This window comes from Hyla sarda, chromosome 10 (assembly GCF_029499605.1).
Source record: "Hyla sarda isolate aHylSar1 chromosome 10, aHylSar1.hap1, whole genome shotgun sequence".
Classification (NCBI taxonomy): domain Eukaryota; kingdom Metazoa; phylum Chordata; class Amphibia; order Anura; family Hylidae; genus Hyla; species Hyla sarda.
In genome coordinates, this window is record NC_079198.1 from 32954197 (window position 1) to 33084731 (window position 130535).

Genomic DNA, 130535 nt, shown 5'->3' on the forward strand with positions numbered 1-130535 from the left:
GACCTACAGAATAAATAAATAATTTTTAGTAGAAAGTGCACTGCGTAGAAACAGAAGCTTCCAAAATTTACAAAGTGCTGTTCGTTTTTTTTTTTCCCTTTCAATTTTGTCCTACAAAAATTGTTTTTTGGTTTAGTCATAGATTTTGTGGTGAAATGACTGAAGTCATTACAAAGCAAAGTTTGTAGCGCAAAAAACAAGCCCTCATATACGTCTGTAGGTGGAAAACTGAAAGCGTTATGATTTTTAGAAGGTGAGGAGGGAAAACAAAAGGGGTTAAGAACGTTCTGTAAGGCAGACAAAACCCCAAATAGTTATTGTTTTTCATAAAAGTTAATGAATGACAAGTATGGCTTTGGTACACAGTGTGCTGTATCCAGGGAACACATATAGTAGAACATCACTAGAAAATAATTCAAGTTGAAAAGGTATCCACCACAAATGCAGCAGAGGTTTGGTTTACTATTATTATGGGTTTTTTCCCCCTTTGTGTTTCTGAGGTTCTTGTGGACTAATTTGGAATACATTTTCCTCTGAATGAAATCCCTGTAAACAAAATATAGAAAGAACTTGAGCCACATTAATATTCTTGCATGAGAAGACATCATATAAAACTATTTATTCATAAATATTTTCCAAAATGAAAATAGGTTACGAAAAATATTTTAAACCAGCTTTCCATACCATTAATTCCATCGGTACAGATACGTGTATCGAGGATGGGAGCGGGAGGGGTAAGTGGCAAAGGAAGGGAGAAAAAAATAAAATAAAAAATAAAACACTTTAAACTTTGATGCACTTGTTATCAAAACAAAAGATCCAGTATCTGCCAAAAAGGACAAATGATAGAAAACAAAAAGTTTTTGTTTTTTTTTTAAAGAGAAAAACAAAAACAAATGGCAGCCAGTAGAAACCCGTCTGGGTAGAGAGACAAGAACTTCCCACCTGCAGCAATATCCAGGAGGGGAAGAATAGCTTTTCCTTCCACTTGCAAAGACTTTGTTCATTTTGTTTGTGTTTTTTTAATTTTCACCAAATACATTAAAAATTTACTCTGCTTCTTGTCCTTTAATTTCAGAAAAGTCACAAGGGTGTTGCGAGATGTTGGTTGTTGATCACGTTCTCATCCTCTCTCCACCACCACGCGTAATCTATTCCATTTTTAATAGATTTTTTTTGTAACTGCATGCATTAAAGTGTTTGTCCAAATTTCCCCTCCTCCCAACTCTTCTTGGGAATGAGACGGAAGAATCATCTTCTGCCCCTCCCCTCTTTTTCCCCATTCACGGTTTGCCCATGTGAAACTGGAAGGCTGAGCGTGTTCAAGAGAGGTCACTGTAAGTCACGATCCTCTAGGTAGCGGTATTCAAACGTGAACCCTTCTTTCTTCCTCTGGCCCCATTTTTCATAGTCAAAGTAAATGTATGTCCCCTGCAGAGATGACAAAAAATAGACATATCTTTTGTAGCTTAACATTTTTTTTTTTTTTAAAGGTATTTTCTGAGACTTTAAAACTGATGGCATTTTCCTCAGTATAGTCCATCAATATTTGACTGGTGGTGGTCCAACAGCCAGCACCCCACTGGTCAGTCGTTTGCCAGAACTGCAGCATCGGCATACAGTGTTAGCAGAGCAAGGAGGAAATCGCTAAGTATATTTTGTAGTGACCATTTTTGGTTACTGCAACTTGGCTCCCATTTACTTCAGTGGGAGCAGAGCTGCAGTAATCCAGCACAGTCAGTAAACAATGGGGGAGATTTATCAAAAACTTAGGGGGAAGACTGGTGCAGTTGCCCATAGCAACCAATCATTGCTTTAAATTTTAAAAGGTCTCTAAAAATAAAGCAGCAATCTGATTGGTTCCTATGGGCAACTAGTCAAATTTTCCTCTGCACAAGTTCTGATAAATCTCACACAATGTTTGGAGCTGTCAGCTTCTGGCACAGTTCACCATGTATGCGGGCTCAGCTAACAATCAGAAGTCATGCCAGGTGCCCCCACCAATCTTATTAATGACCTATCCTGAGGGTAAGTTATCATTGAAAAAGTCCTAGAAGTCTTTCTAAACATATGCTTAATTCCATCACCCATAGGCTAAAAATGCATCAGTTTAACAAAATTATTGAAAAACTCATGGCTGATAACATTAAACAGATGTTGTTTATTTACAATAGATGCCACTAAGCGGCAGGCTCAATTTTCATATAAATAAGCAATGTGCAAATAACAAAAAAAGCTATGTGAACTTAGCCTAAGGGCGCTTTCACACTATAAAAATGCACCCGCTATGAATGCCTGTTATAAAAAGAGGGGAAATCAGCAGTTATCCGGCCTGTACAAAATCACTAATGACAATTAGAAAATCCCATTATAGTCTATGGGATTTTTCTAATAGCTGTTTTAACCCGTTATGCAGGCACTATTTCTCCAGTTCATTCGCCAGTCACAAAATAACGGGCAATAACGGGTTAAAACGGCTATTAGAAAAATCTCATAGACTATAATGGGATTTTCTAATAGTCATTCGTGATTTTGTACCAGCCATTTAACTGCCGATTTCCCCTATTTTTTATAACGGGCATTCATAACGGGTGCATTTTTATAGTGTGAAAGCACCCTAAACAGTACACTGCCATGAGCTAGAACACAAAGGGGGGCATGAGACCTCAAAAAGTCAAATTTGTATCCACACTGCCTTGTGCTTGCCAAGTGGACATAACTGGATTTACTGAAGTGTAAATAGAACCTGAAATCTACGCCAGCTTCTAGGCACACAGAAAGCCCTAGATGCAGCTGATTTATTAAAAGGCCCGCACCACAGACTAGCTAAACACTAGTGTGTAGAACAGTTCTTTATTAGGTCTGCCCCAAAGGTTTTTTTTTTTTGTGAAATGACGACGTTCCCAAGATACTAGTGAGTAGCAAGATCAATAGTTTAAGGAAAATAAATGAAGTACAGAAACCATAAAGACAATAAATAAAATAAAAAAATCACAAACCTGCTCAAACTCATCTGTTATTGTCTTGGGCTCCTCATGTCTCTGGAACCACATCATGTATTTGGTGTGAAACCTCCATGACTGCTTTTTCAAAGCTTTAGCAGCTAAATACTGTGCTTTAGTGCCCTGAGGGGGGAAAAAAAACAAAAACACTAACATTACAATTTGTTATTACACTGGATCTCAGATTTACTATAAATTTAATTTGTCAGCACTAGATCATGGTTGTGCTGAGCCTCTGGATCAGTGTTTCCCAACCAGGGTGCCTCCAGCTGTTGCAAAACTACAACTCCCAGCAAAACTACAACTCCCAGTTACTTTTGCAACTTTACAAGTAGACAAAACGTAAGGTTGTTTTTCTGCAGTGGTCATGCGACTTTTGGTGAATAGTCAGTAGCAAAGCATTTTCTCAAATCCACATCAGTCCAGACCTGGCTTAGGGTGCGTTCACACTACGGAATCTCTGCTCGCTGAATTCGGCGAGCGGAGTTTCCTCCTGGCGGCCGCCGCCGAAGATACTTTGGCGATAGGGCCGCGGGGCATGGAGCCATCACCATTGACTGCAATGGAATCCGTGCAAAGAATTAACGTGTTCTTTCTTTGCACGGAACAATTTCGCACTGACCCAAACTAAGGTTAAGTTCACACCGCGAAATTCTGCTCGCAGAGTTCTGCTCGTGGAATTCCGCGAGAATTCCGTAGTGTGAACGCACCCTTACATAACAGTTAAAAAATAAATAAACAAACACACCACAATTGTCATCATGGGTTCCGGAGAAGGAATCATACAAAGTGGTGCACTGAAGCCCATTTTAACCTTAAGGACAAGCCAATTTTATTTTTGTGTTTTCGTTTTTTTACTCCTCGTCTTCTAAAATCCATAACTCTTTTATATTTCCATCTACAGACCCATATAAGGGCTTGTTTTTTGCTTGATTTTTACTTTGTAATGAAACTTCTCATTTTACCATAAAATGTACGGCGAACCCAAAATAATTTTCTTTTAGGGAGGAAATTTAAATGAAAACCACAATTTTGCACATTTTGGAGGGTTTCGTTTTCACACTATACACTTTACGGTAGAAATGACACGTGTTCTTTATTCTATGGGTCAATACGATTAAAATGATACCCATGGCTAGATACTTTTATATTTTTGTACCGCTTTAAAAAAAAAAAAAATCTAACTTTTTGCACAAAATCAGTAATCTAAAATTGCCATATTTTGACCACCTATAACTTTCATTTTTCAGTATATAGGCCGGTATGAGGGCTCATTTTTTGCGCCGTCATCTGTACTTATCAATACCACATTTGCATATATAAAACTTTTAGATCATTTTTTATTATTTTTTTTTTATTATAAAATGTGACAAAAAAAAAAAAAAAAACAGCATTTTTGGATTAAAATTTTTTACGTTTACGCCGTTCACCGTACGGGATCATTAACATTATATTTTGATAGTTCAGAAATTTACGCACGCGGGGGGGATGGGGAGGGTATTTTTCACTTTTTTATTTTACTTTTTTTATTTTTTACTTTTTTCTCCCCTCTACACTTATGTCCCCATAGGGGGACTATCTATAGCAACCATTTGATTGCTAATACTGTTCAGTGCTATGCATAGGACATAGCAATGATCAGTATTATCGGCTATCTTCTGCTCTGCTCGATCTCCAGAGCAGGAGATGCCGGGGGACGGATGGAGGCAGGTGAGGGGACCTCCGTCCGCCATTGCAGATGATCGGATCACCGCGGCAGCGCTGCGGGCGATCCGATCATTTTAATATGCGCATTGCCGCAGATTCCGTGATTCCATTGCCAAGCCAGGACGTACAAAAAAAAAAAAAAAAAAACACACACACACACACACACACACACACTACGGTAGCACCATATTTATCACATCATGCAACCATTTAATAAGCTTGGTGCAAGTACACATTACCACCACACAAATTAAAAAGTTAGAGGGTTGGGTCACATGTGCCGTAATTTGCTGCTGCATATTTTCTTACCCATTGAAGTCAATGAGTAGCAAAATACGCAACTGATTTTGCTACCCATTGACTTCAATGGGTAGAAAAATATGCAGCAGCAAATACGCTGCAAAATATGGTACGTGTGACCCTACAAAAAAACATAAAAATTAACCTACCCCACCCCCTCATCCCTGAGCATGATCTAGAGCTTACAGATTCCCTCTAAGGGTCTGTTCACACAAAGGAAATATGAAAAATTATAAAAATCTGAAGTCCTCTACTTCCCCACACAAAAACAAGTGCATACAAAGGGGAAGATCTATCAAGACCTGTATAGAGGAAGAGTGGTGCAACCAATCAGCTTGCTTTCATTTTTAAAGAGGCCTGTGATTTATGTTCATAATTCATAAAGGAATGGTGGAGTCCACAAGGAATTCCACACGAATTCCACCTTATATCAGACTCCCACTGACTTCATTGGGATTTCAGCAACTGTCTGTCTACACAGTAATTTTCTTGCGGACAAAAGTCAGAAATCTAGCAGAAGAATAAACAAGTTTAATCTTCCACCTAAATCCGGTATTAAAAGCCCTAAGTCAATAAGACTTATTTTGTGCAGAATAAGTGCAGACTCCTCATAATTTCTGCTCCAATTAACATGGACACAGATCCAAAGAAGAATTTAGTAGGGAAATTCTCACTACATCCTAGTGTGAACGACCCCTAAAGCCATGCTCCTATCTTATTGGTTCATTTTTTATTAATTTTACTTTGTAATGGGAAAAGTAAAAATAAAAATAAAATGTGATTTCACCATCTATGTTGTGTTTTATGCCATATTCTGTGGCTCAGTATGAATTTTATTACCTTGGCACATAAAACAATTTAGTGTCACCACAGGTTTATTGAATAAAGACAACAAAACTAAAAAGACCAGCTAAAACAATATGCGAATGGAGAATGTTTTCAGTTTTTTGGAAGAGTATTATTAACAAAATACAGCAATAATGATGCCAGAAAACAGATGGGATGAATGGTGCAGAGAAACGCCTCACATGATTTGACCACAGCATGTACAGGGGTTAATCTTCCCACCGGTCATGTACCTAAAATCAGACACTTCTAGGGGGATACATCATCATCGTTGGACTACCCCTCTAACTTAAAAGTCCTAGATTTACTAGTAATGAAAGCTTTCCTGCTCAACAAAAAAGTGGAATTACTATGCATGGCATGTTACTACTATTCTGTATTTATCTTAACAATAGAAGCGAATGAGCACACAATTGTATCATACCTCCAGATAGTAAAAGATAAAGAAAAGTGTCTCTGTGGAAAGTCGTTGGTAGAATTCTACTGTGTCCGAGTGAGGCGGGGGCATCTGGTGGTGATACTGGGGTGTCGGACAAGGATTCCTCGGAAGGTATTGCCTTTAAAAAATATTAGCATACAGTTTTCAGACAACTAAATAAGCCATTGAAACGTATAGTAATTAAACAATTCCTTTACCAAAAAATCCCAAACACAATATAGGAAACACTGAGTGATGTGCTTGTATAAAAATAAATATATGTTTTTAGTAAACATGAAGACACACCGTATTCTCTCTGAATCTGAGGGGTGAGGCATATGATGCCATGCTGCATCTTCCATTGCTTGCTGGTAAAGCTGATCTGTTGTAAGGGGAACTGGTCCCAGAGGACACACACCCAATGAAAGAGGGATGTTGACTTCTGAAAGCTGAGTTGATGGCTGAGTGGCCGGAGGTTGCGTTGTGGTTGTAGTGATAAGGATTTCTACAAAAGGAAATACATGCACTCAAAACATAAATTTTAAAGAATCAGATAACACCCATTTCTGTAGGATAGGCCATTCTCTATTAAATCAGCCATTGGAAGGCAACGTGGTGCTCTGGTGAGTGCCTCTGCTCCTTCATTATCAGGCACAGCTGCATACTTTTAGTAGGCTCTGGCTAGTAGTACACTCCAGCTCTGTGCCATTTAAAGGGGTACTCCAGCCCCTTTAAGTGAACAGGTCTGAGCTGTAATACTTCGTACAATCTAATATCAGGTAGTCAAAATAAAATCCGAATTAACAAACCCAGCACTTTTTTTCCACATAGTTTTACCAAAGCTAAATAGTTTAAATAGGCAGTGACATTTAAACTTTGCATAGTAAATCTACCCCCCCCCCCCCCCCCCTTTAACGCCTCCACTCTAAAAATTAGATCAGCTTTGTCCTGCCACACAGACAATACAAGTCTATGGTGGAGGAAGATGAGAGAGCAAAGTGCTTTGAACACACACAGGCTGCAAAGCAATAGACACAGTACTTGCAACTTTATAAGCAAGAAATCTCACTACAGGGCTTTATACACAGTTTATGCTGCTAATGCTGTGGATGATGCTGTTTAGGCTGTGCAGAGACATAAGTGCAGGATCACCTTCTCTGTGTGTGCAGCGTATGGGAGGCACCGTAGACATTAGGCTCTACCACCAGCTCTAGGAGAACTGCAAATTATAGATGAAGCCTTAAGAGCAGAAATCTGCTAAAATGCCATAAACAAGTTAGAAAATGGCCATAAATAATGCTGCTTCTCATGTACACACAAAGGACAGCTTATCCTGAAGTCACCTGAAATTAAAGGTACGCTTTAATATTTAAACCACAGAATTAAAAATGCTGCCTAAGAATATCACCACATGAGGTGTCAGAAATATGACATGACGCATGGGTATGTTCATATGGTGGAATTTTCTGAGTGGAAATTCCGCTGTAGTAGGGTCCCACTAATTTCACTGGCATTCTGCTGCACTGAGCACACAGCGGAATTTACGCGGCATAAAACACAGATTTCGGTTTAAGCAGAAACAATTAACCTGTTTATTATTTCTGCAGATTCCACTCGAAAATGCATCACCATCTATGTAGACCGCTCATTTCTGAGCAGTCCTAGCGCTGACAAAACATGCAGATTTGAGGAATGTCTGTCCGTGTTTTGGGCAGACATTCCGTAAATGTCATGTCCTCTTAACATAACAAAAAAAAACCACCCTATTAGCAAAATATGAACCTTTAAAAGCTTTAATAAACTCTTACCTCGGTCAGCCAAATGGATAGCAGGGACTGGATCTTCTAAGTTCGTTCCAATAGCTGCACGTTCTGCCATGGATTTCAGTGTACTTAAAGGCTCAGGTGCCTAAAGAAAAAAAGGGGGGAAATCTATAAGCAAATAAAACAAATAATGAGCATGTGTGCTTGTTTAAAGGGGAACTCCTGTACTTCATAACTTCTACCCTATCCACAGAAAATCAGGGATTCCTAGCGGTTGGACCTCCCACAATCAGACACTTATAAGGGCATAAGTTGTTTACAGTGTTTCTCCGAAAATAAGACAGGGTCTTATACTAATTTTAGTCCCAAAAAACACACTAGGGCTTATTTTCAGGGTAGGGCTTTATTTATGGGGGGCTGTAGCAGTGTGGAGGATGCAGCACCCCCCCCCTCATCCTCCCCACTGCTACAGCCCCCCCCCCCACTGCTACAGCCCCCCCCCCCTCATCCTCCCCACTGCTACAGCCTCCCCCCCCCCTCATCCTCCCCACTGCTACAGCCCCCCCCCCACTGCTACAGCCCCCCCCCCTCACTGCTACAGCCCCCCCCCCTCATCCTCCCCACTGCTACAGCCCCCCCCTCATCCTCCCCACTGCTACAGCCCCCCCCCCCCATCCTCCCCACTGCTACAGCCCCCCCCCCCTCATCCTCCCCACTGCTACAGCCCCCCCCCCCTCATCCTCCCCACTGCTACAGCCCCCCCCCCCCCCATCCTCCCCACTGCTACAGCCCCCCCCCCTCATCCTCCCCACTGCTACAGCCCCCCCCCCCCCCTCATCCTCCCCACTGCTACAGCCCCCCCCCCCTCATCCTCCCCACTGCTACAGCCCCCCCCCCCTCATCCTCCCCACTGCTACAGCCCCCCCCCCCCTCATCCTCCCCACTGCTACAGCCCCCCCCCCTCATCCTCCACACTGCTACAGCCCCCCCCCCCTCATCCTCCACACTGCTACAGCCCCCCCCCCCTCATCCTCCACACTGCTACAGCCCCCCCCCCCTCATCCTCCACACTGCTACAGCCCCCCCCCCTCATCCTCCACACTGCTACAGCCCCCCCCCCTCATCCTCCACACTGCTACAGCCCCCCCCCCTCATCCTCCACACTGCTACAGCCCCCCCCCCTCATCCTCCACACTGCTACAGCCCCCCCCCCCTCATCCTCCACACTGCTACAGCCCCCCCCCCCTCATCCTCCACACTGCTACAGTCACTTTTTATATCATGAAAAAAATAAAAAGCGATCAATAAGTCCGATCAATACAAAAATGGTACCGATAAAAAAACTTTTCCTCATACACGGAAAAATAAAGTTATAGGGGTCAGAAAATGACAATTTTAAACGTATTAATTTTCCTGCATGTAGTTATGATTTTTTCCAGAAGTACGACAAAATCAAACCTATATAAGTAGGGTATCATTTTAACCGTATGGACCTACAGAATAAATATCAGGTGTCATTTTTACAGAAAAATTTACTGTGTAGTAATGGAATTCAATTTTGTCTATTTTTTTTCCGTTTCGCCGTAGTTTTTTGGGTAAAATGACTAACGTCATTACAAAGTAGAATTGGTGGTGCAAAAAATAAGCAATCATATGGATTTTTAGGTGCAAAATTGAAAGTTATGATTTTTTTAAAGGAAAGGAGCAAAAAACGAAAATGCAAAAAAAATAAAAAAATAAATAAAAATAAAAAAACGGAAAAACCCCGGGTCCTTAAGGGGTTAAGGACATTGGGTCTGAATTTTTCTCATCCACAGACCCATACAAAGGCTTGTTTTTTGCAGGATCAATTGGATTGAAACCTTTACATTTTACCATAAAATGTATGACACACCCAAAAAAATTAAAATAAAATACATATTTTATGTGGTGGAAAATTTTATTGAAAAACGCAATTTTGCAACTTCAGGGTGAGTTTACCTTTTACTGGTTTACGGTAAAACTGACATGGAAGCCTGCCCTCCTAAAATTCTCTTTTTTTCCTGTATACAGAGATGCTTTTATTGGTACCACTTTTGAAAGTATGGGAGACTTTTTAATCACCTTTTAGTCTCTTTTTCTGGGATGTGATGTGACTAGAAATCAGCTATTTTGGACGGCGTTAAATAAAAAAAATACAAATAAAAAACCTAAGGGATCAATAATATTATATTTTAAATAGTTAAAATATTTTTGCACATGTCAATACCAGATAGATTACTTTTAATTTTTTTTTAGAATGGGAAAAGAGGGTGGTTTATTTTTTAAATGAGGAGGGGCTTAGTCACAAAAAAAAAAAAGTCAAGTCCCCACTATTTATGGCAAGCTATTGATTGCTATTACTGCTCATTGCACAGGCATAGCACTGATCCATGATATTGGCAGTCTACAGATCAAAGCACAGAAAATCACCCCCTCATACAGCCGTGTATACAGAAAAATAAGTTATAAGGAGGCAGAATAGGGACATTTTAAACATGACTTTTTAAAAGCAATACAATAACAGAAAAGCATGTAACCATGAGTATTGTTTAAATCATATTGACCCACAGAGAAAAAAAAAAAAGAATGTCAGTTTTGTCATAAACTGCACTGCATAAAAACAAAACGAAAAAAAAAATATATAAATATTGCACAATTGCTTTCTTTTCATTTCCCCCCATGACAAATATTTTTACATTGCCCTATACTCTTTATAGAGGCAGCAGATTTATTTACCTTGATCTCTGGTGTGGAGTTGAACTGAGGTGGCCCGTTTAGTAGCGGCTGGCTGGGTTTAGGGTCGCTGAAGCTGGGTGTTGGCGAACTAGGAGGGTTTACACTTAAAGGTAATAGTAAGCTGGGCCCAGTGCTGGTACTACTGCTGATGGCTGGCTGTGATACACTGTTTGTCTCTTTCCTAAAAAAAATAAAAAGAAACAAATTTCAATCACTAAGAAAATCAAGTATCACCAGTTTCTGCGACCTATCAGCTCTCAAGTTCCACATATATAGTATGAATGGCTCTGGCAGGCAGTAGTATGTAAGTGGGGTTAAATGGATTGTCTGACTTGGAGCATTTGTTTATTCTTTAATAGAGTATTCTGATGCATTTAATTCCCACTGAGGCATATGGCATTGCTCTGTCCATCCTCACTGGATTCTTTTACCTTTCTGCAGAGAGATGACATGCCGTAAATAAGGGTCACCACTGCAGCTAATCATTGGCCTCAACAATTTCAATGAGGCTAGTGACTGGCTGCTGTGGTAATACAGGTACAGCGGGTGAAATAAGTATTGAACACAGCACCCTTTTTCTCACTAAATATATTTCCAAAGATGCTATTGACGTAAACTTTTCACCAGATGTGGCAACAACCCAAGCAAATCTTACATACAAATAAGCTCAGAAATTAAATAATGGGTACTAATGTGAAATAAGGGAAAAAGCATGCAGAAATGGAGATGCAAAAGGCATGGAAAGCCAAAACAGCTAAAATCTATCAGTAGTTAAAAAGCAATCCAGCCCCTTGTCAGTGCCAATTAACCTAAGGACCCAGGGCGTACCTGTACGTCCTGAGTCCGCTCCCAATCTATAACGCGGGGCCACGTCTAACAACGGCCGGTACCCCTGGCTAATAGCGCACGGCATTGATCACGGTGCCACGCGCTATTAACCCTTTAGACGTGGCGTTCAAAGTTGAACGCCGCGTCTAAAATGAAAGTGAAACCATACTGGTTAGCTCCGGGAGCTGTTCAGGATAGTCGCGGCCAAATCACGGCATCCCGAACAGCTTACATGACAGCTGGAGGGTCCCTACCTGCCTCCTGTGTGTCCGATCGCCGAATGACTGCTCAGTGCCTGAGATCCAGGCAGGAGCAGTCAAGCGGCAGAATCATCGATCACTGGTTTCTTATGAGAAACCATTGATCAATGTAAAGATCAGTGTGTGCAGTGTTATAGCACCCTATGGAAGCTATAACATTGCAAAAAAAAAAAGTGAAAAAAAAAAGTGAAGATCATTTAACCCCTTCCCTATTAAAAGTTTGAATCACCCCCCTTTTCCCATAAAAAATAAAAAGTGTAAATAAAAATATACATGTGGTATCGCCGCGTGTGGAAATGTCCGAATTATAAAAATATATTGTTAGTTAAACCGCACGGTCAATGGCGTGCGCGCCAAAAAATTCCAAAGTCCAACTCCAAGTGCATTTTTGTTCACTTTTTATATCATGAAAAATGAATAAGGGTGCGTTCACACGGAGTAATTAGAGAGGAATTTACTCGAGTAATTCCTCTTGAATTCTCAGCTACAAATTAATGCACATCTCCTCTGCCCATTGACTTTAATGTTATTTCTGCTGGCCTGTTCACACTGCTTAAATTGTGCTAGCAGAATTCCGATGCTGAATTCCGTTCCGCTTGAAGAAAGAACAAGCGGAACCTGCTAGCAGAAATCAATTGAAGTCAATGGTGAAAAAAAAAAATTCCACCCGACATAGTTTTCGCGCGGAATTTGCTGAAAATCCCTTCACTTCTTTCTCCTCTATGTCCGCGCGTAAATTTTTCAGCGTGAATTACTCTTCATTTACTCAGTGTGAACGCACCCTAAAAAGCGATCAATAAGTCCTATCAATGCAAAAATGGTACTGCTAAAAACTTCAGATCACGGGGCAAAAAATGAGCCCTCATACCGCCCCATATGCAGAAAAACAAAAGTTATAGGGGTCAGAAGATGACAATTTTAAACGTATAAATTTTCCTGCATGTAGTTTTGATTTTTTTTTTCCTGAAGTCCGACAAAATCAAACCTACATAAGTAGGATATCATTTTAACCGTATGGACCTACAGAATAAAGAGAAGGTGTCATTTTTACCGAAAAATGTACTGTGTAAAAACGGAAGCCCCCAAGTGTTACAAAATGGCGTTTTTTTTTTCTTTTCAATTTTGTCTCACATTGATTTTTTTTCCCGTTTTGCCGCAGTTTTTTGGGTAAAATGACTGACGTCATTACAAAGTAGAATTGGTGGCGCAAAAAATAAGCCATCATATGGATTTTTAGGTGAAAAATTGTAAGAGTTATGATTTTTTAAAGGTAAGGAGGAAAAAAACGAAAATGCAAAAATGGAAAACCCCCGGGTCCTTAAGGGGTTAATATCAGCTGGTTCCAAAAAGGTTTAATTTCCAAGGTGTCACAAGACATGGGGGGAGATTTATCAAAACCTGTGCAAAGGAAAAGTTGCCCAGTTGCCCATAGCAACCAATCAGATGCCTTCTTTCATTTGCACAGGTTTTGATAAATCTCCCCCATGATTGGTAAAAGCAAAGAGCTGTCTATAGACCTTCACAACCTAATTGTTGCAAAACATAACAATTGCGTTTGTTACAGATGCATTTCTAAGCTTGTAAATGTCCCAGTGAGCACTGCTGGGGCCATAATACGGAAGTTTTAGGACAATCATTTCACCATAAATTTGCCTCGACCAGGATCTCCTCGTAAGATTTCTGACAGAGCAGAGAAAGTAATAATCAGAAGAGTCATCCAAGAGCCAAGGACCACTTGTGGAGAGCTTCAAGAAGACCTGGAATTAGCAGGTAATGCACTGAAATGTTTTTTTGGGGGGGCATATCGTATTTGGGAAGCCCACCATGGTGCCAGAACAGGAAAAAAAAAAAAAAAAAAAAAAAAAAAAAAAAAACACACATTGAAACCTTAACTCCCCAACAGTTATTCCAATATATATTTTTTTAAGAGTGGGCTGTGAATATTAAAAAATGTTATTTATTTTTACAGCCTACGGTTTCAAAAGTCTTGGAATCTCCTTTGGGGCCTAAATGCTCACTGTACCCCTTTTGTTCCTTGAGGGGTGTTATTTCCAAAATTCGGTCCCTTGTGGTGGTTTCCACTGTTCCGGCACAATGGGGGCCTTTCAAACACGATATGCCTCCATTCCAGCCAAATCTACTTTCCAAAAAGCCCAATGGTGCTCCTTTCCTTCTGAGACCTGTAGTGCACCAGCAGAGCCCTTTTACTCTTTTTATCCCTTGTGAAAATGAAAAATTTGGGGCTACAGCAACAGGTTGGCGTAAAAAGTTTATTTTATTTCACCGCCCACTGTTCCAAAAATCTGTCAGACACCTGTAGGGTCCAAATGCTCACTGCACCCCCTTGTTACATTCCTTGAGGGGTGTAGTTTCCAAAATGGGGTCACATGTGGCTGTTTTTTTTGTGGGGGGGGGGGGGGGGGGGGGGGGGGGGTTCTCAGAAACGCTACAACTATTAGCCAACCCTGTGCAAATCACCAATTTAGGCCTAAAATGTACATGGTGCGCTCTCACTCATGAGCCCTGTTGTGCACCCGCAGATCGCTTTACATACACACATGGGGTATTTCTGTACTCAGGAGAAAAGGTGTTACAAATTTGGGGGTCTTCTTTTACCTCTTGTGAAAGTTAAAAGTATGGGGCTACACCAGCATGTTAGTGTACAAAATGTAATTCTTTTTTACACTAAGATTCTGGTATAGCCCCCAACTTTTCTTTTTCACAAAGGGTAAAAGTAGAAAAGCAGATATACCCCATATGTGGCCCTAAATTGTTGCCAGGCAAATGAACCTGGGCTTAGGACGTGAGAGAGCTCCATGCGCATTTGAGGCCTAAATTAGTAATTTGCACAGGGGCGGCTGATAGTTACAGATCTTTAATGCAGTGTACCAAAACACTGCAGTTAGTAAATCTCCACCTATTGCAGTGTTTCCCCAACCTGGGTGCCTCCAGCTGTTGCAAAACTGACTCCCAGCATGTGGGGCATTGTAACTTTGTAATAGCTGGAGGCAACCTGGTTGGGAAACACTGCCCTACTGTGTTGATCCAGAGGAAGGCAAAAAAAAAAAAAAAACAACCTTATGAGGCGGATGCCAATTTGCCCCATGCCAGGGGGAAAAATTCCTTCCCGACTCCAAATATGGCAATCAGAATAAATCCCTGGATCAACTTTCTTAGGACTTTTTGGGGATTACTACAACCAGGGACTGGAATGTCCTTGTGTTGCCAATGCAACAGGTCCCGTCTCTCACATTGATAAAGCATGGCAGGACCAGGCTTTATCAATTGAGTGCAGATCACACAGATCAATGTGTTTCTATGGAAGCACATTGATCTGTATGAGGAATCTAATGATTCCTCCTAAAAGTCCCCTAAGGGGACTAAAAGTTTAAAAAAAAAAATAAAAAAAAATTCATAAAAAAACATTAACCCCGTCCTTAACGACGTATATATGTACGTCCTCCGCCGGCTCCCACGATATGCCGCTGGGTCACGCGGTGTCCCCGCGTCCTATCGGGGCGGTCCCGGCGGCTATCAACGGAAGGGACCTGCGGCTAATACAGGACATCACCGATCACAGTGATGCCCTGTATTTGCTTTTATGAAGAGGTGAGTAGAAGCCTTGACAGAGGAATGGCTATGGATATAGTGTTTCTGGATTTTGCTAAAGCGTTTGATACTGTCCCTCATAGACGTCTGACAGGTAAGTTAAGGTCTTTGGGTTTGGAAACTTTAGTTTGTAACTGGATTGAACACTGGCTCATGGATCGTACCCAGAGAGTGGTGGTCAATGATTCGTACTCTGATTGGTCCCCGGTAATTAGTGGTGTACCCCAAGGTTCAGTACTGGGGCCGCTGTTTAATTTATTTATCAATGATATAGAGGATGGTATTAACAGCTCTGTTTCTATCTTTGCAGATGACACCAAGCTTTGAAGCACGGTACATTCTATTAGAGGATGTGTATAGGTTACAAGATGACTTGGATAGACTAAGTGTCTGGGCATCCACTTGGCAAATGAGGTTCAATGTGGATAAATGTAAAGTTATGCATCTGGGTACTAATAACCTGCATGCGTCGTATGTCTTAGGGGGGATTAAACTGGCAGAGTCACTGGTAGAGAAGGATCTGGGTGACTTGTAGATCACAGACTACAGAATAGCATGCAATGTCAGGCTGCTGCTTCCAAAGCCGGCAGGATATTGTCATGTATAAAAAGAGGCATGGACTCAAGGGACAGGGACATAATACTCCCCCTTTATAAAGCATTGGTACGGCCTCACCTGGAATATGCTGTTCAGTTTTGGGCACCTGTCCATAAAAGGGACACTGTGGAGCTGGAAAGGGTGCAGAGATGCGTGACTAAACTAATATGGGGCATGGAACATCTTAGCTATGAGGAGCGATTAAAACAGGAAAATTTAACAGCTTTAAAACAGGGTTAGATACATTCCTGGAACAAAACAACATTAATGCTTATGAAGAATTATAAAATCCCATCCCTTCCCCAATATCGCACCACACCCCTACCCTTCAATTCCCTGGTTGAACTTTATGGACGTATGTCTTTTTTCAACCGTACTATGTAACCCTTCAGACGGGGCGATCAAAGCTGACCGCCGCGTCTGAAATGAAAGTGAAAGTAACCCGGCTGCTCAGTCTGTGGTGAAATCGCGGCGTCCCGAACAGCTTACAGGACACCGGGAGGGCCCTTACCTGCCTCCTCGGTGTCCGATCGAAGAATGACTGCTCCGTGCCTGAGATCCAGGCAGGAGCAGTCAAGCGCCGATAACACTGATCACAGGCATGTTAATACACGCCAGTGATCAGCATGAGAGATCAGTGTGTGCAGTGTTATAGGTCCCTATGGGAGCTATAGCACTGCAAAAAAAAAAAAAAAAAAAAGTGTTGAAAGGTCATTTAAACCCTTCCCTAATAAAAGTTTGAATCACCCCCCTTTTCCCATAAAAAAAAATTAAATAGTGTAAATAAAAATAAACATATGTGGTATCGCCGCATGCGTAAATGTCCAAACTATAAAAATACATTGTTAGTTAAACCGTGCGGTCAATGGCATACACGTAAAAAAAATTCCAAAGTCCAAAAAAGCTTATTTTTTGGTCACTTTTTATACCATTAAAAAATGTATAAAAAGTAATAAAAACAAAAATGGTACCAATAAAAACTTCAGATCACGGCGCAAAAAATGAGCCCTCATACCGCCCTGTACGTGGAAAAATAAAGTTATAGGGGCCAAAAGAGGACATTTTTAAACGTATAAATTTTCCTGCATGTAGTTATGACTTTTTTCCGAAGTACGACAAAATCAAACCTATATAAGTAGGGTATCATTTTAACCGTATGGACCTACAGAATAATAAGATGTCATTTTTACAGAAATATGCACTGCGTAGAAACGGAAGCCCCCAAAAGTTACAAAATGGCGTTTTTCTTTGATTTTGTCGCACAATGATTTTTTTTCCCGTTTCGCCGTGAATTTTTGGGAAAAATTACTAATGTCACTGCAAAGTAGAATTGGTGACGCAAAAAATAAGCCATAATATGGATTTTTAGGTGGAAAATTGAAGGGGTTATGATTTTTAAAAGGTAAGGAGGAAAAAACGAAAGTGCAAAAACTGAAAAACCCTGCGTCCTTAAGGGGTTAATAAAAGTTTAACACACCCCCCTTTTCCAAAATTCCATTAAAAAAATATATAAAAACATAAAAATAAACGTGGTATCGCCGCACGCATATATGTCTGAACTATAAAAATATATCTTAAATTAAACCGCACGGTCAATGGCGTACACGCAAAAAAATTCCAAAGTCCAAAATAGGTTATTTTTGGTAAAATTTTTTTACCATAAAAAAAATAAATAAATAGTGATCAAAAAGTCTGATCAAAACAAAAATGGAACTGGTTAAAACGTCACATCACGGCGCAAAATATGAGCCCTCATATAGCCACGTACGCAGAAAAATAAAGTTATAGGGGGTCAGAAGAGGACAATTTCAAATGCATTAATTTTCGTGCATGTATTTATGATTTTTTCCAAAAGTACGACAAAATCAAACCTATATAAGTAGGGTATCATTTTAATCGTATGGACCTACAGAATAAAGATAAAAAGATAAGATACTGTGTAGAAACGGAAGCCCCCAAAAGTTACAAAATTGTGTTTTTTCTTCAATTTTGTCGCACAATGATTTTTGTTTCCCCGTTTCGCCTTAGATTTTTGGGTAAAATGACTGATGTGGTTACAAAGTAGAATTAATGGCGCAAAAAATAAGCCATTATAAGGATTTTTAGGTGTAAAATTGAAAGGGTTATGATTTTTTAAATGTTAAAAAACGAAAGTGCAAAAACAGAAGAATGCTTGGTCCTTAAGGGGTTAATACTTTCCCCCATAACTTAATTTGTAAGCTTATTTGTATATATGGATTACTTGGGCTGTTACCAACAACTGGTAGTAATTGTGTGTCAATATTGCCTTTGGAAATAGTGAGTAAAATGGTGACGTGTTTAATACTTATTTTACCTGCAGTATATCATAGCTAAATATGAACTTATGAATTTATTTGCCAAAACGTACATGCAGCTAACATAGTATAAAAGTGCTATGTGAGCATATACCAGTACTAGGAAAGCACAACACTGTAAGGCTAGGTTTCCTCACAGGTTTGTTTCTGGCTGGTTATGAGCCATATAGTCAGGAGTGGATCCAGCAGAAAGGAGAAGTAGAATAACTTCCTTTTTTTTTAATTTATTTATTTTTATTTTTGCCTCAAAAAACTACAAAAAAACTAAAAAAAAAAAAAAAAAACTGTGGAAATCTAGCCTCAGGCTGGGCTCACAACATGTTTTTGCAATACAGTTCCCGCATATGTTTTCAATTTGAAACCCATACGGCATCGTATTGAAAACCAGAACCGTATGCGAGTACGGTTCCATCCGGTTTTTGACTTTGCACAGTTTTTTTTTATTGGAATTTCAAACAAACAAGTGAAACACTTTATTCATAATGGAGTGAAGAGTTAAAAACTTATAAGTTTTTTTTCCCTTAAAATATGGATGCAACCAGACATTTTTTAAACAGTATACAGTTTAAAATTTGTACACACGTTTTGATCCAGTTTAGTCAGGTTTTGAGGAATCCGTTCTCTTTTTTTTTTTTTTTTTTTTTAATCAAAAACCTGATGCGTGGTGTGAACCCAGCTTAAAAGGTATTAGAGATATATATATATATATATATATATATATATATATATATATATATATATATATATATATCTCTATCTATATCTATATATATATATATATCTCTATCTCATCAAGTGTGAGTATTTGCCTCTGTGCATTTAAACACATGCAGCTTTTTTGTTGTGTGGGCGAGTTGTAGAGCTGCAATCCAAGGGGGAGATTGTAAAATCCTGAACAGGTGGGACCAGCCTGATAGATTAGTCAACCCAACAGAACCACCCCCTTCTTTGAATGCTGGACAACTTTAACTACCAATGACTGCACAAGCCTGTTTTTTTTGGGGGTAAAAGAGGAAGGGGGTGGGTGAATAGTCAGTGCGAACAAATGGCACAAAATAAATACATATGACCTACTGATCATTTCCAAATCATGATTTGCTCCTGAGGTAATGAAACATTAAATGGATTGTCCAGTCTTAGAAAGACACAGCTGATTTCTTCTAAAAACAGTGCCAGGTTGTGTGTGGTATTGCAGCTGTTTTCCATCATAGCTAATGCAACAATGGCCCTCATTTACTATTCTAAACCCGACCTCTTTTGTCAGGTTTTTTTGGCGCATCTTTGTCTGCGCCATGTCGCAGACATCATGCGCCAGTCTGCGACACTATGCAACATTTTTTCCCGATGGACCCGATGTGGATTCTCCCAAACCCGAAAAAGGGGCGTTACCCAACATTTCTGAGCTTTCCCACGTATTTATTAAGGTTTCCAACCCGAATTTGTTGAATTGTTGTGGATTTTTTCCCGACAGCTCAGAGGAGTTGGAAACCAAAACCTACAAAACCCAGTGCGACAAACAGGATGCGAAATAATAATAAATACCAGGGGAAAAAAAGCAGTCGGGTAAGAAAGCAACAGACTTACAACCCAATTTTCTTAGTAAATGAGGGCCAAAGTTGTAATACCATACACAACCTGAGGACGTGTGGTGTTGTTTGGGGAAGAAATTAGCTTTGTTTTTCTATGCCTGGATAACCCAGTCAGGGTTTTCCAACCAGGGTGCCTCCAGCTGTTGCAAAACTACAACTCACAGCATGCCCGGACAAAAGGCTGTCCGGGCATGCTGTGAGTTGTAGTTTTGCAACAGCTGAAGGCACCCTGGATGGAAAACACTGTAGTAAGTGGAAAAAATGCAAAAATAACTCCACAGAAAAAAATTATAATAATCTGAGCTTAGGATCTTGTGTTTAATAGCTGGTTCTAGTAGTCTGATTCAAGAGGAATATTCCAAGTAATCCACTCAAACCTCAAGAATATATGGTGCTGATAGAAAATCCCTCTAATTTTTGCTGTTTATGGACAGGTTTTAACTACATACAGATCAGACCCAACAGTTCCACATGACTGTACATAAATATGGCTGTATATACACATAAAGCTATAGAGTTGCATGTTCAGCATTTTTGGTACTCACGCAGTGCTGGTTGGTGGGTTGTGAATCACAGACTGGTTTGATTGTGATTGACTGCTGTTACTAAGTGCAGTATCTGCGGAATTTTCTGCTACTACAGAGCTATAACCTGGAGAAAAAGACAGGAAACTTTAGAAGGGGCAGGATCCTCCCAGTACACGTGCAGGTTACATTTTTCTTCCCACAATGAGTCCAGCCAGGAGCTGAACCAAAAACAGAATGACAAGTACACAGACACCTCTGCTCATTAAGGAGACTACATCAACCTGTGATTGATGGGCGTGTCCACTGATCACATGTCCCACCCTGATAATGTCAGACAGGCATCACACTGCAGAATCAGGCTGGGTTCACATCACGTTTTTTGCCATACTGTTTTCAATCAGTTTTTCTATAGAAAACCATATGGCAAAAAAACGGATGGAACAGTATGGGAAAAAGTAAACCGTATGCGTTTTTAAACTGTATACTGTACTGTTTTTTTAAAAGTGCATACAGTTCAGTCCGTTTTTATAAAAATAAAAAATAATAAGTTTTTGAAAATTTTGTCCATTTTTAATGGGAGGGGACTTTAGGATGCAAATGCGCATGTACAAAGTAAAAACCGTATACGGTTTCCCAAAAATACACTATTTAGGACTTTGGAATTTTTTTGCGCGTACGCCATTGACCGTGCGGTTTAATTAACCATATTGGAACTATAAAAATATATTTACGCACGCGGCGATGCCACATGTTTATTTTTATGAACACTTATTTTTTTTATGGGAGAAGGGGGGTGATTAAAACTTTTACTAAGGAAGGGGTTAAATCACATTTATTAACATTTTTTTTGCAGTGTTATAGCTCCCATAAGGGGCTTTTTACCTGATCTTTTACCCTGATCACTGGCATGTATTAACCCCTTAAGGACTCAGCTTTTTTCCATTTTTGCATTTTCCTTTTTTCCCTCATCACCTTCTAAAAATCATAACGCTTAAAATTTTGCACATAAAATTCCATATCATTGCTTCTTTTTTTGCGCCACCAATTCTACTTTGCAGTGACATTAGTCATTTTACCAAAAAAATCCACGGCGAGACAGAAAAAAAATTCATTGTGCGACAAAACTGAAGAAAAAAGGCCATTTTGTAACTTTTGGGGGCTTCCGTTTCTACGCAGTGCATTTTTTGGTAAAAATGACACCTTATTATTCTGTAGGTCCATATGGTTAAAATGATACCCTACTTATATAGGTTTGATTTTGTCGTACTTCAGAAAAAAATCATAACTACATGCAGGAAAATTTATACGTAAAAAATATCATATTCTGACCCCTATAACTTTTTTATTTTTCCGCGTACATGACGGTATGAGGGCTAATTTTTTGCGCCGTGTCCTGAAGATTTTATCGGTACCATTTTTGCATTGATCAGGCTTTTTGATCGTTTTTTTATTCATTTTTTTTATGATATAAAAAGTGACCAAAAATACACTATTTTGGACTTTTGAATTTTTTTGCACATACGCCATTGACCGTGCGGTTTAATTAACTATATATTTTTATAGTTCGGACATTTACGCACGCGGCGATACCACATATGTTCATTTTTATTTACACAGTTTTTTATTTTTTAATGGGAAAAGAGGGGTGATTCAAACTTTTATTAGGGAAGGGGTTAAATGACCTTTGTTAACTTTTTTTTCCACTTTTTTGCAGTGTTATAGCTCCCATAGGGGGCTATAACACTGCACACACTGATCTTTTACCCTGATCCCTGCAAAGCCATTGCTTTCCATGGATCAGCGAGATAGGGGCTCGATTGCTCAAGCCTGTAGCTCAGGCTTGGAGCAATCAAAAGCCGATCGGACGTGATGGAGCAAGGTAAGGGGCCTCCGCTCGCATCCTAGCTGATCGGGACATCGCGATTTTATCGCGATGGTCCCGATCAGCCAGACTGAGCTGCTGGGAAGCGTTTACTTAAATTTTCAGCACGGCGATCAACTTTGATTGTCGTGTCTGAAGGGTTAATAGCGCACGGCACAACAATCGGTGCCGCGCGATATTAGCCCAGGGTCCCGGCTATGAATAGCAGCCAGGACCAACCTGGTGTGATGCGGGGTCACGGCGTGACCCCATTTTAAACACCGGGACCGGACGCAGGACGTACAGTTACGCCCTGTGTCCTTAAGAGGTTAATATGCCATTGATCAGTCTTATCGGCGCTTGACTGCTCCTGCCTGGATCTCAGGAACGGAGCAGTCATTTGCCGATCGGACACAGAGGAGGCAGGTAGGGATCTTGATACTTTCAGTTTCACTTCAGACGCGGCGGCCAACTTTGGGTTAATACAGGGCATCACCGCAATCGGTGATGTCCTGTACAAGCCGGGGGGGGCGTGTTGCAAGATATATAGCGCTGCAGGGGGCAGACATAAAGCGCTATATATCTAGCCCCCCAGCACATTTATAATATGCCCCCGCAGCGCATTTATAAAGATATGACCCCCACTGCACATTTATAAAGATGTGCCCCCCCGCAGTGCATTTATCATGATATACTGCAGCAGCTCTACGTGTGAAAAGTATTCTATCAGCAGCACATCTGCCACCCGCTCCCCTGCTTTATAACTTCTGATCGCATAGGGTCTCAGAAGTGAAACCCGGTGCGATCAATCTCTCGGCCCCTGTACTACTACCCCCAACATGGGACAGACTCTGTTCCATGATGGGGGTAGTAGTACAAGCACTAATGTAGTCTCCCCAGCCACCTGCAGCTGGGGGAACTACTACTCCCATCATGGAAACAAGTCTGTTCCATGATGAAAGTAGTAGTTCCACAACACTCCAGGAGTCTTCTGACGTCACCTCTTCTGAGCATGCTCAAAAGTAATAACGAATATTATAAACCGGATGGCATTATAGGCTCATCCATCTGTCATAGACTTCAATGTTAAATTTATAATATCAGTTTCTATTCAGTTATTTTTGACAGGAGAAAAAAAAAAGTACGGCATGCACCGTCTTTTCCCCCCTTCAAAAAAACGGAACAGGAAGCAAAACGGGTGATAAAGGATTGTAAAAAAAAATAAAAATCAAATTGACATTAATGGGATTATTTTACAGCCATTTGCAACCTGTTTGAAAAATTATCGGGGCAGACGGCCGTGTGAACGAGCCCTGTAATGGAAACGGTGAACAAAACCGTGGGGTGAACATAGCCATTCACACCAAACACTACAGCAACCTAGATGTTTGGATATTGTAGGAAGCAAAAGAACAATCAGTATATTAAATACCATTGTGAGAAATCTACTTTTGATTGAAATAAAACCTCTACATTGAAATGACCACTAGACTTACTTGTTGCTCCATTTTGCTTGCTTGTATTTTGCTGGGCACTGGGGGGCCTCGGCTGGGATGTATTTGTATTAGATGGAGGAGGAGCCACAGCCTGTGCATAAGGTGTAGGCGTACCAGACGTGTGTCCACTGGACGGGTTGTTTTTGCTGTTCGTGCTGCTGTTGCTGCTCGTACTGCTGCTGTTTGATACTGCTCCATTGCTGTTTGTACCCGGCCCGTTTCCGAGAGATGACGTGCTGGAACTGCTTCCTATTTGGTAACTTGGTGTCACTGCAGGGGACTGCGGATGATGGTTGTTATGGATACTTTTAGAACCGTTCTTTGCTGGTGACTAAAAAAGGAAAAACCCTGCTACACTTTAAGGAAAAATACATATACGCTGTAATGCTAGGAGTAGGACAAAATTCCCTGCATGAACTGAAATGCAGTTCTGCAAAAGAAAAAACACAAAGAATATAGACTTAGTGGCGCAATACACCTTACAGAGAAAAAAGGATCCTGGAAGTAACTTTTACAAATATAAGTTTATCTACGTGGCTAACCAAAACTGCATCAGTGCATCACTATCAAGAAAGATTTAAAAACCCTTCCACCAAAGTTCTGCCAGCAAACGTGGCACTTGTGGTTTTGCTAAACACAATCCTTGTGGAGTCATGTGACAGTATTATAAGGGTAACTCCTACTTTTGAAACTTGTTGTATAGCCACAAAATATGCAATAAGATTTTGATAGATGCAGGCTATGACATCCAGGAAAAAAGTGATTGGAGAGGTTACATGGTTCTGTTGGGCTGGTGTCACACAGTGTGTCACATTGTTTGCCTTTTTTTTTTAATTTTTAACAGCATTTTTTTTTGTTCTACAGCCAGATGTTAAAGTCTGCAATACATGCACTACACTACATACTAAATGTTTCTTGTGGTGGTGTTTTGCTTTGTGTTTTGGCCTTTCTTCAAACCACACAGCATTCTCAAGGTATGTAATTTATTCTGCTGACGTTCCCATAAATCCAATGTTAAGAAATTCCATGAAAACGCTTGCTTAAAAAAAGATAATGAAATGAAAAAGCATGGTGTTTCTCTCTCCCCCCCCCCCCCCAAGCAAAAAAATAAAAATAAAAAACTGCATGTCATCCTGCATCTTTCAGATATCTATGGCATATCCAAGTGTGGGGGGGAATAAAACTAACTACCACAGAAGAACAATGAAAAAAAGATGAGAGCTGAAAATGGCAAAAAAATGGCACTATCCAACTCACCTGACTGACTTCACTGTCTGTCGATCTCCCTCGGATTTTCTTGTCATCTTCAGAGTTTTCCTAAAAATGTTAACAAAAACAACTAGGTGAAAGATCTACGATTATGTATTTCAACATTAAAGGGGTACTCTGGTGAAACTTTATTTTATTTATTTTTTATTAACTGGTGCAAGATTTGTAAATTACTTCTATTTACAAATCTTAACCTTTCCAGTACTTAGCAGCTGCAGGAAGTGCTTTTCTTTTAAAAATTCTGGTCCTGTGATGGTCCCGATCAGCTCCGCTGAGCTGCTTTTACTTTAATTTTAAATGCCGCAATCAACTTCAATCTTGGTGTATAAAGGGTTAATGCTGGGCTTCGGCCCGATTGGCGGTGCCTGGCATTAAGCCTACGTCCTGGATGCTGATAGCAGTCGGGACCCACCCGGTATAAAGCGTTCTCCGCTCACGAGAACACTTTAAACCCTGATAGCAGGACCAGAGCATACAGGTATGCTATGTTTATGATCTATGTTTTCATTATTAAAAGTAAACAGGTGCAGGAACTTACTGTGGTGCAATTGGCAGGACTTGGTGGAATAGGAGAACTTGATGTGGTGGAGGTGGGAGTGCTGCTAGACTGGTTGAAGATCTCATCCTCCATGTGACTGTGGCTTGGTGGGGAAGTAGCTGCCAGCGCCTGTGCTGGAAAGGGAGAAAACAAGCCACATAAGAACATGTCAAACTAATAATTCAAGGGAATAAAAAAAAAGCAGACTGTCTTAGGCTGGGTTCACACTACGTTTTGTCCCATACGGGAGCGCATACGGCAGGGGGGAGCTAAAAGCTTGCGCTCCCGTATGTCACCGTATGCGCTCCCGTATGTCATTCATTTCAATGAGCCGACCGGAGTGAAACGTTCGGTCCGGTCGGCTCATTTTTGCGCCGTATGCGCTTTTACAACCGGACCTAAAACTGTGGTCAACCACGGTTTTAGGTCAGGATGTAAAAGCGCATACGGCGCAAAAATGAGCCGACCGGACCGAACGTTTCACTCCGGTCGGCACATTGAAATGAATGGCATACGGGAGCGCATACGGTGACATACGGGAGCGCAAGCTTTTAGCTCCCCCCTGCCGTATGCGCTCCCGTATGGGACAAAACGTAGTGTGAACCCAGCCTTACTATGGTTCTACTTAGTGTAAATTGTGATCAGACAGGCTAAAAGATGCACCAAATTTATCACAGTAGCTCAGGCTGTCTTATAAGGCTAAGTTCATATCTGCATTGAGCTCCACTCAGGGAAGTTCAATTTGATGAGTCCGTTGAAACAGCAGGTTATGAGCAGAAAAAAAAAAAAAATTACTACGAGAAATAAAAACATTTCTCAGTCAATGTGATCCGTCTGGACCGGTTGGTGTCTGTTGAGCTCCGTTTCTGCAGATGTGAACGAGCACTTAATTTGGTGAATCTTTAGACTACCTGATTTTTTAAACCAACTTTGACTTGGCTTAAATTTGTGCCCAGGTGTACAACTAAAACCAAGGGCAGAAGCCTTTATAAACTTGTCTAGAAATGAAATGTGCATAAAACATATCCACTGGCGCAAACTAATAGCTGGGCACGAAGGCTATTTATACCTGTGGGAAAAGATGATTTAGTGCAATTGTAGATAAAATTGAGGCACATGGAGAATGATAAATTATGGGCCTCTGTGTGAGCCATGAATTTTGATTTAAAGGGGTACTCCAGTGGAAAAAAAAAAAAATTTTAATCAACTGGTAACAGAAAGTTAAAGCATATTTGTAAATTACTTTTAAAGGGGTACACCGGTGAAAACCTTTTTTCTTTTAAAACAACTGGTGGCAGAAAAACATATTTGTAAATTACTTCTATTAAAAAATCTGAATCCTTCCAGTACTTATTAGCTGCTGAATACTACAGAGGAAATTCTTTTCTTTTTGGAATGCTCTCTGATGACATCACGAGCACAGTTCTCTCTGCTGACATTATTATAATAATAATAATAACACTTTATTTATTGTTGTCCTTAGTGGGATTTGAACCCAAGTCCCCAGCACTGCAAGGGAGCAGTGCTAACCACTGAGCCACCATGCTGCCCTTAGCATACATCTGCTATGCATGGTTGCTAAAATGGACAGAGATGTCAGCAGAGAGCACTGTGCTCGTGATGTCATCAGTGTTCCAAATAGAAAGGAATTTCCTCTGTAGCATTCAGCAGCTAATTAGTACTCGAAGGATTAAGATTTTTTAATAGAAGTAATTTACAAATATGTTTAACTTTCTGCCACCAGTTGATTTAAAAGAAAAAAAGGTTTTCACCGGAGTACCCCTTTAATTAAACATCTTAATCCTTCCAGTACTTATCAGCTGCTGTATGCTCCACAGGAAGTTGTATTTCTTTCTGGAATTCTTTTCAGTCTGATCACAGCTGACACCTCTGTCCATGTCAGGAACTGAGTAGGAGCAAATCCCCATAAAAAAAACCTATCCTGCTCTGGACAGTTCCTGAAACGGACAGGTGTCAGCAGAGAGCACTGTGGTCAGACTGAAAAGAACTCCAGAAAGAAATACAACTGATAAGTACTGGAAGGATTAAGAATTTTAAATAGAAGTTATTAACAAGTATGTTTAACTTTGTGGCACCAGTTGATTTAAAAAATAAAAAGATTTTTGTTCTTACGGTCAAATCCTTTTCTCGGAGGATCCATTGGGGGACACAGACCTTGAGTATATGCTGTTGTTGCTAGGAGACTTGACACTAAGGAAACCAAAAAAGTTGGCTCCTCCCAGCAGGATATAGCCGCTTACAGAGCCTGAGGTAATCAGTTTAGTCCCCAAGCAGTAGGAGAGGACCGAGAGGCAGAAAACCCAAGACCAGTCCGAGGAAACCATTACAAAAAAATGACTGAACACACCCTCGGACAGGTAACCAAAACAGGAACACCAAAGAAAGGGCGGGAGCTGTGTCCCCCAATGGATCCTCAGAGAAAAGGAGATTTTTGTTCTTACCGTAAAATCCTTTTTTCGATCGGCTCCATTAGGGGACACAGACCTTGGGACGTACCAAAGCCGTCCCTAGGGTGGGCACAGAAAACAATCAGGGGGCAGCCTGGGCCACTGCCGCCTGCAACACGTTACGGCCCAGACTAGCATCAGCGGATGCAAAGGTATGAACCTGGTAGAATTTAGTAAAAGTGTGCAAGGACGACCAGGTAGCCGCCTTACAGACTTGAGAGGCTGAAGCCCTGTTATGGAGAGCCCAGGAAGCTCAGACAGAATGCGTGGAATGAGCTGAAACCCTGAAAGGAGGGGTCTGCCCCCTGCAACGGTAAGCTTCCGAAATGGCAGACCTGATCCACCGCGAAATGGTGGCCTTCGAAGCAGGTAGACCCTTACGGTGACCGTCCGTAAGAACAAAAAAGGAATCACTTTGACGAAAGGAAGACGTAATAGAGAGGTAGGTTCTCACTGCCCGTACCACATCCAGTTTATGAAGCAAATGCTCCCCAGGGTGAGACGGAGTGGGGCAAAAGGACAGGCGGACGATATCCTCAATGAGGTGGAAGGCAGAAACCATCTTAGGTAAAAAAAAGAAGGAACCGGACGAAAAACAACCTTGTCCTGGTGGACGATTAGAAGGGGAGAGCAGCAAGAGAGCCACCAATTCCGAAACCCACCTAATAGAGTTAATTGCCATAAGGAACGCCACCTTCCAGGAAAGGAGACAAAGGGAAACCTCCCTGAGGGGTTCAAAGGGCGCACCCTTCAGGGCGCCAAGGACCAAGTTCAGATCCCAAGGAGGTGTAGGAGACCTGTAAGGAGAGGCTGCGTGGGCCACTCCCTGAAGGAAAGTCCGAACATGAGAATCAGACGCCAGAGGGTGTTGGAAAAGAATGGAAAGGGACGAAACTTGACCCTTTAAAGGAGCTGAGAGCTAATTGTTGTTCCAGCCCTGACTGCAAAAATGAAAGGAGTCAGGGAGAGAGAACACCACTGGGAAAAAAAGATTGAGATTCAAACCAACGAAAATAAGACCTCCAGGTACGGTGGTATATCTTCGCGGAAGAGGGCTTGCGCGCCTTGAGCATGGTGCGAATCACCTGTGTTGAGAAGCCTCGGGCCCTTAGAACCGCGGTCTCAACCGCCACGCCGTCACATGCAGCGACGGTAAATTGGGGTGGCAAAGAGGACCCTGAGAGAGAAGGTCTGGACAAAGTGGAAGGCGCAGCGGAACATCGTCCAGGAGCAGGACGACGTCGGCGTACCACGCCCTCTGAGGCCAGTCCGGAGCCACGAGAATGGCAGGAACGCCCTCCGCTCTGAGCTTCCTCAGGACCCTGGGAAGGAGGGGAAGAGGAGGGAACAGATAGGGTAGGGCGAAACCTGACCAAGGAATCACCAGCGCATCCACGGTCAGATCACGGGGGTCCCGGGACCTAGACACAAAGAGGGGAACCTTCTGGTTGTGGCGGGATGCAAAGAGGTCCACAATCAGAGTGCCCCAGAGGTTGCAGATCTCTGCAAACACTTCCGGATGAAGGGACCACTCGCCGGGGTCGGGAGAGGACCGGCTTAGGAAGTCCGCTTCCCAATTGTTTACGCCTGGGATGTGAATAGCTGAGATGGCTGGAACTCTGAGTTCCGCCCAGAGAAGAATTTTGGAAACTTCGGCCATCGCCGCCAAGCTGCAAGTGCCGCCCTGGCGATTGATGTACGCCACCGCAGTGGAGTTGTCCGACTGGACACGAACTGGGCGGCCCTGAAGAAGGGTCTCTCAATATAACAGGCAAAGATAGATTGCCCTCAGCTCCAAGATGTTGATCAGGAAGAGTGTCTCTCATTGCCCAATTACCTCTTGATAAAGCTGCATCGCGGCAAAACATGTCGAGGGGGGCAGTGTAAAAGGTTTTAAAATTGTGTAGCCATTAGTACTCCTGATCAGCATCTGGATTGCACTGCAGGCCTTCCAGAGCTGAGAACTCAAAAGGTTAGGCTGAACCAGATGGTCAGCACATACATGCATACAGATAAGGAAGATCTATTTGGCACCTGTGATTTTAAATTAACCCTTCGTGCGCAACTATCAATTAAGATTGCACTTTTATTATAATAGATGGTGTATGGGAAGAATGGGTACTTTACTGGGCCATCCTTTGATGGTCTATAGGAAATAATTTGGGAAATTAACCCTCCATACACTGGTGTCTTGTTCTGTTGATATATCTGGGAGACCAAAGGCCCTGGACTGTCCGGATAACGCGCTTGAACCTTCTTTGTTTCTTGAAACCTCGTCAGGATGCCTCCAGGCAGACTCCAGCAAGGCTTCAACTTCAGCATGAGCGCTGAAAATCTTGGGTGCCAGACGGGCACGATGAAAGGAGACTTCTGTAACAGAGTGCGAAGTTCCTGGGTCCTCTAGGTGGAAGATGTCTCTTATGGCCGAAACAAATGAGTCCAACGTGTCAGTCACGTCTGTTCGGTCCTCTGAATCAGAGGCAGAAGCCTAATCTACTAGTTCTCCAGGCGAGTGGGAACGGGTGGAGGCAGCCTTAGAAGAGGGAGAAACTGACCTGGTACGCCGTTCTGGACACTCAGAGTGGCGACCAGGGGGAGTGTCCTCTAGAAGAGGGACGCTTGCGGGAGGACGTAGCACAGGGACGATACCCATGAGGGGAGCGCCTTCGTCTGCACGAAGACTCCGGAGAGGAGTCAGAGGAATGACCTCTATTATGCTTGTGAGAGCGTTTCACATAGGGTGAGGGAGAACGAGTATCCCTTGAGGGTCGGTGTAAGGAGGACCTCTCCAAGGCAGTCACCACGGAACGGGAGACCTGTGCCAAGTCAGAGATGGAAGACACCCATACTGGAGGGGTAGCAGAGCCCACTGGGTCTGGGGGAGCATCCTGAGTAGAAATACCAGGGGGGGTCAGGAGGTACAGTGGTGCAGGTGGAACAAGTGGGTTCAGCAGACCCAAGCATTTTAGAGTTGCAGCCCTTGCAAGAAAAATAGGTGACCTGGGCTCCAGTTAACTGCTTGGAGGGAGGAACAGTTCTGGTCTCGGACATGGTAAAAAAATAAAACAAACAGTCTCACCAGCGTCCGTGTCCCCAACAAAGCAGCTGGAGAGAGAGATAGAGAGATAGAGAACACACCACAGCGTCCCAGGATAGTGGCCAAGAAAAGGAAGCCAACCGGTCCTGGGCCCCAGCGGTCCAAATGGACCAGAGCACTCTGAAGCAACAACCAGTCAGGACGGGAAACAGAGGGGGAACAAAAGGGAACCCGGCTGGGACTCCCAGGTTCTGGGCACAGAAAGGTAACTCTAGAGAACTGTGGAGTCAGTGTAGCGCTACTGACACAGTCAAGGGAAGGAGGAACGCACCCTACCAGGGAGATTGTGCTGAGGGGGGAGGAGAGCAATGGCAGGACCCAAACAACAGACGGAGGCTAGACAAGCTGTCGCCAAGCCACACATGATAGCAGAAACCCCCTCTGACAGAGGGGAGTGCCAAGGCTGCCTGAGCAGCAGTAGATAACCAAGAAACCGGAAGAGAGCCAGGCTGAAATAGTGGGCAGTAAGCACACAGGCAGAGACAGCGAAAAAGCTCTACTGAATGCTCTCAGCGAAAAACAAGGGCCCAGCCAGATATCTCACCTATAAAGTGGGAAGCGACCAGTGAAATAGTCCCCCTAGTGGAGGGGAAAACAAGGGGTGGTGGAGATGAAACTCAGGCACTGACCATGCCAAGCCCCTGATCCCCGTACCCCTGTAGAAGGAGGATTTTCAAAATGCACCAGGCACTGTAGGAACAGGGACAAGCCACCCTGCGGCAACGGACAAAGTACTGCGTAGACGAAGCCCTCAGGAACTCTGCGAGAACATATCGAGGAGCCAATTTGTGTCCCCAGAGGGATCGGAATCCTGGACACTGGAGCTGAGCAAATATGCAAAGACGTGACTACAAATGCAAGGAAGAAGCGCTCACATACACAGCAAACCGCGTTGAGAGGAACACCCCATCGGGGTGAAACCCCGAGCCCGATGGGCACCAACGGAGCCAGACTAGTTGTGTGTAAGGCAAATGAGCAGGCGCCTGAGCCACCCTGCACAGGAATCCAGGAAGATAACTGGAGGCATAAAGGGAGGTGGGGGGCGCTAAACTGTCTGTGATGCCCCACCAGGCCCCACGCCAGAACAGAAGTGCTCAACCGCTGAAGACCTGTGGAAACAAGATTACAGGAAGGTCCGAAGCGCACCTTACCGATAGAAGGGAAGGTGGGCTCTACATGGGACCCAACATGCGTAGGTACACAGACATGGATACCTCTCAATAGTAGTGAGGAACCAAGATTGCAGACACGAAAGGAATCGCAGACATCCAAGTCCGCAGTATGAAAGACAGGCTCAGCACCCAATGGTGTGTAACAACCATGCCCCTAGCAGACCAACGTGGCACTCTTAGAAAGGGGAACAGAGTGCTGAAGTTGCTGTGAAAAGTCATGGAACCTGTAGGAAACGCCCACACCCCATTTGCTAATGGTGCCCCACACCAGGACTGCTGTCGCAGATGCAAGAGATGAAGGAGATGTGTGGGGCAGGAAACATGCAGAGACAATCTGAATGGTATAACAGGTTCAATGAACCCACAGGGACACAATTCGTGGAACTTCACATGGAAAGTGAGTCACCGGGATGCAATGACTGGAGCATCAGGAAAGGGGGAGGTGACCTGGTGGATTAGAAACCCTGCAGACACAGTCTCTCTATATGGCATAGGGACCATGGCCACATCTGGTCCCACAGTCAGAACCACACATTGAAGTTACCAGCCTTCAGCCGTGAGAACAGCTGCAAACCAGTATGTGGTGCATTGCATAGGGCACATGGGTTAAATCACTCAGAACCACACTTCGGCAATGGGATACCTGAACTTCCATCCACGGAGTGAGAAGTGTATGGTAGTTGACCCGACGTAACAGTAAATCATGGCTGACCGAATTCCTGAACGCACAGGATCACTCCTTTGAACCCTCCCACAGAAAGTGGGGTACTGGAGTGCGGCCGATCCGATGGGCGACCTAGTGGTGCCGGAGACCATGCAGACGAAGTCTGGCTGACAGGCATCATCCCTGTGCAAACAATAGGTAAATGTCCATCATCCCTGTGCACCTGCAGAGACCCTTGTCCAGAGTCCTCCCACGCAGATAGGTACAGAAAAACACTGCCAAGCATGTGGTAGCCCAGTGGATTGAATCCCTGTCACCCTGGAAGATCAGGGGAGTTTGAGGAGCCCTGGATTGCATCCCTGTCGACCTGAAAAGGGTTGATAGGACACGTAGGGTCACTTCTTTGGACACTGCACCATAGCAGTGGGACCGTAACTCCTGAAGGGCAACCTAGAGGTGTAAGAGACCATGAAGACCACTGTCCTGGGCACAGGGTCCCCTACATTAGAAGAGGGGTACAGGAACTCCAGCCAAGCCCCCAGCAGCCCCATGATGGGAGACCGGTGGCGGCAGAAACTGAGCAGACAACAGTCTGGCTTACCAATAGAGAACACCCCCAGGCGCTGGTGCACTATTGTCAAATATCGAGGGGTGGGGAGGCCTGGGGCCATGTATAGTATCCCTGCCATCCTGGGAGATCAGGGGAGGCTAAGGAGACGTGGATTGTATCCCCATCACAAAAGCCATTTTAAACGCCGGGTAACTCCTTCGGACACCACGTTAGCAGTGGGGAGCTGTAATTCTAGCCGTGGATGCGGCAGCCACGTGATGAGTGACTGGCGGCAGAGGAAACCACATAGACCACTGTCTGTGGTATTTGGTCCAGTCCATGTCCATGTGCTTGAAAATCTCACACTAGAAGTGGAGAGTCCAGCACACTAAGCACAGATTCCGAAGAGCTATAAAGACCTGTGGGAAAAAATTGATACCACTGCGGTCTCCCAGCACCCTCCCGGGAATAAAGACCACTAAGCGGACACGATGTCTAAAGACACAGGAGAAGGAAACACCTGGGAAAGGCCATCAGCTAAAATCAAGGACGTGGATGCATCTGCAGGGGCATCCCCCCAGTGTCTCGCCTTGGGGGAAGGGGCTGGAATGCGGCTGTGGGTGCGGCAGACATGTCATGGCAGAAATGCCACGCACAATATCCCTAAGCTGGTGAAGAGACCTTTGCCTCTTCAGGTGATATAACAGGGTGGCGGAAATAAATATTAAATCTGCCCCCAAAAATAACATTTAATATATGGTCCCCAGACCAGAAACCCAGCAAGATAAAACCGGTAAGGGTGCGTTCCCACTTGGCATATACACAGCGTATTATTTCACGCTGCGCAAAATTTACAGCAGCAGCTGGAAATACGCTGCGTATTCCCTGCTCACTATACACACACAGGGCTTTTCTGCGGCAGCCCTATGTGTGCAGCTAGTTTTAGAGGCGGAGCTGCACGTCACAGTCATGCCGACACACGGCCCCGCCTCCAAAACTCACTACACACATAGGGTTGCCGCTGAAAAGCCCTGTGTGTATAGTGAGCAAAGAATACTCAGTATTTCCCACTGCTGCCGCAAATTTTGCGCAGCGTGAAAGACGCTGCGTATACACCAGGTGGGAACGCACCCTAAAAAGCAGACATCAAAAGACTGCCATAGCTGTCTGCCGCCACAAGGGGAAGCCATTCAAGTGACCACAAAGTAGGGGCTGCAATCTACTGAATGGCCACCAGAGGGGGGTAAGAACATGGACTGACAAAAGATTTTTTCTCTCTTTTTTTGTAAATAAAAAGAGCGCAGGAAGCAGTGCTGCGTAGGGACCAAGAGGCCAGAACCCTCTGGACCCCCAGAGAGAGAAAGGCCGAAAACGGCCGACGGAGCCCCTCCAACCAATGCAGCGTGTCAGTCACTGCCGAGCAGGGAGCGGCGGATATCACACGCACTGCGGTGAGATGCCGGAGCCAAATGGCGGGCCCAGTCATCCAAGCGCTCTGCCTCCCGTCGCTAAGGGAACAAGGTGAGGTGGGGGGGGGGGGGTTAAGAGAGAGAGGATGTTAGACATACTCACCAACAGACTCCATCTTCTCATACTCACCTAGGCGTCTTCAACCAACTTATGGCCACGCTGCATCATACCAGGCTAAGATAGCGGGGCGAACAGGGGCAGTGGGGGGCCCGAACCCAGGATACAACCTCCAGGCGCTGGCTGTTGGCGAGAAGGGGTTGACAGTACATACTCTATCTGTGCCCCTTTGTCGCATATGGGGGAACAGGTAGCGCCATGCTTCTGAACCCCCACCTGTGTCTTGCCTCCTACTGACACTAGCTAAAACTGATCACCTCACCTCCAGTGGGCGGGTATATCCTGCCAGGGAGAAGCAGACGACTTTTCCTAGTGTCAGCGCCTCCTAGTGGCAAGAGCATATATCCATCAGTATAGGTGTCCCCCAATGAACAGCGACCGAGAAAACTAGTTTTTCACCGGAGTACCCCTTTAAAGGAAAACTGACAGGCTGTTCACCTGCACTAAACCCAGTTTACTTGGTTATAGTGCAAATGAACAGCATTATAAAGAGTGGTCACTTTAAATAGTGAAGTATTTGCAGTTATGCCAGTTTCATTTTTCCCTTGCTATTCCACTTCCCTGGACAATGAAGGTGGGGAGCCGGCTCGCCATGCTTCTCTGCCTCCTCAAAATTCAGTGGTCTACCCACTCCTGTGATGCATATGCCAATATTTTCACTAACAAGTCACTAGAACATGAAAGCCTGCAGCCTCTCTGAGCAGAGCGCAGGAACCACTGCCTCACTACACCCAGAAGTCGGGTTGTCAAGCTCCTAATAAATGTGGCATGACTACCATACTTTCCAATTACTACAATCAGATAAAAATTCATGTGAGTTTGTGCACTGATGTTGTATATGACATTGTGCATGTTTAACTACAGCTGAGCCCTTGGCATAAGGATTCAAAGGTGTACAGCTCCGTTTGAATGAATGCAATTATCATAGGTTGTGTTTGTTTTACCCCTACTTGCCTGGACATATGTCTGTATATGCCACTCAGTTGATAAATCACTGCAAAAAGTCATCAACAGTAACATCCCCTTTTTTTCTTAGTCATATAGCTTATATCACTGTAAAAAAGCTTTATTTTGCTGTTATAAAAGCCAGTTTCTATCTTTCAGGGGCATGATTTGTCAGACCTGACTTCCAAAGAGGAATTATTGTTGGTGTGTACCTGGTAGGGGTGTCTGTGAATTGCTGAGTTGATGGTGTGTGGAGGTCTACTGCTTCCTTAATCATATCTTCATATGCAAAGACAGGCAAAATATCTGCAGATAGAAGTAGCTGTGGTAGACAGTCAAAACTTGAGAAAAGGAAGAGCACTGTGCCAAACTGTTCCAAAATGTCACCAATACTGGTGCCCTTAAACGTAAATTCACCTCAGCAGTAACTTTAGGGTCTGTAATTGTGCTTTTGGCTACAATCGACAAAGTGCTCTTCTGTCTCTCGCATCAAGCTTTGACTTCTGACCACAGATACCTCTTTCTGCAGAACTGGTAAAGGGAAGACTGAGGAGAGAGTTTGGAGGCCAAATTCATCTGCCATTCACAGAGCTAAAGAAAAAGGCGGATAGCTACACTGTTTTGTTTTTTTGTGTTTTAGTTTTTTTACCAACCCCAGCAAAGCAAACAAAATAAATAAATAAAATAATGATATATACACATATATCTCTATCTCTATCTATCTATATATATATCTCTATATATCTATCTCTATCTCTCTATATATATCTACATCTCTCTCTCTCTATATATCTATCTATCTATCTATATATAAAACTCAACGGAGTACTCTGGTGCAGAGTATTCCTGCTCCGTCCTGCTCAGGCTGCAAAAAAAAAAAAATGAAAATTAACCATCTCCCACCTTCCTGGGTTCCCGCGGAGCGCCACCACAGCTGATCGGTCCTCCGGTCCATCCTCTTCATGCTTTCGGGTGTAACAAAGAGTCACATGGCGCTCAGCCTATCGCCGGCTGAGGCAAAACAGCAGCGGCCGGAGATAGGCTGAGCGCCATGTGACGCTTCGTTACACCCGGAAGTATGAAGAGGATGGACCGGAGGACCAATCAGCTGTAGTGGCACTCCACGGGAACCCAGGGAGGTGAGAGATGGTTAATTTTCATTTTTTTGCAGCCCGGGCAGGAATACTCTGCACCAGAGTACTCCTTTAAGGCGTAATATACTGACTTGTAAGTTGCACTGCCATGGCTTTGGATAAATAATAATTAAAATCTACACGAGGACAGGTAACTACTTCTATTATCTTATTAAGCCACTTACGAATGTCTTCTAAATCAAGGTCATCATAGAGGAACTCATTCTCTTCAAAGTCAGGATCTTGCGAAGAGTCCACATAGTATTCTACATCATCCTTAATCTTCCTGATTGCATCAACATTGATTGAGTCATTATCCAACATTCGCAGAATGGTTTCCAGCATTCGGATGTGGTACCTATGTTTTTCTATGTGCTTCTTCAGTCCCTCGATCCTGTCCTGCTTCTGCTAACACCAGACACAGAAGGTGCAGCAGAAAGAAAACAGCGCACATAAAAGATGTAAATACCCTTCTTCTAGTTTTCAAGTAATTCCAAACACATTTAAAATAGTGATTTTTTTTTTAATGGAATCATAGAAAATAGAAAAATATATTTAATACACTGCTGGCTATATGGGTATACCTAAAAAGTGCAATATACAGTTCATGGGTTCTATCACAAAAAAATTCTGTTCGCTGCAAAGCAGCTTTTGTTCAATGAAGTAAACTCACATCCTTGTCTCCTTTCTTTTTCCGCGTTTGTACCGACAACGACTCCACCTCACTTTCAAACTGATCCACGCCCATGTTCAAGGAGTCAATTGTGTTCTGAGAAAGATAAAATTCTGCTTTGCAATTTACCCTTGTATATAGATGATTATCAATCACACATGACACATTAGTAAAGGATTCAACAAATCTGCAGTACTATTCCAGAGGTATGAAATGTCATTTTCCAAACAAAAAGTGAGTCAGGTGGAAACAGGTGGAGGACCACAGGATTGGGAGCACTGCTTTACAATTCACATACAGTAATATAACTTTAAAAATGACCTAATATGGTGTAAGTCCGGCACTGCTACTCTAAAGAAACCACAGTGAACACATACCGCAATAACAGCCACTGATAAATTAATTACGGTGTTAAGGTTATATGCAGGAACAGTTTCATAGAACAAATCAAACAAGGAAAGAAGAAACATTGCACTCACTAAAAAGTATATGATGTGTATTGTTCCATGACCAACAACATAGAAACTGGGCAAAGAACTCCCTACAAGGAATTCTACGTCCAGTTTCTATGTTGCTGATCATGGAACAAAAAATAGCTGAACCTTTTCGATGAGTGCAAAGATGTTTTTTTCCTTGTTTACTTCCCTCTCAAACTACTAAAGCTGACCTGACCCACTGAATCATGGGCTCCACAAGAACTCTGAAGGCGACCCCTGGTATCTGGTAAAAAGACACTGGTAGTAAATCCTTTACTATTCTAACTTGAAACAACTATCCCCTATTCTTTTCGCAGTATAGGAAATACATGTCAGATTGTTAAGGACAGATCATTTGATCCCTATTCTTAAAGGGAACCAGTCATCAGATTTTAACATATGAGTGGCAACACATTACATAAAAATCTTCTTCCTCACTATACCTGGGAGACATTCCTGCTGGCAGCGATTGTGAGGCTATGCAGTTTAAAAAGTGTTCCCTGTAAGTAGTCCCCCTGGGTGGGGATCCAGACTCTGTCCCATCTGCTTGGGCTGTAACCAAGCCCCCCTCAGCGTGATTGACAGCTTGCGTCACTGCTTTGCTCTCTAAGCCAACGGAGTACAGCGATTATGTGGGCTCTGGCCAGGCTGTCAGTCTCATTAAGTGGGTGAAAAAAGGTAAAATCTGATGACTGGTTCCCTTTAAGATTGCAGGGGTCCCATGTCTCCCATGGTAATGGAGTGTCATGCACGAGGCCATTCATTGTCTATGGGATGTTTTATTAAAAAGATAATGTATACCATGACATATTAACAACTGTACATTCAGTTTAGTGACCCTACTGCCCTCACATAGTACCCTCTTTAGCAGGACTCAAAAGCGTAGCGATCTTGCTTTTGAGCCCCATTAAATAAACTAGAAATACGTGCAGGAAATGGCTAGTTACTTTTGTTGACCATTGAAGTAAGTAGATCGATACACACTGGATCGACCAGGAATGCACTGAACTGCGTATGGCCAGTTTTACAACAAACAAACAAACTGCTGGAAAGAAAGGATTGCCACAAATTTTGCAGTTTACAGGGCAATGGCCCAGAGACAAAAACTGGTGTGATTTGCTCACAACAAACATAGTAGCCTTAAATTTTACCAATACTTGTTAAAGGGGTACTCCGGTGGAAAACAAAACATTTTTAAAATCAACTGGTGCCAAAAAGTTAAAACAGATTTGTAAATTACTTCAATTTATAAATCTTAATTATTCCAGTACTTATCAACTGCTGTATACTACAGAGGAAGTTGAGTTGTTCTTTTCTGTCTGACCACAGTGCTCTCTGCTGACACCTCTGTCCATGTCAGGAACTGTCCAGAGCAGGAGAGGTTTGCTATGGGTATTTGCTCCTGCTCTGGACAGTTCCTGACATGGACAGAGGTGTCAACAGAGAGCACAGTGGTCAGACAGAAAAGAACAACTCAACTTCCTCTGTAGTATACAGCAGTTGATAAGTACTGGAAGGATTAAGATTTTTTTTTATATAGAAGTAATTTATAAATCTGTATACATTTCTGGCACCTTTTGATAGAAAAAAATTGTTTTCCACCCGAGTACCCCTTTAAGATATAGAACCTGAGCTGATTCATTACTATCGGCAAATCACACCAGTTTTCACCTCTGGTATGTTTGGCCAATGTATCCATTTAGGTATAATGAAAATTACCCCCTTAAAATTTAAATTACCACCAAAGAATAGCTCAGATAACATGTGGGTCCAGCCAAGCTTTAGGGCTCATGCACGCAGACCTCATACATGGTATGTGGAGTGATTAAACTTCTGTGATATGGAATCCTAGAAGCTATGAGTGACACCATCCAGGCTCCACATGAGCCTCAAGTTCCCACCCCCCAGTAGAATCTTACCGTTAACCACTGTCCAACCTCTTCCTTCTCCTTCTGAGCTGGGTCAACCTTCTGAGCAAGACCAAGACCTTCCTTGGAGTATGCTTTTGTTTTTGTTTCACGTTCTACCACTTTGAACCTCTCCATTTGCTATAAGCAAGAGGAAAGCTTACATCAGAAGCAAAATAAAATAAATTTAAGAGCCAGACTGTTTAAATTAATAAATTTTAAGAATCCAGAAAAATGTCTAATTATTAAAGAGTACCTGTCATAATTTTGTTAAATTTTATAATCCTCACAGTCCACTGTCCCCATCATGATAACCACCCCCTGCCTTTATTTTTACTAGATTTGTTTTCTACCTTGAGATTGTTCTGTATTTTCTGCTCAGTCTGATTCACAGACTGGGAAGGGGCGTTACCCAGCAGGCGTGACATCATCTGATGCCATACAGAGGAGAACTTCCTCCCTCACTCTGCTACACACAGCCCAGAGCAGTTCAGTGTGAGATGAGCTATGATTGGCTAAGGATACACCCCCCCCCCCCCCCCCTCCTCAGCACTACATTTCCTGATTTTGGACCTCTGCCCCAGGCAAGAAGGGAGACACCTAGTGGCAGGTTTTGTAAAGCACAAACAAAACATAGAAAACTTAATTTTTATATACAAAGTACATTAGAAAGATTTTTTAATTTACAATTAGCAATGTATGCAAAACGCAACTCCGAGCTTTGGTGGCAGCATATTGTAGCAACCCAAAACTAAAGCGATCTTTAATAGGCTGCTGCTACCGCTACCGCCACCACTACTACCTTCATTAGGCAACTTCTGCTGCTGCTGCCACCTCTACCTGCATTAGGCGGCGGCTGCTACTGCCGATGCCACCACTACCTCAATTAGGCAGTTGCTGCTGCCATCACTACCTCCACTTCACAGCTGTTGACACCACTACCTCCATTAGGCGGCTGCTACTACTTACAGAGGAGCGGGCTTCTACTATCTTCAAGGAGCTCCAAGATGGCGGAGACTTGAAGTGGTGACGGGAGGCCAAGAAGCCATAATTTCTGGGGCTTCAGAAAAATAGGAAAGCTGGGTGACAGGAAGTACACAGTAGAGAGCTCATACTACTTCCTCAGCTTTATGTACTGCTGCCTGTTACCCAGCTATCTTAGTCTCCTGAAGAGATGGTCTGTAGCAGCCATATTGGAGACATGAACTGATGTAAAAGATGTGACACTGGGACTTTATAAACTTCTTCTCACCATCCCTGGGGACAAAAACAGCCCATGGGGATGGTGAGGATAAAGATTTTACTATATATAACCGTTTTCTGAAGTATGTTGCAGGTTACCATCGATTTGTCGATGATATTTTCATCGTGTGGACGGGGACGGAGTCAGAATTTAGTGAATTCGTAGCAGAACTAAATGGTAGCAATGACATGAATCTTTCGTTTACTTCTAAGGTGGGACAAGGAGAATTAGAATTTCTTGACGTGCTCGTGGTGGTAGAGGAAGGTAGCATTGTTACCAAGGGTTACCGAAAACCTACAGGGTGCAATGCACTGCTGCACTTTGATAGCTACCACCCCGGGCACGTCAAGAAGGCTGTCCCTTACGGACAATTTCTGCGCCTAAGGCGCATAAATAGTAGGGACGAGGATTTTTTAGAACAAGCGAATGACCTGATGTGCCACCTGATGAGTAGAGGGTATCCTAAAAATCTCTTGAAAAAAGCATTGGATAGAGCAAAACGTCAAGATAGAAAAATGCTGCTTAATGGCGAAAATAGGAGAAAAAATAAGAGCAGAAAACCCCCAAAATATGGAGAGAATAGAGAGGCAACTAGACAGATTGCAGAGACAGAGGACAGGATAAAAATCGCACCGTCTGTTATCACGGAACAAGGTCCTAGGAAAGGAGAGAGTGCCCGGTTTACGTTCTCTTTTTCATTTAGCCCCATGGCAGAAAAGATTAAAAAAGCCATAAGTGACAACTGGTTTCTGGTTCAGAATGATTCAGATCTTGCTGAATGTACGAGCCAGAAACCGATTGTGGCTTTTAAAAAATGTAAAAATATAAAAGATGTACTAGTGAAGACAGCTTTTAAATAAAAATCGAAGAAAATTGGTTAAATCGTTCTTTGTCCCCAGGAATGTACAGATGCGGCACCTGTAATTGGTGTCAGCATGCGTACATAGATGGGGCCTTATCACTTGGGGGTGTTAATATTGTCCACAAAAGCACTATGTGCTGCAGAACCAGTAATGTTGTCTATGCAATTTTTTGTACATGCAAACTATTTCATATAGGTTGCACCACTAGACCTATGAACGTGCGTTTCAGGGAACACGTTAGGTCATTAGTTACAAAAAAAAAAAAAGGGTGCCCTAGATTAATCTCGCATGTTGAAAATGAGCATGAAGGGAACATGAAAGTATTGAAGTTTGTCGGTATAGAAAAGATTTTTTCAGTCCCAGGAACTGATAGCAAAAAATGCTTATTACAAACTGAAGCGAGATGGATCATTCGGACCTCTGCAGAGGGAAACCTTGGTCTGAATGAGCGTCTCGATATGAGCGTTTTCTCCTGATAGATGTATGACAGAATGAAGATCCTACTAGTAAAACACTCACCCGTTTAGCAGGTCATCATATGTGTTGTTCAATTTCGCATCCAAACAAGATGTGATAAAACTATTTATATTGGTTTTAAAGAAGTGTTTGTATTTTGCATTTTGTATTTGTATATAATATGTTTCCCACGCCCTTTTCCTGATGACGTGGGGTTGCAGGAAGTATTTACCTGACCCCAGTCCACCTGGAGGGGCGTGACCTGAAGAAGTGCCAGGAGCGGCACGAAATAGCTATCGTCCTCTGACGCCCCGCTATGCATTGATTTTATTTGCACTAAGAAAATAAAGAAGCCTACCTGATCACCTGAAACGTGAGTGCCCCCGCATTGTTTCTTTCCTGGACTATATATAATGCGTTGCCGAGCCTTATGTATGGTAAAATCTACTGCTTGGTTTCCTTCACATCATGCTTCTTAACTCGTCCTCACCTCCCAGCCCCACAGTGACTGGCATACAAAGCCTTGTGATTGACATACAGAGCCTCAGTCAAGGATGGGCTGGGAGGTGGGGGTGAACAAGGAAGCATGCTAGGCTGTGGCACTTGAGCAACTTGACTGCCTTAACACTTGGCAGCCACCAGGAAAGGTACAGTTTGGTTTCACACACTAACAACTATCCAATTGTGTCCTCAGGTTTTAGCAACAAAAGTAGATTTTTGTGCTTACCATAAAATATCTTTCTTGGAGGATCCATTGGGGGACACAGAGACCGTGGGTATAGGCTGCTGTCACTAGGCAACAAAAGAAAGTCAGCCCATCCCAGCAGGATTTACCCTGCCTACAGACTGTTAGCTATCAGTTTAGTCCCAAAGCAGTAGGAGAGGACAGACATGGATAGAAAAAACAGCAACTGTCCGAAGAAACCACAGACAAAAATTAACCGAACCAACCCTCGGACAGGTAACCGAACCAAGGACACCAGAACAAATGGGTGGGTGCTGTGTCCCCCAATGGATCCTCCGAGAAAGATTTGACGGTAAACACAAAAATCTGCTTTTCTCGTTCGGCTCCATTGGGGGACACAGAGACCGTGGGATGTACCAAAGCAGTCCCGGGGGTGGGAGAAAACTCGAGCAACTTAGGTGGAAGGCTGGGCCACAGCCACCAGCAACACCTTGTGACCTAAACCAGCATCAGCGGACGCAAAGGTATGCACCCGGTAAAATTACAGACTTGCAAGGCCGAAGCCCTGTAATGGGGAGACCAGGAGGCCCCGACGGCGCGAGTGGAATGAGCCGAGACACAGAAAGAGACCCTTTGCAGCGGTAAGCTTCCGTGATGGCAGAACGAATCCACCGCGAAATGGTAGCCTTCGAAGCAGGAAATTCCTTACAACGACCCTTTGTAAGCACAAAGAAAGAGTCACACTGACAAAAGGATGAAGTGACCGAAAGGTAAATCCGAACGGCCCGTACCACATCAAGAACATGAAGCAACCGTTCCCTGGGATGGGATGGAGCTGGACGGAAGGACGATATCCTCATTTAGGTGAAAGGCGGAGACCACCTTAGGCAAAAAGGACGGGGCCGGACGGAAAACAACTTTGTCCTGGTGTAAAACAAGGTAGGGGGAACGGCAGGAGAGAGCCTCCAGCTCCGAAACTCTCCTAATGGAAGTGACCGCAATGAGGAAGGCCACCTTTCAGGAAAGGATACAAAGAGAAATGTCCCGGAGAGGTTCTAAGGGAGTACCCTGCAAGACAGCCCAGACTGTAAAAAGGAAAAGAAGGTGTGGAAGGGAGAACACCACTGGGGAGAAGGAGTGAGATTCACACCATCGAAAGTAGGACCACCAAATACGGTGATAAATCTTCGCAGAGGAAGGCTTGCGCGCCTTGATCATTGTGCAGATCACCTGGGGAGAAAACCCCCTGGCCCTCAGAACCGCGATCTCAACTGCCACGCTGCCTAATGCAGCGACAGTAAATTGGGGTGGCAAAGGGGACCCTGAGAGAGCAGGTCCAGATGAACTGGGAGGTGCAGAGGCATGTCGTCCACTAGGCGAACAACGTCGGCATACCACGCTTACCTGGGCCAGTCCAGAGCCATGAGAATGGCGAGGATGCCCTCCGCTTTCAGCTTACTCAGGACCCTGGTAAGGAGAGGAAGAGGAGGGAAGAGATATGGGAGGACCAAGTGCGACCAGGACATTACAAGGGCATCTACAGCTAGGGCCAGAGGATCTCGGGACTTCGCAACGAACTTTCTGGTTGTGGCGGGACGTGAAGAGGTCCATGTCCGGAGTGCCTCAGAGGCTGCAGATATCCGCAAACACCTCTGGATGAAGAGACCACTCGCCAGGGTTGGCCAAGGAGCGACTGACAAAGTCCACCTCCCAATGTCGTCGAGATGGAGGGAACCCAGAGAAGGATCCTGGAGACCTCGACCATCGCTGCGGGACTGAGAATGCCGCCCTGTCATTGACATGCCACAGCCGTGGAGTTGTCCGACTGGACACGAACAGGACAATCCTGGAGAAGGCGCACCCAATGGAGGAGGCAAAGATAAATTGCCTGAAGTTCCAGGATGTTGATGGAGAGCTACCTGGGAGGATCAACGTCCCTGGACCGTCTGATCCCTGCCGGGGGGGGGGGGAAGAATAATCCTGCGATCGAGGGATAGCGGAGACTTGTCCCACCGGTACAGAAGGGAAATTTGAAGAGGTCGACAATGAAACTGGGCAAAAGGAACAGCTTCTATGGCAGTCACCATCCAACCCAGGACTTCCATGCAGAACCGAATGAAAACTGGAACCGGATTACAGAGAAGACAAATACCTGATGACATAGCACAGAGTTTGTCTGGCGGAAGCCGAATCCGGGCGATCGCTGTGTCGAACTGGAGTCCCAAGAAGATCAGAGACTGGGTGGGAATCAGATTGGACTTGTCTTGATTGACCACCCAGACAAAACGGGACAAGGTCTGAAGAGAGAGACAGAGACTCTTAATTCTGGGCCCTGGTTGGAGCCTTGACCAGGAGGTTGTCCAGGTAGGGGGATCACGGACACACGCCGGGCTCGCAGGATGGCGATCACTGCTGCCAGTACTTTGGTGAAGACCCTTGGGGCCGTGTCCAGGCCAAAATGGAAGGGCCACAAACTGAAAATGGCCCTCCGGAACTGCGAAGCAGAGATAGCACTGACCTGCCAGAAAAATGGTGATGTGAAGGTAAGCATCTCGGATATCCACCAAGGAAAGAAAATCCCCTTGATCCATGGATGCCACTACAGAACGGATAGACTCCATACGGAAATGATGCCGGAGTAGGTGAGATTGAGGAGCTTCAGATCCAGGATCGGGCAGACGGAACCCCCTTTCTTGGGAATGATGAACAGGTTGGAATAGAACCCTGAAAAACGCTCCCTGGGAGGAACTGGGACAATCACTCCCTGAGTGAAAAGGGTCCGAAGAGCGATCCGAAAAGCTACTGCCAAGGAAGGAGAACGAGGAAGGCGGGATCGAAAAAAAGCAATCCCTTGGAAGGGAAGAAAACTGTATCTGATAGCCATCGGAAATGACATCTCGGACCCAAGAGTCCTGCACGTGGGCAGACCAAACGTCCCGGAACAGGGACAAACGAACTCCAACCTGTAAAGAGACAGACAGAGCGAGCGACAGACAGAGCGAGCGAGCGACAAGGGAGGGCTAAACCTAAAGAACAGGGGGGCAGAGCCAGCACCAGCCTGGCCCTCATTGGACAGAATTGACCCAGGCAGCACACTGATAGGAAGATCGTGACCACCCCAGTGCGCGTGCTGAAAACCCATAGGACGAGGAGAGAAAGGGGCCGGACCCCTGCCGAGTGGGCAGAGCTAAGTGCCGCGATTAGGCCGCAGCCGCAATTAAGGACCCCCTGTGCTCCGGTCGCTTCACCTGGAGTGCGGCTGGAGAGAGAAAAAAAACTGCCGACCATGCACATGCAGCGCAGCCAACAGAGAAACAAACCCCCGGCGCTCCGGTCGCTTCATACATTGAGGCGGCCGAAGTGAAAGTAAACAAAAAAATAATCTATATACACGTCCCTAAACTAAAAAATAAGAAAATCCAGACTTGTGGCTGGCTCCTATGGACACTAAGCTAAAACTGATAGCTCAGAGTCTGTAGGCGGGGAATAGCCTGCTGGAGCTGACTTTCTTTTGTTGCCTAGTGTCAGCCTCCTTGTGGCAGCAGCATATACCCACGGTCTCTGTGTCCCCCAATGGAGCCCAATGAGAAATGGAGCTTACAAATATTCTTTATATTCTTTTCACTTCTGTACAAGAGAACGTCTCAGAGGGTGGGTCCGGAGTGCATTGTGGAAAAGGGATGGAGCCTGCACAGGAGATCAAAAGTGAGGTGCCAGCAGTTGGACCCCCCATGATCAGAAACTTATGCCCCATCCTTTGGAGTACACAAGCTGAATTACGTTTGAATATCCATTCAAGCAAATAACTGAACTCAAACAGCATTAGCAAGGAAAGCTTGCAAAAAATATTTCTCTTGCAGCAATACTTCAGAGCAAATATACATACAAATCATAGCTCAGAAATGCTAACAGCTGAATACGGGTTGGGTGTGCCCTGTTAGTAGACCCTACAGTTGAGTATAGCACAAGAATCTTAGCGGGATAAATATGTCACCACACTTCAAGGGAAAAGCATGCATATGTATATGCATGCAAAGTTATTATTTACCTAAACTGTAAACCACAACTGTAGCAGAGTGCGACAACATTCCTTGTGAGGAATAACCTTAGATTATCTCTGTATTTCAAGGGTGAAACGCAAGCCTGTTTTGGGTGCTGTAGCATGCTGATGGTACAGACGGACAAGTCGTAAACAAAGGATTACTGAATCACAAATTTTTAAATTCTAACTCATAGGGACATTTCATGCTTTCATCATAGTCAACTGAAACCATGCCATCCTCCTGCCCACATACTGCCAAGCACAATGAGTAAAGGAGGTTCTCTCATCATGACAACACCCCTCAGGGTCCCCCTCTCTAAGAGCAGCTAAGTAAGCAATTTATAAGATGTTTCACTACATTTATGGCAGGCTACATAACAGGCAATTGCTTGGGGTTACTATAGCTTACTTGGAGTACCTCCCTCTTAAAGACAATATCAAAATAAAAAAAATATAAATAAAAAATGGTAATGCTTCTTTTACAATACCACTTTTCTTTACCGTTTCTATTAGTTTTCGATTTTCTATAAGCTGCCTCTTGTCTTTGATCTCATTGGATGCCACCCATGTCTTTATTTGGTCCCGCAATCTCTGCAATAAGGTTCAGAAATGTTAGCACAGTCTCATTTAGAAGAGGAAGTATGTAACCAGTTAGAATCTGCCCCTATACATACTATATGTATATTTGTAATATACATTGGTCAAAAAAAAAATGTGTATATATTTGTCCCTTCAGCGATTGTCTGTGTGTCTCTGTGAGGAGTCCAAATACAGGAAGTGAGGGAGGACAGGCAGGGCTCCGTGCACTGAGGACAGGCAGGGCTCCGTGCACTGAGGACAGGCAGGGCTCCGTGCACTGAGGACAGGCAGGGCTCCGTGCACTGAGGACAGGCAGGGCTCCGTGCACTGAGGACAGGCAGGGCTCCGCGGCTCACACCTCAGAATGATTGACAAGCCAGGAGTCTGCACAGAGCCCTGCTTGTCCTGCCATCCCTTCCTGTATTTGGACTCCTCATAGAGACACACAGGCAATAGATGCAGGGACAGCATTTTTCATCTAAAAATATACACATTTTTTAATCAATGTATATTACAAATATACATATAGTATTCTCTACATTATATCAATGATCTATAAAGCATTTGTGCAATTTTGAAATGTGCAACCTACACAATAGACTAAACCAACCTGAAGCTTCTTAATCTCCTTCTTCAAGTCTGCTTCATATTTTTCTTTCTGATTGGCATTAGCTGCATTGTGTAGCTAAATTAAATGAAAATAAAAATGGAGAGCAACATTAGCAAACTTAACCCCTTAAGGATGAACACAACTTTGGTATAAAGGTCTGATGCAATCGTCCCTTTATTATTATGCACTGCTAGAATAGCAATGTGGTTACATGGGCATAGGCTCCATGTCACTGGGATGTGCAGAGGAATGGAGGAGGAAGGTATTGATATATAAATATTCTAGCAGAGCGCTCACATGGGAACAGGCTCTCACACCATTAGGACGGAAGAGTGAAGATTTATGCAAAAGCAGAAGATGGGTGGGAATATGAGAGCATCGAAGATGAAGGCAGGAAAGATTGGAAAGCTGGCTCCTGCCTCCATTGCACAAAAGGACATATTTGCATATAAGCAATGGAGCCTGTAACACAAAAACGACTAGACCAATTTTTGTAAATAATAAGGAGATTTTTTTACACTTACCGTAAAATCTTTTTCTCAGAAGCTCCATTGGGGGACACAGGAACCATGGGTATATCTTGCTGCCACTAGGAGGCTGACACTAGGCATACTAAAAAGAAGTCAGCCCCTCCCAGCAGGGTATACCCCACCTCCTGCCTTAGAGACACTCAGTTTTAGTCCCAAAGCAATAGGAGGAACCGAAAAATACAGAGTCCGGAGGGCGCCCAGTCAAACAACTAACCAACAGACTGACAGGTGAGCAACTCTCACATCACAACTAACAACACAGGGTGGGAGCTGTGTCCCCCAATGGAGCTTTTATGGCAAGTGTAAAAAAATCTCCTTTTCTCATTCAGCTCCATTGGGGGACAGAGGAACCGTGGGACATACCAAAGTAGTCCCCGGGGGTGGGAAACCATGTAACCCAGAATCAAGCGGACAGCAGAGCCGCCACTGCCTGCAAGACCTTACGCCCTAAAGAGGCGTTGGCGGATGCAGAAGTGTGCACTTGATAAAACTTGGTGAACATGTGCATCGAAGACCAAGTAGCCGCCTTACACACCGGTAGGGCCGAAGCCCTGTTAAAGACCGCCCAAGAGACCCCCACAGAGCGAGTGGAGTGAGCCGTAACCCGGAAGGGAGGATCCTTCCCCTTGGAACGGTATGCTTCAGAAATGGCGGACCAGATCCATCTGGAGATGGTGGCCCTAGAAGCCGGCAAACCTTTGCGTCAGCCCTCCGGAAGGACAAACAGCGACTCCGACCGTCGGAAGAAGAGGTGGCCTTGAGGTAAACTTGTAAGGCTCGTACCACATCCAGATTGTGGAGAGAACGCTCCTTAGGATGAGACGGAGCAGGGCAGAAGGAAGGGAGAACGATATTCCCGTTCAGATGAAAGGACGAAACCACCTTCGGTTGAAAGGAAGGAACCGACCGAAGTACTGCCTTGTCTTGATGAAGAATCAGGAAGGGAGGTTGACAAGAAGAGCTGCCAAATCCGACACCCGACGGATCGAGGTAACCGCTACCAAAAAGACGACCTTCCAGGAAGGAAACTGTGAGAAACATCGCGGATAGGCTCGAACGGAACGGATTGCAAGGCATTCAGGACCAAATTTAAGTCCCAAGGGGGATTAGGAGACCTGTAGGGAGGAATCTCGTGAGCTACTCCTTGGAGGAAGGTGTGAACCGATGAGTCAGAAGCCAGAGGCCGCTGAAAGAATAGACAGCACCGACACTTGACCCTTGAGGGAACTAAGAGCCAAGACCCGACTGCAGAACCGCCAGAAGGTTCGGCAGGGAAAAGCGAACTGTGAAAAGCGAGCGGGCCTCACCGAAAATAAGCCCGCCAAGTCCTATGGTAGATCCTAGCTGAGGATGGCTTACCTGCCCTGAACATAGTGCGAATAACCTCAGATGAGAAACCGCGAGCCGTCAACACCGCGGTTTCAACCGCCATGCCGTCAAACGTAGCGGCTGGGAATTGGGGTGGTAAAGAGGACCCCGAGACAGAAGGTTGAGGCGATCTGGTAGTCGGAAGGGAACGTCCGCCACGAGCCGCACTAAGTCGGCGTACCAAGATCGGCAGGGCCAATCTGGAGCCACTAGGATGGCCGATACACCTTCCACCTTGAGTTTCCTGAGCACTCGGGGAAGGAGGGGAATTGGCGGAAACAGGTACGGGAGAAGGAACCGAGACCAGGGAATGACGAGGGCGTCTGCGGCCAGCGCCAGAGGATCTCTGGACTTTGCCACGAAGCTTGGAACCTGCCGGTTTAAGCGGGATGCAAAGATGTCCACGTCCGGAATCCCCCAACGACAGCAAATGGACTCGAACACCTCTGGGTGAAGGGACCACTCCACTGGATCGGGGGAGGAGCAACTTAGAAAGTCCGCCTCCCAATTGTCCACCCCCGGAATGTGGATCGCTGATATGGAGGGAACCATGCCCAGGTCAATCTTGGACACCTCTGTCACTGCTGCGAGTGCCCTCTTGGCGGCTGAGATACGCCACGACCGTGGCGTTGTCCAACTGAATGCGAACCGGGCAACCCCGAAGAAGAGACTCCCAGTGTCGGAGACAAAGGAATATCGCCCGGATCTCCAGGACATTGATAGGAAGCCTGGCTTCCCGAGGTGACCACCGGCCCTGGACCGTCCGGTCCAGGAGGACACCCCCCCCAACCGAGGAGGCTCGCATCCGTTGTCAGAACCAGCCAGTTCAACTGTAGAAACGAGCGGCCGCTCTGAAGGAGGGGAGAGTGTAGCCACCAAGAAGAGACTGGCGAGCCGAGGTGGGCAGACGAATTCGATGATCGAAGGACAGGGGGGATCCGTCCCACAGAGACAGAATAGCCCACTGAAGCAGACGGCAAGGAACTGTGCAAACGGAACCGCCGTTATGGCTGCCACCATCCTGCCCAGACAGCAGAGCACTTCGCTTGTCCTGAGGGAGGAAGATTCGGGCCTTCCCGGTATCGAACCGGAGGCCCAGAAGACCAGAGACCGGGAGGGAGAAAGGTTGGATTTCTCCTCGTTGATCAGCCACCCGGTTAGGGTCAGCAGGATGATGCGGAGACTCTCCTCGTTCTGGATCCGGGACGGGGCTTGATAAGCAAGTCGTCCAGGTAAGGAGGAACAGACACCCCCCCCGGGACCTGAGAATGGCCATGACAGCCGCCAGGACCATGGGGGGCAGTGGCCAGGCCGAAGGGCAGAGCCACAAATTGAAAGTGACCCTGCGGAACGGCAAAGTGGAGGAAACGTTGATGAGGAAAAATCGGAATGTGTAGATACGCATCCCGAATGTCCACTAAAGACAGGAATTCGCCCTGATCCATGGATGCCACGATCGACCGTAGTGAATCCATACGGAAGTGGCGAAGATGCCGGTTGAGGAGTTTCAGGTCCAAAATCGGACGGACTGAATCCACCTTTTTAGGCACAACGAAGAGGTTTGAATAGAAACCCCTGAAACGGTCCTGAGGTGGAATGGGCACAATAACACCCTGTTGCAGCAGAGTGCGAATGGCAGAATGAAAACCTGCGGCCAGTGTAGGTGAACAAGGAGGCCGGGATCGAAAAACGATCCCGGGGAAAATAAGCGGACTCTATTCGGTAACCGGCGAAGATGACGTCCCGAACCCAAGCCAACCAGACATTCCGAAAAAGTAGTAAGCGACCGCCCACCCGAGACGGAGTCCCAGGTGGGGGCGCCCCTTCAGGTCGAGGCAGGTTTGCGGGTTCCTGATTTAGCGGGAAATCGGTTGGAACGATTATCCTGCTTCCGGGAGGAGCGAAGTTTGAAGGAAGGCCCTGCCTACCTTGCGAGGGGCACGATTTTTCCTGGCGCCCCTGACCCAGGGGGCGAAAGGACCGAAAGGAGGTTGACTTACGAAAAACCCCCGCAGTGTGGCGAGCCTGGTTCTGGGGAAGCAAAGAACTTTTACCTCCTGTACCCTCAGAGATGATGACGTCTACCCTTTTCCCAAAAAGGCGACCGCCAGTAAGGCCATTGCCGTCAGAGATTTCTTTGAAGCCGAATCGGCGTTCCAAGCTTTGAGCCACATGGAGCGACGAATGGCGACTAGATTGCCAGTCGCGACAGCCGCACAGCGAGCAGACTCCAACAAAACCTGGCATAAATATTCACCTGCGTCTGAGACCTGACGAGCAACCTCAGCCAGATCATCCGGGGAGGCCACGGACAACAGACCTTGACGAAGCCGAGAAGCCCACACCGCTAAGGCCTTCGCAACCCAGGAAGAGAAGGCCGGAAACAGGGAGGACCCCACCGCTTCAAATGCGTATTTGGCTAAATTCTCGACCCGCTTGTCCGCGAGATCCTTAAGGAAGCGGCATCCGCCCATGGTAGGGTGGTGGATTTGGATAAACGGGAGACTGGGGGGGTCCACAGATGGTGGAACTGTCTATTTAGTGATAAGGTCCTGAGGGAATGGATACAAAGTCTTTAACCGTTTAGTGCCTCGGAAGCGCTTCTCCGGAAGCTTCCAGGCGGTCTCCAGAAGCACATCAAACTCCTTATGAGGATGGAAAACTTAGCAGAACGAGGAGTACTGGCAAAGGAAACCTCCGGAGCAGGGTCCGAGGGGTCCTGAAGAGACATCGGTCAGTTCTCCATATACCGCACTCAGCAGTGGGGTATCGGAACTGCAGCCACAGGCATCTCAGCCGTGAGACATATGATAAATGGCCAAGGAAACCATGCAGACCACTGTCTGGCTTACTGGTATGAGTCAGTTCCACCTATACCGCACTCAGCAGAGGGGTATCTGAATGTAGCGACAATACATCAGTCGTGAGAGACCCCCGTCTGGCTTACCGGTATGGGTCCGCCTGCAGGTATGGTGAGACATGCCATTGGACATCTCGCACAGTAGGGAGGTACCAGTGGGCCAGCTGCTAGATGAGTGACCCTAGGAACCCAGGACTGCAGGCATGAAAAGTAAACCAAAAATAAGGATTGGCCATAAGAAGGCCCAGAGTACCCCAAATTTTTTATTTTTATATATCGGTGTATCATTACACCAATTGTCCAATGGGGACTTAAGTCCCGCAATCAATTCTCCTCAGAGGAGGAATAAAACAGATAGCGGGCAGCCTCGGAAGTGGCGGCGGCAAGGAGCAGTAGCGGCGAAACCGCATAGCCCCGAGGCTAATAGCCAGAACAGCAGCCCGAACAGGGGAAGCTCCTGCAGGGCCGCAGCTTCGGGAGGCCGGCGAGTAAAGCGACGCCGCCTCCCAAAAAGGTGAAGGGGGTGGAGCTACACTCCGCCGGAAGGCCCCGCTAGGACATTGAAAACGAAAAGCAGCCCGGACAGGAGAAGCCCCCGCCGGGCTGCAGCTTCGGGAGGCCGGTGTGCTAAGCGGCGGCGCCTTCCGAAACGGTGGAGGAAGCAGAGCTAAGCTCCGCCGGAGGGCCCTGTAGGGTATTGAATCGAAAGCAGCCCGGACAGGAAAAGTTCCCACCAGGCTAAAGTATCGGCCTGGTCCCGGCCGAACAGACCAACAGTGAAGTCGGCAGCCGTCTCCCTCTGCGGGGACGGCTGCCGGAGAAGCAGACAACCGCCCGCGGGGCGGAGCCACACTCGGCCGGGACCAGGCTAAGTTGCTGACAAAGCAGCGGTCTGGTCCCGGTCTCACCATGCATCCTTACATGAATTCAGCAGCCATCTCCCAGTAAGGACTGCTGCTGGAATCAGCGGAGACCGCCCGCGGGGCGGAGCTAATTTCGGCCGGGACCAGGCCGAAGCCGCGGGCTAAATTAGCGGCCTGGTCCAGGCCGTACACGATGCCCTGACAGAAGAGCCGGCAGCCGCCTCCCTGCGGGAACGGCTGCTGGATAGTTAACTGGACGCTGCAATGCTGTCTGGGGGGGCCTGCAGCTAGCTCACCATGTGTGAGGAGCTGCAGCCCGCAGTAACATACAGAGAACAGACTGTCCTAGGAAAGGTCCCCTCGCTGTCCTTACCCCACATCATAAGGGGTCCCCCCCCCCCCAAATAAAGACTTGTCCCCCCTTGGGGTAGCCCTAGATAGAGAGGGGAGAGGGGTAAGGGGTGTAGGGAAAAACTTACCTGAACATGGAGGTATACTTACCTCCTGAGAAGGTCTGTCCCCAGCAGTCTTCGCCAGACTAAGCCTGCTGCATCATGCCAGGCTTCTTTAAGCGGGGCGAGCAGAGGCAATAGGTGACCAGGACCCAAGGTACAACCTGGTGCTGGCCGGTGGCGAGGAAGGGTTAACGGACCATACAGTATGGAACCGTGCCCTTCAGTCGCATGTGGGGAAACAAGTAGCGCCATGCTTCTGTCGCACCTACCTAGAAAAAATAAAATAAAAAGTCTAAACACTAACTCTAAAAAATAATAAAATGACCAGGCCTGGAGCAATCCAGGGCCGTGTTGCCTCCTATAACACTAAGCTAAAACAGAGTGTCTCTAAGGCAGGAGGTGGGGTATACCCTGCTGGGAGGGGCAGACTTCTTTTTTGTATGCCTAGTGTCAGCCTCCTAGTGGCAGCAAGATATACCCACGGTTCCTGTGTCCCCCAATGGAGCTGAATGAGAAATATAATTTTACTCAGGTTCACCTGCACCATAACCCAGTGTATTGGGTTTATTGTGTGAGAACCAGTAGTCAGTTTTCCTTTACGGGGTTAACAGATGTGAGACCTCATGTATTAATATTGATACTTGATATTAAACACAGCTTTTACGGCTTAAGATTTACTAAATTAGGGTACTAAATTTTTTCTGTATAATTTTCAGCGAAGGGTGAGGGGTGGGGTTTAGAGAGGGAGTCCAATTAATGTAGAAAGAAGCATTTTCTCTGAAAAGATAACAGTGTATCTTGCACTATTGATTTGTGCAAAGTTTTTTCAATTTTTTATTTATCTATATATTTTTTTTTTTAGGTACAAAATGTAAACTAGGTGCTACAATTTCCTTAATTTTAAGGGTTAAATTATTAAGATCCAAAGGATTCCTAATTCTCCAGTATTTATTGGAGCAATGCAGCTGTTAGACATCAACAGTCATTGACTGCATTAGCACAACTACTCTGTATGACAAAAGTGCAGAACAGTCCCCACTGAGGACATGTATACACACCCAGAAGTGAAAATCAATAAAAATGTTCTTCTATTGATAAAACAATAAATAAACAGTTAAATAAAAAAAAAATTACAGTAATTAACCCCTTAAGGACACAGCCAATTTTATTTTTGCGTTTTTATTTTTTCCTCCTCGCCTATTTTATATTTCCCTTCCCAGACCCATATGAGGGCTTGTTTTTTGTGTAACCAGTTGTACTTTGTAATGACATCACTCATTTTACCCACAAACTTCTCGGCTCGGCAGTTGCTGACTTTAGCCTGCATAAATTAGTTCACCTTTTCCAGCCCACCAGAGCACCTGAAAGCTGGATACAGTCCTAGGAGTCTCCTAGGACTGTATCCACCTTTTCCAGCCCACTGGAGCACCTGAAAGCTGAACTCATTTATGCAGGCTAAAGTCAGCAACCGCCGAGCCGAGAAGTTCGTGACAAATCGAATCACTAACTTCGCTTATTTTTTTTTGGTTTTGTTTTGTTTGTTACACAGCACTCTAATAAGTTTAGGCAGTTGGCTAGGAACAGAAACCGAAGTCAGAAGGTAACATGCTCAATACTCATGTGGAGGTTTAAAAGGGGTATTCCGGTGAAAAACAATTTTTTTTCATATTAACTGGCTCCAGAAAGTTAAACAGATTTCTAAATTACTTCTATTAAAAAATCTTAATCCTTCCAGTACTTATCAGCTGCTCAAGTGGAGTTATTTTCTGTCTGACAACAGTGCTCTCTGCTGACACCTCTGTGTCTCAGGAACGGTCCAGAGAAGGAAAGGTTTACTATGGACAGTTCCTGAGACAGACTGAGGTGTCAGCAGAGAGCACTGTGGTCAGACTGAAAAGAACAACTCAACTTCAGCAGCTAATAAGTACTGGAACTATTAAGATTTTTAATAGGAGTAATTTACAAATCTGTTTAACTTTCTGGAGCCAGGTGATATGAAAAAAAATAAGGAGATTTTTATGCTTACCGTAAAATCTCTTTCTCGAAGGATCCATTGGGGGACACAGACGATGGGTTTATGCTGCTGTCTCTAGGAGGCTTGACACTATGGCAACCAGAAAATTCGGCTCCTCCCAGCAGGGTATACCCGCCCACAGGCACCTGAGGTAATCAGTTTTAGTCCCAAAGCAATAGGAGAAGACCGACAGGTCAGGAGAGAAAAAAAAAAAACACAAACTGTCCAAGCAACCAGAAGAAAAGGTAACTGAACACACCCTCGGACAGATAACTGAAATAGGGACACCAGAAAAAGGGTGGGAGCTGTGTCCCCCAATGGATCCTTCGAGAAAGATTTTACGGTAAGCATAAAAATCTCCTTTTCTCTATCGGCACCATTGGGGGACACAGACCATGGGACGTACCAAAGTCGTCCCTTGGGTGGGTAAGGAAATCAGTCAGGCGGACGGCTGGACCACCGCCACCTGCAACGCCTTATGACCCAGAGGAGTATCAGCTGATGCAAAGGTATGAATCTGGTAGGACCTTGTGAAAGTGTGCAAAGACGACCACGTGGACGCTTTACAGAACTGGGAGTGCCCAGGATGCCCCGAAAAACGGGTGGAATGAGCCAAAACCCTGAAGGGTGAGATCTTCCCTTTGTAGCGGTAAGCTTCAGAAATAGCAGACCGGATCCACTGAAAAATGATGGTCGTAGAAGCAGGTTGTCCTGTACGACGACCTTCCGGAAAAACAAAAAAGGGGAGTCACATTGCCAAAAGGAAAGAGTGACAGAGACAAGTCCGAACAGCCCTCGCCACAACCAAGTGGTGGAGCAACGCCCCCAGGGATGAAAAGGGGCCGGACAAAAGAATGGTAGGACGATGTCTCAGGTAAGGACAGACCTGGACAGAAAACAACTTGTCCTGGTACACAACCAGGAAGGGAGAATGGCAGGAGAAAGCTGCCAGCTCTGACCCCGCCTAACAGAGGTAAGAGCAACAAGGAACGCCACCTTCCAGGGAAGGAGGTGAAGAGAAATGTCCCTGAGAGGCTCCTTGCAGGACATCTAAGACCAAGTGCAAGTCCCAAGGGAAAAAAAGGGACCGATAAGGAGGGGCAGCATGAGCTGCCTCCCTGAACTAGGGTCGGTCATGATAATTGAAGGCCAGAGGACGTTAGAAAAAGAATGGAAACGGCCAAACCTTTGACCCATAAGGGAGCTGAAAGCCAACCACGACCGGAGAAAAAGGCTGAGTTTCACACCAACAGAAATAAGACCGCCAGGTAAGGTGGTAAATCTTTGCAGAGGAAGGCTTGTGAGCCCTCCGCCTGGTGCGAACCACTTGGGAAGAGAAACCGCAGGTCCTCAGAACCGCCGTCTCAACCGCTACTCCGTCAAAGGCAGAGACGGTAATAGGGGTGGCACAGGAGACTTGATATAGGAGGTCTGGACAATAGGGAAGGCGCAGCGGTATGTCGCTCAGGAGCCTGACCACGACGACGTACCATGCCAGTCTGGGACAAGAGAATGGCGGGAACGCCCCTGCTACGAGTTTCCTCAGGACCCCGAAAAGAGAGGAAGGGGAGGAAACATAAAAGGTAGGGCAAAGCCCAACCAATAAACAGATAAAACAGGGCCAAGCCCGACCAAGAGAGAGGAACGCTTTGGTCGTGGCAGGACGTGCAGAGGTCCACGTCTGGAGCGCCCCAGAGGTTGCAGATCACTGCAAACACCTCCGGATGTAGGGACCACTCGCCTTGGACGGCTGAGGACTGGCTGAGAAAGATCACATCCCAGAGACGCCCGGAATGAAGATCTATGAGATGGCCGGAAACCCGAGTTCCGCCCAGAAGGGAATTTCCCAAGAAGCAAGCAAAAAAAAGAATTGCCCTATGCCACAACATGTTGAAGAGGAAAAGGGCTCCTCGGGGGACCAAGGCCCCAGACCTACCGATCCTTGAAAACACCTCCCCAGCTCGGCAGATTGGCAAGGAGGGGTAGGAAGGAACGCCCCCGAAAAAACAGGGGGGAAACGAAGCCACCACGGAAACAACTGTTGTCCGTAAAAAGGCTATCACAGGCACCAGGACTTTGGTAAAGATCCGCGAAGAAGTGGTCAGACAAACGGCGAGCCAAAATAGAAAATGACAGTCCGGAACTGCAAACCGGAGGAACCTTTGATGACCGGGAAACATGAGATGTGGACCAGGCATTCCAGAATTAAGAGGCGACCAACCACCCTAGAAAGGTCGGCGGGTGGGGGCGACCCTTCAAACCAAGGAAGGCCTACGGGTGCCTGATGGGGCCGCAAAATGGCCGAAACAGATAGCCGACCTCCGGAAGGACAGGTCCGGAAGGAGGGAGCCCTCTTCTCATGAAGGCGCCCGGCTGGACCCTCTGTTGGTACCAAAGGTCCGCAGAACCGGAAGGAGGACTTACGACGGAAAGCGGTTCTGTGAGCCTTATCCAGAGGTAATAAATAAAGAACCCTTTTCCACTCGTCGCCTCACTTTCTGAAGGCGGCGTCCACATTCCAGGCTTTTAAGCCACATGGAGGGACGGTGGCTACCAGGTAACTTGTGGTAAAGGCAGCACAGTGGCTGCTCATGGAAGCAGAACACAGAAAATCTCCAGCTGCGGAGCATCGGAGAGCTAGATTAAATAAATCCTCCAGAGGAATCTTGAAGACTACCCTGGCGGAAATGAGAGACCTGACACCCAGGCCGAAGCAAAAGCAGGAAGAACCTGCTGTCTCAAAGGCAAAGTTTGCCAAAGTCTCCACCTTCATGTCCGCTGGATCCTTAAAGGCAGCCGCATCAGCCAACGGCCAGGTAGGCGCCTTAGAGAGGCGGGAGGCCGTTAAAAAATCCACAGTTGGAGAGGAGGTCCACCGAGCAATGAGGTCCTTAGCGAAAGGATACTGCGCTTGAACCATCCTTGTTTCCTGAAACTTCTTGTCAGGGTGCCTCCAGGCGGATACCAGCAGGGCGTAAAATTCAGCGTGAGAGCTGAAGGTCTTGGGTGCCGGTCGGGCACGAAAAAAAAGGAGACTTCTGGAGCAACGTCCAAAGATCCTGGGTCCTATAGATGGAAGGTGTCTCTTATGGTCGAAAACAATGAGTACACCACATCAGGCATCCGTGCGTTCCTTTTGAGTTGGAGGCCGAATCAGAAACCTCCTCCACAAGTTCTCCAGGTGAATGGGAACGAGGTGAGGCAACCTTGGAGGTCGGGCACGATGAGAGGAAACTTCTGGACCACGTCCGAAGTTCCTGGATCCTCTAGATGGAAGTTGTCCCTTATGGCCGAAACCAATGAGTACACCACATCAGGCATATCCGTGTGGTCCACTGAGTCGGAGGCCAAATCAGAAACCTCATCCACAAGTTCTCCAGGTGAATGGGAACGAGGTGAGGCAACCTTGGAGGTTGGGCACAATGAAAGGAAACTTCTGGAGCCACGTCCGAAGTTCCTGGATCCTCTAGATGGAAGGTGTCTCTTATTGGCCGAAGCCAATGAGCGCACCATGTCAGACATATCCGTGCGGTCTTCTGAATCAGAGGCCGTATCTGAAACTTCATCCACAAGTTCACCAAGAGACGGACTTGGTACGCGGGTCTGGAGAGCCAGAGCGGCGACCATGGGAGCGTCCTCTAGGGGAGCGACACTTGCTACAGGGCGGAGTAACAGGGTGATGCCTGCAAGGGGAGCGCCCGTGCCTGTCAGAAGACTCGGGGAATGAGTCAGATGAAAAACACCCCTATGACGCTGCGATAGCGTCAGAATAGGGGGAGAGCTGGACCCTCCGGAGGGCCGGTGTAGGGAGGGTCTCTCCAAGGCAGTCACCACATAAGGGGAGACCTGGGCCAAGTCGTATAGACTGGGAGAGGGAGCTGCCGAAACGAATCTAAAATGAAAGTAAAACGAGCGCAATGCGCTCGTAGAGAAAGTGCCGTGGCTGCAGAAGGCAGCCACGTTATAACTGTGCCCCATAAACACACTGACTGCTCAGGAAGACTGCTCCCCATAAAATAATAAAGGTGCCCCCCCCCCCCCCCCCCTGCAGAGAAGAAGAGGGGAAAACCCTATGGCCAGCCCCATCCTCACACTGCTCAATTATGAACTAGTGGTCCCAAAACTGGGGGACTCCAGATGTTGCAAGCCCGTGACCTAAGGGAAGGAAAAAATACTCACCTTAGTCTGAAGAACTTACCTCTAGAAGTCTTCAGAATGTAGTCTTCAGTCAGCATTGCCACCTGCAGCAAGCCAAGCTCATAGCGAGGCGAACAGGGAGGTAGGGGGACCCGGACCCATGAGGTACAACCCCAAGCGCTGACCGTTGGCGAGAGGGGGTTAACAGTACATCCCAGATGCCTGCCACCTCTCGCAATGGGGAAACAGTGAACCGTAGTTCCTGAGTCCCCACCTGAAAACGGAAAGAAAAAGGAATAAAAGAACTAACACATTCCCGACCCTAACTATGAAAATAAAAGAATCCCAGACCAGTGTCTATCCTCCTTACACACCAAGCTGAAACTGATTACCTCAGGTGCCTGTGGGCGGGTATACTCTGCTGGGAGGATCCAACTTTTCTGGTTGCCATAGTGTCAAGCCTCCTAGAGACAGCAGCATAAACCCATGGTCTGTGTCCCCCAATGGAGCCAATAGAGAAATTTGCTTTTTCATCGGAGTACCCCTTTAATCATCTGTACTGCAGAAAAACTAGCAGCAAATATTGATGAACACCAAGATCTTTCATTCATTTCCTAGGGAGAAAAAGCAACCATTCACTGTCTATGGGGCTGACTGAAGAAAGTTTAAAATAGGGGAGGAGTGGCAACAGATGTAAACCAGGAAGTGATCAGCAGGAACAAAGGCAGCACTGGAACAGCAGCAGCAGGTGATTGGGGAGCTGGCTCTTTTAATTTTTATTCTACAAGACCTTTTCTAATACAATCTATTCAATATTAAAGGATTACTGCAGTGATAGAGAGTAATCTGACTGATTGTGGGGGTCCGAATGCTGGGACCCCGTGGTTCTCCCGTGCAGGAGGCGTGTCAGCTGCAGCATGACACAGCGGCTGACATGCCCTCTCCATGTATCTCTATGGGAGAGGCACAGATGCAGCATTCGTGCATCCCCGCCTCTCCCATGGAGCTGAGTTGCAACAAAAATGGCCTTAGCCTGAAAGGCAAATATCATCAACTGTTCATGTGCTACTTTACATTCTTATAAAATGTAAAACAAATACCTTTTGCCAAATGTCTTCAAACTGCTCCACCCCTTCCGACACCTTTTTCAAACACCGATCAATTTCACCTAAAAAGTGATGCAATGTATAAGAGTTTTTGGCAAGTGCAGTGGAATTGCGTAAGAAAAAAAAAAATAACTTCGCCTTACTGTGTTTTTGGGATTAGTGGCAGTTTTTCAAAATTGTAGCATGTTGTGACTATGGTGGGGTTTTTTCTATGAAATCTTGAAATTTTCTCTCTTTCATAGACTTTTATGGGAGAGACATGCCACTAAAATGCAATGTGAGTTTTGCATTGGCGACTTTTTTTTTTTATTTAATTTTTTTAAATAGGTGTTAAAGGAGTGGACACCTGAACAGGCAAAAACTGGCAAAAAGGGGAAAAAATTCTATTTCCACTCAAAGGCGAAAACAACAGAAAAAAAAACAAAAAACGCAGTAGCAGTTTTTCTGGTTTTTGGCCAAAAAGAAAAAAGCTTGCACAAAACCAAGTGAAAGATTGAAGCCTTATTCTGTGTAACACATTATTGACCTAGTACACATAATGCAAATCCAAAGCCAAGTGGACTTAGGTTTCCCCTGTCTTCTCTAACCTCTCCCACCACTCTGCTGTTATTGCTGGAAAAGCAGCACCAAGCCATACTGTTTTGATGAGAAAATCCCTTTAGGCTATGTTCAAATGGCAAAATTTCCAAGCAGAATCTGCTGAATAAAATTCAGCTCAGAAATTACGCAAAATGTATTGCACATTGCGTTGAATGGGGATTCCGCTTTTCCATTCACTCGGTGTAAACTTCAGATTATGCAAAAACTGAGTTTTTGCAGAGACCCATTGAAGTAAATAAGACTCTGAATTCCAGCCAGAATCTGTGTGTTGCGTGAACAGAAATTCTGCAAAACTTCAAAACAAAAAAATAAATCAGCAGCCAGCTTTGCAGAACGGAATTTGAGTGTGAACATAGCCTAAGAATACGTCTACATGTTGAAGATAAGTGCCAATTATTTGCTGTATATCTACAGCACAAAATCTGCACGGAAATGGGTGTATTTTAGTGCAGATTTCAAGTAGTCCATTATCAAATATGGGGGGGAAGCATGTGCATAAAATGTCCATAATATAGACTACATGTGAATATACCCTTAGTGTATACATTTAAACAAAAGAAGATCGAGCTGTGCCCATTAATTCTGTTCATTAGTTTCTTTTTTAGTTTGAGGTTTAAAAAAATAAAATAAAAATTACATTTAAAAATACAACTGCTCAGAAAATCATCAATATACATATATGGTTCTGACAAAGAGTTGCAGTTTTCAACATCCACTCTTGAGGATGGAAATGCTACTTTGACAATCCTTTAATTCCCAGGTGCCAGATGGGATCACATGACATCGCATGTCTACACATAAATGACATACTTAAGCATCATGGAGTTGCAGTTTTTGCAATAATACCAAAAATACAACTAAATACCCTCCCAAAATATCCCAGCCAGTACATCACATGGTGCAATATCTAAGTTCATAACAAAGCACATGATAAACCACCATGGAATCCTTTCCTACGGGGTAGTTCCCACAAGTGATCAAAACTTTGCTGAAAGGGGCTTTGTTGTTTGTGGTTGAATGCTTTTGCTAAGAAAAACTAATTGCGCTCTGCAAAACCGTGATGCCATAAAAAAAAAAAAAAAAAATTAAGGCTAAGTTTCCACTTGTTTTTTTTCTCTGGCAGTATTTGGAAAACTGTCACTGCAGTTTTTGAGCCAAAGCCAGAAGTGTATTCAAAAGGAATAGGACATTACACTTCTCCCTTATGGATCCACTTCTGACTTTGGCTCAAATACTGCAGTGGCAATATTCCAAAAACTGCCAGAAAAAATACCAAGTGGAAACTTAGCCTAAAACCGATAAAACCACATAACACTATGAATCCTAGCCACTACATGGGAGCTCACCTTAAGACCAGTTTGTCTTTCACCTGAAATTGGCCTAAGAAAGTGGGGGGGGAGAATGTATCAGCCAAACTACTCTTAATGCACCAGATGTGAAACCAAGTGACTTACCCTGTAGTTTTCTCTTATCCGCCATATTTCCTTCACTAGAGATGGGTTTTCTTCATACTTTACAAAGGCAGGATGCTGTGAAACAGAAGACAAATCTTTTAAGGAAAATTGCTGGGCTTGCAGGTACTGGATACATATTAACATGCAACATTATTATATGTAATAGTATAGGTTTAGTAAAATTTTCAATACTTTTTTGTAGGCTACTCTTGGGGCCAGAATTGTAAGGCCGATATTCATTTTAACATGTACAGCAGGGCCATAATTCTCCTATTGAAATAGTATTAATTTAGTAAATCACTGAGTGTCCAATCTGAACACAGGCTCATTCTTGGCTTCTCTGCTTTTACCTTTCCACTTGCTCAGCAGAAGCCGAGTGACTTGATCACACAGACCTGAGAGATACTCGATGATAGCCTAACAAAAAGAGAAAGACAAGGATCCTACTTAGCTTTCCTTTCATAACAAATGGATTCTCTTCATTGTACATGGACTGGGGAGTAGAAACACCTGCTGACATATACCTACCTACTTAGCAGGCAGGATCCTACACTTGAAGCTGCAAGCAAGAGAAAACAGCTATCAGCTGACATCATTTCTGGTTACTAAGCTTCTGGCAAAGTATTGGTTAATGATTCTTTTGCCATAGAAGAGATGTAAGCAAGCCTTGTAAGGAACCTAGTCGATGGGGTTATCCAGAAATAGATTAAACAGAGCTAATTTCTTCCTTTAAAAGCACCACATCGGGGGAGATTTATTAAAACTTGTAGAGAGGAAAAGTTGACCAGTTGCCCATGGCAACCAATTAGATTGCTTCTTTTATTTTTCAGAGGCCTTGTTAAAAATGAAAGAAGAAATCTGATTGGTTGCTATGGGCAACTTTTCCTCTTTACAGGTTTTGATAAATCTCCCCCATTGTCCTCAGTCTGTGTGTGGTATTACAACTTGGCTCCATTCAGTTCAATGGAACTGAGGTGTAATACCACACACAACCTAAGGCAGTGTTTCCCAACCAGGGTGCATCCAGCTGTTGCAAAACTACAACTCCCAGCATGCCCGGACAGCCAAAGGCTGGGAAACATAGACCTAAGGACAGGTGTCGTGCTGTTTTTGGAAGAAATCAGCTATGTTCTTCTAATCCTGTATAACTTTTATATACATTGCATGAAGGAAAAATTAAAATAAGTAAAAAAAAAATAATAATAATAATAATAATAATAATAATAAATGTAAATATTTACTATACTAATCTTTGGTTGAAAGGATATGACGTTTAGGCTAGTTTCACACTACGGTATTTCCACCTGCAATTCTGCTTTGAAATTGAAGGCAGAAATTCCGCTTGCTAAAATGTATAGTGGTAGTGAATGGTTTTCCGTTCACAAATTCACAGTTCGGAATTTGTGAACGGAAAATCTGCTTGGAAATTTCCCCCTGAAGAATGGCGTTGCTCATTCTTCAGGTGGAAATACTCGCGGAACACATTGCAGTCTATTGGAGACTGCACTGTCCTCACGGTCCCAGTGCCGACTGATTCAGTTGGTGCTGGTCGCACTCGGAATCTCCGGGCGGAAATTTTCTTCCCAGAGATTCCGTAGTCTAAACCTAGCCTTATGGTCGTGTTTTAACAGTGTAGTTTGGATATGTCTTTAAGAATGGAACACAAGTGAAAGAAGCATGTAAAATGTGTAAAAAAAAATTAAATAAAAAAAAAAAAAAAAGGTTATAGCCCATTTTCACGCAGGTTCTGGCTTAAAAGGGGTAATTTGGAGGAAAAAAGATATATGTTTTCAAATCAACTTGTGCCAAAGTTATACAGATTTGTAAATTACTTCTATTAATGTTTTTAAGCCTTTCAGTACATATCCCCTGCTATATGCTCCAGAGGAAGTGGTGTAGTTCTTTCTAGTCTGACCACAGTGCTCTCTACTGCCACCTCTGTGTCAGGAACAGTCCAGAGCATTAGCAAATCCCCATGGCAAACCTCTCCTGCTGTGGACAGTTCCTGACATGTACAAATGTGGAAACAGAGAGCAATATGGTCAGACTGGAAAGAAAAACACAACTTCCTCTGGAGCATACAGCAGCAGATTTTTTCCCCACTCCAGAGTACCTCTTCTAAAAACTACACAATGGGGGAGATTTATCAAAACCTGTCCATAGGAAAAGTTGCTGAGTTGCCCATAGCAACCAATCAGATCGCTTAACTTTCCACAGGCCTTTTCAAAAATGAAAGAAGCAATCTGATTGGTTGCTATGGGCAACTCAACAACTTTTCCTCTGGACAGGTTTTGATAAATCTCCCCCAATGTGAGCAAGGCCACAACTAAATTCACCCAAGAAAAAGATGAGAGTTCGGGTGGCTACACGCTATAATTGAGGGTATGCCTTATACCGAGGTACTGAGTTGCACTATACCCAAAGTGCCAAAAATCTAAAGATAAAACAAGTATTAGGATTCAGACCTCAAGGTATAAGGCTGTTTCCACTTTTTTTTTTTCTGGCAGTTTTTGGAAAGCTGCCACTGCAGTTTTTGAGCCAAAACCAGAAATGTATTCAAAAGGGATAGGACATATAAAGGAAGAACTTACACTTCTCCTCCCTTATGGATCCACTTCTGACTTTGGCTCAAAAACTGCAGTGGCAGTTTTCCAAAAACTGCCAGAAAATAAAAACAAGTGGAAACTTAGCCTAAGGGTGAACTGGGAATGTAAGTAAGACTGGAGATGTAGCTGGTTGTACAAAATGAATTATGCTTTATTTAGATAAAATATGACTGCCTATTATCTGAGCAGGGCCCTTGCTACAGATATCGTACACACTATATAGTAACATTTGGTAAAATGAAATATGGTAAAAATTATGATATGATACATACACGGATAATGCCACCTAGTTTTGTGCCAATTTAAGTGTCCAGTGTAATGTAGGACGCTGCTGCAAAGGAGGGCACATCACCCCTACTGCCGGAATCTTCTCACCTACTGAGCTGGACGCAAGTCCATGCCATCCGCCGGCTAAGGGAGTCGTCATCTCACCTCACCCTTCCATGAAGACAGCAAGTCCCAGCAATGTCATCTTCACATCACAGTATTCATCTGACTGGCAGGTAATATCCTTCTATTAGGCCGGGTGAATAATACCTGTGCCATACCTGCAACGCTCACAACTTGATTCACACTGTGTATTCCAACTTACGGATTTAACAAGACACTGGACATTTAAATTGGCACAAAACTAGGTGTCATTATCTGTGTATGTATCATATCATAATTTTATACAACTATATTTTACCATATTTTCTTATATAGTGTATGTACTATATCTGTAGCAAGGGCCCTGCTCAGATAATAGGCAGTCATATTGTATCTAAATAAAGCATAATTCATTTTGTACAACCAGCTACATCTCCAGTCTTACTTACATTCCCAGTTCACCCTATACCTCGAGGTCTGAATCCGAATACTGTTTTTATCCTTAAATTAGCACTTAGTAGCCTGTGATGCAGTTTTTTTGTGACAGTCAGATGCAGATGCAAAAAGGTGGAATAGACTCTTGTATCCATTCCTGTGTTTAGCTTAAAGGGGTTATCCACAATACCGACCTACTAGACAGTAATTGACATGCTTAGGAAGGATCTGCGCTTGTCTTGGGGCTAAATGGCTATGTTGTGAGTTTAACACAATGCTGTGGCTAGCTTTTTGTGAACTGCGTATTTCCTGTTTGATTTTGTTCTCAAACTACAAGACCCATAGTTCCATAGTTTGTAAGTGTGAGGTCATTTTCCTCCCACCCACACGTCAGCAACCCCACCCAATGAAACACAAGAGTTGTATTCCATTCTAAATACCAGTGTTTTCAACCAGGGTGCCTCCAGCTGTTGCAAAATGACCTCTCCCCCACCCAGCAGCCACTCCACCTATTGAAGCAGTAAAGGCTCCCTCTGATCAACTGACTAGTGATGTCACATCTCAACGCACTGCAACCTTGGAAATCCTGATACCTGAGTAATTTTGTATGTGGCTAAAAATAAATATTGGGCAAAAATCACAAGAATTGTGAGACCCCCCCCCCCCCCCCCTTACACACAGGTACAGACACTATATTATGAACTACACTAACATTAAAGCCCCTGTAGAATAGTCAAAGAAAAATAATCCTGGAATACTCCTTTAAAGTGTAATTGAACAAAAAAAATAAAATAAAAAATAAATAAAGAGGCTTGCCACAAATTTTTCAGGGAAAAGTGCACTACACTCCCTGGTTTGCAATTATCTCCATCCAGGTTTTCTGGAAGGCCCCATAAACCTATGGTTGTTGTGTCCAGAAAAAAAAAAATGGATGGAGAGAATTACGAACCATGGAGTGAAGCACACTACTACTACTACTACTACTACTACTACTAATGAAAAAAAAGTGCTTGCACCGTCTTTCTCCTGCTAATCTCTCAGAAAGTAATGGCGCCGGACGGACCCCATTGATAATAATGGGGTCCATCGGGACTCATTATTGTCCGTTATGACCTGTCAAAATTCTGGCTGTCAAACTGCAAAAAAAAAAAAAAAAAGTGTGAAAGGGCCTTAGAATGTATTCCGTTGTGTCATTTGTGTAATTTTTTTTTTTTTACCACAATTACCAGTTGTGATTCTTCCTCTTCAAAGCCCAAGACTTGTAAAACGTGAAAACACCAGAAATTTATTTTTTTTTTTTTTTTAAATCACTTAAAAGGAGAACTCCAGAATAGGAAAATTATGGTCCATACTTCCGGCAGTAAAAAAAATAAACAGGTACATACCTTCCTTCGCTCCCCAGTGCCTCTGGTAATCGGCTTCGGCCTCCGCCGCGATCCTCTTCCTGGTTGCCGGTGGTCGGGAAGTCATACTGAAGTCATAGGCTGAACGGCAGTGTGAGAACGCTTCAAGACACAATTCTTCACTACACCGGCACCTTCTGCCGGGGCCAAAAACGTCACACTGCCGCTCAGCCTATGGCCAGCCGAGTCAGGACTTCGCTGCGGCCAGTGATTGGCCGAGTGCAGTATGACTCGCCGACCACCGGCAACCAGGAAGAGGATCATGGCAGAGGCCGGAGAGCGAAGGAAGGCATGTACGCTTATTTTTTTACTGCCGCCAGTATGGACCATAATTTTCCTATTCCAGAGTTCTCCTTTAAATATGTTTTGTCATGCATTCTTAAATAAAAAAAAAAATTTTTAAATTCTGCGTGCAAGCCCTCAACATGTAGTCTGCATCCAGACCATGCATGCCAGCTGTCTAGAAGCAGTGTGCTCTATGTCCTCTCAGTCAGCAAAGAGATGGGGTACTGAAGGAGGGACGTTTACTAACCCATAGTGTGCTGTATGTGAAACCGTACTGGTTTACCACATATAAGAATGTATCTATTGGCATAGTGATGAAAAATACCCTTTGTGATAAATAAAGCACAGAGGGGACAAAACTAAAGTTACAGAACATTATCTAACTCATTTTGATAAACCTATCATATGGTGTCATTTTTGGTTCAAAATGTTTGTAGTGTATAGTGTGTGTGAAGTACATCATTCATGAAAGACCATAGACATTACACTTGTAGGTGTGTACTTTGGGACTGTTGGCTTTCAAGTTTTGACTCATTTGGTGCAAATGCAAATTTAAAGTCCCATTGACTTCAATGGGTAAAACCACATGTCAATTATTGATGTGGATTTAATTTCTCATAAAAATTGAAAGTGATGTGGATTTCATGCAGCTTTTGAGGCAGAATCCACATCAGCATACTTTGTGTGTAAAAGGTCTAACATTTCAAAGGAGAAGAAAGCCAGGAGGGCCAAAGTTGTGACAGGAAAGCAGCACTATAGCAGACAATGACTGGAGTGTTTCAATCTTGCCCACAGCCATTTGTGTCCACTATTGTAATGCACTGCCTGGGGGAATTTCAAAGGTAACAGTATTAGACATAAGACTAATGTAAGGCATGTGGGGGTTACTAATGCTGTACCAGTTTCTGAAGAAAAAAATTAAAGTTACAAGGGTAACAGGATTTAAAAATAAAAGAAATAAAAAAATACAACAGCCCACCACTTAAATCTTCCACCAATCTAGTGCAGACACAGCATTTGTTAACAAGATGTCCACACATCCAGACCGTTAAAGCCAGTAAGTGGCCACAGGGGTCATGTGCCCTAATACTGGCAAAAGTGCTCAGCACACAGCATCATATGATGCTGTGACCAGTGACTGGCAGCAGTGTTCATTTGTTAACAGCTTAAAAACCAAGAGTGAGAAAAGCTAGAGCAATTTTGTTTTTTTCTAACAACCCAGCAGCAGAACCACTACCTCCGCCTTTGTGCAAGGAGGAGCAGGAGGAGCACTGCCAGAGCCCTGCAAAATGACCTCCAGCAGGCCACAAATATGCATATTAGGGATCGACCGATATCGTTTTTTTAGGGCCGATACCGATAATCGGTGCTGGTTAGGGCCGATAGCCGATAACTTATACCGATATTCCGGTAAAAGTTATCGGCTATTTAACCCCCTGCAACACCGCTGCAGATCATTGATTTAAAGCGGGCGCTTTAAATCAATGATCTGCAGTGGCTTTTGCGGGGCCATAGACCGCCGCCACCCGCTTCTCTCCCCCTACCTGTCAGGGTGGTCCGGGCCATCCATCCTTCCTGTAGTGTCCGGGGGCGTTCCGGGTGAAGAGTGAACCGGTCCGGGCTGTCCTTCTCCGGCGGTCATCTTCTCCACTCCGGGCAGGCTCCGGCCTAGTACGCTGCATAGACGCCGATGCGCAGTGACACCCATGCGCAGCGACGCACCTGACGTCACGGCGTAGCGGAGTCTATGCAGTGTACTAGGCCGGAGCCTGCCCGGAGTGGAGAAGATGGCCGCCGGAGAAGAAGGACAGCCCGGACTGGTTCACTCTTCCCCTGGAACGCCCCCAGACACTACAGGAAGGAAGGATGGATGGCCCGGACCACCCCCATTACGGGTAAGTTTAATTTTTATATTGACTCGGAGGGTGGGGCCCGACCGGTATAGCGGTATGGGCAAAAATCCATACCGGTATACCGCCCAGCATCACGGTGGGGGGTGCGACGCGGTGCGGTGGGTCGGGGGTGCGGTGCGGTGGGCCGGGGGGGTTGGGGGTGGCGTTCGCGGTGCGGTGGGCGGGGCATTATCGGCTTATCGGCAAGGTAATTGCCGATACCGATAATGCCCAAAATAGTGATTATCGGCCGATAATATCGGCCATACCGATAATCGGTCGATCCCTAGTGCATATGTCCATTCAAACGGTCAGAAACAGACTCCATGAGGGTGGTATGAGGGCCCGACATCCACAGGTGGGGGTTATGCTTAGAGCCCAACACCATGCAGGATGTTTGGCATTTGCCAGAGAACACCAAAATTGGCAAATTCGCCACTGGCACCCTGTACTCTTCACAGATGAAAGCAGGTTCACATTGAGAACATGTGACAGACGTGACAGTCTGGAAACACCGTGGAGAACGTTCTGCTGCCTGCAACATCCTCCAGCATGACCGGTTTGGTGGTGGGTCAGTAATGGTGTGGGGGCACATTTCTTTGGGGGGGGCCGCACAGCCCTCAATGTTCTTGCCAGAGGTAGTCTGACTGCCATTAGGTACCGAGATGAGATCCTGAGACCCCTTGTGAGACCATATGCTGGTGCGGTTGGCCCTGGGTTCCTCCTAATGCAAGACAATGCTAGACCTCATGTGGCTGGAGTGTGTCAGCAGTTCCTGCAAGAGGAAGGCATTGATGGTATGGACTGGCCTGCCTGTTCCCCAGACCTGAATCTGATTGAGCACATTTGGGACATCATGTCTCACTCCATCCACCAATGCCACATTGCACCACAGACTGTTCAGAAGTTTGTGGATGTTGTAGACCAGGTCTGCGAGGACATCCCTCAGGAGACCATCCACCACCTCATCAGGAGCATGCCCAGGCATTGTAGGGAGGTCATATGGGCATGTGGAGGCCACACACACTACTAAGCCTCATTTTGACTTGTTTTAAAGGACAATACATCAAAGTTGGATCAGCCAGTAGTGTGGTTTTCCACTTTGATTTTGAGTGTGACTCCATATCCAGACCTCCATAGGGTTGATAAATTTGATTTCCATTGATTATTTTTGTGTGATTTTGTTGTCACCACATTCAACTATGTAAAGATGAAAATATCTCATACAATTAGTTCATTCATTCAGATCTAGGATGTGTTATCTTAGTGTTCCCTTTATTTTTTTGAGCAGTGAATATTCAACTTGACATGCTCTACAAGTTTAACTACATTACAGTAGCTGAGATAGGAATACCCATTAAATTTAGTGTCAGAAGAAGCAACAGGGCATCAAGCTAGATATAGCAGCAAAAAGAATGTTTACAGCCTTTAGATTAATAGGACTGTGTTCTTAATGGTAAGGAGCACGGGCTCATGACCGGCCGAAACAGGACATCTCTGCGGTTGGCAATACGCTGACTGCAGTGTGACGTTCCGAGCCTAAGAAGCATGAAGAGGAGCAGCAGCAGAGGAATGGGACACAGATACCGGAGCAACAGGGGAACGTATGAAGGTGAGCTAAAGTTAGTTTTTTTTTTTAGTTTTTGCAGCCCAGGCATTACTGGAGTTAAAAGTTTAGCGCCGCATTTTTCCTTTAAGATACTGTTTTTAAAAGAAACAAATAATGGAGCAAGGGCTACAATTTCATAAGAATAAATATTCCATATAATTTACCATCAGCTGGCAGGCTATCACTTACTAAAATGATATGAGCTGGTATGATAGACTGTGCCCTTGCAAATTTAAACGATGTTCAAGATATTTTGGTAACAACAACTTACAGTCACCTCATCTTCACTAGTTTCAGTGCCCTTGTGTTTACACAGTTATTCTTCAAAACAAGACAGATAAATGATGAAATTGTTACCATGAACTCACCTTTTGTTGTGATTCTAGGCTCACGGACAACTGTTCTCCTAAGTGCATTGGTACACCACCTGCCTACAGAAAGAAATTACATTATTAAATTGTATTAAGCAGCATAACATTCAGAGCTGTACAAAGAGATTCTAACCTAAGTAAAGCTGTATAGTCACAAGACAGTAGTTTCATTGTGAAATTACAAATCCTTATGTTGTGTATTTTCCAGTTTTCAGATTGTAGCCAGCAATGTATTTAAAGTAAATCTACATCCTGGTTGCCATGGGTACAACCATAAACACATATAAACCAATATAATTTACATACAAGTACACATTGTGCACTAAGCATGAAAAGTTTTTTACATTTAACATTTAAGAAAAAATTTAAAAAAAGGAAAGCACTAGGAAGAGGAGTGCCTTCTGTCCATAACAGGGTTTCCCCAACCAGGGCGCCTTTAGCAGTTGCAAAACTACAACTCCGGGCATGCTTGGAGTTGTAGTTTTGCAACAGCTGGAGGAGCCCCGTTTGGGAAACACTAGTCTGGAAGGACAATAAAGATAGATATGTGTAATATATACACCCACATATACACACCTCACATATATACACACACACACACACTAGTAAAACACAGCCAACTGCACAGCCTTAAAAGTCTGTTCACACATAGTATATACTCTGCAGTTTTCACGCTAGAAAATCTGCAGCACGTTATTCAAATATCAATATGCACTTTAGGCTATGTTCACACAATGCAATGTCCACACGGAGAATCTCCGTGCGGACATTCCGGACACAGTATGCCGGCACTAGGACCGCACAGGAATGCGCCGTCTCATAGACTGCTAAGCATTTCGTGCGGACTCCGTACAAAGAACGAATGTGTTCATTCTTTGTGCGGACACCAAAAATTGAATTTCTGTGCTGGAAACACCTGGCATGGAAATTCCACCGTGTGCACAGCGCAGCAGAATCCCGTTGAATTCAACGGGACTCTGCTGCAGTGGAATTTCCATGCAGACATTGTAACATGTGAACCTAGCCTTATTCTTCCTTGAATCATTGGATGCAGGATAAAATTTACAGTATCTGGTGCAAATTTCATGCTAAGAACCTCTGATGACAAGTTGCAGACTACTCGTGTTCAGTGAAATCTGCAGTGTGAACATACTCCAACTAGTGTAATGTTGGCACTACAAGTGTTAACTTGCTAAACTGATAAGTGTAGAATTTATTTCTTAATTTTTTCCCCCTGCAATTATTGATAATATACAGTCCTACCGCACTACCTGAACTATCCAGCTTTATTTTCTACTGTATAAAGATTTATAAAGAACAACATTAAATGTGTTCAGCAAGGACAACCTCATGCAGAAGTATTGTGAATGGCTGATAATGTAGTACGTTATTTGCATCCACAAACTGAAAAAAAAAAAAAACAGTCCTGAGAAGAACAACCTTGATAGATCCCCTATTAGGGACTTAGGCCCCTTTCACACTGCCGTTGTGACCCGGCAAGGCAGCGGATGTTAGGAAAGGAGGGTAGAATAGCGGGCAAAAAATTAGTGCATGCGACATCTTTTTCTCTCACTAAAAAAGAATAACCACACCCGACAGACCCCATTATCATCAAAGGAATCCATTGTCCATTTTCGGACAAGGCACGACGGCAGTATGATAGTAGATGTAAGCTCCATGGGTATTTCATGTATGGTTCGCCAAATTTATCGAAGAGGTGCCTGTTCATCATCAATAGAAAATGTTTCTGCATCTTAGCTACTTTGCTAAGTGTGGTCCAGGCTGGTATGGGATTGCTTAAAAATTTTGACAATTTAATAAAAGCAATAGTTGATAAACCACAAAAAAAAAAAAAAGCTGACAGTAAGCTAACAATGAGTAAGTTCAATGGACTCTCTGCTTGTGGAACTAAGCGAGCAGAGATTCGATCTGGTGGCGACCCGCAAAAATCCTTTGGTGGTAGGACCGCATGGCCCTGCAGATCTCATGGAATGCCATGCAAAGAATGAACAGGTTCATTCTTTGTACGCATCAATTTCAGTGTAAACAAATCCGCAGAAAACTCATTCACACCAATGGTAGAGTTCCATGTGTGGAATTCTGATGCAAAGTTTTACGCAACAGAAATTTCACTCAGATTCTAGGGATCGACCAAAATCGATTTTTTATGGTAGATACCCATAATCTGTCACCTTTCAGGCAGATAGCCGATAACTTATACCAATATTCCAGTATAAGTTATCGCCCATTTCAACCCCCCCCCCCCCGGCGGGGGAAAAGCCGTTGCATATCAATGACTTAATGCGGGCGCTTTAAATCAATGAACTGCAGCGGCTTTTGTCAAGCCAGAGACTGCCGCCACCACCCGCTTCTCTCCCCCTGCCTGTCCTGGGGTCCTCCTGAGTCCAACCACCACAGCTGCCCCATCGCCTCCTCCATCGACGGTGTTATAATTACCGGTAACCAGGGTCCGCGATACTTCTGGCTCAGTCGGCATCCTGCGCTGTCACTGTGCGCATTGGCGGTGACGTCACTCGTCATTGTGCAGCGCACAGCTAGAGCGCAGGAGCCAGAAGTAGCGCGGACCCCGGGAACAGGTAATTATAACACCAGGGATGGGGCAGCGGCATGTGGCCAGAGGATGGGGGGAGGCAATAGGGCAGCGGCGGTATGTGGGCAGAGTATGGGGAGAGGCAATGGGGCAGCTGCGGTATGTGGGCAGAGGATGGGGGGAGGCAATGGTGCAGCGGTGGCGACGGTATGTGGGCAGAGGATGGGGGGAGGCAATGGGGCAGTGGTATGTGGCCAGAGGATGTGGAGGCCATGGGGCAGCGGCGGCGACATTCGTCTCTGGCCAGGGGGCGGGGCATTAGCGGCATATCAGCAAGGTAATTGCCGATACCGATAATGTCCAAAATCTTAAATATCAGCCCATAATATCAGCCAAACCGATAATCGGCCGATCCCTATCAGATTCCTCAGTGTCAACGTGCCCTTAATATGTTGTGCAAAATGTCTGCAACTTTCACCCACTGGGAAAATAATGTGCAACAAATTACCACAAAAAAACTGGGTGAACAGACGATAAGGCCCCCCAATGTGGCGGTCACAGTATTCTCCTGATAATCGCATCAAAGGGCTGGAGTAGGACACTGGATTCACAGCCCCAGTGTTCGCATCATTTTGTTCCTGAACACTGGGTGCGGACTGCGGGGGTCATGACGTCACAAGTCCCCGCACTCAGCGTTCGGAACAAAATGTTCCGAATGCTGACGCAGTTGGGTACCCCTTTAAGGCTTATAACAGCCAAAAAAAATACTAAATTCACTTAAATTGTGCAACAATACTGTATATTTTACTACCTAGGGCCTTGTTCATATGTTCCGGAATTGATCTGCAAAAAAAAATAAAAATAAAAAAAAATAAAACTTATAAATAAAAATAAATAAGCATCAAAAACTGCTCACGATTCACTTCCAAAGCAAGTGAACAGATTTTGTACAATCCTTGTATGAAGAAAGAAAATTAAATTTATGTATTGGTTCCACTACTGTCTTTAGTCAAAAATATTGACCAAAATACTGTGTTTGAACCCAGCCAAACATGCCTAAATAAGAATGGCCTACTGAACAAATGTACTAAAGCAAGTTCAACTAGGAAAGGGACATTCAGTGCAGAAGGACTAAAGGGGACATTTATCAATGTTGGTGAGCGGCAGTAGAGATTTTACCCGTTTGCTTGGTGTATTTGTTTTTGTTTGTTTTTTTGTTTTTACACAGTTTCTCAAAATGTACCAAAATGGTGCATAGACTTGATACATTCTGCACAATTATAGAAACCAGTGAGCTACACATCTGACACATTTGTATGTGTATTATTAGGTGGTGTAGGTTTGAGCAAAAGAAAAAAAAATGTAATCTGCGCAAATAATAAATACAGCTCCACTGCAAAAAGCGGTGTATGGTGCCCCAAACGGTAGACAACTTTGAAAGATGTTCTATCAAAAATTGCACAAAAAAATGCAATTGCACAAAATTTGAAGGGACATTAAGAACAATTGGTGTAAAGCCAGTGATAAATGTCTCCCAACAAGTATAAGGCACATATGAATGGTAACTATGAGGGGCTAATATAACCATAGTACCATGGCAGACTCAATGCTCAGAAGAGGAGCTGTGGTTAGAGACAGAGGTTCTCCTCAAACCAGAATATTAAGTGAACAAAATTCCATAGAGTTTTAGACCATTGGAACAAAATGAGTACCCCTTAAAATGTTTTGTTTCTACACAAGTTTATCACTCCAGGTAACCATTTTACTCTAATTTTCCAAGTACAGTTTCACCACCAATTCATGCTGCTATTCACTCATTCAGCTAAGGCTCCTTTCACACTATACTGTTGCTCCAAATGTCCCGTTTAGAAAACCCTTAAAAACGGCCGTAAAAAAATCCCATTCAAGTCTATGTGATTTTTTGATTATCAGTTCTCATCCGTTATAGCCCGTTATAACTAATGGACATTATTTGTGAAGGGAGAAAAATTAGTGCATGTGACGTTTTTTCTCCAGTCACAAATAATGTCTGTTAGTCATAATGGGCTAAAACGGATAATCAAAAAATCCCATAGACTTTAATGGGATTTTAATGGCCGTTTTTAAGGGTTTTCTAAACGGGACATTGTAACGGGTCTTTAAAACGGAGCAACAGTATTGTGTGAAAGAAGCCTAAAAAGTTTGCAAAATTCTAAACAGTTAAGGGGGGGAACATTTCTGAAAGAAAAAGTATGCACATAAGATAGAGGTGACAAAACAGTTCTGGTGGAATTACCCTAAATCTAAAAAGGGTCGTGAACAACCAGTCACCCCTTCAGAGATCGGTTGCTGTCAGGAGTGTCTGGCAGCAGCTTCTTCCCTTCTACCAATGAAATAGACAAGCGCAGGCACTCCAAGCCTACAGATGCATAAGGAATCAGGATATACATGTTCAAGAGCCATTTCACTTGTATAACCAGCTCTTACACTATATCCACTGGGAAGGTGCTGGGAATGAAATCTCAAGCTGATCAGTTTGGACAAAAGACTTAATAAGCTGTGATCAGCCAATTGTTTCTGATCAAATTACAGCTTGAATACATTTCATCTAGACAATCCTCCACGCTGTAAGTAAAATGTATCTGGGTGCAGGCTGTAGCTCAGGAGTGCCTTATGCAGTATACCCCAACAATACAATGTGTGAAATCAATAACAAAGTTTCTATATTATCATGTCCTCAAATTCAAGTAGTTTTTTTTTTCTACAGAACAGGAATTAACCTAAGGATAAGTTCATACTGCATCCGTAGTAGGCATTCACTATGGCTGTCCGGCATGCTGGGAGTTGTAGTTTTGCAACACCTGGAGGCACCCTGGTTGAGAAACACTGCATTAGGGGACTCCAGATGTATGCTCATGTTGAATTCCACTTGTGGGATATGAGGAGCCTATGGGGAAGGAGCGCTCCTTCCCCATAGGCTCACCAGATCACGCAAGAGACGTAAACAGTGACGCCGTATAACCGGATTGGCAGATAGTAAACGGAAATGACATCAAACAAAGTTTAAATAAACAGCAGACGGCATCTGCGGACTCATTAGCCTAGCTACCCTTGACAAAGCTGATTTGTTCAGCGAAACGTCAGGGAGGCTATTAGCTAGGTGTTTTAACACAGCGGATCTATGGGGGTTCTCTATATGAAAGGGAACAATTTGGGAACCGTAGCTAAGGTGTGAAGAATAACAGGCGCACAGTAATAAGCAGACAACTGGATCCCAATACAGGGTCCCAATAAGTGATTGAGCAATACTCACTACACTACCATATCACCCTGTTACCGCTGGAATTTTAAATATAGTTGTGGGACAAATAAAGGTTGTTTTTAAGGTAGGTTTCTAGTAGGGATCAGCTGATATCGATTTTTTAGGGCCGATACCGATTATATGTGACCTTTCAGGCCGATAGTCGATAACTTATACCGATATTCCGGTTTTTCAAAAAGAACAAACCAAGTCGTGATTTTAGTCGAGATCATACAGTGATAAGGAATTTATCATTTGCAACTTTTCAGTTTGTTGTATTTTTGTCGCAACTGCCCTTACTGGCGCAAATCTACACCAGCCCTGACTTCGCTTACTAAACTAACTGCAAACAGCATTATTAAAGAGTCACACAAAAGTGACAGAGGAAGCATCATACAAAGTGGAGGTCTGAAGTAATTAATGTGATCAGAACCAGATTTATCCCCATATGTAAATAAACTTGGTGCAGGTACACAGAATCCACCACATGAACAAAAGGGGTAAAAAGACGTTCACCTACACCACTCTTGATGAAGTGCACTAATACAAAGTACTAAGTAAAATTTTGTTGAGTGCATTGCTCTATTTTTTTCTCCATTATGTTTTGCAGTATCTGGTAGAGGTATACATCGGGTGATTTCCCAGGGTATGCCTATGACACTTCGGGCCTATTTCAACAGCAGAATTTCCAAGCGAAATCTAGTGTAAACAACTTTGCTTGAAAATTCCGTGGCAGCCTCAGCGTCCAGAACCCATGGCTATTGTTGGACATCACTGACCGAACAAATGTCCAGCATTAACCCTTTTCCTGCCACAATCAAAGTTAATTGAGGGGTCTAAAACAGGTAAAAGTCAGTGCCAGTTAGCTGAGGGAGCTGAACAGGAAAACTGCGACAAAATCGCAGGGTTCCGATCACCTGATAGGATCAGTGGAGGTCCCTTACCTAGCTCTGTCCCATCCAATCGGCACTCCAGATATGAAGGTAGCCGCAGCAGCCTGTAAAAGTGTAAATTAGCCCAGCATTGATCAGTGTTATCGGTGTTATCGGTGCTCCACTTACACAGGCTGCCTGCATATCTGGAAAATAATTCGTTCCAGGCTTAATAACTGGTAAATTAGAATAAATTCCCAGATCAATCACTTGTCACCAGAGTTTACTAACTATAACCTGGAATATTTTTACACTTCTGAAATGTATCCAGGCACGTTCTGAACACTTATTGCATTCACCATGAGAATTTCCATAGTCTTACTGCTCTTACAGTAAAAAAAAAAATTCCCTTCTAGGTTAAAGATGAAACCTTTCCTGTAGAGAATTCTCCCCCACTCCATGAAAGATCTCATTATTGATCCCTGAATTTGTATTTATTTATTAGATTGCCCCTTAGCAATCTTTTTTCTAAACTAAATAACCCTTATTTTTTATCACTTTGTTGAACACCCATTCTGGAATCCACTCAAGCTCTACCAAATCGTTCTTTTGCATTACTGCCTGCCTAATACCGTACACAATCCTTTATGTGTGGTCAGACTAATGATATGTCTGACATGCACATCTATGCCCTTTTTTGATTCTCCCAGGTATCAAATATATTGCTGTTATCAAAGTGTGATCATTGCCAAGGAGCCTAATCCTACAGCTTAACTCCACAAAACGTAAGAAAATACCAGGGTGACAGCTGCTAACATCAATATCTCAAGTCTTACTAAAACTATCATTTATCAACTAAGCTAAACTTGTCTTTACATTGAAATCAATTTAAGCGTTCTTCCCATCTTGTACAGTAATGACATCATAATGGGGAGATTTATCAAAACCGGTCCAGAGGAAAAGTTGCCGAGTTGCCCATAGCAACCAATCAGATTGCTTCTTTCCTTTTTTAACAAGGCCTCTGCAAAATCGAAGAAGCCATCTGATTGGTTGCTATGGGCAACTCGGCAACTTTTCCTCCGGACAGGTTTTGATAAATCTCCCCATTATGATCCAATTCAGCACTGTCTCCCCTTCAGTATTTTGCAAGATATCGGCACACCACTGTACAGGGCAACAGCAATAAATCAGCGCAGCAGCTGTTCAGAGGTCAGAACGCTGCTAATCCACAAAGTGATGGTATATCCTGGCGATATGGAAATACTACTTTAATGCCAACAGTACTTATACGGTCAATATACTAGCTTGACATTAAAGGTCAAAATTAATGTCAAAAATATAAACTAATCCAAATATTTTAATCCTCACCAGCTACACTTACATGGGTCAATGAAGAGAAGATACAGGGAACTGTTTGGTTGGATACTTTATCCAGCTGTTCCTGTACCTGCCCTGGCAACTAGTTGTCTGTAAATTTATTTTTCTAACAAAGTCAATAGCACTTTGTGAACATAAACACTCAATGCAAAACAAATCACTAGTTAAATAGTATGTATGGCTAAAAAAGACATGTCCATCCAGTTCAGCCTGTAGTGTTGATCCAGAGGAAGTAGAAGTGGAAGCCAATTTTGCTAATTTTAGAAGTAAAAATGTCTTTCTGACCCACACCACTATATAACCCATATCTTTTTGAAGCCCTCTGATGGTCACAGCATATGATCAGTTACCATAAGGGGTGGTGCACATGCAGCGACATGTATATAATGAATCCATGGAAATCCTCATGGTGCAATGTAAATATCATGCATTAGATGAACAAATGACCAATGTAAAAAAAATATATATATATATTTTTTAAATGTTGCATAAGTAGACTGTACTGTCTATGCTAGCTTTAGTGTGATATAGGAAGAGAAGGGGTGGTACACTGGGGTTAACTACACCATGTAATACTCTAACCCGAGAATATTTCCCATCCAAAAACACAGACTGATGAGTATAACTACATGTCTGCTCACACGGCAATCATCCTACTGGTTACACTCTAATGACATTTCAAAGTTAAAGGGGTACTCCGGTGGAAACTTTTTTTCTTTTTTTTTCCAATCAACTGGTTCAAGGATGTTAAACAGATTTTTAAATTACTTCTATTAAAAATATTAATCCTTCCAGTACTTATCAGCTGATGTATACTCCAGAGGAAGTTGAGCTGTTCTTTGCAGTCTGACCACAGTGCTCTCTGCTGACACCTCTGTCCATGTCAGGAACTGGCAAGAGTAGGAGCAAATTCCCATAGCAAACCTCTCCTGGTCTGGACAGCTCCTAACAAGTCAGGTGTCAGCCGAAAGCACTGTGGTCAGACTGGAAAGAGCTACACAACTTCCTGTGAAGCATACAACAGCTGATAAGTATTGGAAGGATTCAGATTTTTTAATAGAAGTAATTTACAAATCTGAATACAAAGTAGTCATACAGGTGACAGCAATCAGGCACTGCAGCTATACTGACAGATTCACAAGTCCGTTTTCATGAGACTGCGCTGTTGATGTTCATGGGGGTGCAAGCTTATAGTATAAGATCCTTATGTAATTAGCAAGAGAAGAAGCGAAAAGAAATAAAGCTGCACTCACCCGTATTTAGAAGTTTGCCAAAAGGTGCTTTTATTTTCAGTGTCTGTGACAGCTATGCAGCAGGCAGGTAACAACAAACATAGCAATTAATTTTAAAAACACATTCGCGAGTTCCAAAACCATCAAACATTTAAAGGCTCGGAACAGAAAGGGACAGAAAATTTGATTTCAGAGGTAGGAGGAAAGATCGTTCCTCTCATTAAGTCCTAGAGGACCCTGATCCAATATGCTTCTCTACGAAGCAGACGGACATGTTTCTCTTCTCCCATAGCAACATTCTCTAGTCTCTCCAGACCAGCAAATTTTAGATGGGCAGTATTATTTTGATGGCATGATTGCATATGATTAATAAATTGTGTCCGTGAAGGGTGCGACACGATTCATTAATCATAGGCAATCGTGCCATCAAAATAATACTGGTTTTGGAACTCAGGAATATGTGTTTTTAAAATTAATTGCTATGTTTGTTGTTAATTGACACTTACCTGTATATAAGCACTTCCCCTATGACAGAATGACATACTGACCAGAAGCGTCATTTCCGACGTGAAACTAGTCGCCTTGTGGTACGCCCCTCGCACCTGAGAGCTCCGGCTCTCGCTCCCCGCACGTCCATCTACCTGCCTGCTGCATAGCTGTCACAGACACTGAAAATAAAAGCACCTTTTGGCAAACTTCTAAATACGGGCGAGTGCAGCTTTATTTCTATTTGCTTCTTCTCTTGCTAATTTATAAATCTGTTTAACTTTCTGGCACTAGTTGATCTAAAAAAAAATTATTGCCACCAGAGTATCCCTTTAACTAAATTTACGACCAAAGCTTGGCCTAAAGTGCATCTCACGGCTGGCTCTTGCACTGAAGTCTAAGGAAGGGAAGGGCAATAATACCATAGTAAACTATAATGCTGGTATAACAAAGTGAATATGAACCAAATATTCTGGAATTGGGACTCTATAGTCACACATATGTAGCCTATAGTTATCAGTGGACTGTAAACTACAAGCCACTGATGGATTTTTGGGCTGTAGTTGTAAGACTGGAAGAATGAGAATCTTGCAGCCTGTGTGGACATTAAAAGTGCATCACAAGCTGTTTTTAAAAAGAGAAGGCACAAGTATGGCGTACTATATGGATTTCTACTATTTAAAAGAGAAGATGCTTGGAACAAATTTCCAGCAGATTCGGTTGGTAAATCAACATCTGCTGAACATGCCTGGGATGAACATGCATATATCCTAAAATAAAAAGCAATGGAAATAATATAAAAGCAGATTAGATTGACCAGGTAGCCTTGTTCTGCAAACAAGATCGTGTATACCGATATACCTAATAACATAATACCATTGGTGTATGAAAACCACTATGGTATCTACTGATGAGGCGACAACGTTCCAATGGCTTGGAAAGAGTTAAGTTGGTCGCCACCCTACCTTGTGGGAGGAGTTAGAAAGGTATAAAATGGGCTCCTCATCTTCAGTATCTTTCCTGGCCTGTCAATAGACACCTATGACATAAAGCGGGCTGTAATGGGCGACACCAAGGACACAAACCCAGCAAGAAATAAACTCACAGAGACAAGTACTTCCTGCAACACCAAGCTGCCCAGGACTCCGGAGGGGATATCTTTTTCCTCGAAGAGGTAACGCCGCACTGCATGGGGTCAGAAAAGCACACTTATAAAATACAAACCAATACAACATCAAATGCAACATCCTGATTGCCGAAAGGCTTAGTTAATACATACGTAATACGACTCACTTTTCCTCTAGTCCTGCTTATGGTCAAAAACACTACCCTCAAGTAAGCAAGGCCTACGATTGTACGCAATGGTTAGATGGCAATGAAAACCAGCACCTGTCACCTTAAAGATGATATAATGCACAAGCTATATAAATTTATTTATATTATTAAACCGGATGAAAATAAAAAAGGACCTGGTCCCCAAGGTAAACCATTTCCAATTGTTGCATCAACTCAGCATCAACAAAGTCTTTCTAGAATAAGAACATCAACAAAAACTACGGTCAAGTCTTTAGATGTAACAAGAATGGCGCGCCCCCCCCCCCCCCCCCTTCTGTCCATGATGCCCACTGATATCTTACATACATCAATATAGGAGACAAAATGCTGATTCGTATAGGGGGAAACATACTGATCAATACAGGGGTGAAATATATACTGATCAATATATGGAGGGAATTTACTGATGTCTTTTCCAGACCAACCCAAACCCCCTTCACCTGGTTAAATATCCATCCATACCTTTTTACCTGTATTATCATAACGTTGTACGGCTGCTAGCAATGCCTGTTATTTAGTAGCAACACTGAACTAGACGACTTCATACACTTCTATTACAGGGATCTTCTAGCTACTGGTGATGTTTGACGTATAGAACAGCCGTCTCCAAAGTGATGTTGCAAAACTACAACTGCCAGCATGCCCGGACAGCCATTGGCTGTCCGGGCATGCTGGCAGTTGTAGTTTTGCACCATCTGAAGATCACCATTCTATAGGAACTCAATATCCTATAAAGACATCAGCGTCGGATCGGCCAGAGCTACAATACAAGTCCGATTAAGGTACAAGACACACAAAAAGATAAACCAGCCCCCCCCAACCTGTGGCTCTTATTCTGTTGCAAGACTACAACTCCCATCATGCCCAGATGGGGATCGTTGTTATGCAAAAAGCCATAGAGCCACAGGTTGGGGGACTCTGTTACAGGTAACTTAAGGTGTTTTTTTTCCCTTCACAATCCAGAACCATCACATGAATGCGCATACACAATATACAAAGTTATACATACACAATATACACAGGTATACATACAGAAGTCACATGTCACTGGTTTACCTGGACATTACATAGGACCGAGCAGCGTCAGTGTTACTACAAAGTTTGTCCAAATGTTTGTTTTTTTCATGGAAAGTTCTCCAGTAGGTGGCGCTGTTACCAAGACAGACCTACATAGAAAAGTCCCATCTGGACAGCAATGACAGAGACCAAGGAAAAGCTTTGGAGACATTGTTTCCTCAGTCTTCCCCAGGTCTGGTCACCACAGACAGACACATGTCACTGGAGCTGTGGCCCCTGCACCCCCACTATCACAGCTCGGGCCTATGTTGTGAGAAGCATCCCCCCCCCGCCAGGACACACAGCAGCCACTCACAGGACAGCAGGCAGCCAGGGGCCCGAGCAGGCCGCCTGAGGACACAAACAAAAAGTGCTGAACGAGAAGAAGCTCTCACCGCCCCCAGAAGGATGCAGAAAGGTGGGGGAAGCCGCTTCCGGTTTGAGGGTTGTTTTGGGTCTAATTTTTCCAACGTTACTGGTTTTGTTACCAAGGCTAGTATAAAAACAAGGAGCTCGCCACCCAAAGGACGGGGCGAGAACGCGTCTTATTTTCGTTGCATAGGCTTTGTCAGCTTATTTATGCCTCTTTCGCTCTCCGTCCACAGCTCGGTGGGACCCAAAATGGCGGCGACGGGTTCGGCCTCCCCCCCTTCTTTCGCTCGTTTGCTCTCTTTCCCTGTCTTTCACTCTCCTCCGCGGTGGAACCAAGGCACACCCCCTCCACACGTGTTTTGACAGGCTATTGGGCGACTCGGCTGTCAGTCATAGAAATGCCGCCTTTTCATTGGACCGTTGTACTGTCGCTCAAGATCGCCCGTCCCAGTCTTGGCTCCTATTGGATGAGACGGACGAGCGAAAGAGGCGGGATTTGGTTTGCTGTTGGGCAAACGACCTGTCAATCATACTGACGTTTATAAAAGCGCTGGCTGGGAGGCGGGGCTTAAGTGGAAGAGATTGATTGGGTGGCGGGGCTGTCAGTTTGTGCGTGAGGGGACCGGGCAGGAAGAGCTTGTTGGTTTGACGACACGTATGTCAATCGCAGCTATAAGGAAAGGAAAAGGAGCGTGATTGGAGAGATGGCATGTCAGGTTTCACCGTGGACACCGAAGAGACTGCAGGCTGACAGTATGAAACGGAAGGCGGGAACGCTTAACGATCGGATCGGCGTTCGTGGACATTGTGCGAGCTAGATCGGCAGATCGGAGCTTACCTTCTGGCGCGTTCTCTTCCTTAACGAGAGATTCCGATGCACTAAATTGTTGCTGGTAATAGGGAGTCCTAAGGCCCGCAACCCGTGTTTTGAAGCTACATCTCCCAGAATGCAATGCAGCGGAAGTTGCATTCTGGGAGATGTAGTTTTAAACTTCTGTCATTAGTATTTTCAGTACAGTAGTAGGGGAACACTGCTAAGGCACAATTCACATTACACTTTTTAATACTGTTTTCCTCTCAGAGAAAAAAAGGCAGCATTGGATTCGCTGCATTCTGTACTCTAGTGTTTCCCAATCAGTGTGCCTCCAGCTGTTGCAAAACTACAACTTCCAGCATGCCCGGACAGCCTTTGGCTGTCCGGGCATGCTGGAAGTTGTAGTTTTGCAACAGCTGGAGGCAAACTGGTTGGGAAACACTAGGGTACACCAACTTACCACCTTTGACTTTAATGGCATCCATCGGGTTTCCTTCAAGGCGTTCGCCATTTTAACAGACAAAATAACGCAGGATATTTTGTCTGATTTTTGGCGGAATTTGTGATGGCGTCCTCCTCCTAATGGAACATCCAGTGCGAATGTTAAAGGAGTATTGCAGTGAAAAATAACTTATCCCCTATCCAAAGAATCCTGTCTAGCTGCAGCATCATCTTTGTCCCAGTTGAAGCACAGACTGGGACAAAGTCCAGTAAGTGAGGGTGGGACTAGCACTCCTCTGTGCTCACTCCTGTCCTATCAGACTGCAGCATGAGAACAGAGAGGCGGTTACAGAGCAGCCTGCAGTGGTTGGATGAAGAGACACAGTACAGCAGACTCAGGGAGAAAGTTAATACATGCGCTGTGTGGGCGGGCTTTCCTGAGCAGTAGATTTAAAGGGTAGCTCCCACCTTTTTTTTTTTTTTCTGTCCCTGCCTATTGCCGATCTCTCCCTAACCCCCTCCCTGCTTTTAAATTATTATTTTTTTTTACTATATAAAAAATGCCTTTCTGTCTGCCTGGTAGTGTGCTCACTACCAGGCAGACTTCCCCAGCAGGCAGATGTCACTGATGCCTGCTGGGGGGGCCGACTTGCGCCCTTAGATCACCTATACAGGGTGCCTCCAGCTGTTTCACCACTACAACTCCCAGCTTGCCCTGACATCTATTGGCTGTCAAGGCATGCTGGGAGTTGTAGTGGTGAAACAGCTGGAGGCATCCTGTGCAGCCCCCCAACAATAAATTTTTGTTTTCTATGGCCGCGGCGCTAACAACCACCACCCCCCCCCCCATCCCCGATCCCGACATACCCAAGTGCTGTGTCCAGCAACAGCGCCGCGTATATGCTGGGAGGCGGGTGAGGCCAGGGAGCCAATTCGCTCTCAGCGCTTGCTTCGGCCTGTCTGGCAGGGAGCGAGCGCAGGCTGAATGAATAAGGACCGATGCCCAGCCGGCATCGGTCCGAATTCATGCGTGACGTCACGCCAGCCTGCAGCCGGCCACTAGGAGGGAGACCCCTAGTGGCCGGTTTTCAAATGTAAAATAAATTTAATGGAAAAAAAAAATAGATCTATATTAGAGATATGTTGTAGTACATGAGTACTACAACATATCAAAAAAAATGTTTGGTGACAGTGCCCATTTAAGAATGAGTTAGCAGCAGAACAGAAGCTTATGACTTGTAAAAGCATTTGCATGACCCAATGAGTAACATATAGAAGCATCATTTTATTTTTTCTGTGATCTTATGCTTTAAATGAGTACTGTGGTGCAGTAACCTTATCCCCTATCCGACCACTGGGACCCCCTGCGATTTCATGCATAGCACCCCGGCTTTCCGAGGAACGAAGAGTGTCGTTCCTCGCATGAAGCGTCAGCTGACCCGCCCCCTCCATGTATCTCTGAGAGAGCCGGAAATACAGTGTTTGGGTATCTCCGCCTCTCCAACAGACATACATGGAGCGGGCGTGTCGGCTGCCCTTTCGTGTGGGGGTTGACACATCCCATTCCTGGGGGTTGCCAGGGTGCTGCGCAAGAGATCTCAGGGGGTCTGACTGCTGGTACCCTATACTTTGAATAAAGCATAAGTTGTACTACACCACAGTACTCTTTTAGGGCAGGGTCTGTGGCCATGTAGCTCTGTGTGTCTGCTCATAACGACAGACTATGGTATTTTTATTTTATGTTTATGCCGCTCACTGTACAGGATCATTTAAAATACCCCTTGAAACTATTCCAACTATGTAATAGTTTGTTTTTATGCTGTACCTTTGCCTTCATTTTCTGTGCTTTTATAACGCTAAAATTAACCATTTCAGACCGTCAGCAAACGGTGGAGAGGTGTGGTCAGGAGTCCGCAATGCAAAGGGCCACTACGCCTCTCTCCCCTGTCAGGACTTTGCCTGCTGTGTGATTGACTGGCATAGCACTGATCAGTAATATCAATGATCCACTTGTACAGCCTGCCAGAAGGCAGACCATACAAGAGGATGGCAGCGGAACGGCCCAGAGCAGGTGAGGGGACCATGGGCTGTCACTTTCATTTATCTGACCCCTACAGTCACGCTGTCACTAAGCACAGGAAAAGTTTTAGATTCCTTGAATAGTATTGATCAAGCCATCTAAAGAGTAAAGGAAAAATATTTCAAAATAAACTGGTGCTAGAAAGTTATATTTGTAAATTACTTTTATTTAACACCTTAAGGACTCAGCCCTTTTTTTGCAAATCTGACCACTGCATTAATAACTCTGGGATGCTTTTACTTTTCATTCTGATTCCAAGATTGTTTTTTCGTGACGTATTCTACTTTAACATAGTGATAAATTTTCACTGTTACTTGCATCCTTTCTTTGTGAAAAATCACCAAATTTCATGAATATCTAGCATTTTTTCTAAATTTGAAAAACTCTGCTTGTAAGGAAAATGGACATTCCAAATAATTGATATATTGATTCACATATACAATAGGTCTACTTTATGTTGGCATCATAAAGTTTACATGTTTTTTTACTTTTTGAAGACATTAGAGGGCTTCAAAGTTTAGCAGCAATTTTCAAAATTTTCACGAAAAATAAAAAATATAATTTTTTCCAGGGACCAGTTAACTTTGAAGTGGATTTGAGGAGCCTTCCTGTAAGAAATACCCCATTATAGAAACTGCATCCCTCAAGGTATTCAAAATGACATTCAGAAAGTTTAACCCTTTAGGTGTTTCACAGGAATACCAGCAAAGTGGAGGAGAAAAATCAAAATCTCCATTTTTTTTTTTTTTTTTTTTTTTTTACACAAACATGTTCATGTAACACAATTTTTTCCCCATTTCTACAAGGGATATGGGGAGAAAAAGCCCCTAAAATTGGTAGGTATGAAAATACCTCAAATGTTGACAAAGTGCTCTGCAGGCTCACAACATGGCTCAAGAGGGAAAGGGCAACTGTGTGGGGTTTTGGAGAGCAAATTTTGCTGTCATGGTTTTAGGGGGCATATTGCATTTGGAACCCCACCATGGTGCCAGAAAAAAAAAAAAAAAACACCACATGGCACACTATTTGGGAAACTACACCCCTCAAGGAACATAAGGGGTACAGTGAGCCTTAACACCTCACAGGTATTTGACTGGTTTGTGTTGAAGTTAGACAAGAAAATTGAAAATTAGATTTTTAACACTAAAATGATGGTGGTACTCCAAATTTTTCTTTTTCACATGGTGTAGTAGGAGAAAATGGACCCCAAAATTTGAAGCCTAATTTCTCCCCATTAAGGAAACACCCCATATGTGAATGAAAAGTGCTCTGCTGGGGCAATACAGGTCTCTGAATAGATGGAGCACCATTTTGCTTTTGGAAAGCGAATTTTGCTGGAATTGAAGTCGGGGGCCAAGTCCATTTACAAAGCTCCCATGGTGCCACAACAGCAGAATCCCCCCACATGTGACACCATTTTGGAACGTAACAATGGCTACATAGAGTACTTACACCTCACAGGTTTTTTGAACAGTGGGCCGTAAAAGTGAAAAATTAGATTTTTAACACTATAAAAATAGTTACCCCAAATATTTCATTTTCACATAGGCGAAAAGGGCCCCCAAAATTTGTAGTGCAATTTCGCCTGAGAAAGAAGATACCCCATATGTGGATGTAAAGTGCTCTGCGGGCGCACTGCAATGCTGAATAGGAGTGCCATTGGGCTTTTGGAGTGAAAAGTTTCTTGGAATTGAAGTCGGGGGGCCATGTGCGTTTACAAAGCTCCCATGGTGCCAGAACAGCAGAAACCAACCATGTGACACCATTTTAGAAACTACATCCGTTAAGGAAGGTAACAAGGGTTATAGTGAGTACTAACACCTCAGCGTATTTTTGAACAGTGGGCTATAAAAGTGCAAAATTAGATTTGTTAATACTGAATTGCTGGTATTAACCCAAATTATTTAGTTTCAAAAGTAGTTATAGAAAAAAAGCTCCAAAAAATTTCTCCAGAATAACAAAATACCCCATATAAGCCAGAAAAGCATTATGCGGGTGCAAAACAGGACTTAGGAGGGAAACGGCACCAATGAGATTTGAGGCCTAAAGTGGTGCTTTGCACTGCAATGAGGTTCTGACATAAAATTAAAAAAACCCTGGCAAGTGACCACAATTTTGAAACTACATCCCCTTCAGGGAAGGTAACAAGGGTTACAGTGAGTACTTACACCTCACAGGTTTTTTGAACAGTGGGCCGTAAATTGAAATTTTTATTTTTTTTTTACACTAAAATAACACTAAAATGCTGAGGTTAACCATTTTTTTACATTTTCAGAAGGGGTAATGGGAGAAATTGGGTTACAGATTTTCGAGGGCTTTTTCTCCTGACTATGGAAATACATCCACATATGGGGTAACGTGTTGGGCGGGGACGCACAACAAGGCTCATAATTCATAGAGGTCTGTTTGCATTTGAGGCCTATGGCATATCAGTAGCTGACGGTTACATACATTCAGAGGAAAATACAAGAATGAAACACCCACATGTGACACCATTACAGAAAGTACCCACCCTGAGGAATTCTTATAGGGGTACAGAGGACATTTTGACCGCACGGGTGATTCAAAATCTGAAATTTTCAGGGACCAGATAAGTTTGAAGTGGATTTGAGGGGCCTTTCTGTACCCATTATAGAAACTACACCCCTCAAAGTATTCAAAATGACATTCAGAAAATTTTAACCCTTTAGTTGTTTCACAAGAATAGCAGCAAAGTGGAAGAGACAAATCAAAATCTGCATTTTTTTTTTTACACTAACATGTTCTTGTAGCCCAATTTTTCATTTTTAAAAGTGGTATAAGGAGAAAAAGACTCTCAAAATTTGTAGCCCAATTTTTCTTGAGTATGGAAATACCTCATATGTTGACATAAAGTGCTATGCGGGCTCACAACATGGCTCAAAAGGGAAAGAGCAGCTGTGGGATTTTGGAGAGCAAATTTTGTGGTCATGGTTTTTGGGGGCCATATTGCATTTAGGAAGCCTCCATGGTGCCAGAACAGCAAAAAAAAAAAAAACATCCACATGGTGCACTATTTAGGAAACTACCCCTCAAGGAATGTAACAGGGGTATAGTGAGCCTTAACCTCTTAAGGACCCATGACGTACGTGTACGTCATGAGTCCGCTCCCAATCTATAACGCGGGGCCAAGGCGTGGCCCCGCGTCATAGCGGGTCGGGCCCGACCTCTAACAACGGCCGGGACCCGTGGCTAATAGCGCGCGGCATTGATCGCGGGTCCTCGTGCTATTAATCCTTTAGACGCGGCGTTCAAAGTTGAATGCCACGTCTAAAGTGAAAGTAAAACCATGCCGGTTAGCTCAGGGAGCTGTTCGGGATCGCCGCGACGAAATTGCGGCATCTCGAACAGCTTACATGACAGCCGGAGGATCCCTACCTGCCTCCTCACTGTCCGATCGCCGAGTGACTGCTCAGTGCCTGAGATCCAGGCATGAGCAATCAAGTGGCAGAATCATCACTCAGTGGTTTATGAGAAACCACTGAACAATGTAATAGATCAGTGTGTGCAGTGTTATAGCCCCCTATGGGAGCTATAACATTGCAAAAAAAGAAGTGAATAAAGATCATTTAACCCCTGCACTAATAAAAGTTTGAATCACCCCCCTTTTCCCATAAAAAAGTGTAAATAAAAATAAACATGTGGTATCGCCGCATGTGGAAATTGTCCGAATTATAAAATATATAGTTAATTAAACTGCACGGTTGATGGCGTACGTGCAAAAAAATACCAAAGTCCAAAATAGTGAATTTTTGGTCACTTTTTATAGCATGAAAAATTGAATAAGTCCTATCAATGCATGAATCAATAGTCCTATCAATGCAAAAATGGTACCGCAAAAACTTCAGATCACGGCGCAAAAAATGAGCCCTCATACCGCCCCATACGCAGAAAAATAAAAAGTTATAGGGGTCAGAAGATGACAATTTTAAACGTATACATTTTCCTGCATGTAGTTATGATTTTTTTTCCAAAAGTACAACAAAATCAAACCTATATAACTAGGGTATCATTTTTAATCGTATGGACCTACAGAATAAAGATAAGTTGTAATTTTTACCGAAAAATGTACTGTGTAGAAAGGGAAGCCCCCCCCAAAATTACAAAATGGTGTTTTTTTTTTTTTTTTTTTTTAATTTTGTCTCATAATGATTTTTTTTTTTTTTTACGTTTCGCTGTAGATTTTTGGGTAAAATGACTGACGTCATTACAAAGTAGAATTGGTGGCGCAAAAAATAAGCAATCCTATGGATTTTCAGGTGCAAAATTGAGTTATGATTTAAAGGTAAGGAGGAAAAAACAAAAATGGAAAAACCCCGGGTCCTTACTCCTCCGTGCCCAGGCTGCAAAATGAAACAAAACAAACTTTAACTCTCCTTCCTACGTTCCCCCGTTGTGATGATATCAGTGTCCTGTGCTCCGGTTCCTGTCTTCTTCCACTTTCTGTGGGTCAGTGAGTCACTCTGCTTTCAGTGTATCACCGGCTGCAGCAATGTCCTGCTGCGGCCGGTGATACGCTGAGAGCAGCATGACTCACCGACCCGCAGAAAGCGGAAGAAGACAGGGGGAACGTAGGAAGGGGAGTTAAAGTTTTTCATTTAATTTTGCAGCCCGGGCACAGAGAATTAATAATAAAATGCGCCATAGTACTCTAACACTTCACAGGTTTTTGACAACTTTGCATTGAAGTTGGATGTGAAAATGGAAAATGGTTTCAAATTTTTAACACTAAAATGCTGATATTAATCCAAATTTTTCTTTTTCACAAGTGGTAATAGGAGAAAATGCCTCACAAAATTTTAATCCCCATTTCTTCTGAGTATGGAATTACCCCATATGTGGATGTAAAGTGCTCTGCTGGCACATTACAATGCTCAGAAGAGAAGGAGAAAATTTGGCTTTTTGAAAGAGAATTTTGCTGAAATGGTTTTTGGGGGGGCATATTGCATTTAGCAAGTCCCCAGGATGCCAGAACAGCAAAAAACTATTTGGGAAACTATACCCCTCAAGGAACGTAACAGGTGTTTGACAGGTTTGTGTTAAACTTGGATGAGAAAATGAAAAATTAGATTTTTAACACTAAAATAATGGTGTTACTCCATATTTTTCATTTTCACATGGTGTAATAGGAGAAAATGGACCCCAAAATTTGTAGCCCAATTTCTCCCAATTAAGAAAGTCCCATATGTGGACGTAAAGTGCTCTGGTGCACTACAGGTCTCAGAACAGAAGGAGCGCCATTGGACTTTTGGAGAGAGAATTTTCTGGTATTGAAGTTGGGGGCCATGTGCATTTACACACTCCCATGAAACCCCACATGTGACACCATTTTGGAAATTACACCCCACAAGGAATGTAACAAGGGTTACAGGGAGTACTAACACCTCACAGGTTTTTTTTAACAGTGGGCCGTAAAAGTGAAAAATTTGATTATTTTGCAGTATATTGATAGTGTTACCCCAAATGTTTCATTTTCACATGGGGTAATAGGGGAACAGGCCCCCAAAATTTGTAGTGACATTTCACCTGAGAAAGAAGATACCCCATATGTGGATGTAAAGTGCTCTGCGACCGCACTGCAATGCTCAGAATAGAAGGAGCGACATTGCGCTTTTTGGGGTGAAAAGTTCGTTGGAATTGAAGTCGGGGGCCCCCATTGTGCAAGAACAGCAGAAACCCAACACATGTGACATCATTTAGAAATTCTTTTTAGTTTCTCAAGTAGTAAGAGAAAAAAGCTCCTCAAAATTTGTAGCCCAATTTCTCCAGAATAAGGATATACCCCATATATGGCAGTAAAGCACTATTCAGGTGCAAAACAGGGCTTAGGAGTGAGACAGCACCGATGAGATTTGAGGCCTATAGTGGTGCTTTGCACTGAAAAGGTCGAGGATCTGACATAAAATGTAAAAAAAATTTTTAAAAAAAAGGCACGTGACCACAATTTTGAAACTACACCCCTCAAGGAAGGTAACATGAGGTACAGTGAGTACTTATACCTCCCAGACTTTTTGAACAGTGGATCGTAAATTGAAAAAAAAATTTACACAAATGTTGGAGTTACCCAATTTTTTTTAAAATTTTCACAAGGGGTGTAATGGGAGAAATTGGGTTACAAATTTTGGAGGGCTTTTTCTCCTGAATATGGAAATACATCCAAATATGGGGAAACGTGCTGGGCGGGTGCACAACAAGGCTCAGAATTAATAGATGTTTGTTTGCATTTGAGGCCTATGGCATATCGGTAACTGAAGGTTACATACATCCAGAGGAAAATACAAAAATGAAACACCCACATGTGACACCATTACAGAAAGTACCCACCCTGAGGAAAGGGTATAGAGGACATTTTGAACACACAGGTGTTTCCTAAATTTAATTTCCAGGAAAGGATGAAGGGTAGCTTTTGAAAATTGCCATTTTTAACCTATGCTCTGCTTCATCTTTCTGGGAACAACAAATTTTCGCCTGGAAATACGACAGACCTCATGAGCGAGAACTCTTCGCATTTGAGGCGGATGTTGCTTACGGACCTAATGGTTACATACATTCAGAGGAAAATACAAGAAAGGAACACCCACATGTGAGCCTATTACAAACAGTACACCCCCTAGGGAAGGTGTATAGGGGTGAAGTGAACATTTGGAACAGATGGGTGTTCCCTAAATTTATTTTCCAGGAATGGATGAAGTGTAGATTTTGGGAAATTTTTAATTTTATTACTGATATGCCAAATATTTTCCCAGAATGATGACTCAGAATATAGCCAAAAGTAAAAATTATGCCCACCCCAAACCCTACACTCTGAATCATCATTCTGGGAATGTGATGTGTGTGTGTGTGTGTGTGTGTGTGTGTGTGTGTGTGTGTGTGTGAGACCCTCCCTATTCTGTTACCTCAAATGCGCACCCTGCTCAGGTGGGGAGAGAGCGCTGTGCATTTGAGGCAACTTGAAAACCCCCAATGCTGTTGACTCTGTGTCCCATGACTAATTTTTTTTTTGGTGGGGAGGATATATTATCAGGGGTATTGGTAAAGAGGTTTTTTTTTTTGGGTGTTTGGTTTTAAAATTTGGAAGACAATGTACTCTGGACTGGTACATTTAGTACTTCCATTTAGTGCTCAATGGAACTGTGATACTCCCTGAAGCAATCTCTGATGCAGATTAACGGGGCAAGTGTCACATTGAGATGTGGTGTCCTTCCGAATCCCCCTCCTGTGACACACTGCATTTTTTTTCTTTCCAGTTTTGGGGACCTCACTTGGAAAAGTGTTGGACAGGGACAATCCGAGCAACCACAGTGCTTTGGCAGTCACCAAAGATTAGGGCCTTTAGAACTTCCTCTTGGAACTGTAGGAGTGTCCCTGTGTTGCCAGCCAACTTTTTTGTACCATGCCCATGTTTTCTGCATGGCATTATATGGCTTGAGGACCAGTCCCGCGGTACCCCACACAGGAACAGGGGTGCTGCAGTTCCCATGAATTGTGGACAGCATAAGGACCTCCCTCTTGTCCTTATACCTGACCAGCAACAGATTTTCATGGGAAATGGCACAGGACTCACCCAGGGGGATAGGTATGTGGAGTGGAGAGGTTGAGAGGCCTCTTTGACTCTTCAGGACTGTCCCACAAGCATCCGTGGATCTGGCGGCAAGGGATGTGAACAGAGGGATACTAGTATAAAAGGTATCCACATAAAGGTGGTCACCCTTATCTAGCCCCAAATAATTTTCCCTCGAACACCCAGAGTGGGGGGACATTCTGGGGGTTCAATGCAGGAATCTCATCCCTCATACACCATAAACTTGCAAGTGTACCCTGAGGTACTCTTGCAAAGTTTATACATCTTCACGCTGTACCTTGCCCGCTTGGATGGGATGTATTGCCGGAGTCGCCCCTTAAAGCTGATGAGAGACTCCTCAACAGCGACCTCCCTTCCAGGGACATAGGTCTCCCAAAATTTGGCCCCCGATGGCTGGCCTGATTTTATACAGACGGTCATACGCAGAATCACTTCGGGGAGAACATGCCGCATTATCAGCATAATGCAAACATTTCTGAAAGGCCTCGAACCGGGGACAGGTCCCCACTCCAGTACTGTCTGACCTTGTTTTTTTTTTAACTAGGCCCATATGCAGCACGAGGCCCCAAAATGCATTGACGGCGTACCATCCATTGGTTCTAGCTAAAAAGGAGCCCGGGTTTGTGGTGACGAACTGTTGGGCGTACAAAGTCGTCACTGAAAAAAACCGAATAGTCCATTTCAGTGAACCAGACGATGTCAATCTTGATTCCTGAGTCGCCAACAAACTCAGGAATCACAGGCTCGTGATCTGCTGGCTAAGTCCACACAAGTTCACCGGTACGGGGCATCAGTAAACTTGGCTGGGGGGTTCGACTAGTATGAGTGCCAGGAGGACCCATACTAGTATGGGACACAGAGTCAGGAGCAGAGGAGGTTTTGCTGCCTTGGTGGCTCATCGTTACTAGATGAGGTGGGTGAGGAAGAAATAAGGAAGGTGGCATCTTCCTCACCCTCACTGGCGCTTGCAGTGTCTAAGGCAAGTAAGGCATATGCCTCCTTTGCTGAAAACGCCCTGCGGGCCATTTCCCAACTTTAACCCCTTAGCACATATGGATGTTTATGAACGTCCATATGCGCATCCCCATATTTAATACGCGGTCATGAGGTGAGCGTGCATCATACCCGGTGGGTCCCGGTTGCTATAAGCAACAAGGACCCATGCTAATGCCGGACCGATCGGGCAGATGTCCGGCATTAACTCTTTATCACCTGGTCTAAAATGAAAGTAAAAGCATCCGGGCTGCTTCATACGTGGAAAAATAAGTTATAGGGGTCAGAAGAGGACAATTTTAACGTATACATTTTCCTGCATGTAGTTATGATTTTTTTCAGAAGTACGACAAAATCAAACCTACATAAGTAGGATATCATTTTAACCGTATGGACCTACAGAATAAAGGTAAAGTTTCATTTTACTGAAAAATGTACTGCGTAGAAATGAAAGCCCCCAAAAATTACAAAATGGCATTTTTTCTTCCATTTTGTCACACAATGATTTTTTTTTTTCCCGTTTCGCTGTAGATTTTTGGGTAAAATGACTGATGTCATTACAAAGTAGAATTGGTGGCGCAAAAAATAAGCCATCATATGGATTTTTAGATGCAAAATTGAAAGTTATTATTTTTTAAAGGTGAGGAGGAAAAAACGAAAATGCAAAAACTGAAAAACCCCAGGTCTGTAGATTAAAATGATGCCCTACTTATGTAGGTTTGATTTTGTCATAATTCTGGAAAAAATCATAACTACATGTATACGTTTAAAATTGTCATCTTCTGACCCCTATAACTTTATTTTTCCGCGTACGGGGTGGTATGAGGGCTAATTTTTTGCGCCGTGATCTGAAGTTTTTAGCGGTACCATTTATGTATTGATCGGACTTTTTGATCACTTTTTAAATTTTTTCATGATATAAAAAGTGACCAAAAATAAGCTATTTGAGACTGGATTTTTTTTGCGCTTATGCCATTGACCATGCAGTTTAATTAACTATATATTTTTAAAATTCTGACATTTCCACACGTGGCGATACCACATATGTTTATTTTTATTTACACAGCTTTTTTTTTTTTTTTTTTTTTTTTTTTTCTTAAATGGGAAAAGGGGGGTGATTCAAACTTTTATTAGGGAAGGGGGTTAAATGATCTTTATTCACCTTTTTTATTTTAATTTTAATTTTTTTTTTGCAGTGTTATAGCTCCAATAGGGGGCTATTACAGTGCACACACTGATCTCTTACATTGATCAATGGTTTCTCATAGGAAACCATTGATCAATGCTTCTGCCACTTGACTGCTCATGCATGGATCTCAGGCACTGAGCAGTCATTCGGCGATCGGACAGCGAGGAGGCAGGTAGGGACCTTCCTCCTATCCTGTAAGCTGTTCGGGATGCCGCGATTTCATCGCGGCGATCCCAAACAGCCCACTGAGCTAACGGGCAATGGTTTACTTTCACTTTAGACGCGGCTTTCAACTTTGAACACCGAGTCTAAAGGATTAATAGCACGCGGCACCGCGATCAGTGCCACACGCTATTAGCCACGGGTCCCGGCCCCTAGCTAGGGGTCGGGCCCGACCCGCTATGACACGGGGCCATGGCGTGGCCCTGCGTTATAGACAGGGAGTGGGCGGAGGGCGTACAGGTACGCCCTCCATCCCCAACAGGTTAATGGGGGAGGGGGGGTGTTTGGGCAGGGAAAACTTTATTCTTGTATGTGCTTGGGGTCGTGTGTGCTTTACTTCCTGCCCTACCCTATCCCTCCCTAACCCACCACCTAACTAAACTAAAATATTCAATAAAACTAAACTTAAAAAAAATAAATTAAAAATGAAGCTTTTACCTAATCAGTGGTGTGCGCACTGATTAGTGCTTGGTGGTGGCAGGGGGCGCAGAAGTCAGTGGGGGGGGGGGGTCCTGCCACTTAGCCCAGAACAGTGGTTGGTGGCACTTACACAGACCCTCACATAAAAAAACACTAAAACCCGAAAAAAACACCTGCCTGAACAAAAATTTTAGAAACGCTGATCAGTGATAAATCACTGACAGTGGTGGGGCAGGCCACACACAGGTACGGTCCTATAGGTACAAGAAAAAAAAAAAGCTGCTTATAATCCACAAAAAAGGACTTGCACCACAGAAAAAACGCTGATCAGTACTACAGGACTGATCAGCAGCGATGTGCCGGGATGCCTGCTGACTCCAAACTATATTGCACACAAAGGACTATCGTAGGTAGCCCTGTTTGTCTGCTCATGGGAGAATAAGCAGCGTATTTAACAATGTGCACCAGATTTTGCGCAGCATGGAATATGCTGCGTATATGCTGTGTGACCCCTACCCTAAAAAAGCAAACTCCAGTATTTCCAAAGTTGTTCAAGTGATGGAATTACTACAAATTTTTTTTATACAATGTGTGTACAGGCACTTTTCAAAAGCCTTTAACGTCCTCCCGCTATATGAGGTGTATATACATCATAGCAGAAAGAAACTTAATGCACGTTACGTCTATACCCATCGCAAAGTGTTTGTGGGGGGGGGTTGTTTTCTTTATTTTGTGGGTCAATACGATTAACATGTTACCCATGGTTACATACTTTTCTATTATAGCACTGCTTTTAAAAAAATCTCAAACTTTTTTTTTTTAACAGTACATTTAAAATTGCCCTATCTTGACCACCTCTAACATACCGTATATATCGGGGTATACCACACACCGGCCTATAACACGCACCCTCATTTTACCAAGGATATTTGGGTAAAAAAATTTTTTACACAAATATCCTTGGTAAAATGAGGGTGCGTGTGTGTGCATGTGTATACCCCGATACACTATTTCTGACCCCTTAGAAGCCCCCAGGAAAGGCAAGGGGAGAGAGGCCCTCGCTGCCCGCTTCTCTCCCCCTGCCTTTCCTGGGGTCTAGAGCCCTGCTGCCACCGCTTCTCTCCCCCTGGCTTTCCTGGGGTCTAGAGCCCTGCTGCCGCCGCTTCTCTCCCCCTGGCTATCGGCGCCGCTGCCCCATTGCCTCTAGGGATGTAAGAAAAAATCGATTCTCGCGATAATCGCGATTTTTCATTTGCCGATATAGAATCGATTCAAAATATTTTTGAATCGATTCTTTTAGGGATGTGGAATTTTTAATAAAACGCACTTTATCTTACCTGCCAACGAGCCCCCGGAGCTCCGGTACAGGTGTTCGGTCCCCGGGCTGTATTCTTCTTACTTCCTGTTAGTCCGGCACGTCACATGGAGCTTCAGCCTATCACTGGCCGCAGCGATGTCCCGCCTCCGCTGGTGATAGGCTGAAGCTCCATGTGACGTGCCGGACTAACAGGAAGTAAGAAGAATACAGCCCGGGGACCCAACACCTGTACCGGAGCTCCGGGGGCTCGTTGGCAGGTAAGAGAGTGCGTTTTATTTTATTTTGCAGCCCGGACGGGATAACATGAGAAAAGTGCGCACCGGAGTACTAGATTGCCGCTGTCAAAGCTGACAGCGGCGTCTATTGGGATCTATGAATGCTCCCAGGTGGGCGATATATCGCGATGTATCGTCACCTAGACGGTATCGCGATATATCGGGATATATCGAATCGCCACACTGGTATCGCGATTCGAATCGAATCGCCAAATTCTTGGCGATTCACACCCCTAATTGCCTCCCCCATCCCCGGCGACATCACTCGTCATTGCGCCTCACAGCTCATAGCAACGATGCATAGATGCCACACCGGAGCCAGAAGCAGCGCGGACCCCGGCAACAGGTTATCATAAAACCGGGGATGGGGGAGGCAATGGGGCAGTGGCGCCGATAGCCAGGGGGAGAGAAGCGGCGGCAGCAGGGCTCTAGACCCCAGGCAGGGGGAGAGAAGCGGGCAGCGACTGTCTGCCTTTCCTGGGGGCTTCTGCGGGGTCAGAAAACCCGGGGGGATGGGAGAGGCAATGGGGCAGCGTTGCCGGTAGTCACTGGACCCCAGGATAGGCAGGGGCAGCGACGGCAGGCCTCTGGACCTGCAAAAACCTCTGCAGTTCATTGATTTAAAGCGCTCGCTTTAAATCATTGAACTGCAGCGACTTATCGGCGTATAACATGCAGATAGACTTTTTTTTTTTTTTAAATCGACTGATGCCTGAAAGTTAAACAGATTTGTGAATTACTTCTATTAAAAAAATCTTAATCCTTCCAGTACTTATTAGCTGCTGAAAACTACAGAGGAAATTGTGTTCTTTTTGGAACACAATGCTCTCTGCCGACACCTGTCCATTTTAGGAACTGTCCAGAGCAGCATATGTTTGCTATGGGGATTTTCTCCTACTCTGGACAGTTCTTAAAATGGACAGAGATTTCAGTAGAGAGCTCTGTGTTCCAAAAAGAACATAATTTCCTCTGTGGTATTCAGTAGCTAATAAGTACTGGAAGGATTAAGATTTTTTTTATAGAAGTAATTTACATATCTGTTTAACTTCCGGGCACCAGTCGATTTAAAAATATGTTTTCCACCGGAGTACCCCTTTAATGATTTAGCTGTGCAAAGGAAGAAAAACATTTAAAAAAATTGGGAATCACCGCACAGTGAACACCATTAAGAAAAATCAAAAACAATGTCAAACTATCTATATGAAAGAAACCTTGAGGTTATTGGGCCTACAGTGCAAGTTTTTGCATTGGAACATGTCCTTATTTGGTTCCCCAACAGCCAGAATTCGAGTGAATGGTGTACTCTTTGGGTGAATTTGGCATAGAAAATGGAATGAGACAGAGCTGCCCCATATCCTCCTTAATTTATTTGCTAATTTTAGTTTGCTAATTTTTAAGTTTTTGTTATGTAGGATTAGAGAAAAAAGGAATCTGAATGGAATCATTGCAGAGGGGTTGGAACATTAGGTAGCAGTCTATGCAGACAACTTGATTTTTTACATCACAAAACTTCAGACCTCACTTCCGGCCCTAATGAAAGAGTTGGAGAGCTTTTCTCGCTTGTCCAATTTTAAAATTTACCATTCCAAGTCCGAGGCACTTCATATGTCCCTCCCCACAAAAGCTGTGAGTTTTCCATAAACTTCTTTTCGATTCCGGCAGTCTCCAAAGGCACTAAACATCTGGGTGTAATGCTAATGCCATAATCCCCAGATTGCTTTGTTTTCCAGCGCATCCTAATACGAATACTACAGGCCTTCTCTAAAGAGTACCTGTCAACAAATAAAACTTTTTAATATAGTGTTCCTTGTGTAATTAGCAGACACTTTGCCACTCTCTTGCTTTTAAAATTATCAACATATGTTTAAAATGTAATCGAAAAAACTGCCACTAGGTGGCTCTGTTTTGTTCGCGGCCACAATTAATGCAGTGAGTTTGGTCTCCTCCCGTCCTGGCAGGAGACCAAACTCAGGAAATGCTTCTCTGCACGGAGCTTGATTGACAGCTGCAAAGAGCCTCACTGAAACATGTATAGAGCCTCACTGAAACATGCACAGAGCCATAGGTCTTCTATTCATCACAGAGCTGCAAAGATATGAGGGTGGAAGTGGTCCCCCAGCAGGCTTCAGTGAGGGGGGGGGGAGATCAGCCCGGGTGAAAAGGGAGATTTTGTGCTGACCAAAAGCTAGAGGTAGAATCGGACTACCAGATGTAAGAAATTATTACATTTCGACTTATTTAGGTGTAAACCTTGGGTGCACATTGAACAAGCTGGGACTAGCATTCCCCTCCAATGTGCCCCCTGGTGCCAAGTGGAAGATATCCATAGCTTGAAAAACACCCAACCAACTAAACCATTACAGCTTGTTCAGACCAGTGGGTCAATGTTTCCATTAAATTGACGTATATCCCCTATACCAGGGAATGCTACATTCTCACAGAGACTAGAGGATGCAATTTACCGTTGGTGGATACGGAGGAGTTATTTCAGAGTATGCCATTTCAGGTCAGAACAAGAAAAAAAAACTTCAGAGAATCTGTTAGAACAGATGGATTTACCCCTATTGGGGAAGTGGAGAACTTTCCAACTACACCATTTTCTAGGATCTCTCCCAGCACCAGATTATTATTTTTTTAACCCCTTGGGGACGGAGCCCATTATAACCCTAAGGTTGGGAGCATTTTTTGCAATTCTGACCACTGTCACTTTAAGCATTAATAACTCTGGGATGCTTTTACTTTTCATTCTAATACCGAGATTGTTTGTTTGTTTGTTCGTGACATATTCTACTTTGTTAGTGGTAAATTTTTGGCGTCACTTGCATCATTTCTTGGTGAAAAATTCAAAAATTTGATGAAAATTTTGCATTTTTCTAAATTTGAAACTCTCTGCTTGTAAGGAAAATAGGCATTCCAAATAAATTATATCTTGATTCACATATACAATATATCTACTTTATGTTGGAATCAGAAAGTTGACATGTTTTTACTTTTTGAAGACCTTAGAGGGCTTCAAAGTTAAAGCAGCTAATTTTCAGGAAAAATTCAAAATATGATTTTTTTTTCAGGGACCAGTTAAGTTTGAAGTGGATTTGAGGGGCCTTTCTGTAAGAAACTCCCATTATGGACCCCATTATGAAAAGTGCACCCCTCAAAGTATTCAAAATGACGTTCAGAAGCTTTGTTAACCCTTTAGGTGTTTCACAGGAATAGCAGCAAAGTGGAGGAAAAACATCAAAATCTAATGTTTTTTACACTAACATGTTCTTGTAGTCCCATTTTTAGACTTTTTACAAGGGGTAAAAGGAGAAAGACTCGTAAAATGTGTAGCCCAATTCCTCCCGAGTATGGCAATACCTCATATGTGGATGTTATGTTCTCTGCGGATGCACACCATGGCTCAGAAGGGAAGGAGCAGCTTTGTGATTTTGGAGCGAGAATTTTGTTGGAATGGTTTTTGGGGGGCATGTTGCATTTAGGAAGCCCCCATGGTGCCAGAACAGCAAAGAAAACCCCACATGGCATACTATTTTGGAAACTACACCCCTCAAGGGACGTAACAAGGGGTATAGTGAGCCTTAACACCTCACGGGTGATTAACGACTTTGCGTTGAAGTTGGACGTGAAAATGGAATTTTTTTTTTTTTTTTTAACACTAAAATGACGGTGTTACCCTAAATTTTATTTTTCACAAGGGGTAATAGGAGAAAATGGACCCCAAAATGTAAAGCCCAATTTCTCCCGATTAAGAAAACACCCCATATGTGGACGTTAAGTGCTCTACTGGCGCACTACAATGCTCAGAAGACAAGGAGCAAAATTTGGCTTTTTGAAAGAGAATTTAGCTGAAATGGTTTTTGGGGGGCATGTTGCATTTAGGAAGCCCCCATGGTGCCAGAACAGCAAAAAAAAAACACATGGCATACTATTTTGGAAACTACACCCCTCAAGGAACGTAATAAACATTACAGTAAGAACTTATACCTCACAGGCTTATTGAACAGTGGGTTGTAAAAGTGAAAAATTGGGAAGGACACTGTTCTATGGTCCTTCACTGACCTCCATACTTTCTGTGACACTCTGGATCTCCTTGTCCCCTCTGTAGTGGATTGGGGTCTTACTCTCCCTCCTCTACCCCCAGTGTGGCAGCTGGTCCGCAGTCTGGTTCGGGACAAAAGGCTGCTTCTCCTGCTTAGCAAAACCTGCCAGCTGCTCCTACTTGAAGATGTTCTGCTCCACTGGCTTGACTGAGTTCGAGTGCTGATCCTCTTCCTGTGATGATGGACTCGGCGTTATTCGGTTATCCCCTGAGTTGAACTGATATTGATTCCTATTTGCTATGTCTTTACCACTGTCTACGTTTTATTGCTTTGTTTTTTTACATTTGCCTTTATTATAGACATGTTATCTGCTATTTACGGTCACTTTTTTGTACTCAGCTTGGCATAGCCTTAGGGGGTGGAGGTAATCACTTCTTTGGTCTTCTTTTGGTTAGTCGTTCTCTCACTTCCCCTCCGAGGTGTTGTCAATTGGACTGACGCCTTATAGGTGTTTTTGTCCTGCCCTCATCTCTGGCCTTTGGGTCATTGGTCTGTTTTTTGGATGTGTTCTTGGTTTTGTTTTTCTTGTTTCTTGTGGCTTATGTTGTCTTGTCCTTTTTCTCTCCCTCTTGTTGTCTGGTCTCCCCTCTGGCATTTTTCCCCCTTCTTTTCATTTTCTTTGCTCCTTGGGATTGGATTCTACTCTCCTGGACACTGCTGTGGGTCCTCTGGCTTCCCGGACATTCTTGCTTGCTCTCTGGGCTTTGGTGAGTGTTCTTGCTTCCTAGCGTTTTTCTCTCCTTGGTATCCACTATGGCTTAGTTTGTCTCTTTGAATGTAAAGAGCCTCAACTCCCCCTCTAAGAGACTCCTTCTACAACGGGAGTTATTGATGCTGAAGGCGGACATTGCATATCTTCAGGAGACTCACTTTAACTATACTGGCTCTTTTCAGTTTTTACACCATCTCTATCCCGAAGTCTTTTTGGCTAACTCTGGCAGGAAGGTTGCGGGGATGGCCATTTTAATCTCCAGGTCTTGTCCTGTTCAAGTAACCTCCTTTACTGTAGATTCTGGGTGGCGCTATGTTATTGTTGAGGGTTCTCTGGGGCGTCGGCCTTAATTGCTTTGTAATATTTATGCCCCCAACTCTTCTCAGATCCCTTTTCTACGCAGGGTCCTCGCTAAGCTTTACAAATATCCTCCATCTGCGTGGATGCTGGGGGTGATTTTAATTAGCTTTTTTCTCCTTCTATGGACCGGCATTCCTTGACAGGTTCCCCTTCCTCCCCTGCTCATTTGCGCTTGGCATCGGTTTTTCGGTGGGTGATTCGTTCCTCCTCTTTATACAATCTCTGGGGGTGGATATGGTCTTTTTCTTCCCACTCTCATTGGTTACATACGCGTATCGATAATTTTTTTGGTAAACTCCCCATGGTGCGCATGCTTACTGAGAGCTGATTTCGGTCTTTCTTTCCTTTTCTCCTCAGTCTACCCCTCCCTGTCACTTGAAGCCTGATGAAGCCGCGCAAGCGCGGTGAAACGCGTTGCTAATAAACCTCCTTCTCTTACCTGGGCTCCGATACCTTCTCTATGGTCAGCGCCGAAAATCCTGGTTTCTCTCTGAAGTCTTGTTTTATTCCACACATCCTCCAGGAAGGCTGCAGACAACAGGATTGTGATCCTTAAAATCACATGCATTCAGCATAGTTGTGTATGTCTTCACACAACTCAGCAGGGTGAGCACAGATATTGCAGTTTTTCTCCTCTCCACCCTCGTGCTGGCTTTACTACTCAGGGAGCGCCTTTCCTCTTTCCTCCCTGTCACTGGCGCTTTTAATGACTATTCTTAACTCTTCGCCCTCCCGGGACTCGATCCAGGCTTGCACATCTGATTATTTTGCTACCAATGATTGCTCTGTCTCTTCGCAGGCTATTTTGTGGGAAGCGCACAAATCAGTAGTCAGGGGGCATTGTATTGCATGGGAACACGGTTGAAGAAGGATGCCTTGGCTTGTGCCCGGGAGCTTCTGGCTGAGATTTCTCAGCTGGCTAGAGGCTTCTTTTTTTGCTTTCTCCATCCCTATTGGGGCTGAGGCGATTGGTTTCTGCCCTTGCTCATCTGGGAGATTTGGCCTTACATAAAGTTGAGTGCCTTCTTCTGTATGCTAAGCAACGTTTTTATGAAAAGGGCAATAAAGCCCATACTATGTTAGCTAGGCGCCTACGTGACCAGGCCGCTGCCCAGTCTCCCTCGGCCCTGAAGGATGCTGTGGGTACTCTTTAATACCACCTTGAAGCTATTTCTCGCCTCTTCCTGGACTATTACTCTAAGCTTTATTCCCTTCCTTTGCAGCTTCCTTCTGACCCAGGGGAGCGTGACACTGCTTTGAGGTCCTTTTATCACAATGCCATTTACCAACTCTCTCTGCCTCTGATTGAGCTGTTCTGAATGCTCCGATCACTCCCGAGGAATTGTCGGATTAAGTCTCTCCCTGTGGGGCACTTCCGGGATCCGGATGGCTTTACTTACCTTTACTAATTAAACTTTTGCTTCTAACTTGCTGCCTAGACTGGTTTCTCTGTTCACCTTTTCTAGGGGCGGGGGGGAAAGAGAGGATCTCGCAGTCTTTTCTTCACTCTTTGGTGACTCTTATCCCTAGGCCTGGTAAGGACCCCCATGACTGTGCCAGCTACAGACCCATTGCCCTTAACTCTGACCTGTAGTTTTTTACTAAAGTCTTGGTGGCTCGCTTTTGTGTTTTCTTCCCTCCCTTTATCCATAAAGACCAGGTTGGCTTTATCCCCTGTCGCCAGGGTGGGTATAACACTAGACGGGATGTGGATCTGAGACTTAATTTTGATTTTTTTTTTTTTTACAACCGCATGAAGACAACCTATTTGTTTCTAATTTGGCCACTTCCTTCAGATGAATGTTATGCCAGATCGGCGCCGTATCTAGCATCCCATCCACTCTTATTTCCACTTTAAGCCTTTCCCATGTCTTACAGAACCCTCTAACCATAACAAAAAATTCCATTCTTTCTCTTTTAATTGTCCTGACTCTAGAGCTTGGAATATATTTTCATAGTTCCCTTTCATTTGTCCTAGAATGTTCTTAAAGATTCCAAATTTCTTCCATTCCACTTAGTAATACATCTGACTTGCCAAGAAATACCCTTGGATATCAGGGAATTTTACATTTCTTTCTCTCTTGGCAAAGAGTTTTATTTTTATCCGTGTTCTTTTTCTCCCCAAAATGAGTGCACTAAACATAGCTATGATTTTGCTGAAAACCCCCCTCTCGCACCACACTGGTGATGCTCCAAACACATATAAGAATTTTGGCAAAAGGGCTGATTTAATGATGGTTATTCTGTCGGCCCTTGATGGTTTCAACTCATTCCAAACTCTCACCTGATTTTCCATCCTTTTTATCAAGGGATTGGTGTTCAATTTATGAAAGTCTGTTATTTGACCCGATATCTGAATACCTAAATAAGGGAATTTTTCCCCCTCTGTCCAAAACTTTTAGGTCCTGCACTGGATCAATCTCACCTTTTTCCAATGGGTTACAATATTGATTTTGTCCAATTTATTGCCAAACAAGCAAATATCCCGTATTCGCCAATCACCTCCATCACGCTGGATAATTATTTCCCTGGGTCTTCTAAGAAGATCAAGATATCGTCTGCATATAAAAATATTTTGTCCCCTCTTCCCCCTGCTCCAAACCCTTCCACCAAATGGTCTGCTCTTATGCTCGCTGCCAAAGGTTCCATTACTAATGCAAATAACAGGGGGAGAGGGGACATCCCTGCCTTGTTCCACAGGACAATTAAAAAAAAAACCCTGACCTATTTCCCTCAATATTAATTTTAGCCTCCGCCCCCGAATATAGTAATTTAATTAAATCTATATATTCCCTGTTAAATCTGTGTTTCTCCAACACCCTCCAAAGAAAGTCCCACTCCACCCTGTCAAACGTCTTGACTGCGTCTAGTGACAAGATGGAGTGGGCTCCTCAATAAGTTGCATATTTGTTAATGCTCTATAGATGTTATGTTTAGTCATCCTACCTGGAATAAAACCGCATTGGTCTTCATGGACCAGTTCCCCTATTATACTTTGCAATCTTACTGCTAAAGTTTTGGCCAATATTTTTACATCTGTGTTCAAGAGTCTGTATGATTCCATTTCAGTTTTATCTTTATTTGGTTTGAGCAATAAGATTATTTCAGCCTCTCTCATGGATTTTGGAAGCTTTCCTTCCCCTAATGAATTGTTTATTATTCTCAGTAACGCTGGGAGCAGTACTTTCCTAAATTTTCTGTATATTTCAAATTTTAATCCCATTTAATGCTGTCTCTAATTTGCTCAAAGTTATGGGGTTACAAAATTTTTCAGCACATTGCTCGGGTATCTTGGGCAACTCTATACCTTCCAAATATTTTATAATCTCCTCTTTTGTTCGCGTCTGAGGTGTATAATTTTTTTTAATTATATTCAAGTTTGTCTTTAAAATCATTAGGGCCCCTACATATTTTCCAATTTCTACCCTTTATTTCGCTTTGTATTATATTCATTAATCTCTTATTTGGTTTTCCTGATTCCAGAACCCTTTGTTGTCCTAAAAATTGAAATTTTTTCTTACCTTTTTCCCTCACATATGCATTCAACCTATCCTGACTATCTCTCCAGCATTTCTGCTTTTCCATATTAGATGGATCCAAGATATAATTATTTTCAGCCTTTCTCACCTCCTAATATCAAATTCTCTTAATTTTTTTTTCAATTCTTTCTTTTTCCTTGAGAGAGCCCACATCACTTCTCCTCTCAAGAAGGATTTAGCCATATTCCAGACTGTCTGGTCCGGTGTCGTATCCCAATTAAAACGAAATAACTCTTTTATGTGCGCCTCTATGGTCTTGATGTCAATTAATTCTAACCAATATGGGTTTATTTTTTTTCATCCCATTACTAACAAGTATACCAGTATTTATAACAATTTCTAATGGGGTGTGATCTGATATTCGTCTTGTCGAGTATCTTATTCTATTTACTTTTTTCAATCCCTCTCTATTACCCAGGCATAAATCTATCCGTGATAAGGTTGGGCATGTCTTGTTTCAGAAGGAATATATACTTTTCCCGTGGTTTTTTATTCTCCAAATGTTAACTAACATTGTTAACCCTGAATCTATCTTGTTTCTCCACCATTACACAGTTCAAATCCCCTTGTAGGAAGATAGGGAAATTATCTTTTCTTGCACAGTATTTAAGTATCGTTTCCAGAACTCTGGATGAGTATGGTGGTGGTATGTACACAAAAGTAATTATACAAACTAATCCCTCTAATTTTCTGTGTATGGCTACAAATATACCATTACTATCTATAAATTTACCAAAAAGTTCCCATTTCACATTCCTGTGAATTAATACTGACACTCCTCTAGAGTGTGATGGGAAAACCGAATGATGGTAGTGAGACCACCAGCTTCTCTTTAATGCATGTGTTGTCTCTTTTTGTTAAATGTGTTTCTAATAATCCCACTACCCCTGACAAGTGGTTTTTAATAACCCCCATAATAGCTAACCTCTTCCCTCCTATCTCCCAACCCCCTAATATTCCATGTGAATGTGTGTACTCATCCAGTTTCCTCAAAACATAAATACCCAAGTTCCTGTGTGTAATATATACTGATCATCCAAATACCACCAACCCTTTGTTTTTTCCCTTTTCTCTACCTCTCCCCCCCCCCCCCCTCCCCCACCTTCGTAGAGGTAGGACGGTACCCCAAAGAGAAAGGGAGAGAAAATAAAGAGAGATTAAAAAAGAAACTTAAATTCTACTTTACAATGAAGGGCACTATATTCTGCTCTCAGCGTCTGCCGCTTTACCAATTAGTTAACTAATGCAAGACCAATGCACATACCAGTAAAAAAAAAAAAAACTAAAAACTTTTTACAGATTACTCATGAGTTCATTAGTGAGGTAAGCTAGTGGCCAACCAATTGGTTTAGTGTGAATCTCTGCCTCAGCCACCAGTTAGCCAACCAGCCCAGAATATCAATTACCAATTAATTAGTCAGAAAGCAATACTATCAAGCGTTTCCCCCTATTTAATCCATGCAATAAACTCCTTCTAGATGTTTGTTACTGGGCTCTCCGACAATCAGATTTACCCATTAACTACAGGATAAGCTGTGCACCGACCCTCACACCATGATGTTATATGAGGCAAATACAAATTATCACTCTATTTTACTATATATCAGTTACCAGTTAATTAACAGAAAATACAGTCTAATTGCAAATTAGTTCATTCTAAATAGTACAGAAAATACCGCATTCCATTTACCAACTGGTTAATTCATAGAACCTACATTAAACCGATTACCATGTGTGTTACTAATAAAAGTTTACCGTATAACAGATACCAGTAAATACGTCCGTAATATGTACCAATGGCCAGTTAGTTGGTTAGTATAAAATTCAGTGTATCAGTTACCATTGATTGGTTGACATAGAGCACCTTTGCCAAAAAAAAAAAAAATGCGCCACATAACAAGGCGTACCAACTTTTAAGTTTACCATGCCATTACTGAAAAGGTTGTATACCAGTTTTCACCCTGGGAGATGTCAGTTAGGCTGGGTTCACATCACGTTTTCTCCCATACGGGAGCGCATACGGCAGGGGGGAGCTGAAACCTCGCGCTCCTGGATGCCTTTCTATGCGCTCCCGTATGTAATTAATTTCAATGAGCCGGCCGGAGTGAAACGTTCAGTCGGCTCATTTTTGCGCTGTATGCGCTTTTTCCCCGGACCTAAAACTGTGGTCAACCACGGTTTCAGGTCCGGTTGTAAAAGCGCATACGGCGCAAAAATGAGCCGACCGAACGTTTCACTCCGGCCGGCTCATTGAAATAAATTACATACGGGAGCGCATACGACTGCATACAGGAGCGCAAGGTTTCAGCTCCTCCCTGCTGTATGCGCTCCCTTATGGGAGAAAACGTGATGTGAACCCAGCCTTAGTTAAATTAGTGAAGTGAGCTCTTGGTTAGTACTTCAATTGAAGGGAGTTGTTATATGACCTTTACCAATTGACAAAGGGCATACCGCTTCCTTAGTTGGTCAGTGAGAGATGCTCTATATCAAAAAAATTGGCTCAAAGATATCCCTTGCCAATCACTATTTCATTAGCTAGTGGTTAGTAGGGTAAGTTCTTGTTAGTTCATTAAGAAGGATATACCATATATTCTTTGGCAAAAAATGCAGCATAACTTTTGCCAGTGGATTAATCAGTTAGTAGTGATTACAACACTTCTCCAACCACTAACTAAATTAAAACTGCCTCTGTAACTACTACTGGTTACGTCAGTTTCCACTACCAAGAGGCAATTCAGGTGGTTTTGCCAGGGTTGTGAAGCAAATAGAATCAGAATGGTCTCACCCATATGCTGCTTCCCCCTTCGCCAGCTATTGTCCTCTTGTTCCTCGCATTTTGTACTGCCGGACACTTTACGGACTGCGGTAGCAATCATCGGCAACCGCCTCCCCACACTTTTACGCTCACCACCGGCATCGGCTCCCTCTCCTCTCTCCCGAAGTCCGGCCTCTCTCAGCTCCATGCCGTCTCCGGACATCCAGTGCTCATCTCCAGCGTCTTCTCCCGCCGGCATGCCTGGGGTCATATGTGGGAGCACGCTCCCCCATCCTCTCGCGAGATTCTAGCAGGGGCCCTTCATCCACGCAGGGAGGCCGGATTCACCACACGGCTGAGATCACATGAGGCTGCACGCTCCGGTAAAGGAAAGAATGAATGGGGCCATGTATCATAAGATAAAAAAAAACTTTCCATCAGCAAGGGCATTGAAAATGAAATATGGCTAGGTCTTTCAGTATGAGAATGATCCCAAGTCCACCACCTGGGCAACAAAAGAGTGGCTTCGTCAGAAGAATTTCAAGGTCCTGGAGTGGCCTAGCCAGTCTCCAGATCTAAACCCTAAAGAAAACCTTTGGAGGGAGTTGAAAGTCTGTGTTGCCCAGCGACAGCCCCAAAACATCACTGCAATAGAGGAGATCAGCATGGAGGAATGGGCCAAAATACCAGCAACAGTGTGTGAAAACCTTGTGAAGACTTAAAGAAAATGTTTGACCTCTGTCATTGCCAACAAAGAGTATATAACAAAGTATTGAGATTAACTTTTGTTATTGACTAAATACTACTTTTCCACCATAATTTGCAAATAAATTCTTTAAAAATCAGACGTGATATTTTTTTTTCTCATTATGCCTCTCATAGTTGAGGTATAACTATGATGAAAATTACAGGCCTCTCTCATCTTTTTAAGTGGGAGAACTTGCACAATTGGTGGCTGTCTAAATACTTTTTTGCCCCACTGTACTTGAAACAAAAACCTCATCCTCATAATTTAACTTTTATAAATTTTTCTTTGACAAATAAGTAACATGTGACCAAGTATTATCGAAATACCTCCAGCTGTTTGGAAGTTATGCAGTAACATATATTTCCCATAGACTTGTATGGGACTTTAAATAAAAACCCTGACTCTCGCAAATGGGGGTGGGTAAGGGTTAAATTACCTATCCTATGCTTGTTGTTGACATATAAGTAACGTGTGTGCCAAGTTTCATGTTAATATCTTCAGTTGTTTGAACATGATGCTGGAGCATACACACACACACATACACATACGTTGAGTTATATAAAAAAATTATTTATTTGCAAATTATGGTGGGAAAAAAAGCATTTGGTCAGTAACAAAAGTTAATCTCAATACTTTGTTATATACCCTTTTGAGGTCAAACTTTTTCTGTAAGTCTTTACAAGGTTTTCACACACACACACACACTGTTGCTGGTATTTTGGCCCATTCTTCCATGCAGATCTTCTCTAGATCAGTGATGTTTTGGGGCTGTCGCTGGGCAACACAAACTTTCAACTCCCTCCAAAGGTTTTCTATGGGGTTGAAATCTGGACACTGGCTAGGCCACTCCAGGACCTTGAAATGCTTCTTATGGATTCTAGAATGGCTTATTTAACCCAGGGTTTTGAGGCTTTATGACTCTCCCAGGCCCCTAAAAAGAGAATAAGGAGATTCTCATCCTTTCTGAACTCTCTTGATTTATCTAGGTAGATATGGAGACATCTCAAGCTATCAAGGCAAATGTAGGCCTTTCCCCTTCATCCAAGGATGGATGTGGAGCCAAATGGTAAGCGAAAAAAATTCCCAACCCTCCACCGGGGGACAGAAAAAAAAACACAAGGGACTGAGGGTGATTCCTCTGTTATATAGGGGATATATATCTATTTATTTATTCATTCATTCAATAAAAATCCATCGGTCCTGCCAGTTCTCGAGGGGTGGAATACCCCATCTGTGCTGCTGTAAGAACATAAGGGAAACAGGAAATAGCTGCAGGGACAAGACAGTTTACAAATGTATATTACAAATATACATTTAAATGGGCACCGTTATTAAAACTATTTTAATATTTCATTCCTTATATGAAATAAATATTCCTAATTTACTGTCTGTTAAAATTTTTTTTTAGTTTTCTATGCTTCTTCACGATTTAAAAAATCTGCCACTAGGGGTCTTCCTCCTTGTCCGTGATGCATTTTCTCCTCTCACACGAACAGACTTTGGTCTGTGGTGGTCTGGCTGAAGTCCAAAGTCCGGAAATGCAGTCTGAACCTTAACTTTACACAGTGTTTGCTCTCTGCCTCTGCAGCCAATCTGCAGGTCTGCTCCAATTCCCCTCCTCTCTGTGTTACACGTACATAGAGGAGGGGGTGTAGAAGCAGCCTGCTGGGATTGGCTGCCTCTTCTATGCTGTGTTCTGTAGTGCAAGTGCAACATAGGAGAGAGGGTTAAAGTTCCCATGGCAAGTCTTCAGATGACGTCGCACCTGCTGGGGATGCCACCTCCCGACCAACGGTGAGCCGAAGAAACCTGTAAGAAGGGTAAAAATGCCAGAAAGTTTAAAAGCCTTAGAAGGGGGGGGGGGGGGGGTGTTACCTTCTGCTAGATCAATCAGTAGGGTTATAGATTGAACTTGTGCTTTTTTTTTTCCAACCTTATCAGCTATGTAAGGCTGGGTTCAGATTGCAGTTTGCATCCATCGGATGCAAACTGCTACTGTCGTATCCCGACTGCCCCCATTCACATGCATGGGTCCCGTCGGTGATCCAGTAATTTTACAGGAATTTAGCGGAGGGAAAAAAAAAATAATTCTCTGCTAAACTTATAGTAACATAGTTTGAAAGATTGAAAAAAGACAAGAGTCAATCGAGTTAAACTTAAAACCCTACTATGTTGATCCAGAGGAAGGCAAAGAACCCCTGTGAGGCTGATGCCAATTGCCCCATGACAGAAGAAAAATTCCTTCCCAACCCCAATATGGCGAATAAATCCCTGGATCAACATTCTATCCACATAAATCTAGTATCCATAACCTCTAATATTATATTTTTCCAGAAAAACATCCAGCCCCCCCTTAAATTTGTTTGAGTCATTAGAACATTGGCCAGTAATTACTAAGAGTAGAGTGTAGTTTTCTTTAGTGAATTTTAGTTCCCTACAATTTTTTTTCCACGGTATTTACTAAGGTTTCCCTCCATTTTGCTTTTTTTTTTTAATTTATACACATGCTCTGATCTGTATTGTTTTCCTCAGCACATACCCACTACATTTCTGTGGAAACTTTAGTAAATATGTTTGGGTTTTTGTGAAAATGTCGGGTGGCCACGCCCACTTCCCTGATGGCCATGCCCCTTTTTCGGGTTTACTCAGTTAATTGGAGAATTTTGTCATTTTTTTCCCCCCAATTTTGGTGCAAATTCTGGTGCACACAGAATTTCTGGCGCAATGCGTGAGAATCTGGAGCACAACCCAACAAAATTGGTACTATCTGATTTACAATAGTAAATCAGGGCCATTATGTGGCAGAGAGTTCCATAGTCTCACTACTCTAACAGTAAATAATCTCTGTGATGATAGTGAAACCTTTCCTCTAGATTTAGAAAGATCTCTGTACTGTCCATTCATATATCTGTACATTGAGATCAGGTCTCCCCTAAACAACTAAACAACTAAACTAAACAACCCCAAGTTGATCCTGTAATCCCCCCCCATACCATTACCTATCTTTGTTGCCCCCCTCTGCACCCTCTCCAGTTCAGCCATGTCCTTCTTATATACAGGGGCCCAGAATTGGACACAATACTCCATATGTGGTCTGACTAATGATTTATACATGGCAAAACTATGTTCCTGTCCCGCTGCCTGGCACTGATCACTAAAGTAGAATTTACTGTCTACCAGTGCCCCCAAGTCTTTTTCGGAAGAAGTTTTACCTAATATCTTATTTAGCACATAATTGTACATGTTGTTTTTATGGCCCAAGTGCATAACCTTACATTTCTCCACAATAAAAGGGTATTCCAGGATCTTTTTTTATTTGACTATGCTACAGAGGCTATAAAGTTAGTGTAATTCATAATATAGTGTCTGTACCTGTGTGTAATGGGGGTCTCACAATTATTCTATGATTTTTGCCCCAATATTTATTTTTAACGGCATACAAATTTACTCAGGTCGTCTCTGGATTTCCCAGGTTGCAGTGCATCGAGTCCTGACATCACTGGTCAGGTAATCAGAGGGAGTCTGTCCTGCTTCTATGGGTGGAGTGACCGCTGGGTGGGAGAGAGTTCATTTTGAAACAGCTGTAGGCACCCTGATTAGAAAACACTGGTGTATTGCATTGAAGGGATCACAGGTGTGTTTCAATGGGTGGGGTGGCTGATGTGTGGGATGCAGGAAAGTGACCTCATACTTATCATCCTCTGTGGTGATCACCTTACCCAGTTTGGTGTAATCTGCAAATATAGAAATTCTTCTTTGTAATCCCTCTACAAGGTCATTAATAAACATATTGACAAGAACTGTACCCAGTATTGACCCCTGTGGTACCCCACTAGTAACTGTCACCCAACCAAAGTTCCATTGATCCCCACCCTCTGCTTCCTGTCATTGAGCCAGTTGCTAACCCATTTACATATGTCCTACCCTAGTCCCAGCCTCCTCATTTTGTGTAATAATCTTTTTGTGCAGTACAGAATCAAATGCCTTAGAAAAGTCCAGATACGCAACATCCACAGCTTCACCCTAATCCAATCTATAACTGACCTCCTCATAGAAGCTGATCAGATTAGTCTGATAGGACCGATCCTGCATAAACCCTTGTTGGTGCTGGGTCAGAAGGTTATTTTTATTAAGATATTCCAGAATAGCTCAAACCCTCAAAAATCTTACCCACAACAGATGTTAAACTTACAAGCCTGTAGTTCCCCGGATCCATTTTTGACCCTTTATTTATTTATTTATTTATTTTTAAATATTGGTACCACATTTGCTAAGCAGCGGTCCTGTGGAACCATCCCTGTTATTATAGAATCTTTAAATATAAGCAATAAGGGTCTTTCTAGCACTGTACGTAATTCTTGCTAAACTCTGGGATGGTTGCCATCTGGGCCCAGTGATTTGTGTGTTTGTATGTTACTAAGGCAGCACCGCACTTTACCTTGGTTTAACCCCTTAAGGACTGGGTCATTTTTCATTTTTTGCACTTTCATTTTTACCTTCTAAAAATAATAACGCTTTAAATTTTCCACCTACAGACCCATGTGAGGGCTTTTTTTTTTTCTTTCTTTTTGCGCCACCAATTTTACTTTGTAATGACATCAGTCATTTCACCACAAAATCTACGGAGAAACAAAATATATATTTGTGAGGCAAAATTGAAGAAAAAAAAATCTGCTAGTTTGTAACTTTTGGGGGCTTTACGATTCTACACAGTGCACTTTTCCTTAAGAAAACAACACCATATCTTTATTCGGTAGGTCCATACAGTCGCAAAGTTTTATTTTACTATTTGAAAAAAAAATTATACCTACATGCACCAAAATTAGCATGTTTAACCCCTTAAGGACCAGGCCATGTTTCACTTTAGGACCCGGCCATTTTTTTGAACATCTGACCACTGTCACTTTAAACATTAATAACTCTGGAATGCTTTTAGTTATCATTCTGATTCAGAGATTTTTTTTTCGTGACATATTCTACTTTAACATGGTGGTAAAATTTTGTGGTAACTTGCATCCTTTCTTGGTGAAAAATCCCAAAATTTGATGAAAAATTTGAAAATTTTGCATTTTTCTAACTTTGAAGCTCTCTGCTTGTAAGGAAAATGGATATTCAAATTTTTTTTTTTATTCACATATACAATATGTCCACTTTATGTTTGCATCATAAAACTGATGTGTTTTTACTTTTGGAAGACACCAGAGGGCTTCAAAGTTCAGCAGCAATTTTCCAATTTTTCTCAAAATTTCCAAACTCACTATTTTTCAGGGAACAGTTCAGGTTTGAAGTGGATTTGAAGGGTCTTCATCTTAGAAATACCCCGAAAATGACCCCATTATAAAAACTGCACCCCCCAAGTATTCAAAATGACATTGTCAGCATTTTAACTCTTTAGGTGTTTCACAGGGATAGCAGCAAAGTGAAAGAGAAAATTCACAATCTTCATTTTTTACACTCATGTTCTTGTAGACCCAATTTTTGAATTTTTACAAGGGGTAAAAGGAGAAAATTTATACTTGTATTTGTAGCCCAATTTCTCTCGAGTAAGCACACACTTCATATGTCTCTATGTAAAGTGTTCGGCGGGCGCAGTAGAGGGCTCAGAAGCGAAGGAGCGACAAGGGGATTTTAGAGAGTACGTTTTTCTGAAATGGTTTTTGGGGGGCATGTTGCGTTTAGGAAACCCCTATGGTGCCAGAACAGCCCAAAAAAAAAGCACATGGCATACCATTTTGGAAACTAGACCCCTTGAGGAACGTAACAAGGAATAAAGTGAGCCTTAATACCCCACAGGTGTTTCACGACTTTTGCATATGTAAAAAAATAAAATAAAAATTTACTAAAATGTGCTTCCCCCCAAATTTCACATTTTTGCAAGGGTTAATAGCAGAAAATACCTCCCAAAATTTGTAACCCCATCTCTTCTGAGTATGGAGGTACCTCATAAGTTGACCTGAAGTGCACTACGGGCGAACTACAATGCTCAGAATAGAAGGAGTCATATTTGGCTTTTTGAGAGCAAATTTTGCTCGGGGGCGGCATGTCGCATTTAGGAAGCCCCTATGGTGCCAGGACAGCAAAATAACCCCCACATGGCATACCATTTTGGAAACTAGACCCCTTGAGGAACGTAACAAGGGGTACAGTGAGCATTTACCCCCCCACTGGCGTCTGTCATATCTTTGGAACAGTGGGCTGTACAAAATTAATTTGCGCAGCCCACTGTTCCAAAGATCTGTCAGACACCAGTGGGGTGTAAATTCTCACTGCACCCCTCATTACATTCCATGAGGGGTGTCGTTTCCGAAATGGGGTCACATTTATTTATTATAATTTTTTTTTTTGCGTTTGTAACAATCAGCCACCCCTGTGCAAATCACCTCAAATGTACATGGTGCACTCTCCCTTCTGGGCCTTGTTGTGCGCCCCTAGAGCACTTTGCGCCCACATATGGGGTATCTCTGTAGTCGGGAGAAATTGCATTACAAATTTTGGGGGGCTTTTTCCCTTTTACCTCTTGTCAAAATGAAAAGTATAGGGCAACACCAGCATGTTAGTGTAAAAATTTTTTTTTTTTACACTAACATGCTGGTGTAGACCCCAACTTTTTCATAAGGGGTGAAAGGAGAAAAAGCCCCCCAAATGTGGCCCTAAACTGTTTCCTTGAAATACGACAGGGCTCCAAAGTGAGAGCGCCATGCGCATTTGAGGCCTGAATTAGGGATTTGCATAGGGGTGGACATAGGGGTATTCTACGCCAGTGATTCCCAAACAGGGTGCCTCCAGCTGTTGCAAAACTCCCAGCATGCTTGGACAGTCAACGGCTGTCCGGCAATACTGGGAGTTGTTGTTTTGCAACAGCTGGAGGCTCCATTTTGGAAACAGTGGCGTACCAGACGTTTTTCATTTTTATTGGGAGGGGGGCTGTGTAGGGGTATGTGTATATGTAGTGTTTTTTACTTTTTATTTTATTTTGTGTTAGTGTAGTGTAGTGTTTTATGGTACAGTCACATGGGCAGGAGAATACAGCGAGTTTCCCGCTGCGAGTTTGAGCTGCCGCGCAAAATTTGCTGCATTGCAAACTTGCAGCCTGATACTCACTGTAAGCCCCCTGCCCATGTGAATGTACCCTGTACATTAACAGGGGGGGGGGACCTCCAGCTGTTGCAAAACTACAACTCCCAGCATGCACAGTCTATCAGTGCATGCTGGTTGTTATAATTTTGCAACAGCTGGAGGCACACTGGTTGGGAAACACTGAGTTAGGAAACAGACAATGTTTCCCAACCAGTGTGCCTCCAGTTGTTGCAAAACCACTACTCCCAAACATTCTCAGGCATGATGGAAGTAGTAGTTCGGCAACATCTTTAGAGCCAGATGTTGCCGAACTACAACTCCCAGCATGCTTGGAGTTGTAGTTTTGCAACATCTGGAGGACTACAGTTTGCAGACCACTAATATTGTGGTTCCCAATCTGTGCCCTTCCAGATGTTGCAAAACTACAACTCACAGTATGCTAAAACTGTCCAGGCATGCTGAGAGTTGTAGTTCTGCAACATCTGAAGGGCCAGATGTTACAGAACTACAACTTCCAGCATGCCTGGACAGTAAGGGCATGCTGAGGATGTGTAGTTTTGCAATATCTGGAAGGGCACAGTGGTCCCAAAACTGCGGACCTCCAGATGTTGCAAAACTGCAACTCCCAGCATGCCCGGACGCCAAGGGCTTCTCTGGGCATGCTGGGAGTTGTAGTGTAAGGGGACCAGATGGAGCAGTCCAGATCGCTTTACGGCGGTCTGGACTGCTGCAAAGGTCCCGTGCCGCCGCCGAAGATCCACTCACCTGTCATCTCCGCCGCCGGGATCCGGGTCTTCAGGGACGAGGTAAGTACCGGCCAGGGCCCCAAAACTCCCCCGTCCCCCGCCGCGTCCTCCGGTCTTCCTCCAGTTCTCTCCGGACTTCCAGGGGCCGGGCGGGAGGAAGTAACTGCCCCCCCTGCAATTGGTCGGTTAGCTAAACGAGGAATTGCAGGGGATAGGAGGAGGTGGTAGGCTTGCCACCTCGCTCCTATACTTCAGCATGGTCCTGGCTGTCTGTGACAGCCGGGATCATGCAAAATTACCGTGCGGTCGGGTCCCAGAGACCCGATTTTTCCGCATACGGGGATGTATGAGGGCTCACTTTTGTTTTAATGGAACTTTTTTGATTACTTTTTAGTACTTTTTCTAGGGTATACAAAATGACTAAAATAAAGTTTGGACTTTGGAATTTTTTTATATATACGTCATTGACCGTTCGGTTTAATTAACAATATATTTTTATAGTTTGGACATTTACGCATGCGGCGATACCACGTTTTATTTTTGTCTGCATGTTTTTTTTACTTTAAATGGGAAAAGGGAGGGTGATTCTAACTTTTATTAGGGAAGCGGTTACATTTACGCCAGTGGGAATTCCAGTCCCTGCCGATAGCCAGTCGGGGACCAGACCAGGATGCCTGCTGAAATCATTCAGCAGGCATCCCGGCACATCGCCGAGGGGGGGGTCTGTAAAAAATGAAAAATAAAATGTTTCATTTGCACAGCCCACAGTTCCAAAGATCTGGCAAATGCCAGTGGGGTGTAAATGCTCACTGCACCCCTTAATAAATTCTGTGAGGGATGTAGTTTCCAAAATAGGGTTACATGTGAGGGGGGGGGGGGGGGGTCCACAGTTCTGGCACCATGGGGGGGCTTTGTAAACGCACATGGCCCCTGACTTCTATTCCAACCAAATTCTCTCTTAAAAAGCTCCATGGTGCTCCTTTCCTTCTCTTCTGAGCATTGTAGTGCACCAGCAGAGCACTTGACATCCACACATGGGGTATTTCCATACTCAGAAGAAATTTTACAAATTTTGGGGGGCATTTCTCCTATTACCCCTTGTAAAAATGTTGAATTTGGAGAAAAACCAACATTTTGGTGACAATTTTTTTTTTTCATTTACACATACGACTTTAACGAAAAGTCATCAAACACCTGTGGGGGTGTTAAGGCTCACTGTACGCCTTGTTATGATCCTATAGGGGTGTAGTTTTTTATTTGCTGTTCTGGCACCATAGGGGCTTCCTAAATGTGACATGTCCCCCCAAAAAAACATTTTAGCAAAATTTGCTTTCCAAAAGCCAAATGTGACCTTCTCGTCTGAGCATTGTAGTGCGCCCGTAGTGTGAGATAAGAGTTAAAAAAGATAGATGTCAGGGGTCGATACTCGGCGGACATTAAGGTAGTCTGGGATACGTTTAAAGCCTTCTTTAGAGGACTGTTATTTTACTAAATTAATAATAAGAAAAAGTCTTTCAGGAAAAGAGAGGAGGAGTTAATAAATGTAGTTAGGGAAGCAGAAAATTAATTCTCTGTATCAAATTCCACTATAAACATTAATAAACTAAAAGGGGCCCAAAGGGATCTGGCTATGTGGCAAAGGGAGAAAGCCCAGAACAAGGTATTTTTCATGGGCCAAAGATATTTTTGTGAGGGAGGGAAGCCGAAAGCTATGTTAGCCCGACTAATTAACTCCCAGGGTTCTAGACAGATAAGCGGATCTATATATAAGGATGGGGAAATGGTGAATGACCCCGAGAAGGTAGTTGAGGTGTTCGAGGAGTTTTTTAAGAATTTATATAGCTCGAGAGGGAGAGCCGGAATGTAAGAACTTTCTTCAACAGGTGAATTTACCCAGAATAACGTTACAGGAGGGTCTGGACTTAGACTCCCCCTATTTGCTTGAGTGAGGTGAGAGAAGTTATACTATCTTCTCCAGTTAAATCTGCCCCGGGACCGGATGGGCTGCCTTTTGGCATTTATAAAAAATTAGTTAATGTATTGGCCCCTATAATTTTAGACATTATTAATGAATCCTGTAAAGGGGGGGGGGGGGGGCTCCCCAAATTTGTTAGCTTACATTTTATTAATACCAAAGAAAAATAATCTGTTATATGTAGAATCATATAGACCAATATCCCTACTGAATTCTGACGCAAAGATCTTTGCTAAGATTTGGGCGAAAAGATTTAGTCGTGTTATTGGGAAATTGATTAATAGGGATCAGACTGGTTTTATTCCGCAGAGAAGTTTATTCACCAACATTCAGAGGACATATGAAAATATCCAAAGGGGAGAGGGTAAGCTCCGCTCCATCCTGTCTTTGGATGCCACTAAGGCGTTTGACAGGGTGGAGTGGAGCTTTTTGTGGGAAGTGTTGAGAGCAGTTGGGGTTGGGGAGAAATTTATACACTGGATTAGGCTTTTATATGCACAACCGTCTGCTAGAATATTATGGGGTAAGTCCCTATCTAGAGGCTTTGTATTAGGCAGAGCTACCCGCCAGGGCTTTCTCCTCTTGCCCCTCCTTTTTGCGTTATATATAGAGCCTCTGGCTAATCTGATTCGCAACTTATCCACAGTGGAGGGATTCAGGATGAATAGGGAGGAACACAGATTGCCTCTGTATGCTGACGATCAACTTCTTTTCATTCAGGACCCGATAATCTCTCTGCCAGAAATTATAGGAACTGTCTCAAACTTTGGAAAGTATGCAGGGCTGGAGATTAACTGGCTGAAGTAATATATTATGCTTATCGGGTTCTGTCTGAGGGAAAGGGATGTACCACTTAGAATAGTGCATGATGAACAGAGTTTGGAGTACAACTAACCCGCATAGATATATGGAAGTAAATTTGAATCCCCTTGTAAAGAAAATGGAGAAGAAGATGCAGGTCTGAGGGAAACTCCCCTTCTCTATAGCTGACAGAGTAGCCTTGATAAAAAATGATAATGTTGACCTAGCTCCTCTTTCTGTTGAACTCGACCCCAGTGTGGATCCCGGAGTTTTGGTTCGATCAGTTCCATAGGAAGTTAAATCGTTTCATTTGGGGGAGGAAAAGGCAGAGACTGAAAGATGAGGTTTTGTGTGCAAAGCCAGGAGAGGGGGGGGGGGCTGTGCTGCCCCGAGTTTTAAACTTTATTACTTGGCCCGTATAATAAAATTTATTTTGGATAAAGACAATAGGTCTTGTCTACAGCACTGTAGGTTGATTAATGCATGGGAAGCTTTTGGAATAATGGAAAGTTTAGAGGCAAAACAAATAGATTCATCCTTTTCATATGGGAGGATGATACTGAAGGGTTAAACTTTACTGAAAAAAGTTATAGGGATTAAGGGGAGCAGAATTAATCCTTTATGGTATAATCGTAGTTTGGTAGAATTTATGAAAATGTAGGATGCCAGATTTTGGATTAATTCTGGAGTTAAATATGTATCACAAATAATGGTGGGAGATAAGATGATCACATTTGATAATTTAGTTGATAAATATTCACTAAATAGAAACCAATATTTTAGTTTTCTCTTACTGAATCACGCATTTCGGAGTATGGAATATAAAAATGATTTGTTAACAGAATCATGGAGTATTAGAGTTAATAAAGAAAAATGAGCACGACAAGAAACTAATGGGTTATAATTTATAAACTTATAATTTACGGGTTATTGTTGAAAGAGCGTAGGCAGAAAGTAAATTTGAAATATAGTTCATTATGGGCCAAGTGATTGGGAGAAATCTCAGAGACGCAATGGGGTAGTATTTTGAAGAATATCCCCAATATCTCAATTAATAATAATTTCTGCCTTACTCTGTTACGAATTGTGTATAATACATACCTGTCTCCGAAACAGCTGGCCAAGAAAGGGTCTCAAGCAGGCTCAATATGTCCAAGATGTGCTATGAGTGAAGCGGATTTTATACATGTAATATGGAACTGTCGGAAAATAGCAGATTACTGGGCAGGGATCGGGAACCATATAAATAATAAATTGGGAACACAAATGTCGTTAACAGGCAGATCAGTAATTTTGGGAGAATCTGTTCAAGGGAGTAAGTACACGTTGCTAATTAACAAGGTTCTGTTCTGTGCCAAATTGTGGATTCTCAGGGTATGGCTATCTGATCGAGTTCCAAGTGCTATGGAATGGTTGAATTTAGTGAATAAAATTAAAAATATGAATATTTGAAGGCTCAACCCTCAATTAAGCAGTTGCAGAGATGGAAGATAGTCAGCTGACTATCTTCCATTTCGCTTTTGTTCCAAGGTGTTCTCCCCACCAGTCGAGCTCCCTATCCATACTATGTCTTCAGAAGAGGTCACGGAACAAGAGGCTCCAGCTCTGGCGAAATCACACTTGATGGCATTCAAGGACATTGAGGACTGTTCTGTCCGTATGAACACTGCCATAGATGTGTTCGATGCTGAAAAAGCCTCCAAGGATATCAAATTACACCTACGGATGAACACTCTGGAAAAGCTCATGGTACGTGAAACTAAATTATGGTGGGATATCACGACTTTGCAACAATATGGAGAACAACGTCTTGTTCCTAGGGGTTTGCGCTTAAAAAAACTCCCTACCATAGCTCTCAGCGAGGATTTGCATCGCAAGTGGGAAGAAGCTTTAACCACTTGCTCACTGCAGCTTATTAATATCCTCATCAGCTCAGAGCAGGATTCCCTTGCCAAAGTCCGGAGTGACATTAAACAAATTCAAGAGGATTTAATCCCTTTTTCTGACCTACCTGATTTAAGTGTGTTTGACCAGAAATTAAAGGACAATATAGCCAAGTTGGAAAAAGTTGTCATTGATTCCAAAAAATGGAAGTTCCAACGGGATCTTCATGACTTTCAATCCAACAAAGTTTATGCCTGGGGTTCTTGGGATAAAATTCTTCCATCCAAATCTATTTTAAAAAAACCACCCCCTCCACGGAAAACAACCAAAGGACCAAGAGTCACGTTCAGCTCTCCTGAATCGGACACATCTGATTCCTTTTCAGACACCTCGGAAATGTCGGATGCATGCGTTGACCCTTCTATCGCACGAGATGGTGCGACAAAAAGAAAAAAGTCAAAAAACGCGGTCGGAGGGCCGGCAGAAAACACCGGCCCAAGACGCTCCACAAGAGAATACAAGGTGAGAAACAAATAAGTGGATCTCAAGATGTGATCAATTTGTCATCATTTATCCTAAGTGAACTGCAAATTTCAGTTCTGTCCAAAGGACTGGGTTTTTCTCCATCTCACCATTTTGATGTTTTCAATACCATTCTTGATGTGAACAAATTCATAAGAACTCTAACAGTTAAAAAGTTTTTTGAGGATAATAAGGACTTAAATGATGACTTATCTGTTACTTCACCATCACCTGATCCTTTTTCTTCTGTTAGTGTTCCTTGTACCACTTTATCTGATCAGATGTCTGTTTGTAATTTGAAAATACTTGAAAATGAATCCTCTGCAATGCAATCCATTTGTGAGTCTCAAAAAATTTTTTTGTTGGCAATCCCACTTTCTATCCCTTACAGTCCAGATCTTCCCCCATGGACAGTTTCCAGGACTTGGTCATTCAGGATCTCATGTGCTTGGCACATGGCTCTGAGAACCGGGGCGCTGGTAACCTGTCCAAGGGGGAAAAAATGGCCATCTGTCAGTTACGTGACAATCGGGAATTGGTAGTTCGGTCGGCTGACAAAGGGGGTTCTGTGATATGCATGAATAGATCACTTTATTGCCAGCTGAATCAAACCCTCTTAGATGACACCAGTACATATTGTCGGTTGAAGTCTGATCCTACAGTGATGTTCACTGAGAATCTGACTCAACTTCTCAATACAGGATTACAAATGGGGGTCATCACTCAAAAGCAATATGATTACATGTTAGTATCTAATCCTATTACCCCGATTTTCCACTCACTCCCAAAGGTTCACAAGGGCCGATTCCCGCCACCCATGAGACCCATCGTGGCGGGCATCGGCTCTTTAAATGAACACTTGTGTGAATGGGTGGACTCTATTCTTCAGCCTCTTGTACCGTTATGCCCCAGTTACATTAAGGACAGCCAACATTTACTATCCATTGTGGACCAAATAAAATGGAATAATTCCTATTCTTGGCTCACAATGGATATTGAATCTTTATATTCATCATTACCACATGCCTTGTCAGTACAAGCAGTTTCGGATGTCATGGATCTGTTTTCCATTTACAGTTCCGAATTAAAATCATTCACATTGGAGGCATTGCATTACATTCTATCACATAACTTTTTCATGTTTGAAGACCAATTTTTCCTACAGAAAACAGGAGCTTCAATGGGGCAAAATCCTCCCCATCTGCAGCTAATCTTTATGTTTTTTGGTGGGAACTCCAATATATTTTCTGTGAGGAAAATCCCTTTTTTTCAGACATTGTGTGGTACGGCCGCTTTGTGGATGACGTGATCATCATATGGTCGTCCACACAAGACCGTGCACACAAGTTTATTGATTATGTCAACAACAATTTTCACAATTTGTTTTTTACTTTTTCCTGGCATGAAACAAAGGTTCCATTTTTGGATATCTTTCTTTCTGCGGAAAATAACATTGTGCATACTTGCACATACAGAAAACCCAGTGCCGGCAATACTTTACTGCGGGCAGAATCATGCCATCCTCAACATACCATAAAATCTGTTCCCGTAGGTGAATTCACTAGAGCAAAACGCAACTGTTCTTCTCCCCATTCATTCAATTTGGAATCTACCTTGGTCACTTCAAGGTTAAGGGATAGAGGTTATCCATGGTGGACCATAGATCGGGCTCGATCTATAGTCAGTGGTAAAGAAAGAAATTCCTTGCTGGTACCCAAAACGCAACGTGTGAATGCACCTGTGAGTGCATCCAAAGTTTGCTTTGTTACCACTTACAGCAACGAATATAATCAAATTTTAAAAATCATAAAAAAATATCTTCCCATTTTAGACCAGGATCCAACTCTGGCTAAAATTCTTAAAAATGGATGTAATTTTTCTTCCAGGAAAGCACCCACACTGGGTGGCATGCTATCTCCTAGCATGTTACCCAGTGTGCGTCCACGAGCCGAAAATTGGCTCAAAGTTAAAGGTTTTTTTTCCTTGTGGCAACTCAAGATGTGTTGTTTGCAGATATGCCAACAAGTGTAAATTCACACCTGGACTTTCTGCTCAACACAGCTTGCTCATAAAATCCTTTATAAACTGCCAAACTACCTTTGTGGTATATAGGATTTGTTGCAAACTTTGCAACCTTTCCTATATAGGAAGCACTAAACGTCCGCTTAAAATCAGGATTCAGGAGCACATTAGAGGTATTCTAAATCCCCATCATGTCAATCTATCCAGTGTTTCAAAACACTTTTGTGACAAACATAACCGTGACACATCCCACTTTTCATTCCATGGTATAGAATTGGTTCACAAGCAGAAACGAGGTGGTGATAGGGTTAAAACCCTTCGCAACAGAGAAATCTTTTGGATATATAATTTACGCAGTTATCAGCCGTATGGTCTAAATTTTAGATCTGATATTATTCTGTATTATGATTAGTCCTACACCTCTTTTCTGCAATATTATACCAATTCCACACTTTACCTTTAATTATGCAGCATTTTATTATGTTAGCATATAGAACTCTGTAATATGCAACATAACTTATTTGTATTTGTGCTTTTGTGCATGTTTGTAACATTTTCTTGTTAAGCTTGTTTGATGTTTTCACAATGTTCGAGCTATTGAGGGTTAATGGACTTTTTTCCATTAGCCAGTCAAGCTGCACCTGTGAAACACCATATAAAAAGGTGGCTAATCTCCACCCAACTATCTGTTTGACAAAGGGTCACGTGACCCGAAACGCATCACATCCTATCCGGAGTGCCGGTATGTGTACTATCCTGTTACTTTTGTATACCTCTTGAATAAATCTGAAGACTGTGCGCTGGCTCCTGCTTTCTTTTCTTCAGTTGCAGAGATGTAAAAGAGTATGGGACAATTGATAGAACGCAACTTGGGTCTTTTTTTTTTTCTCCAGTGGAGGGGGGGGGGGGGGGGTGTTTAAATGCGGGAATGTTCTTTTTATTTTTTTATTGTATGTGACTATTGGTGTATGGCTTGCATAGATTCGTACTTGATTTATTTTTTCACATATGTTTTGTATAACTAGTCTTAATAAAATTATAAATTATAAAAAAAGAAAAACGGTCTACAATAACATGCGAGTGTAAAAAAAAATTAAGACTTTCAATTTTCCGCCTCACTTTCCTGCTATTCCTGTGAAACACCTAAAGGGTTAAACACACTTACTAAAGGTTATTTTGAATATTTTGAGGGGTGCAGTTTTTATAATGGGGTCATTTATGGGGTATTTCTATTATGAAGGCCCCCTCAAATCCACTTCAAAACTGAACTGGTCCCTGAAAAATTCAGATTTTTAAAATTTTGTGAAAAATTGGAAAATTGCTGAACTTTGAAGCCCTCTGATGTCTTCCAAAAGTAAAAATATCAACTTTATTATGAAAACATAAAGTAGACCTATTGTATATGTGAATCAATATATATTTATTTGGGATGTCCATTTTCCTTTATAAGAAGAGTTTCAAAGTAAAAAAACAAAATGCATAATTTTCAAAATTTTCATCAAATGTTGGAATTTTTCACCAACAAATTATGCAAGTATCGACAAAATTTTACCACTAACATAAAGCAGAATGTCACAAAAAAATAATCTCATAATCAGAATGAAAAGTAAAAGCATCCCAGAATTATTAATGCTTAAAGTGACAGTGGTCAGATTTGCAAAAAAAGGCTGTGTCCTTAAGGGGATAAACACAATTTTTTAGATTGCATAAACTCTTCAATGCTATGCCATAGCATTGCACTGAGTGTTATCAGCGCCCTGTTGCTGATAATAGGCATGGAGCAGCAGAGCGCGGATCGGACGGAGAGGAGGCAGGTAGGGACCCTCATCCTGAATCGCTGTTCAGGATGCCGCGATTTCACCTCGGCGGTCCCGAACAGCTAGACTGAGCTGTGGGGAACTGTTTACTTCCGTTTTAGATGTGGTGATCAAATTTGATCACCGCGTCTAAGAGGTTAATGCCGGGCATCACTGCGATCAGTGATGTCAGCCATTAGCTACGGGTCCTGACGGCTGATAGCCGCCGGGTCCACCCAGCTATGAAGTGGGGTCAGCCTGTGACCCTGCATTACAGCACGGGAGCAGGACCAGGGCGTACATTTACGCCCTTGGTCTTTAAGGTGTTAAAAAGGTGAGATTTGCAGGACAATTTACTTTGTGCCCTACCCTGTT

At 43.5% G+C, this 130535-nt stretch overlaps 1 protein-coding gene across 15 annotated transcripts; it reads right to left on the minus strand.

The window, feature by feature from the left end:
- Positions 1 to 570: 570 nt before the first annotated feature.
- CNOT3 (CCR4-NOT transcription complex subunit 3) lies at positions 571 to 86687 on the minus strand. Of its 15 annotated transcripts, XM_056542588.1 has the most exons (22): positions 85795 to 86127; positions 84114 to 84193; positions 73208 to 73270; positions 64769 to 64799; positions 64591 to 64657; positions 64241 to 64315; positions 62181 to 62248; positions 48854 to 48928; positions 48166 to 48255; positions 40388 to 40516; positions 37993 to 38088; positions 37505 to 37727; positions 25704 to 25837; positions 25154 to 25213; positions 23897 to 24227; positions 20558 to 20663; positions 10794 to 10974; positions 8082 to 8181; positions 6580 to 6778; positions 6280 to 6412; positions 3000 to 3125; positions 571 to 1431 (listed from the first exon to the last, which is right to left on the minus strand). In XM_056542588.1, exons 6-22 carry the CDS (start codon positions 64263 to 64265, stop codon positions 1333 to 1335), a joined length of 2175 nt encoding a protein of 724 aa, XP_056398563.1. In that variant the 5' UTR covers positions 64266 to 64315; positions 64591 to 64657; positions 64769 to 64799; positions 73208 to 73270; positions 84114 to 84193; positions 85795 to 86127; the 3' UTR covers positions 571 to 1332. The 15 variants fall into 15 exon arrangements, with proteins under 15 accessions (XP_056398563.1, XP_056398565.1, XP_056398577.1 ...); XM_056542590.1 differs by lacking the exons at positions 84114 to 84193; positions 85795 to 86127 and adding an exon at positions 86610 to 86661; XM_056542602.1 differs by lacking the exon at positions 84114 to 84193 and having other exon boundaries at positions 23897 to 24176; positions 85795 to 86128.
- Between the last annotated feature and the right edge of the window lie 43848 nt (positions 86688 to 130535).

What these genes read in the sequence shown, in the direction of transcription:
- CNOT3 (XM_056542599.1), bottom strand. Translation starts at nt 64,265, where the DNA reads ATGGCGGATAAGAGAAAACTACAGG. An exon ending in CAAGCAAAATGGAGCAACAA is followed by an intron (nt 20,664 to 23,896) that starts GTAAGTCTAGTG and finishes CTTTTTCTCCAG; the next exon opens with GTTATAGCTCTGTAGTAGCA. An exon ending in AACCCACCAACCAGCACTGC is followed by an intron (nt 10,975 to 20,557) that starts GTGAGTACCAAA and finishes TATTTTTTTTAG; the next exon opens with GAAAGAGACAAACAGTGTAT.